This window comes from Diadema setosum, chromosome 17, assembly GCF_964275005.1.
Source record: "Diadema setosum chromosome 17, eeDiaSeto1, whole genome shotgun sequence".
Lineage (NCBI taxonomy): Eukaryota > Metazoa > Echinodermata > Echinoidea > Diadematoida > Diadematidae > Diadema > Diadema setosum.
In genome coordinates, this window is record NC_092701.1 from 11471663 (window position 1) to 11615841 (window position 144179).

Sequence of the window (144179 nt, forward strand, 5' to 3'; positions counted from 1 at the left end):
TTTTAGGTTTTGAAAAGGTGAGGCAGAAAGATGACAATACCTATTTTGTGATTATTACCTGTCTATTCGGATATGAATTGATGTGAGTTATGTAAAGGAATAAATCTATTCAACATAAGGACGTTTTTTCTGCCCTAAGATCCCATATGTCTGCGTGTGAGTTATGTCTCAACTCAAAATACTCATTCCTGTTCATTATGTGTCATTGACAGCCATGACTGGGTATTACGGGTCATTTCTGTAGTAAAAAGCAATATTGCTGCTGAGTTTCGGTCGTATTACTGAGATTTTATGAGAGCAATTTGACAGACATCATAAATCATTTCAGTCAAAGAGATTAACTTTTTATTATTCCAAGTGGTAATAATTAAAGAATGCTATAGATCACTACGTTTCAGACACGGTTTTTGTAAGGCATTAAACCTGTGGGAGCACAATGTATTGTAAAATTGTTAACTGTTGACTTCTTTGTTTATCATTTTTGTTTGTTTGTTAGTTTTTCTCTATGAACGACGGAAACGAAAATATTTCCTGAAATGTGTTTCTATGAACAATTGTCCTTCATTTGATATAGAACTAAGGTGCAAAACGAAAGCAAGGTTATAATATGAGATGTCATTGTCTAGAAGATAAGTCTGAAGCTTGATGAATAGTTTCTGGAACATATTGCCATAATATTTTGAGAAAAAGGAATAAAAGAGCAACGAATGAGAAACACTGACTTTGCACAAGGCCACAGTCGCTCAGCGGCAAGCTTAGTTTATTACAATTTCCGAGGAAGTCACTGCTCGCGGCCGTGTGACGGTAGAACTGGTGAGTACAGCGAAAAATATGGATTCATTCCAAAGAACCAGACTTACACACAAAGTATTTCATCTATTATTATTATAGACGCGTTTCCCTCAGTCCACTGAAGTTCTGATCTTGTAGTTGCGTGTCTATTGATTCATCTATTCCACCAATCCATGCTACTAAGCATGAGGTAAGTAAGGATTACTATGCATGACCGAGTTTGGGTAATTCTATTCTAAATGATACACTCAATTTTAAATGTAATTATTCCTCTTGTTCTGAAAGCGCACGTAACTCATAGAATATTCTGCGTTCAAGTGATATCTATCATTGTATTGATAGTTTATATATATATATATATATATATATATATATATATATATATATATATAAGTGAAATCTCAACATTTTATGCTATAGTTTCCTTGTTTTTTAATACAATGATAAGCTCTTACGATGAAAATCATGGAGCTACTCTAGCACAATGACTGTTTCAGTCTCAGGCTGTGTTGCATTAGTTCTGTAAAACTATCTTTTAATCTTCTCCTATAATTGGTACTACATTTATTTTTAGCGGCAAGTTCACTTCACATAACATTCTTTGCACTTAAAGACCGATTTTTATTTTCAAACCATGAAAGGTTGATTGTGTGTAACTCACAAACAAAATTATCCCAGTCTCAGTACAACGTGTTTACTTTGAATGTATCGACCTTTGACATCATGTCTAAAAATGTTACCCTTTTATTACAATCTTGTTAATAAACCATCCGCTTCATCGCATGTCATTCAGTGTTTGTCACACTTTGCGTCATAGCGATGTAGATATCGCTTGTTGCGTTATAGTACCAATGTGAATGTGGTCTTTTTATACTAATGTGAGCCAAATGTCTTCAATCATTCTTTTCCGCATATTGAATGATTCAGATTTGAGATATATAGCTTCCACATTCATATGAAATTATGCTTTGTGTATGAAGTATTTTTTAACAGGAAACACATAGCAATATTTGTTTTTGCAAACCCTGCATTTCAGGTCTGACTGCGTTTCGAATAATCTATTTTCCTGGCCCAGCCGCGAAATTTTAGCGCTACCTCACTAAGATTTGACATGATATTTGATTTGATTTGAAATTATCAGTTGCATTGGAATCTCAATTTTCGACGTGGCATTCACTCATACTCTCTAAAATTGTAAGTATTTCTCCAATATTTTCTTTCTCTCAGTGAGACTTGTCGGAGGTGCAGACGAGCATGAAGGCCGAGTGGAGATACTGTGTGACGGGGTCTGGGGCACAGCGTGTGACTACGGTTGGGGTGATGAGGAGGGGAACGCGGTGTGTAGACAGCTTGGGTACTCATCGGTCGCGTCGGTCCATCACAATGCCCATTTCGGACAAGGATCCGGACCTATTTGGTTAGACTATGGAATTTACTGCCCCACATCGGATAAAAATTCGCTCCTAGAGTGCTACAGAGGGCCGTGGGGATGTTATGCCTCCTATGGCGGAGGTACCAGTTGGGGGCACAGCAATGATGTGGGTGTAAGATGTGCCGGAGAACGTGAGTTTATTTCAGTCTGTAACATTAAGTATAATTCCCACCCCCCCCCCCCATTAAAAAAAAAAATACAATCGGACTTCCTGCAATGATAACTCTGAAAATAAAAATTCAATCAAAATGCAATTCAGGGTATGAAACTACAATATAGCATTTACATAAATGTTATAGGAAACTCCATTCGTTGTGCTTTAGTGGTCACAGAGAAATGGAAATCTTTTCAAAGTTTATTAGAAGCCCCTTCCCTCTAAGTTTTGTAAGGAGACTCGTTGTCTACATTGTGTTCACGCTTTACGAATACGAATGAATGCGAGATTGAATGAGAGATTGCTAGATTCTTTTCATTTTTAATCAACGAAATGAATAATGAATTTCATCAAAAAGGAAGCAGATTTGTGAAAATTTCAAACGTTGATATGGTTTGAAAATGAACGATAAAAGAAAGATATCAAATCATTTACTCATGGAATAGTGGAGTGAATTCTTTCTGATTTTTGGTTTTCTTAAATTATTTTTTTCTCAGTTTTCTATCAAGATGATCATGAATAAAAGTATTGACATATTGACATATTTCTTTGTTTATCTATTGATAATATATTATGCACAGAATTCGAATTCATTTGTTAGTTGTCCTGTCAATTGTGAGCAAAATATTTTCATTCGTATTTCTATGGATGCCAAGAGCATCCAAGTGCTAAGCTTGGAAGAAACAGACCAATGACAAGCTTTACAAAGATTCACATTTCTCCGTGACCACTGAACCAAATTAAATGGGGATTTCTTCAAGTGTAGGTAGCATTCATACCCTGACATTCAGATTCAGATTCAGAGATTTAGAGATTCATTTATTATCCATAATAGAAAATTCTTCTTGTTGGCATATGGGTGTACACATAGGAATATATGCATACATACATACATACATACAGACAGACATAGGCCTACATACGTACATTCATGTACATGTACACATATAAATAAATACAATTTTAAATATATACACATAACATTAGGATTGTTAATTTGTTTTAAAAGTTATCAATGGGAACAGTCAGATTGTATTTGAGGGGGGGGGGCATACTGCAGTCTTTTGTTTCGAAAGCAATGGTGCTGTTTCCTTCGTTAGTGTTTTTGCTCTGATGGATATTTCTATACGTGACAGTATCACGAATCCGCAGCCATCATACCCACCATCACTCTGTTGACTATCATTAGCTCACCAGAAAACATTACATTTCCTTATTGATATTCTTCTTGCGACAAAATCAAGGAAATGTTGATTAATCAATGGCATATCTATTCTTCATTGTTGAAACTTATAGTTTACCTGACTCTTTTGACTACAGACATCGCCATTTTAACACTAAGCATTTATCAAATTGAACTTACATTTTCGTAATGCGAGTAGTCATTGCAATTTCTAGCAGACCCGTAATTCTCATCACTAGTCCAACAATAGCATATATTATTATCATTACTACTTCATTGCTATTATTACTATTATTATTATTATTATCATCATTATTATTTATTATCGCAATCTGTTTTCGACCTCCCCACATCAGTGACATTCAGATTAGTAGGCGTATACTGGTAACCCATACAAAGGGAATATCTCCAATTCCAATCCACGGGGGCGTGTATTAACATATGAATTGTTTCGATTGAAAGCAACGTGTTGTTTACCATGAATTAATGACTGGATCGTCCGATAATTATCAGCATGAAGTGTGCTGACATTGACATGTAGGATGCTATGCACTTATTCCATTTAATAGTATTTCTCTTCTTCCTGTAAAGAGTGAAAAGTGGGATGTACACTGTGTACAGTACACCAAGCATCAAAAACATATATTTTTTTTTGATTGAGGTGTGCATACTAAATTTCTTTGTCCATGATGACACACTCAAAATGATAAACCAGTGCTTATGTCAAAATGATGAGGCTGAAGTTGAGATCCAAGAAGGTAAGTATCACTATATCCCGTCCTGTTAATACTTTCACTGCGGTCTCTCCTTAAGGAAAATATGTCAGGTGATAATATCTAATGTTCCCGCATGATAAAGATGTAAACGTTTTACCGATCGATGTACCAATGCATTGAGTTTGTTAGCATCATTTTTGTAATCTATAGGAAATCTGAGTGCTGCGGCCGCAATATTTGCCAACGCAGACTTGAATGAAGGCCTAACTTACGGCATTGATCGCTTCACTTATTACGACATGACGAGTAGATTGACATTCACTCCAACGACAGCAAACCACGGCGATACACTTCAGTGTCATGTGTATGGTGTTGTGCGCTCTGCCACTCTGGAAGTTACAGGTGATTTTTTTTTTTTTAATTTGGTATCAGTACAAACATTACCAATTGAAACACAATATCAGTATTTTATACACTTTATACAGTACGCTGGAAGCAGTTTTGAATGATTTTTCCTCTTTTTTCAGGGAAATTTGAATGAACAAATCGTGGTCGATCTCTGTCACATCCTGTTCCGCGTGTGCGTCTTCACTGTGTACTAAAAGCCTGTTATATGAATGTGAATAGCGCTCACCAGCAATGATAAAATAAACGGCATTGCATGGAGCCGTGACATATAACACGATATAATGACATTCGTATTTTCACACAGGACATTCTGATCAGAATATTTGAGAATCGGGGGGGGGGGAGGGCAACAGATCCATGGCCCCCACCCCACTCCCTGCATGATGTGCACGACCATACAGACATGTATATACAGCTGTGTTAGTATAACGCAATTATGCAATGAAAATTAAAAGGCTGGTGTAAGCAGTTATTGTAGTCAAAGATTTACCACTCCTTTGACACCTGTCGATTGAAATTGCGATTGCAAAATAGAATGTTTATAACTAAATCTGCATCTATCTCTTTACGTATCTCACTATTTGATACTGACATATTTTTCCTTTAGGCTGAGTCCTAGGAGACGTAAAACTTGATCAACACAAACTTAGATGATCTGTTCACGCGCGAAGCGTGCAGCTAAACAGGAAAATGGCTGTATAACTTTCCTTCTACTTTGCGAAAAACCCAACGCTTTCTGAACGTAACAAAACATGCATTCAATTCCTTTCTTTTCAATACGTTTTGTGTAGTAACAAACGTAATTCAATGTCAAATTCTTGTCTTTTTCACGCGATGTTCTCGACTTAAATTACCTAAATACACGTATGCTATTCATGTCATTGCTAAATAAGATTTGAAGCAGTCATTTGCATGAATGAGCGTCAAAAGACTGGATAAGAGCCTCACAATCATCATTTATTTGTAGTGTGCTTGAATTGTTTTTTGTTCTATTGTCATCACTATCATGATAGACTGCCATATAATGTCTGTTTTTCTTCTCAAGATGTGCCTTGTGCCGTTAAATAACAATGAACTTTTAAACGAATAACGTGCTGACTGTATTTGAACTGACTAAACAGGTGGTGTCGATGTACCCCGGTCCATCACTCCATGTATCACTCCAAGTCCCGGTACCCCTCCGGGAGAGAACATCTTATCTATCGATGCTGTAGAGATTAAAGGCGAGAATAACCTGGTTACTCTGGTCATCTCCTGTCACGTGAACCTCACTGATCAGCCGTCCCCGTACCTCCACACCTACACCATCGGGACTGAGACTACAACTCTATCGTCATCAAGCTCCGGCTCAGCCATCCTCTCACCACGCCCCAACGCCTGCATCGAACTCACGTGCTCCGCGACGAATGGGATAGGAACGACCTCAGCCACGCTAACACACTGTCCTCGAGGTAGGTAGTCTTCATACAATGTGCACTTTAAGAGTGCAACAATTCTGTCTTTACTTTTTCTGTTTTTACTGCGGCCTATATAAGGCCGCTATAGGTCACGTTATATGTAGTAACAACTTAAGGAACTCTTAAATGCCTATGAATTTCCATACAATTTCCTCTGGTCTGGTCTTACAGTATTTTCAGTGTTACAAAAACTAAATAAAACAATATCATATTGATCATGCTCGCTCAGACATCCATACCTACACGTTCCTTTCCATTTTTGTCTTTATAAAAACCGAGTCAGCGTAGTCATTGATAAAACCATATCTTTGTTATGGCATTGTACACTTTACTGCTAGGTATAATGATAACCATGATAATCGGTTGGTGTTTACTCCATGTAACACATGCTTTCTAGAGGTCTTAGAAACTTAGCGCAAAGTATATTGTAAAAGTCCTCCCCTACCCTTTCTGTTCATCTGCGATAACTTTCAGACTTAAGGTATATCCATTTTAATTTCCGATTGGTGATCGGTTCCTGGTTTAGACAGTAATCAATACATCAACTGATCATATTTTATACAACAGATAAGCCACCAGAAAGAATCATCAGTGTGTCGTTTGAGACTCAAGAAGCTGCTGAAACAAGTCTCATAATTACTTGCCAAGTGGATCCAGCAGACCAACCCTTTCCACCAATCAACACGTACCTCATTGCAGTCGACGACAGCGTCATTTCCGATTCAGCTTCTCCTACGGTGACGATAGACGCTCAGCCCAACACATGCATCGATGTCGTGTGCACTGGTATAAATGAATATGGAGAGACTGAAATGACCAAGACCTACTGTCCCCCACAGCTAGGTAAATACAAAACACATTTTTTTTCTTCTTGCTTATATTGAACGAACAGCAAAGTAAGAAAACAATGCGCAATCTAGCCAGAAAGCTTGGCCGAAAGTACTGTACATTCTCAGTGCTTACCTGAAGGTTGTGGCTTCGTAATTTGTTACATTCGATTACATACAATACATCGGGCCACAGCGATATCCAAGTACCACTGTCCTTCGTTCTGCATACCCACTACTGAGCAGGGAGGGCGCTTCAGGAATAATACCGACTTTTATTAAGTTGCATTTTCGAAATAAACAAACAAACTTATTATCCCATCAAGATGCCTCAGCCAGGCGATTTCCTTGACAGAGCTTTTCGGTGTATAGCAAGCGAATTGAGATGAATTTTGAGCCCTTACAAGCAGGCCTACCATGTTTTAGCTGTAAGGTGCCAACAGTAAACATCAAAACTGCTGATATAATCACTTTCCAAAGCGCTATTGCATCACTGATGACAGTATGACAAGGAAAATTCTAAGCAGGTTTTTCCATGGTCTGTATTGATATTTAACCATTTCCCGTTTTACTACCTTGTCTCGTTCTAGAAGCCGGTCCCGAACAACCTGGTAGCAACATCCTTAGGATCCAGACGACGGAAATCAGAGGTGAAGGAAACCTGGTAACTCTAATCATCACCTGTCATGTTGACCTCTCTGACCAGCCTTACCCACATCTCCACACATACACCATTACAGCTGATAACGACACCTTGTCCTCCTCCAGCTGTGCCTCAGCGATCCTGTCTCCACTCCCCGATGCCTGCATCAATGTCACGTGTTCTGCGACCAACGGAATCGGAGACACGTTGTCATGGATGGAGCATTGCCGGACAGAAATTCCTTCTGGTAAATCAAAGTATCATGGCTTTTCCTTCTCGAAGCAAAACATACAGTGCGTAAACGGACCTAAAAGTGTTCCTATAAGTACCTGACAATCATCATTATTTTTATCGCACTTCTTTCAGATTTGTATGTTTGATGGCGATTAGAAATCTCTAGTCACTTCACGGGGTACAGAAGAAGGTAATAATCTGTGAGCACTGAGACAAGAGAGGGCGCTAGAGAATTTTTTAAAGGGTTACAAACTAATGAAGTACTTGTCACGTGATCGATGATCGTCACAGATCATCTTCTGCATCTCCTCTATACTTACAACAAGTTTTATACCGTTAGGTTGGCACAGCACACTTAATTTGAACAGCACGACAGTATGATTGGGGTTTTTATGTCGTATTTCCTTCCATAATTATTCTGCGACCTTCTGACATAATATACAATGCTTTAGATGAGGTAGAAAAAGACTTAAATCGACAATTTAAAACAGATACGTGTCAGCAAGGAATGCATCATTGCGCTCTTTGTGAAAGCAATTACAATAGACAGCGTTTAAGTCCAAGCTAAAAACCGCGCAGTACGGAGGGAATACAATGAAACTAACTCAGGAAGAAGGAAACGCTACCGTTGTCCATTGGTGCTTTATCGATAGGGGGTCCCATAGCTAGCCCTCATCGACGGGTCCTTCAACAATCGTCGACCACGTACGCTCTTCTCGTCGTCGTTTTCATCCTCTCCATCATCACCTGCTTCACTGTCCTCGTGAAGAGAAAAAATGTCTTCTGATTTAGGTGAGTATATTCATAGCGTGTTTTATTTAATGAATCCTTGCTTTGACAATGTTATCAAATAGAATGTTATAACCTTTACAATTACTTACTACTTGCTAGGTTTAGTACTTGACAAGAAACCCTAATACTCCTGGGTAAGCTAACTTGGAATCATCACCCAGATAGAATTACGAGAGATGCAGACGAGATGAAAGCGTTAATCGAAAGAAATGAGGATATTGTCTTTCACCGGGGAAAAAAATACACTCGTTGGTTTGACATGCTGTGTTCCTCTATAGACAATTTAGAGCACGCCTAGCTTCATATGTTACATCATTGACTTAAGTTTTTATTGCACTAAAAGATAGATACACCATGTCTCCCTTGTCCTGATTTATTTTTTCATTTGAGATGTATATTCACTGCCTTCCTTGCGTATCACTTTCCTATACTGCAAAAGTGCGTCAAGTAATATTCATTAATTGATTGCTATGAACTGCCCTTCTGTAGACAAACTTGATTTTGTTGAGAACACACAGTACTGCCTCCCATATATTTGTTTGTCTTCAGTTGACACCATATCCTGCAAGTTTGCATGTCTTTGGCAACAATTTTATGATCCCTTTATGATATTTGCCTGCAGGTATGGAAAGCTGCGAGGGTCAAAATGAGGGAAAGCCTTGGATGCACACCAACAATATTTTCTCTGAATGAAGAATCATAATTTGTACACTTTTGTATCTTAACTCATTGTGAAATCATTCACATGTTATTATGTCTTATCTGTAGTTTCCAAAATAGATTTATTGCCTATCAATAATCTTTATGTCATTGGAAGTGACCTGAAACGAAATGAAGAGCATGTTTTCAAACCACAAGTAGTCAGTGGAATAATGTGATGCCCTGTCGTTGGTTTATTGTCGATAATTTTATCGTGTATTGATTTGATGTACAAAATTCCTGATAAGTCTGATATAGGATGTATGATCTCTTGCCCACTTACATTTATAATAACTGTTGATTGCACTTTACTCAGTGAGTGGCAATGTTTATATAGCGTACTTTTGTGATAGCTTATTTTATGTTGCAACATCACCCGAGGCCATTTTCCCAGTCAAGCTTATTAATCAAATTATTAATTTCTCAAAACCTTGTTCAAAGTATATTCTCTGCTAGTGTATCTTCAATATGACATCGCATTGTATATTCACTTTATACGTTTTGACTACCATTGAACCAAACTATAATGAATATTGATGCGTATATAATGAATGTATTTATGCCGACACCGTGCTGATTTTTGTTTCATGTATTGACGATCGAATACATAAAATAGAACAGAACAATAAGCTGCTTTACTTCACATGATTCAATTCTACGTCACATTACTTAGAAGTGAATAATACAAAGCTCGATATTAACTTTTTCTTTTGGGGTCCATTCGGGTCATCAGAATTATTAGATTGCATTTTTTTATGGCCCGAGAAATAAAGAAAAGCGTAACAAATGAACCATTTTTAAAAAACATTAAGATAATTCAAAAAATCATGAAAATTATGTGAAGATTTCCAGGTTCGACAATGTGTGTCAATTGCCATGTACTGTGACTAAGAAGTAAGAAAGTAAAACATTAGAAAAATAAAATGACTTAGAACCATAATAATCATGCGAAAATCAGGTACGTTAAAGGGGCTCACAAACATGTAATTTCTTATTGTCCCGTTCCATACTGAATTCTGAAATGCCCATTGACTTAACACGCATGTCACCAGGTTCCCGCACAGAACGGGTTAAGTGGTTGCCCGACATCTATTTCTGGTAGCCCCAGGCCACAGGTCCACAGTTAATGTTTAACCTTGTCACTATGGAAACGAGGTTGGAGAGCAATTATTTTCTGATGACATCATTAGTGGTAGTTTCGGTTTCCTTGAAGTATCTTAATAATACGTAAAGCAATCAGTTGCGCTTCTGTTCTTTTTAATGTGTCCTATGTTTTCGTCATCATCTCTGTCTCTCTTCCACAAATAAAATGTAATATTCTTTTGAATATTTGCACGACCCGCCGGCTTTATATGATCTCAGTGAATTAGTCACATCAAGAAATAAACTGTTGTTTAAACAGAAAAACCGAATGCATGGATTGTGTAGTTCTGATTTGGTGTTCGTGTTATATACCAACACCTTAATGAAAAATATAAACATGAGTGTTGAAAATTATAAAGAACAAAGATAATTTTAACACTACGTATAGCGAGAAATTTACGATGAAAGGTAAAAGTACACACACGCACACACGCACACATAATTATATAAATATATATGTACATAAAACTAGGTGTTACAAGATTCTCACTTTTGATCCTTGATGTTTCAAAAACTATATATTAGTTAACACTGACATTGATGTTAGTGATAGCTGAATAGTGTACAATTTTAATTGGAGGTGATTTGAAAGTGAAAGCATAGATCAGTTTCATGAAGTTCAAGATTTATCTTTAAGATAGGTTTCAGATTTTGCTCTACATGTATTTTCAACCCTCTCTAAACTTTAATTTCTCACAGGGTTCAATGCGTGTGTATTGGAGTGTGTGGTTAACACTCAGACAATGGTCCTGAACAATAGCCAAGGTTTGAATGCTCTATTACATATTCTAAACATACATTCACATACACATCATTGGTTCCTATGTAAAGTTCAATTTTAAACTGAGGGTTGAAATTTGACCAATATCTAGAACTTAGCTTTAAATCTCATCACAGATTCAATGAAACTGATTCGTGTTCTCATATTCAAATCGCCTCCAACTAAATTGTACTCTATTCCGCTATTACTCATATCAATGACAGTATCATCTGAAGCATAGTTTTCGAACTATAATGGATCAAGAGTGGGAAATGTTTCCTGTAACACCTATATAGCACAGCTATACATACACACACACACACACACACACACACACACACATATATATATATATATATATATATATATATATATATATATATATAATGGTATTATTATCCGCGTGTTGGAATAAGAGCATGAAGACGATGAAGACAAACAAGTTGACATAATGCATAAGAATCCAACTTCATTTATTTGTAAACCAAATGTTCGACCCTTGCACGGATCTTCCTCAGGGTAACAGTGATATTTGTATTTGAAGCTCAGCACAGAAAAATAATAATAATAACAAAGAAACGCGCCTGGTTGTCAGCTTAGAGTTTGAGCTAGGTTAGCAACCAACACGCACGGTTGTTAGCTTAAAATCCTTAAACTCAATTATGACGTAACAATGCATCATAAAATGCATAAGAAGTAAGACATAGACATTTTCAAATCAAACTGATCGTTTACCAGCCGCGCAAAATACATACCAACACGCACGGTTGTTAGCTCATAATTTGCGCTATCTTCATGAGTGCAAAATCCTTAAACTCAATTATGACGTAACAATGTATCATAAAATGCTTAAGTAAGACATAGACATTTTCAAATCAAAGTGATCGTTTACCAGCCGCGCAAAATACATACCAACACGCACGGTTGTTAGCTCAAAATTTGCGCTATCTTCATGAGTGCAAAATCCTTAAACTCAATTATGACGTAACAATGTATCATAAAATGCATAAGAAGTAAGACATAGACATTTTCAAATCAAACTGATCGTTTACCAGCCGCGCAAAATACATACCAACACGCACGGTTGTTAGCTCATAATTTGCGCTATCTTCATGAGTGCAAAATCCTTAAACTCAATTATGACGTAACAATGTATCATAAAATGCATAAGTAAGACATAGACATTTTCAAATCAAACTGATCGTTTACCAGCCGCGCAAAATACATACCAACACGCACGGTTGTTAGCTCAAAATTTGCGCTATCTTCATGAGTGCAATATCCTTAAACTCAATTATGACGTAACAATGTATCATAAAATGCATAAGAAGTAAGACATAGACATATTCAAATCAAAGTGATCGTTTACCAGCCGCGCAAAATACATACCAACACGCACGGTTGTTAGCTCAAAATTTGCGCTTTCTTCATGAGTGCAAAATCCTTAAATTCAATTATGACGTAACAATGTATCATAAAATGCATAAGTAGTATAGTAAGACATAGACATTTTCAAATCAAACTGATCGTTTACCAGCCGCGCAAAACATATAGCAACCCGAAGAGAGCATAACGATTAAAATATGCAGATAAAACATCTAAAGGCATGTTTGAGTAATAGTCGGTAAACTTTATCGAATTGGGCCTAAATTGAGGCGCAGAGACAAAGAGATATACTACTTAAAGAAACTATATTTGCCTAGCCATGACAGGTCTCTGTTCAGCCCAGTCTGAAAACTCTTGCTACGAATTATAGCGCGTAGTTCAGCCAATTTTCTCTCATCCGCGGATTTATACCCGCCCCCGAAGAGGCAGATCTTAAGATCACTTAAGGAATGGTCGGTTTGGCTGAAATGCTCGGCTACTGGGAAACCGGTTCGGCGTTGCCTGATTGTACATCTGTGGTTATTGAATCGCATTCTGAAACTTGTACTTGTTTCACCAATATAGGCTACTCCAGGGCATTTGTTACAAAGAAAACAATACAAAACGTTACTTAAATCACAGTTGTGAGCAGGAGGATAGATGGTATAATCAGATGAGAGCTGTACGGAGTTATCCGTTATTATGTGAGCACATATCTGACAGCGCGTTTTGCCACATTGTTTGTTACCTCTAGGTTGAGGTGGGCCGGGTAGCTGATTCCTCACCAGTAATCTTTTCAGACTGGGCGGCTGTCTCTGTGCATGTAGGGGGGCCCTAGGCATGATTTTAGCAAGTTTTTCATCGACCGTGATTGTGGGCCACTCTTTCTTGATTGTAAGGGCAAGTTGGCGACCTTTCGGGTGATACGTGGAGACAAAGGGGACTGCTTCTTCCCCTTTGTTTTTTCTTTTTTGTACGAGAAGAGCCTCTCTACTTTTTCGGCTCACACTTTCCATGGATTTCTTGATCAAGTTGATCGGGTAACCGCGCTCAATGAAATGCCTGCCTAGTTGCAGTGCATCCGATTCGTAGGTATGAGGGTCGGATGTTATTCTTTTGTACCTCAATAGTTGGCTGTACACTATTGACTCCTTGATGTGCGTAGGATGGAATGAGTTATAATTAAGATAGGTGAAGGAGTCAGTCGGCTTAGTGTACACCGATGTTTGGAGTTTCTGCCCATTTGGGGAAAGAGTGACCGTGACGTCAAGGAAGTGGACTTTCTCTTGTGAACTTTCCATGGTGAATTTGATGTTACCATCGTGTGAATCAAACCTTTCATGAAAGGATTTGAGGTCGTTGGTATCATGTGGCCATATCATGAAAATATCATCTATGTACCGGAGGTACAAACTGGGTTGAAGATGGGATTTTGAGAGAAAGTCCTCCTCCAACTCGGCCATGAAGATGTTTGCGTAAGCGGGAGCCATTTTTGTACCCATTGCAGTACCTTTGCTTTGAAGAAAATATTCACCATCAAACTTGAAATAATTGTGTTTGAGGATGAATTCTGCCAATGTCGCTAAGTCGTCAATTTCAGCATGAGAATATTCCGAATGACGACGCAAGAAGGATTGCAAAGCTGAACACCTTCCTCATGAGGTATGTTGGTATATAAGCTTTTCACATCCATAGTCAACACTCTCAACTTGGGTCTCTCATACTGCCCCCAAAGGCGTCTTGACAAGGTACAACTATGCTTTGACGTTGAGTCATTCAATCGTCGTGTCAAACTTCGAGAATTCTTCTCAAAGGATGACAACGGTGATCGTAATGACCAGCATGTGTCTGACCAACTCCAGCAGGAACGCACCAAAAAACGGACAAACCAATCTACATCAAAGCCCCGATGGACGCCACCTGGAGGGAAGAATCCCTTTATCGACAGGTACACGTCTAGTGTGGAACATCATCTCGACAACTTCTTGCGTGACTTCGACGACCACCACACTGTCCAACCGGATCCCAGCCAACGCCAAGCTATAAAGAGTCTGCAGAACAACGTCGACATCGTAATCAAACCGGCAGATAAAGGAGGTGCCGTTGTTATCCAGGACAAGAAGGACTACATCACCGAGGCTACCCGACAACTATCCGATGAGGACTACTACACACAACTTGATTCGGATCCTACAACGGACTACGTCAAACAAGCACTGGACTGTGTAGATAATCTGAGTAGTGTAAGTGATAGCCATAGCCTTGTGCCAGCAGTACCCAAGGTAAGTGAATTTTACATGCTTCCTAAAATTCACAAACTTCCTAAATTGGTAGCTAGTGTGACTGACTGTAATGAGAATGACGCGCAAGAAGTGGTATCAAAAGCAAAAGAGCACCACATTATTCCTCCTGGCAGACCCATTATTTCAAGTGTAAAATGCCTTACGGAGTGTATGTCAGAGTATGTCGACAAAAAACTTCAGACATGCTTACCTAATATCAGAAGTTATGTTAAAGACACCACAGACTTCTTGAACAAGATAAACTCTACCGAAATTACGAAGGGATGCACTCTTGTGACTATGGATGTGAAAAGCTTATATACCAACATACCTCATGAGGAAGGTGTTCAGGCTTTGCAATCCTTCTTGCGTCGTCATTCGGAATATTCTCATACTGAAATTGACGACTTAGCGACATTGGCAGAATTCATCCTCAAACACAACTATTTCAAGTTTGATGGTGAATATTTTCTTCAAAGCAAAGGTACTGCAATGGGTACAAAAATGGCTCCCGCTTACGCAAACATCTTCATGGCCGAGTTGGAGGAGGACTTTCTCTCAAAATCCCATCTTCAACCCAGTTTGTACCTCCGGTACATAGATGATATTTTCATGATATGGCCACATGATACCAATGACCTCAAATCCTTTCATGAAAGGTTTGATTCACACGATGGTAACATCAAATTCACCATGGAAAGTTCACAAGAGAAAGTCCACTTCCTTGACGTCACGGTCACTCTTTCCCCAAATGGGCAGAAACTCCAAACATCGGTGTACACTAAGCCGACTGACTCCTTCACCTATCTTAATTATAACTCATTCCATCCTACGCACATCAAGGAGTCAATAGTGTACAGCCAACTATTGAGGTACAAAAGAATAAAATCCGACCCTCATACCTACGAATCGGATGCACTGCAACTAGGCAGGCATTTCATTGAGCGCGGTTATCCGATCAACTTGATCAAGAAATCCATGGAAAGTGTGAGCCGAAAAAGTAGAGAGGCTCTTCTCGTACAAAAAAGAAAAAACAAAGGGGAAGAAGCAGTCCCCTTTGTCTCCACGTATCACCCGAAAGGTCGCCAACTTGCCCTTACAATCAAGAAAGAGTGGCCCACAATCACGGTCGATGAAAAACTTGCTAAAATCATGCCTAGGGCCCCCCTACATGCACAGAGACAGCCGCCCAGTCTGAAAAGATTACTGGTGAGGAATCAGCTACCCGGCCCACCTCAACCTAGAGGTAACAAACAATGTGGCAAAACGCGCTGTCAGATATGTGCTCACATAATAACGGATAACTCCGTACAGCTCTCATCTGATTATACCATCTATCCTCCTGCTCACAACTGTGATTTAAGTAACGTTTTGTATTGTTTTCTTTGTAACAAATGCCCTGGAGTAGCCTATATTGGTGAAACAAGTACAAGTTTCAGAATGCGATTCAATAACCACAGATGTACAATCAGGCAACGCCGAACCGGTTTCCCAGTAGCCGAGCATTTCAGCCAAACCGACCATTCCTTAAGTGATCTTAAGATCTGCCTCTTCGGGGGCGGGTATAAATCCGCGGATGAGAGAAAATTGGCTGAACTACGCGCTATAATTCGTAGCAAGAGTTTTCAGACTGGGCTGAACAGAGACCTGTCATGGCTAGGCAAATATAGTTTCTTTAAGTAGTATATCTCTTTGTCTCTGCGCCTCAATTTAGGCCCAATTCGATAAAGTTTACCGGCTATTACTCAAACATGCCTTTAGATGTTTTATCTGCATATTTTAATCGTTATGCTCTCTTCGGGTTGCTATATGTTTTGCGCGGCTGGTAAACGATCAGTTTGATTTGAAAATGTCTATGTCTTACTATACTACTTATGCATTTTATGATACATTGTTACGTCATAATTGAATTTAAGGATTTTGCACTCATGAAGAAAGCGCAAATTTTGAGCTAACAACCGTGCGTGTTGGTATGTATTTTGCGCGGCTGGTAAACGATCACTTTGATTTGAAAATGTCTATGTCTTACTTCTTATGCATTTTATGATACATTGTTACGTCATAATTGAGTTTAAGGATTTTGCACTCATGAAGATAGCGCAATTTTTGAGCTAACAACCGTGCGTGTTGGTATGTATTTTGCGCGGCTGGTAAACGATCAGTTTGATTTGAAAATGTCTATGTCTTACTTATGCATTTTATGATACATTGTTACGTCATAATTGAGTTTAAGGATTTTGCACTCATGAAGATAGCGCAAATTATGAGCTAACAACCGTGCGTGTTGGTATGTATTTTGCGCGGCTGGTAAACGATCAGTTTGATTTGAAAATGTCTATGTCTTACTTCTTATGCATTTTATGATGCATTGTTACGTCATAATTGAGTTTAAGGATTTTGCACTCATGAAGATAGCGCAAATTTTGAGCTAACAACCGTGCGTGTTGGTATGTATTTTGCGCGGCTGGTAAACGATCAGTTTGATTTGAAAATGTCTATGTCTTACTTATGCATTTTATGATACATTGTTACGTCATAATTGAGTTTAAGGATTTTGCACTCATGAAGATAGCGCAAATTATGAGCTAACAACCGTGCGTGTTGGTATGTATTTTGCGCGGCTGGTAAACGATCAGTTTGATTTGAAAATGTCTATGTCTTACTTCTTATGCATTTTATGATGCATTGTTACGTCATAATTGAGTTTAAGGATTTTAAGCTAACAACCGTGCGTGTTGGTTGCTAACCTAGCTCAAACTCTAAGCTGACAACCAGGCGCGTTTCTTTGTTATTATTATTATTTTTCTGTGCTGAGCTTCAAATACAAATATCACTGTTACCCTGAGGAAGATCCGTGCAAGGGTCGAAAATTTGGTTTACAAATAAATGAAGTTGGATTCTAATGCATTATGTCAACTTGTTTGTCTTCATCGTCTATATATATATATATATATGTATATATATATAATTAATGGGTGTTCTTTTATTACCTGTCTACATCTTTTGTCTCTCTCTGTGGTTTGTTTGTCCATGAGTTCTGTATGATATACATTCGTCTGTGTGAGTGATCCTTGTGGACTATGTCATTGATCAATTTGACCAAATGTTCGTGAGCCAATAATTGAGTACTCTAAGATGATATGAAGGAAAAAAACACCTCAATGAAAAGTGACGAGAAAGACATTATTTCACTATTGATGAAAGCATACCTAATAATAACGGTAACAATATCAAGAACGCAAGGAATGCCTCATCAATATGCACAGTCAACCGCTATATCCCAGTGCCTCCTAATACCTTGCTTGAAGAACTACTCTTGTGAAATATCAACAGCTTGATCACAAAAAGCCAAATGGAAACAACATGCTTATGCATTGTTTCTTTTCCATGAATGTATCTTGCTAAGAACAAGGAAGCAGGAATGACAAAGAAATTCAACACGAAATGTACCAAAGCTGCACTCTAAATGAGAAATTCATGAACATACTGGCTTCCGGGTATCCAGATATTAAAGTTCAAAAGTGAATAGAACTGAGGTGGCAAATGTACCACACCGATCCTCTCTTTACATTACGTATCGTAAGTAAATATCTATAAATCGTCGATCTTGAAATCAGTGTTCGCGTCGTAACACATACGGGGTATGTACGGCTGAAACCTGAAGGAGACAGTCACGAAAACTGCCATCACGTGTTTTCATCTTCATCAGTTTTCGTGAACTTTCTGTGAGGAGAAGAAACAGTTAATATGAATGATATGAATCTTTATTTCAATTTCACACTTAGGTCCTCCATTGAACGGCACACTGTCCATCAGGTTCCATGAGCGAGTAGACATTCACAATCAAACATCCCTCGACATCGAATGTCACGTGATTTCCAGGGACAAACCCTTTCCGGCTATCGAGTCTTACGTCATCTCGGCTGATGACGTCATTTTGTCGCGTTCTTCATCTCCTCGCACTACCATATCACCTCGTCCTAGATGGTGTATCCAAGTGTCTTGTGTTGGAAGCAACGGGATTGGCGAAACAACAGCATCCACGATATACTGTCCAAAAGGTAATATCAGGTGTAAAGTCACCTGTAACAAGTGTGCAATAATACTCTTTTAGACAGATGAAACTAAACTAAGTTTGAAGCAAAAACACTCGAAATAATCACTTTAATTGGGTATTTCTTGAACTTCACTGTTTTAAAAGATCCACCTGTCGCCGAAATAATATCTGTGGAATTCCTTGAGAAAAGACTACCTAGCACTGCAGTCATCCTCTCCATCACTTGTCACGTGGACTCGCGAGACCAGCCGTTTCCTCGTCTCCACACTTTTATCATCCAAACTGAGACTGGGACGGAGTCTAACTCCAGCTCTCTAATCCTATCACCACGTCCCGAATGGTGCATGAACGTCACTTGTATTGGTCAGAATGACTATGGATCGACTTCTTCTATCGAGACCTACTGCCCGACAGGTGAGGGAATGAAAGTAGTAGGATACTTGTATTGGTCAGAATGACTATAGGTCGACTTCTTCTATCGACACCTACTACCCGACAGGTGAGGGAATGAAAGTAGTAGGATACTTGTATTGGTCAGAATGACTATGGGTCGACTTCTTCTATCGAGACCTACTACCCGACAGGTGAGGGAATGAAAGTAGTAGGATACTTGTATTGGTCAGAATGGCTATGGGTCGACATTTGCTCTCGACACCTACTGCCCTAGAGGTGAGGGGATGATAGTAGTAGGATACTTGTATTGGTCAGAATGACTATGGGTCGACTTCTTCTATCGAGACCAACTACCCGACAGGTGAGGGAATGAAAGTAGTAGGAAACTTGTATTGGTCAGAATGGCTATGGGTCGACATTTGCTCTCGAGACCTACTGCCCTAGAGGTGAGGGGATGATAGTAGTAGGATACTTGTATTGGTCAGAATGACTATGGGTCGACTTCTTCTATCGAGACCTACTACCCGACAGGTGAGGGAATGAAAGTAGTAGGATACTTGTATTGGTCAGAATGGCTATGGGTCGACATTTGCTCTCGACACCTACTGCCCTAGAAGTGAGGGGATGTAAATAGTATATAGGATGCTTTTATTGGTCAGAATGACTATGGGTCGACTTCTTCTATCGAGACCAACTACCCGACAGGTGAGGGAATGAAAGTAGTAGGAAACTTGTATTGGTCAGAATGGCTATGGGTCGACATTTGCTCTCGAGACCTACTGCCCTAGAGGTGAGGGGATGATAGTAGTAGGATACTTGTATTGGTCAGAATGACTATGGGTCGACTTCTTCTATCGAGACCTACTACCCGACAGGTGAGGGAATGAAAGTAGTAGGATACTTGTATTGGTCAGAATGGCTATGGGTCGACATTTGCTCTCGAGACCTACTGCCCTAGAAGTGAGGGGATGCAAATAGTATATATAGGATGCTTTTATTGGTCAGAATGACTATGGGTCGACTTCTTCTATCGAGACCTATACCATGTATACTGCCCGACAAGTGAGGCAATGACAGTAGTACGATTTGGTCAGAATGGCTATGAGTCGACTTCTTCTATCGAGACCTATTGCCCGACAGGTGAGAGGATGATAGTAGCAGGATACTTGTTTTGGTCAGAATGGCTATGGGTCGATTTCTTCTATGGAGACCTATACTGCCCGATAGATGAGAGGATGATAGTGGTACGATACCTGGTCAGAATGGCTTCTTCTATCGAGACCTATTGCCCACATGGTGAGGGGATAGTAGTATAGGATACGTATTGTAGTGGTCATAATGACTATGGGTCGACTTCTGCTCTCAAGATTTATTGCCCTAGAGGTGAGGGAATGAAAGTAGTACGATACTTGCACTAACCTTCCGCATGTTTCGTTTGCTTTCTGAAGACCAAAATCAGAAGAAACATTCAGGTTTAATGTATCAACCTTAAAACGTAGAGTTTGTGTACCCCCTGATAAACCATTCACCGTTCAAGTTTAAATGCAATCAAGTGCGCAAGAGATTGCGCATTCAAGCACATTACATCAACAACAACAACACCAACAACAAAGATGGAAATTGCTTCGTGAAAAGCCGACAAACATTTTATTCCTACTCCGAGAAATTCTTGTCATAGGTAGTTAAGATATCATAGTTACCTTTCCTTGATTCTTTTCTGCTAAACCACTTTAATGTGTATATTTCTCGTCTTTAATGACTGCGACATTTTCAATGTTAGGTGATGACAGATCACATCTAGAGGCGCTTCCTGTTTTTGTGTGTGTTTGGCTCTCCCTCTCTCTCTCTCTCTATCTCTCTCTCTCTGTCTCTCTCTCTCTTTCTCTCTCCTTCTCTTTCGAACACATGTTAACAGATCCACCTCGCCCTGGAATAATCGACATTCAGCTGGAAGAGAAACTGGGCAAAAATAACCAACCAATATTGGTCATAAACTGTCACGTAAATGAAAAGATCGTGCTTCATCCTCCACTGCATACTTTCGAAGTCAAGGTTGGAAAGAAGACTGTATCATTGTCAACCAGGCCATCGACCACCATATCGACAAGGCCTGAAAACTGTACCGTAGTAACTTGCACTGGAACCAACGATCTCGGTTCGACAAACACTACGGAAACATATTGCCCTACAGGTGAAGTAGATTCAAATCAAATCATACGCGTACTTGTGTCATAGATGTGTGGATGTGTTTTCCTTAATTGTAATGTACATGTACGCATATATGTATAATACTTACATGTTACTTTCATTCTCTTTGGCTTATCGCTATAAACGCCTGCTGTCATTACGAACAACTACTAGGTGTTAAAAAAACATTTCACACTTTTTATCCTAAGTTTTCAAACTATAAAGGATCAAAAGTGGGAAATGTTTTTTTGTAACACCTAGTATGATAAAAGAACTCAATTCAGTCTGTACGGTTTACAACTACATCTTCCGGAAACTTTGTTACCTGTAGAGACGTCACGATTCTCCCTGAGGTAACAAGTGACAGTTTAAGGGAAAAGAGAGATGATTTATGAAAATGTAAATATCAAAGTGAACAATATTTAAGAGCAAAACTTTTTTTTTTGGGGGGGGGGGGCTTGTCCTTTATAGCTCAATAATTTGCGTATCAAACCCTTAAGAAACCAAATGCTTTAGATTGCAATCAGGGCACACAGAAAAAGGCTACATAGCAAAGGGGAACAAGAGAGAAAGGAAACAAACAAACAAAAACTTTGTCCAGCATCATGTGAGATACAGTAGTAGTTACCCAATAAATCATCGGAGGAGAATGTGAACTTAGATTTGACCCTGGAGGTCTACACATTTCAAAGCTTTACAAGACTTTTTGAAAGTTAAAACTTGGCAGTGTCATAACTAAATCTCTCAGTTTACTAGAGAAGTAAGAGAAAGAAGACAGAACAAGACGAAGATACAATATCGAGGCTTACAGATAAACACCAGTTACATATTCTATCACAATATTCAAGTATAACATCTGAAAAACAAAAACATCTGCGTGAAAGACTCATAAAAGGAGCCTTATCCAATACTTTGGGAAGAGAAAGTGTTAAACTTTCTGATGTTGAGTTCTAGTGATTGACGTATTCCATCACAACTGGAGGTTCGTGTCAATGTTCATGAAATCTTTTATCGTGTATACTGGCACTCAAGTTATTATGAACATTTGTGGCAGAAAGTCGTATCTTCCTTATTTCTACTACTGCCATTCACCCATTACACTTGATCTTGATAGATCCACCGGAAGAAGGTCTGATCTCAATCCAATTTCAAAACGACACGGATACCACCAATATTAACATCACCTGTTCTATCGATTCGTCGGACCAACCCAAACATCCTATCAACATTGTTGGTATCGAGGTAAACGGTGAAAGCATGATCGTCTCTTCAAGAAATACGTCTGCCATTTTGACGTCACATCAGAACAGGTGTCTCAACATCAGATGCACAGGAAGCAATGTCCATGGGTTAACAACCTCTCTTAGTTTGCATTGTCCCAGAGGTACGTGATATCTGACTTTCTAAACACAGACAATGAGTGTGAGCCCTTCTTAAGATTCATTCAAAAGATGGCCGTGGAAAGCTTACCTGTTACTAAACTAGCTCATGGCCGATTTCCATTAAACCCTGTCAGCCATTATCATCGTTACGCAAGAATTTATAGATGAATATTATAGAATAGAGACACACAATATGTTATAATCTCCTAATCGAATTAGTCGTATAAGGAGCTGCTCTTTCATTCTTTTGACGATGCTGTACTTTCATTTATTTCATTTATTTATTTCAACTCGGCACATGATTCAGCCAGACGGCTGTTCTTCCTCATGTCCGTGTCCGTGTCCGTACTTCGATACTTTCAAAGATGTACGGCCGCTCATCGCGTCTATACATATTAAACTATGGTGGATGACGGTCATCCTCCGGCGTAAAAGAACTTGGAAAATAACTGTTTTTTGTCACCTTCATTATTATTACTGCACAGTGAGTACTTCGAACACAATGAAGATAGCATATTTCATTCTTTTCATATTCACAACTTTACAATCTTTGTTGTTGTTTACATCACCATCCAGCGTGAGTAGATACTGCTTTCATGAAGACAGGCATAAACTCTCTAAGACTTCACTGAACTCATACTCGCTTGTTTCTCCAATGTCTCCTGAATACCTTAACAGATGATGTGATTGAGATCAAGTTGTCCGAGTATACGTCCGATGACAATGTGACGGTTGTCGTAATTTTGTGTCACGTGACCGAAGATTACCAACCCAACCCTGATTTCCACCAGTACGTGATTACAGGAGACAACCTGACGCTCTCGAGGGGCAGATCTCCGTGGGTCTATCTCAGCCCCAAACCTGTGAAATGTGTCTCTGTCACTTGTAGCGCCCTCAACGACTTCGGTTTCATCACTGCATCGGAAATTTATTGTCCGACTGGTAGGCGTTTGGTTAACAACAATATCATCCACAAATTTCGTGGATATAACATCTGTTTACTCAGACGAAGAATGATATTGAGTTTGTCTATTACTTTCGACCATTTCCCACTTTCGTTTTACAACTTACACAGGGTAAGCTCTATATCATAAAAAAGAGAATAGGCCTGCATATGTTTCTTTCTCAGAAGCTAAAAATCCTTATCTATGTCAGCAGCATATTTAATATATTTGTGTACGACGCAAAATATAGTAGTGCCAATGTTCGAGTACACCTAAACTTTGCATGGGATTTGTTTGGTTAGATCGGATGAAGACAGAGGCTGAGAGAACAGAAAAATGAATCATATCAAAACACATAACAAAAAAGTGAAAAAGACAACGTTTCGTATTCTATTTGAGTAGAATTTTAATGTCCAGTTACGTATGGTAGTCGATTATAGATAAGCACAACGAAGATAACATGTGTAGACATAATATCTGTTACATAACTTCTAAAATAAATGTTTAAGATAGTGCTAATACATGACGATTCTTGGTGAAATGAACTACCATGTTTGTGCAATTTGAGATAGGACTAGGAATTTAAACGTAGTTTTACGCTGACATTTACTGCAATGTCAGATCATATGGTAGCGACCACTTATTAGAGAGACGGTGACAATGTAATACGTTTCAAGACGGGACGTTTTAATTTCGGTGTTGTGCGATCGTACACACCAAGTTTATTTTCATCTTGGTAGGCTACCAGTGGTTACAAACGAGAACTGCAATCTGATGAAATTACGAAATCATTCATAAAACGCCGTAACGTGCCTTTCCGTCTGTCTGTCTGTCTGTCTGTTTCTCCAGACTACGTACATGTAACTGGAATCTTGCAAACAATGTCGACAACGTACGCCCTCCTCATCGTCCTATTCGTTCTCGCTGTTGTGGTGTGCGTCGTCACCGTCATGCAGAGGAAGAAAGACACGCCCGAAGTAACAGGTTTGTCTGGAATCTGTGACAGAAAAGGAGTTTCATGCGAATATCCAGTTTTATCCCGGCTTTCTCTTTATAGGACATTTCATTTGGAAACAATTCAGAAACAGGCAACAATGTTTGTGAACTTAGTCTAAGCTACATTTGAGAAATCATAGTAACTCATTCCATATGAGATAAAGAAATCCAAAATTAGCTGTCTAGATCAATAGGCCAATTCCTTGTTTACTTAGAACCCGGAGACTTCAATTTTATACTGATCTTGTTTTTACTTTAACTTTCATTCTCAGTCATTTTTCCAGTTTTGTCATTCTTTCTTTGTCATAGAGGCATGTATCTTTGTATCCCTAGACTTATGTAATGCATGTATAGTAGAAGAACATTATCAGCAACACGCTGCAGTTTGTAGGTATAAATCATTAAACATTCATCACATGTTTTCCTTGTCTTTCAGAACGACTTTATGAGGACAAAATCTTGAACTGAGGACGCTGGACACATGGAAAAGATGACAAAAGTGTAATGCACTTTGTTATCTTAGACATTGTAGGAAAAAGTACGACCTAGTCCATTATTCTAACTAGATGCTTCAATACATTTTATAGTACATACATCATAATCCAGAGAAGGCTCCTCTCTCACCCGTCCCAACACCTACCTCGTCTCCAGTAGATATAAAGTGACTTGAAAAAAAGAACAAGTCGAAATCTCCTTAAAAGGAACTTACCACTGAGACGCTATCCATCTGTTTTAGGTGTAATCTCACCAATGATTTCACATAGTATTTTGAGGGACCTACCAAACATAACGAGGTAAAAAATCAAAGTGTGTTATAGCTTGTACAAGTTTAGATATGTAGTTAATAACTCCTTTTCGACACTTTTGAAGAAGGTATACTTTGTACCCCAATAATCATCCCGTTCTTAATGGCATCAAAGGCAGGCATCTTCTTATAGTTGCGTTCAGAATATATCTGTTTATAGAGTGATCTCACCAGTATTTTCATGTGAATTACGAGGGACCAACCAACCATGGCAAAATCTGAAATCAAAATGTTATATATATCGTAATTTGTACAAGTTTAAAGACGTTGTTAACCTCTTTTCACCACTTTTGAAAAAGGTACTTTATACCCCAATAATCGTCCCGTTCTTATTTGCATCTAAAGTCATCTTACAGTTCCGTCAAGAATACGTCTCCTGCAAAAGGTACATTTCCAGTTTGACCGTGATGTGAATATAATGGTATGACCTTCTAGTCGGCTGTCATTTCTCGTTACAATAAAACCACTAGTGTTCCATACGTACAGGCCCCACCATAATTCACAGCCCCTTTCTTTGGGCCGGATGCATAAACGCTAGCAATTGCTTGTGCTAGCCTTTTACTCGAATCCGTATGCATAAAAACAAGCAGTTGCTTGCAAGCGGAAGCTTTTGCTAGCAAGCACAAGCAATTGCTTGCTGCCCGCAAGCAATTGCTTAAAGACCAAGCGTTTGCTTAAAAACGTATGCATAAAACATACCTTTTGCTTGTTCTTGCTAGCAATTGCTTACGATTTTCCAAGCTCTGCAAAATGAACTTGAGCTTTTGCTTAACTTGGACGTTCCCTTTTAAGTATCATTTTCACATTCATGCAAGAAAGACCACACTTGTGCAGGAGTGGTATAAATCTACAAGAAATTACTCTTTAGCAGTGTTAGAAACATTTTCATTTAAAAAACGGGAAAGTCCAGTGGTCAGCACGCAAAATGTGATGAAAAACAGGTAGATGTCTGACTTCGGTGGAGAGCAAGGAGACCTCTCTCCACGTGAGATCTGGCAGATCTGGGCTATCTCTATAAGCAGTGATGGGAATCAGCCAGTACGTGTGTGTGTATAGTCTGATGTGTGTGCGTCTGTGTGCGCATTTATGAGTGCCATTTGATAGCTCTATTGCTATGTCAGGAAATGTTCCGCACACACACACCCTTTCAAATACATGCTGTCACACTCGCCTTTGTTCTTGTGTTCGCACAGGCGTGACGTTCCTTTTTTTGAAAACGCAAGCAATTGCTTGTGCGGGACAAGCGAAAGGTATGGGCACAAACAAAAGGTTATGCATATGGATTTAAGCAATTGCTTGAGCTAGACCTTTTGCTAGACGAGCTTGTGCTTTTGCTTGAAGCAATTGCTTACAAACAATTGCTTGTTTTATGCATTCGGCCCTTTAACTTAACCGTATTTATTTCAGCTGTACTTTTTTCTTCGTAAAGTATCAAATGTCCGGGTTATTATGTGCTTGTAAACTAGGCGTCTACATAAGTGTGATTCAAGCGTCTGTACAATTTCCATACAAAGAAGTTCTTTCCATAATATTTTGCTTCACTTTGGATATAATCCTCGACTATGCAAATATTAATCATTGTCTAATGTATTTCATCGCATGTATTGGAGCAAACAAAGGTGAAATTAATAAACTAATTCCTATGATTGTGTGATGTAGAATTTATCATAAAACTATCAAACATATTTGTTGTTTTTTATTCGTATAAGTCATAGTAGTAGTAGAAGAAGAAGAAGAAGAAGAAGTAGAAGAAGACGAAGAAGAAGAAGAACAAACGGTACTTAGAGTGGTAGTTTTAAGAAGACAACATTTTAGTCATAATGTTATGAAAGCGATTTCTTCGTCCGAACTACACTCACGTACCATGCATGTCACATGGAGTTTTCGTATATTTGGTTTCCGCCTGGTTTCATCCATTTCGTTTTGTTGTAATAATGTTTAGGGCCCTGTTTTGTGGAGAGTTATAGTTAATTATATAGTTGATTTCTATGGTAAGTCTATGGTATATGGTCTATGGTAAATTCATAATCGATTATATCTTTTGATAAAACGGGGTCCAGAAGATGTTTGTAGCTATTGTACACTGGTATTATACAGCTGTAATTTTCCACCGCTGGCGGCGCAGGGCACGAGAGTCATCTAGGTCTTACCAGGCCAAGGAGGAATATGAAATGATTAAGTCGATGCATTCTGCAGTGTACTGTATGCAACTGATAAATTGAATTGTGCAGGAGGTGTTGTGTGAGCATTAAAAATCCATTACGCAATCGCACACTGCTGTGAAGCTATAATCATCCTCATTTTGTTTGTGAGGGTCTTGATTTTACTAGCACAAGGAATATTATACCATCAACTAAAATGATTTTGTTATGTAATGATACATTACTTAAATGATTACTGGTAATACTTTTGAGTTCGGCTTCTGGTGTTCAGTGTAGCGTGATAATTTTAATGTTTAATCTAACAATCGATTTCATGATTAGCTTTGTTAGCACTTTTTTTTTTTAATTTTTCGATTAATATCATGAAATAATCCTGACGTGTAGTGTTAAATTGTAACATCATGACATTGTAGATGTGTGATTATCAATAAAAAAAAAAATCCCGCCTAATGGTTATGTACTCATTCAAATTCATGCCTGCACCTATCAGTTATGTGAATTCATTCATGACTAAATGAAAGTATGATTCAATTAGAGAGAAGTGTTAAGTATGGCGTTCACTATATACATCGTGGCAGTTTATCTCCACACGAAAGAGAAAGAAACAGAACAAAGCAAAAACCTTCACGATTACAGAGTTCAACCAGTGAGCTGAAAATGAGAAAAGATTCAAGTCATGAACTCTTTGTGAGTAGTGACCTCGTCGTGGTGAAATATAATCAGCAGAGAATATCGTACGAGTATGCAAAGTTACATTATCCCTTCCTTCAAATAACTGTGTTACAAAGTACTTGTCTGTGCGGTGAGTTAGGTGAACATATGTAATGGAACGGTAGTGTGTATCTGTTCGTGTGTTTATGAATGTGTGGATTTGTAATTAAAGTGAGGGATTTTCGTCACCATGATAATGCTCTGTATTTCCTACTAATCTATATATAAATTATGACTGGGCAGAATTTGGAAAAGATAGTTCATGAGTTTTAAAGCGTATATCTCCATGGTCGAACCTTTAATGTTCCATGAATGTTGGTTGTTGCATGAAACGGGAAATGCTTTTCTGGGTTTCTGATTATCAAAATACATAAATGAACGTTGTGGAATTTATGTTGTAGAGGTTGTATAGGTATGTGTGATGGTGCGTGCGTGGGCGTGTGTGTGTGTGTGTGTGTGTGTGTGCGCGCGTGGATGTGGCTGCTATCCTACCCTTTCCGATGTCTTTTATCGTCTGCCTCCTTTTATATGCTATATACGCACCTTTAGAATGTACTAAAAACTGGGACTAAAAAAGAAAGAGGGACCGATATAATATTGCCATTTTCAAGAGAATGAGGTCCTCATTGTAAAAAGAAACGAATGTACTCCATCAATTACTTCAAAAGGAATTTGTCTCTTGAGCATAAATGACTGACATTGTATGACAGATTTTTCCCTACGAAACGTCATTCGCAGTAAGCAGACTGCATGCATTGTGTCAAATGCGGAAGTAAACCACGGCTGGTCTAAAATTTAAACGGGTTGAGTGAAATGTGTTTTGAAACTTAATAGGGAGAGGAATTGGTATCATTGATGTGGTGTCAAATTATGGTTCTTTGGTTCTCTTACAAACGCATCTCCTGGCAAAGTCAATAAGAACTGTTTCCTGTGTTATGTTAGGTAATACGAAAGAACAACAATCAAATGCGTGATATTACGATATTACGGAAATCTTTGGCTGTATGTGTTAAGTGACATCCAATCATGACTTGGTGTCCCAATCCAAAGAGGAAGTTAGATTGGTTTATTCATTTTATATGGACGCGATGAATGTACAAACACTAAGCGGTGAAAATTAAGCAAATTTTACGATTTTTCTTGTCAATTTGAGACAATATAATAAATATTGCATTGACTTTTCCCTAGCTGCTGTTCCTGTCTTAGTAAGACGGAAACAAAACATAGAAGTCTCAGTCATACAATGGCAAAATGTGACAAAAAGCACACATACTTGATTTTAACTTGTCTGTTTTTAAGCTAAATGAAAAAGACACACATTCACGGCCCCAAACTCACTAAATTCAGAACTTCTTTTAAATTGAATGCAGTTAGGAAACTTGGTTGCTTATTCACGAATTTGAATGACCGACGAGATTCCGTCGCAGCTTGAGATGAATTTGAATGCTCATTGATGAAATGGGTGCTCCTACCTTAAATTTAATGCTCCGATAGTGAATTTAAATGCTCCGATGGTGAATTTCAATGCTTCGATAGTGAATCCAAATGACCAGATTTTGAAATTGATTCTTAATTCAGTTCTGCGAGCATGGAATGCGTGAAATAAGCCAGTTCGGGGTTCCAGTTTGAGCATGAGCAGAAAAAGGTCATTTGTACCGAGAGACAGGTTGGTTTTTAATTTGACTGAGATAAGCATTTGTAATGTTATGATTATTCATGTAATCCATACAAATGGTGCCTGCCAGTACATCCACCTGACAGCAAACCTGGTATTTGGCAATGTTAACAGAAAAAAGTTTGTTAATATATTCAAAACAGCACAATAAAATGGATGCTTCCCAAAGTGTTGAATGACAACCATTCTGGTCACTTCATCTGCACAGGTTCATTCTTTGTTAGAATACAAGTTGCATAAATTGCTATGTTGGGCAAGCTGCTGCATTATGTCGCTTTGATTTGAGTGAAGTGCCTACCCAACTGGAAAAATGAAAGGTCATTTGTACCCATGTGCACATGAGCTATCTCCGAACTGGCTTATTGAATGCTCGGAATAAGAACTTGAATGACAAAATTATGAGATTGACTGGGAAAACCTATACTAGCAGAGTCATAAAAAACATTTTGCTCAAGAATTAAACATATGAGAGAAAATCCTAGACAACATACTGACATAGTAATGAAGTAAATTTCCCGTTTTGTTTAGGATTTACGTACAAATTAATGATGAACTTTTGATGGCCAATAAAAAAAAGAATCAAAACATCTCAGACATTTCGGTGGTGTGCTGATAGGAGTTACTTTATACCAATTTAAGCTTTATGTATAAAAGCGGTATATTTTACATTCTTTTAGAGAAATAATAGATCTTATAAGAAACAGCAGGAATATGTGTCCTTTTGATATTAAGTTTGTATCATATAGTTGATATTCAGATTTGAAGTTTTTCCTTACAAAACAAAATAGACTTATCATTGACACAACTCTGCAGTAGTCTAGGAAATTGATGTTATGGTGGTGTGTGTGAATTTGTCAATCGAAATATACGAAGGACTGGAGGTATAAGGAAGAAATAAATCATAATGTCGATAATGTGTTTCTCCACTAACTTTTTGAGGCAGTGTTGCGAAGTATCACAGAGTACTTCGTCAGGTGTACCGGTACTTTATGGACTTTCTCACATGGCTACACTAAATGAGGGTCTAAAATTGGTCAGCTCTCATCAGAAGTATCCACACGTCAATATACTTACACGCCACCTATCAGGATGTTTTACTTTGTGTGTTTGTTCATTTGTTTGTTTATTTTTTTCATTTCCTATACTATGTATAAAATGCTGTATTTTGTAATTGTATGGTTGTTAAATTACACGGACTCACAGAAGAACAGCCATTGGCAGAAGCGAGTGACCAGTGGTGACATAATAAACTCACACTAAACTCAACAACCTGAATCTCTAATGGTCATCTCTTATTATGTTGACAGTGTAACAAGAAATCATACACGTCGTGTTCAATTTTGAAACCAGGATGTATTGATGACACATTTTGACATCATGTTATTCGTTGTTACGAGCAGACAGGAAACGGGGTTCATGTATCAAACTGATATACCGATTTACATCAATATCAATGTGTCATGGCCAAACTAAATAGAGTAGTTCCATACACAATAATTCACATAGAAAGCCAGAACAACTACATTCATACTGAAAAGGACGATAACAGTTTACACGTATTCAAATTTGATATGTTACCCCGTGTGTAATGTTCATTGGGCAAATGCTTTGAACTGTTGTATAAGTACTTAACAATAACTGCAAACGCGGATCAATCTTATGTAGGAATTGTGTGCGATGGTCGAATGGTCTACAAGCACGCAAGGATAAAAGACCGCCAGTGACAGCGGACATCAGGCGGTCGAGCTTGCCAACATTTGAACGCCTCATTGCAGCGTACATTGTTCGTTCTCATTAAATTTGTCTCCATTGATTCGACATTTTCAGGTTACGGTAAGCTTTCCGTCACCATTCCCTATATCGGTAAGATATGAACATCAAAAAGCATTCAACTTATATAATCTTATTAAATTCAACAAAAGCTAAATTCTGCAGCTATTCCTTTAAGTTTTATACACTGTCAGCGTTTGCTGGTTTACATAATTTATTTTTGACGTCTCTTTTTAAGCACTAACAACAAACTGTATTCTTTTTTTAATGTGTCATTACAAAATAGCAATAACAATGTAAATCATTTTCGCTCTTTCAGTTCGAGCTGTTATCAAAGTTGCTGAACACTTCTGTTTTTCTTTCCTTTTCCACCTTCTATCTTTATCAGCAGGATTCATCGGCGTTTGAGAATGATGGCTGATAGACGAAGATTATTCCTACTCGGAATATTTTCCATCGCCATCCCCTTTATTGGTAACATATGAACATCAAAACGGATTCACAACTTGTATAATCTTTATATATAATTATATATATATGTATATATATATATATATATATATATATGCATATATATACATATATATATTTCACAGCAAACTTAGTTTTGGACTTATGGTTGAATTGCCAATTCAATATGTTGCTATACATTTTTTGTTAATATTCCTTTTCTCGGGGTCTTCTTTTTATAAGTGATTTTTATTGTAAGTCCATCAATCCGCATTATTTTCTTTACCTTCTTTTGCTTTTATCTTATTTAGGTGGAACCAGCGTTACTCTCGAAGTACCAAGCCCTCTGACACCAAACCAAGAAGTTACAGCCGTCTGTACAGCCGATAAAGTGTTTGGCTCAGAACGCGTGTTTTGGTACTTAAATGGCATACAGATTACCGATGGCGTGCAAACGACGAGTACAGTGGATAGTCTGATCCACTATTATAGAGAGTCTGAAAGAAAATTTGGACATTTGTTCTGGATATTTGAAAGTTTTCATTTACATTGCTTTTCAGAAGCATATCTTAATTTCATGTATTCTTAACCATAGTTTTTTGGTATTCTCATGATATTTGGGAAAAACTGGTTGGATTTTGGTATCATTTTCTGCCTGCCTTCGCGCCTTCTCCCTGGAACGTTGCCCAGAATTTCGTGTCGTCCTTCAAACCCGTGACGTCAGATGACGAGTGAGATTCCCTTTCCAAGTTCTTTCAAGCTATATAGATGAAATACGACTGAATGTGTTCATTTTGGAGTAGGTGAACGGAATGTGTACATTAGAAGGACAAATCAGTTGTCAAGTTCTAACTTTCTTTCTTCCTGGCATTAGATAAAATATGTCTATTCTGCAATCACTGAAATAAAGTGAAAATTGGCACTCTTTTTTGTTTTCATCTCATCGCCTATAATGTATGTGCAAGTAATTGATTTTTTATTTCAAATGTCAAATTGATATTCTCACTTTTTTGAAGATTTTGCAATTTCACTGTAGTTTAATAGTTGATTAGTCATTAATATCATACCTGTGCAGTTTCTCTAATTTTGTCAACGAACCCCGATGAAAATAAATAATACACCTCCCCTCTACACATCATTAAGCGCCAGCCTACACACTCGCACGAATATAAACACAAACAGCCATTAAAAAAGTTTCATCCATAATCAAGGTGCTCTTGATCTGCTGATAAAAACAAAAACAAAAACAGGATATGATTTAGTCCTGGCATGTTTATTCATGAAAACGAGAGGAGTAGATTCGCTAACTCTCTTTTGTATTTTGACAAACATCATAATATATGTTGTGGGTTTGTTGAATGATAATAATAAGATACATAAAATATCGTGCAAGAAAATGTGGCACACCAATAATAATAATAATAATAATTGACAATGCTTATATAGCGCATAACACGAAGCGTTAATGTCCCTATGCGCTCAGAAAATGAAAAGATTATACAAAAACATACAATTCCAATTACTGTGATGGTGCCGAGCTTCATATTTGCTTACACGGTATTTGCATAACAAGCAGAATCAGATCGCATTACTCTTACAATGTAATAACAAGAACCTATTCGATATAAACTACCTTGTACCCAGAGACATAAAAATTCAACCTTGGCTAGATTGTATACTCTGGAAGGCAAAAAGAAATACAATGTAAACTGTTCAACATCTCATTTTCAACATACTCTGAAAAGCTGAACTTTAGACGATAGCAGTCTCTTACTGTATCAAACACAGCATGCCTTGCAAACTGAGATGGCATTGCTGGGCCCCGTTTTTATCAAAAGTTAAAATCGATTTAAATTTCCTTACCAAACAGGCTGCTATAGACTTACAGTTGAAATCAGCTATATAATCAATTTTAACTCTTCATAAAACAGGGCCCTGGTAATACATGAATGTCAGTAACAACAATCAGCTACTTCGTTGCGCATGAGCAGAAAAAGGTCAATTGCCATAGCAGGCATGTTGGTTTTTAAATTCACTAAGATAAGCATCTGTGATTTTGTGACAATTCATGTAATCCTTATGAATAGTGCATGCTTGCCAACAAATCCACCTGACTGAAACGAAGTGTTCAAGGTCTAAGTATTTGGTAATGAAAATACAAAAAGTTTGTTAATACATTCAATGCAAATCAATTGAATGGTTGCTTCACCGAGTGTTAATCGACTGGGCCTTTCTAGTTACTTGGTCTCCGAAGTTCATTCTTTGTTTGCATATAAATTCCATTAGATGTTAAGTTGGGCTAGTTTATGCACTGTGTTGTTTTGGAATATGCCTACACAACCAACTAGGAACAAAAAAAAAAAAGAAGGAAAGATCAATTTCCAAAATACTCGTGATCTAATTCCAAAATGGCGTATTGATATACTGTACTAATGGCGATATAGCGAAATAGCAAGGGAACAAGACATGTAAAACAACGTAGGCCCTACGAAGGCTTGACTGCGCAACGAAGCTCGGGATTCACATTCGTTGGAAATTAAGAATTTACCTTGGATTAAAATCAGGATTATCAGTATTCTACATTGTATATTATGTGCACGAGCTAAGGTAATAGGCCCTTTAAATGTAGTGACAAGTTAAGATTTCTTACTTATAAGTGCAAAGCATTGGACATGAAGAAGACGAGAAAACGTTTTCATAATTCTGCAGGTGGAGCCAAATAAAACTCATTCAAGAAATGAAAACTTCTTCCCTCAGTTCCATCCGCAGATGATAATCATCTGGGATACCCGAACCAAAGGAGATGATTCATCATTAAGGAGTATCCGCTCCTCATCCGAATCAAAACACCGAGTCAACGATACATAATTTTGTGCGACGGAAGTCAACTCTCACACAGATATATCACCACACTCTTTCAAATCGAATTTAAGGTACCGCGATTGAGCAATACTGTTAGAAATACACATGAAATCCGTCAGGGATATCTCGGACAAGATAATGTGTAAATATTGAAACAATTGTTTTCATCGTTAAACCAGAAATAACGGAAACACCTATCACCTCCCCTCGATATGATGTAAGGCTTCGAAGGCAGAAATTTTCCACTCCCTCATTGGACTCTCTAAGGATGCATATACCTAGGATGAAACGAAGAAATGTTTGTTTACGTCATAATCGCATCCTAATCATCATCGCATATTTAACGTGACATTAATAAACCAGAACGATCATAACAGTCAAAACAGGAAGCTTTTGTAAGCAATGAACTGGACTTGATCACCGTTAAGAGCTCAGAGTTTTTCGTCATGCTCTAACGTTGCCGGATGCTGTCCGTAAGTTACATACGAATGTCGGGTGTGTTTTCGTTAGTGTAGAAGAGCAAAGAAGACATTAACTGCTCAGTAAGTACAACAACTCGACGGATATTAGTAAAAGCGTCCCTTTTAAGAGTGGTTAATATGAAAACTCTTTGTGTGAAGCTAAAAAGGACGAAATATCCTGCATTTTTGGCTCTTACTCCGCTAAAGACTCATGCAGTATATCAGGGTTAATAATGTAGTAATATTAGGCAGGTTCTCCAACCATCTTCTATAATACCTCAATCGGTTTGTAAAAAACAATAATAAAAGGTACTATTCTGTAATATGCAGTGGCATAAGATGAAATATCGACGTGTTTGAGCTAATAATAAGTCATGATAATCTGTCGTGAAAAGCGTGTCAATCGAGGACAATACACACCACGTATCCTACAACCAGCAAAAGGAAGATAATGTTCTTTTATCAGCGTACTCTTTAAGGGTACCGGTCAATCTTTTCATCTTAGACGTTTTGGTTCTGAAAATGTGTGACAGAAAGACGACAACATTTAGTTTGTAATCATCTCCTTTTCAGTCGGATATGAATTGATGTGAGTAATGTAAAAGAATAAATCTATTCAAAATCAGGAGGTTTTTTTTCTGCTCAAGGATCCCATAGGTTTGCGTGTAAGTTATGTCTCAACTCAAAATACTCATTCCTGTTCATTATGTGGCATCGAAAACCATGACTGGGCATTATGGGTCATTTTTCTGGTAAAAGGCAATATTTCTGTTGAGTTTCGATCGTATTGCTGCGATTTTGTGAAAGAAATTTGACAGAGAGCATAAATCATTTCAGTCAACGAGATTAAACTTTTATCAATCTAAGTGGCAATGATCAAATAATGCTGTAGATCACTACGTTTCAGACACTGTTTCTCAAGGCATTAACCTGTAGGAGCACAATGTATCGTAAAATTGTTTACTTTTGACTTCTTTGTTCATCATTTTTGTTTGTTTGTTACTTTTTCTCTATGAACGACGGAAATGAAAATATTTCTATGAAATGTGATTCTATGAATAATTGTCCTTCATTTGATATAGATATAGGTGCATAACGAAAACAAGTTTATAATATGAGATGTTATTGTCTAGAAGATAAAGTTGAAGGTTTATGGATAATTTTTTGAACACATCGCCTCAATATTTTGAGCAAAAAGGGAATAAAAGAAAAACGGATGAGAAACACTGACTTTGCACAAGGCCACAGTGGCTCAGCGGCAATGCTAGTATTCTAACTACGCTTTCCGAGGAAGTCACTGCTCGCGGCCGTGCGACGGTAGAACTGGTGAGTACAGCGAAAAATACGGATTCATTCCATAGAACCAGACTAACACACAAAGTATTTCATCTATATAATAGACGCGTTTCCCTCAGTCCACTGAAGTTCTGATCTTGTAGTTGCGTGTCTATTGATTCATCTATACCACCAATCCATGCTACTAAGCATGAGGTAAGTCAGAAGGATTACTATGCTAGACCGAGTTTGAGTAATTCTATTCTAAATGATACATTCAATTTTAAATGTAATTATTCCTCTTGTTCTGAAAGCGCACGTAACTCATAGAATATTCTGCGTTCAAGTGATATCTATCATTATATTAATAGTTTATATGTAAATATATATACATATATGCGTGAAATATCAACATTTTATATATGCGATAGTTTCCTTGTCTTTTAATACAATGATAAGCTCTTACGATAAAAATCATGGAGCTACTCTAGCACAATAACTGTTTCAGTCTCAGGCTGTGTTGCATTGGTTCTGTAAAACTACCTCTTAGTCTACTCCGATAATTGGTACATTTATTTTTAGCGGCAAGTTCACTTCTCATAACGTTCTTTGCACTTAAAGACCGATTTTTATTTTCAAACCATGAAAGGTTGATTGTGTGTAACTCACAAACAAAATTATCCCAGTCTCAGTACAACGTGTTTACTTTGAATGTATCGGCCTTTGACATCATGTCTAAGAAAAAAAAACCCGAAAATGTTACCCTTTTATCACAATCTTGTTAATAAACCATCCGCTTCATCGCATGTCATTCAGTGTTTGTTGGTCACATTTTGCATCATAGCGATGTAAGATATCGCTTGTTGCGTTATAGTACCAATGTGAATGTAGTCTTATCATACTAATGTGAGCCAAAGGTCTTCAATTATTCTTTTCCGCATATTGAATGATTCAGATTTCAGATATATAGCTTCCACATTCATATGAAATTATGCTTTGTGTATGAAGTATATTTTTAACAGGAAACACATAGCAATATTTGTTTTTGCAAACCCTGCATTTCAGGTCTGACTGCGTTACGAATATTTTTCTGTCCCAGCCGCGAAATGTTGGTGTTACATCAGTTTAATTGATATGATTGATTCAATTTCATTTGGAATTATCAGTTGTATTAGAATCTGAATTTTCGATTTGGCATTCATTCATGCTCTCTAATATTGCAAACACTTCTCCAATTCTCCAATGGTTTTAATTATTTTTCAGTGAGACTTGTGGGAGGGTCTGGCGACCATGAAGGCCGAGTGGAGATACAGTGTGACGGGGTGTGGGGCACGGCGTGTGATTTGGGCTGGGGTACTGAGGAGGGGAACGCGGTGTGCCGACAGCTTGGGTACTCATCGGCTGCCTCGGTCCATCACGATGCCCACTTCGGACAAGGATCAGGTCCTATCTGGTTAGACCATGGAATCTACTGCCCCACTTCGGATAAGAATTCCCTGTTGGAGTGCTTTCGTAACCCGTGGGGATGCTACGCCTATAATATATACAGCTACAGCTGTGGGCACGACGATGATGTGGGCGTTAGATGTGCCGGAGAACGTGAGTTTATCTTAATCTCTATTTAACATGGTCATTTTCTTCATGAGAGTAATCAATAGTACCGCTTTCTTCGTTGGTGACTTGCCAGTTGGATTTTTCTGTACGTGACAGCGTCATGAATCTGTCATCATCCCAAACATTACTCTGTTTACAATTTAAATATAGAGGGCTCGACATTAGCGGTGCCCAGTGGCCCGAGGCCACTAAAAATTGATGTTGGGACACCAAATTCCCCAAAACCTTATCTTTTGGTGGCCTGATCGGGCAACTTAGTTTCAAAGTAGATTGTTTTGTTTCTTTTGGGCTACCAAATTCCAAATTAAGAAAATTTCAGTAGCCCGAAAGGGCCACCAGAGAAAACATTGGTTAGTGTCGAGCCCTGCCTTATTGTACTACAGTAGGCCTACGTTTTCCTGTATATCGATATTATAGTTTACCACAAAATTACAGAAATTTTTATTGATTGATAGTATATTCACCTGATTTGAGCTGCTGACATCATCATTTAATCACTAAGCTCATTCAAGCACATTTTCGTAATGCGAGTAGAAATTGTAATTTTTGGCTGACCTAACATGATTATTCCTTGCATTATTTCTTTGGACCATCCATATCGGATACATTAATAACAGTAGTGTAACTAATACAAAGAGAGTATTTCCAATTCCAATCCACATGAATTGGGGGGGGGGGGGATGTACTCATCCACTTGAATTTTGTTGTTTGAAAACAACGTATTGTTAACCATGAAATTAAACGTCACTGGAACATCCGATAACTCATCAGCATGAGCAGTTGACATCCAAGCTGCTGTGCACTAATTCCATTGCGGCCACAACCTGCACTTCAGTTTTTAAAGTATTTCTCTTCTTCTTGAACGAGTGGAAAAGCAGGATTTACGCTAAGCATCAAAAACAGATTTTCTGATTGAAGTATTCATAATGACACATTTAATACATCATAAACCAGTGCTTATCATATAATGATGAAGCTGAATGAGATCCAAGAAGTAAGAATCACCATATCCCGTCCTGTTAATACTTTCACTGCAGTCTCTACTTTAGGAGAATATGTCACGTGATACTGACCAAATGTTCTTGCATGATGTTATATATATAAACGTTTTACCGATGTACCATTGTATTGAGTTCGTTATCATTATTTTTGTATGTACAATGTATAGGGAATCTGAGTGCTGCGGCCGCAATATTTGCCAACGCAGACTTGAACGAAGGCCTAACTTACGGCGTTGATCGCTTCACTTATTACGACATGACAAGTAGATTGACATTCACCCCAACGACAGCAAGCCACGGCGATACACTTCAGTGTCATGTGTACGGTGTTGTGCGTTCTGCCACTCTGGAGGTTACAGGTGAATTTTTCCAAATTTGCCATCTGTACAAACATTATCAATTACAATACGATATCATACTTCATACTCAGTGCACCGGAAGAAGTATTGTATGAAATATTGATATTCAGGGGGAATTCGAATGAACAAATCGTGGTATCTGTTACATCTTGTTCCGCGTGTGCGTCTTCACTGTGTACAAAATAAAGCCTAATAGCGCTCACCGGCAATGACATAATAAAGGGCTGTGAATGGAGCCGTGACAGAAAACACGGTAAAATGACATTCGTATTTTCACACAGGATAATGGGAAATGTAATTAGGCAACACAATGAAAAAAGAACAAATTATTTGATTGTTACCTGCGAAGCGCGCAACGAAAACTGAATATTGACACACAGCTTTCCTTCTATTTTTCGAAAAAGCCAAAGCATTATGGATGTGAAAAAATGTGCATTCCATACCACTCTTTTTAACAAGTTATGTATCTAAAGTATGTAATTTAGTGTCAAATTCTCCATTTTCATGTGATCTTCTCAACTTAAGTTTACCTACACGTGTATGTCTTTCATGTTATTTCTAAATAGAATTTGAAACAAACATTTCCACGGATGAGGGTGTAGAGACTCAATAAGAGCCTTACAATGAATTATCATTGATTGGTAATGTGGTTGAACTGTTTTTCTATTTGTATACTTATCGTCATAAACTGCCCTATCAATACCTATTTTTCTTCTCGTGTGCCATTAAATCAAAATTAACTAATAAACGAATAACGTGTCGATAACATTTGAACTGACTAAACAGGTGGTGTCGATGTACCCCGGTCCATCACTGCATGTATCACTCCAAGTCCCGTACGTCCCGGTACACCTCCACGAGAAAACATCTTATCCATCGATGCTGTAGAGATCAGAGGCGAGGATAACCTGGTTAATCTGGTCATGTCCTGTCATGTGAACTTCACCGACCAGCCGTCCCCGTACCTCCACACCTACACCATCAGTACTGAGACTACAACTCTATCGTCATCAAGCTCCGGCTCAGCCATCCTCTCACCACGCCCAAACGCCTGCATCGAACTCACGTGCTCCGCGACGAACGGGATTGGAACAACCTCAGCCACGCTAACACACTGTCCTCGAGGTAGGTAGTCTTCATACAATGTGCACTTTAAGAGTGCGACAACTCTGTCTTTACTTTTTCTGTTTTTACTGCGGCCTAAGGCCGCTATAGGTCACGTTAAACTATGTAGTAACAACTTAAGGAACTCTTAAATTCCTATGAATTTCCATACAATTTCCTCTGGTCTGATCTTACAATATTTTCAGTGTTACAAAAACTAAATAAAACGATATCATATTGATCATGCTCGCTCAGACATCCATACCTACATGTTCCTTTTCATTTTTGTCTGTATAAAAACCGAGTCAGAGTAGTCATTTGATAAAACCATATCGTTGTTATGGCGTTGTACACTTTACTGCTAGGTATAATGATAACCATGATAATCGGGTGGTGTTTACTTCATGTAACACATGCTTTCTGGATGTAACTGTCAATCTCTTAGAAACTGAGCGCAAAGTATGTCAAAATCTTCCCCCTACCCTTTCTGTTCATCTGCGATAACTTTCAGACTTAAGGTACATCTATTTTAATTTCCAGTTGATGACCGGTTCCTGGTTTAGACAGTAATCAATACATCAACTGATCATATCCAACAGATAAGCCACCAGAAAGAATCATCAATGTGGGCTTTGAGACTCAAGAAGCTGCTGAACAAAGTCTCATCATTACTTGCCACGTGGATCCAGAAGACCAACCCTTTCCACCAATCAACACGTACCTCATTGCAGTCGACGATAGCGTCATTTCCGATTCAGCTTCTCCTACGGTGACGATTGACGTTCAACCCAACACATGCATCGATGTCGTGTGTACTGGTATAAATGAATATGGAGAGACTGAAATGACCAAGACCTACTGTCCCCCACAGCCAGGTAAATACAAAACACATTTCTTTCTTCTTACTTTTTTTTTGAACGAACAGTAAAGTAAGAAAACACAGAGTTTACATTATGTTCGTTCTCCGATTTAAAGTGGCTATCCACATTGAAAGAAATTGCAGTTTTCAGTATCCTTTACTCGTTCATGTAAATCTGCACTTAAGTTTCATTGTGTTGAATACGTTCTACAAAATTAAAAACACACCACTTTCTCGTGGGATTACAGTTAAGTTAAACAGCAGTTGTGACACCTTTAACTAGAAAATGACTGAAACCAAAATGATCTCATACTGTGTAAATTTAAAACCAAAACACAGTTCTCGTATACCATGCAAAAGTGTGTTAGATAATGCTTTCATAATACGATTTCAATTAAACAATGACAAAATGCGCAATACTAGCCAGAAAGCTTCGCCGAAAGTACTATACATTCTCAGAGCTTACCTGATGGTGGTGGATACGTGATTTGTTACATTCGATTACATACAATACATCGGACCACAGCTATCCACGTACCACCTTCGTTCTGCATACCCACTAGAGCAGGGAGGGCGCTTCAGGAATCAAAGTCGGTATGCCGACTTTTATTATTTCACACTTTTATTTGACACTTTCGAAATACTCAAACAAACAAACAAACAAACAAACTTATTATCCCATCAAGATGCGTCAGCCAGGCGATTTCCTTGACAGAGCTTTTCGATGTATAGCAAGCGAATTGAGATGAATTTTGAGCCCTTACAAGTAGGCCTACCATGTTATAAGGTGCCAACAGTAAACATCAAAAGTGCTGATATAATCATTTTTCATATCGCTACTACATCACTGATGAAAGCGTGCTTTTCCATGACCAGTATTAATATTTAACCATTTCCCGTTTTACTACCTTATCTCGTTCTAGAAGCCGGTCCCGAACAACCTGGTAGCAATATCCTCAGGATCCAGACGACGGAAATCAGAGGTGAAGGAAACCTGGTAACTCTAATCATCACCTGTCATGTTGACCTCTCTGACCAGCCTTACCCACATCTCCACACGTACACCATTACAGCTGATAACGACACCTTGTCCTCCTCCAGCTGTGCCTCAGCGATCCTGTCTCCACTCCCCGATGCCTGCATCAATGTCACGTGTTCTGCCACAAACGGAATCGGAGACACGTTGTCATGGATGGAACATTGCCGGACAGAAATTCCTTCTGGTAAGTTAAAGTATCATGGCTTATCCTTCTCGAAGCAAAGCATACAGTGCTTATATGGACCTAAAAGTGCTCCTATAAGTACCTGACAATCATCATTAATTCTATCGCGCTTTTTTCAAATTTGTGTGTATGATGACGAACAGAAATCTCCTAGTCACTTCACGGGGTAGAGAAGAAGGTAATAATCTGTGGGCACTGAGACAAGAGAGGGCGCTAGATAGTTTCATTGAAGGTTACAAACAAATGAAATACTTGTCACATGATCCATGATCGTCACAGATCACCTTCTGTATCTGTATATTCGTCTGATGTTACTATACTTTCAGCAATTTAAGTCCAGTACGTGTTCAAGTTTTATACCGTTAGGTTGGAACAGCACACTTAATTTGAACAGCACAACAGTTTGATTGTTTTTTTTTTATGTCGTATTTCCTTCCATAATTATTCTGCGACCTTTTGACAAAATATACAATGCTTTAGATGAGGTAGAAAAATACTTAAATCGACAATTTAAAACAGATACGTTTCAGCAAGGAATGCATCATTGCGCTCTTTGCGATAGCAATTACACTTAGACAGCGTTTTAGTTGTTGGCTATCAAGTCCAAGCTAAAAACCGCGTAGTACGGAGGGAATACAGTGACACTAACACAGGAAGAAGAAAACACTACCATTGTCCAGTGGTGCTTTATCGATAGGGGGTCCCATAGCTAGCCCTCATCGACGGGTCCTTCAACAATCGTCGACCACGTACGCTCTTCTCGTCGTCGTTTTCGTCCTCTCCATCATCACCTGCTTCACTGTCCTCGTGAAGAGAAAAAATGTCTTTTGATTGAGGTGAGTATATTCATAGCGTGTTTTATTTACTGAATCCGTGCGCTTTGAAAAATTTATCAAGTAGAATGTTATAACATTTACAATTACTTACTACTTTCTAGGTTTAGTACTTGGCAAGAAAACCTGATACTCCTGGATAAACTTAACTTGAATCATTACCCAGATAGAATTATGAGAGATGCAGACGAGACGAAAGCGGTAATCGAAAGAAATAAGGATATTGACTTCCATCGGGGGAAAAATTACACTCGTTGGTTTGACATGCTGTGTTCCTCCATAGACATTTTAGAACACGCTTAACTTCATCTATGTTGCTACTCTTACATTTCATCAATGACTTAAGATTTTATTGCATTCATAAGATAGATATACCATGTCCCCCTTTTCATGATTTATTTTCTTGTCGCATTTTAGATGTATATTCACTGCCTGTATTGCGTTTCACTTTCCTACCGCAGAAGTGCCTCAAATGGTATTCTTTAATTGACTGGTACGCACTGCCTTTCTGTAGAGAAATTTGATTTTGTTAAACACACAGTACTGCTTACCATATTTGTTTATCTTCAGTTGACACCATATCCCGCATGTTTACATGTCTTTGGCAACAATTTTAAGATCCCTTTATGACATTTGCCTGCAGGTATGGAAAGCTGCGAGGGTCAAAATGAGGGAAAGCCTTTGATGCACACCAACAATATTTTCTCCGAATGAAGAATCATAATTTGTACACTTTGTATCTTAACTCACTCTGAAATCATTCACATGTTATTATGTCTTATCTGTAGTTTCCAAAATAGTTTTTATTGCCTATCAATAATCTTTATGTCATTGGAAGTGACCTGAAACGAAATGAAGAGCATGTTTTCAAACCACAAGTAGTCAGTGGAATAATGTGATGCAACTGTTAAATTTATGCTCATTGTAGAATTGTCGATAAATTTTATCGTGTATTGATTTGATGTACAAAATTCCTGATAAGTCTGATATAAGACGTGTGATCTCTCGCCCACTTACATATTTTTTTTTTATATAATAACTGTTGATTGCACTTTACTTATAGTGCGTGACAATGTCTATAGCGTACTTTTGTGATAGTTCATTTTATGTTGCAACATTATCTGAGGCCATTTTCCCAGTCAAGCTTTGCTTATGAAGATGGTCCCCTGCTTGTCAAAATTATCAATTTCTCAAAACCTCGTTGAAGGTATTTTCTCTGCTAGTGTACCTTCAACATGACATCGCATTGTATATTTACTTTATACGTTTTGACTGCAATTGAACCACACTATAATGAATATTGATGCGTATTATGCCGACATTATGTTAATTTTTGTTTCATGTATTGACGGTCGAGTATACAGAAAAAGAACAGAACAATAAGCTGCTTTCCTTCACATGATCAAATTCTACGTCACATTACTTAGAAGTGAATAATACAAGGCTCGATATTAACTTGTTTATTTTGGGGCCCACTCGGGCCATCAGAACCATTAAATTGCGGGGGGGGGGGGGGGTTGATGGCCCGAAAAATAAAGAAAAGCGTAACAAATGAACTATTTTTTATAAAACATTAAGATAATACGATAAATCATGATAATCATGTGAAGATTTACAAGTTCGACAATGTATGTCAAATGCCACGTATTGTCACTAAGAAGTAAGAAAGTAAAACATTAGAAAATTAAAATGACTAAGAACCTTGATAATTATGCAAAAATTGGCAGGTATGTTAAAGGGGCTCACAAACATGTAATTTGTTATTAAGTGGTGGCCCGACATCTATTTCTGGTAGCCCCAGGCCACAGGGCCACAGCTAATGTTGAACCTTGTATAAAGTCTTGTCATTATGGAAACGAGGTTGGAGAGCAATTATTTTCTAATGACATCATTGGTGGTAGTTTCGGTTTCCTAGAAGTATCTTATGTAAGCAATCAGTTGCGCTTCTGTTCTTTTTAATGTGTCCTATATTTTCATCACCATCTCTCTCTCTCTTCCATAAATAAAATGTAATGTTCTTTTGAATTTTTGCACGACCCGCCGGCTTTATATGATCTCAATGAATTAAAGTCACATCAAGAAATAAACTGTTGTTTAAGCAAAAAACAAAAACAAAAACAAAAACGAAAGCATCTGTAGTTCTGATTCGGTGTTCGTGTTATATACCTACCATTTACTGAAAAATATCAACATGAGTGTTGGAAATTATAAAGAACAAAGATAATTTTGACACTGCGTATAGCGAGAAATTTAAGATGAAAGGTAAAAGTGAATCGTGGCTCACAAATGATGACATTAGTACATACACTCACAGACACACGCGCGCGCGCACACACACATACACACACACACACACACACACACATATATATATATATATATATATACTCCTAGATGGGTCATTTGGAAGACATTTCCATTTGTTTTATATGCAAATTTGTTATATACATGTTCAATGGCAGTTTACGCAATGGAGACACGAAAATTGTCTCCTTAATGACCAGTTGTCTCCCTAATGAAGACACTTCCCCCAATGTGTCTCCCTAAGGTGCCATCTAGATATATATATATATATATATATATATATATATGTATATATATGTATATATATATGCATATACAATTTCCCACTTTTGATCCTTAATATTTCAAAAACTATATATCAGATAACACTGACATTGATGCTAGTGATAGCTGAATAGTGTACAATTTTGTTGGAGGTGATTTAAAAATGAAAGCATAGATCAGTTTTATTAAGTTCAATAACAGCTAGTCTTTGTTCATCCTGAAATGTAGTGTACTGTAAGCACATGATAACATAATCATGCTTACTTTTTTCACGTGCACGCATTTTACCCTTTACCATGCATAAATTCAGTCTAGCAGTGCCCGGGCAATCCATCATGAATTACTAATAAAAGCATTCATGTGCCTCGGAGCAAGAGACCAGAAGCCTAGTCAACAGAGCTGTATTCATGTCTATTGTTCAGGGTCATTGTAAACACACACTCACATACACATCATTGGTTTCTATGTAAATTCCAATTTTATACTGACGGTTAAAATTTGACCAACAACTGGAACTTAACTTGAGATTTAATTATACATTTAATGAAACTGATTCATGTTCTCATATTCAAATCGCCTCTAACTAGATTGTACACTATTCAGCTATTAGTCATATCAATGACAGTATTATCTGAAGTACAGTTTTCGAACTATAATGGATCAAAAGTGGGAAATGTTTCTTGTAACACCTATATAGCAAAGCTGTATATATACAAATATACATAGATAGATAGATAGATAGATAGATAGATAGATAGATAGATAGATAGATAGATATGTACAGTGTATGTCACACTAGAGGAACGCATTAAATGCCAGTTGCCTTGGTTTTTACTCGGGGGCCTCCCCTTCGTCAGGGATGAAAGTGCTTTCTTAGTAGGTCATGATAGAGCTAATGGCTTTATCGTCATGAAGTGAGAAACAAAACGTCATTTACAGTACGTTGAAACCTACCGTTACACCCATGATACATGGAAATAATATTAATGATGATAATAATAGTAATACAGCAGTGTAGTTATAATAGTAATAGTAATAATAATAACAATAATAATAATAGTGATAATGCGAATCGACGAATGTGGGTACATTGTATGTTATGTATGATGTACCTATGTGTGTAGAGATGTTACTTCTGTGTGGGCGTCCTTTTCTTCTGTTTATACATCTTGTGTGTGTGTGTGTGTGTGTGTGTGTGTGGTCTGTTGGTCCACGAGTTCTGTATGATATACATTCGTCTGTTTGAGTATTCTTTGTGAAATAGATCATTGATCAATTTGACCAAACGTTCGTAAGCCAATAACTGTATACTCTAAGATGATATGAAGAAGAAAAAAAAAACACCTGTATGAAAAGTGACGAGAAAGACATTATTTCAATATTGATGAGAGCATACCTAATAATAACGGTAACAATATCAACAACGCAGGGACCTTCTGATCAATATCTACACAGCCAACCAATGTAAACCAATGCTTCCCATATCCCGTATACGTGAAGATAATACTCGTGTGAAATATCAACAGTTTGACTATGAAAAGACCCAGAGAAGCAACATATTCGTGTATTATTTCTTTTCCATAAGCATATATTGGGAAGAACAAAAAGCAGGGATGTCCAAGAAATTCAATAGGCCATGTACCAAATATTATGAATATATGTAACAATTATATAATTTGAAATTCACGAACATGCTAGCTTCCTGCGATCCAGATATTGAAGCTTAATGATGAATATAATTTGAGGTACCAAATTTATCACACCAATCCTTTCTTACCATTACACATTTTGAGTAAATATCTGTAAATCGTCGATCTCGAAATTAGTGTTTGCATCGTGACAGACGCAATGTATGCACGACTGAAGCCTGAAGGAGACAATCATGATATCATTGATCACGTGTTTTCATCTTCGTCAGTTTTCGTGAACTTTCTGTGAGGAGAAGAAACGGTTAATGTGAATGATATGAATCTTTATTTCAATTTCACACTTAGCTCCTCCATTGAACGGCACACTGTCCATCAGGTTTCATGAGCGAGTGGACATTCAGAACCAAACATCCCTCGACATCGAATGTCACGTGATTTCCAAGGACAAACCCTTTCCGGCTTTCGAGTATTACGTCATCTCGGCTGATGACGTCATTTTGTCGCGTTCTTCATCTCCTCGCACTACCATATCACCTCGTCCTAGATGGTGTATCCAAGTGTCTTGTGTTGGAAGCAACGGGATTGGCGAAACATCAGCATTCACGATATACTGTCCAAAAGGTAATATCAGGTGTAAAGTCACCTGTAACAAGTGTGCATTATCAGGGGCGGATCCAGGAATTCCGTAAAGAGGGGACGCGTTTACAAAATTAAAGGGGGGGCGCACGCACCCCTCCCCATTTTTTTCTTTTTATTTCTTTTGTATCAACAAAAAATAAAGGGGGGGGGGGGCGTGCGCCGGTTGCGGTCCTCCCTGGATCCGCCACTGATTATACTGTTTTAGATAGATAAAACTAAACTAAGTTTGACGCATACACACTCGAAATAATCACTTTGAGTACTTCTTTAATATGACTGTTTTCAAAGATCCACCTGTCGCCGATATACTATCTTTGGAATTCCATGAGGGAAGACTACCCAGCACTGCAGTCATCCTTTCCATCACTTGTCACGTGGATTCACGAGACCAGCCGTTTCCTCGTCTGCACACTTTCATCATCCAAACGGAGACTGGGACGGAGTCTAACTCCAGCTCTCTGATCCTATCACCCCGCCCCGAATGGTGCATGAATGTCACTTGCATTGGTCAGAATGACTATGGGTCGACTTCTTCTATGGAGACCTACTGCCCGACAGGTGAGGGGATGAATGCAGTAGGATTCTTGTATTGGTCAGAATGACTATGGGTCGACTTCTTCTATCGAGACCTACTGCCCTAGAAGTGAGGGAATGCAAATAAAATGCTTTTATTGGTCAGAATGACTATGGGTCGACTTCTTGAATCGAGATCTAGTGGCCTAAGAGGCGAGGGAATTAACGTACATGTAGTAGGATACTTCTATTCGTTAGAATAGCTATGTGTCGACTTCTTCTATCGAGACCTATTGCCCGACAGGTGAGAGGATGATAGTAGTACGATACTTGATCAGAATGACTATGTGTCGACTTCTTCTATCGAGACCTATTGCCCGACAGGTGAGAGGATGATAGTAGTACGATACTTGGTCAGAATGACTATGTGTTGACTTCTTCTATCGAGACCTATTACCCGACAGGTGAGAGGATGATAGTAGTACAATACTTGGTCAGAATGACTATGTGTCGACTTCTTCTATCGAGACATATTGCTCGACAGGTGAGGGGATGATAGTAGAGGATACGTATTGTAGTGGTCATAATGACTATGGGTCGACTTCTTCTCTCGAGACCTACTGCCCAAACCATTCACCGTTGAAGTTTGAATGCAATCTAGCGCGCAGGAGATCGCGCATTCCAGCACATACTATAGTAACATTAAAAAACAGTCGGAAATTGCTTCATGAAAATTTACAAACTTATCATTTCATTCTTAGTCCGAGAAATTCTTGTCATAGGTAAGTAAAATTTCATAGTTACATTTTCATATTCTTTGCAGTTGAGTCATTTTAATGTGTATATTTTTAATCTTTAATGACTGCGACATTTTCAATGTTACGTGCTGACAGATCATATCTAGAGGCGCTTATTTTTTTCTTTTGTTTTTGGCTCTCTCTCTCTCTCTCGCTCTCTCTTTCTCTCCCCATTTCTTTGGAACAAATGTTAACAGATCCACCTCGCCCTGGAATAATCGACATTCGGCTGGAAGAGAAACTGGGCGAAAATAACCAACCAATATTGGTCATAAACTGTCACGTCGATGAAACGATTATGCTTCATCCCCCATTGCATACTTTCGAAGTCAAGGTTGGAAAGAAGACTGTATCATTGTCAACCAGGCCATCGACCACTATATCGACAAGGCCTGAACACTGTACCGTAGTAACTTGCACGGGGACCAACGATCTCGGTTCGACAAACACTACGGAAACATATTGCCCTACAGGTGAAGTAGATTCAAATCAAATCATTCGCGTGTTTGTATTATAGATATTTGTGTGTGCTTTACTTCATTGTAATGACTTGTACATGTATATATATAATTATGTATAATACTTACATGTTATTTTCAGTCTCTTCGGCTCATCGCTATGAACACGTGTTGTCATTACGAACACCTCTGATAAAAGATCTCAATTCAATCTGTACTGTTTACAAATATACATGTACGTCTACCGGAAACTTGGTTACCTGTAGAAACGCCGCAAATCTCATTAGTAAACAAGTGACAGTTTCGGGGAAAAGAGATAATTAATGAAAAAAAAAACGTAAATAACAAAGTACACATTAGTTAAGAGATAAGCTTCTTTCCTCCTTCTCTTCTCAGTATTTGCCTATCAAACATTAAAGAAGACAAAGTGATCAGAGTACGCAGAAAAAGGCTCCATAGCAGAGAGAGACAGACATACAGAGAGGAAAAAAAAACTTGTCCAGCATTATGTCAGATACAGTAATAGTTACCTAATAAATCAACAGAGGAGAATGTGAACTTAGATTTGACCCTAGAGGTCTACATGATTCAAAGTGAAACATGAGATTTTCCGAAAGTTAAAAGTGCAAATGACATATAAATCCCTTCGTCTACTTGAGAAGTAATAAAAAGAATGGAAAAGAAATCGAGATTATGGAGGCTTGGAGATAAACACCAGTTACATACTTTACCGTAATGTTGAAGTATATATTTTAACTAAAAAAAAGTGTAATTCAATGGTAATTATCTGCGTGAAAGACTCATAAAAGTGGAATTTTCCAGTTTTACTTTGGGAAGAAAAAATGTAAAGATTTCTGATTGCCGATGTTAAGTTCTATAGTGATAAACGTTTTCCATCACAACTGAAGCTTCGTTTCAATGTTCATGAAATATTTTTTTTTTCGTATATACTGGCACTCGAGTTATTATGAGCATTTGTGGCAGAAAGTCGTATCTTCCTTATTTCTCCTGTCATTCACCCATTACACTTGATCTTGATAGATCCACCAGAAGAAGGTCTGATCTCAATCCTAGTGGAAAACGACACAGATACCACCAATGTTAACATCACCTGTTTCATCGATTCGTCGGTTCAACCCACACATCCTATCAACATTTTTGGTGTCGAGGTAAACGGTGAAAACATGATCTCCTCATCACAAAATGCGTCTGTCATTGTGACGTCACGTCAGAACAGGTGTCTTAACATCAGATGCACCGGAAGCAATGTCCATGGGTCAACGACCTCTCTTAGTTTGCATTGTCCCAGAGGTACGTGACATCTGACTTTCTAAACACAGACGATGAGTGTGAGCCCTTCTTAGGATTCATTCAAAAGATGGCTGTGCAAAGCGTAGGTGTTGCTAAACTAGCTCATGCCCGATTTCCCTAAAACCCTGTCAGCCATATTCATTGTTACGAAAGAATTTACAGATGAACATTGTAAAATAGAGACACACAGTTTAAAGTTATAATCCCCTAATCGAATTAATCGTATTAAAAGTTGCTCTTTCATTCTTTTGACGATGGTCTTCTTCAATACTTTCAAATATGTAAGGCAGACCATTGCGTCTATACAGTCATAAAAAAGTATGATGGATGACGGTCATCTTCCGGTATAAAACAATCAAGAAAATAATTATTGGTCACTCCCATTACTCTTACTGCACAGTGATTACGTCAAGCACTATGAAGATTTAATATTTCATTCTTTCCATCTTCAATCAACATTATAATCTTTGTTGTTCTTTGCATGACCAACCAGCGTGAGTAGCTGCTTCTCAGATTTCACGGCACTCGTACTCGCTTGTTTCTCCGATGTCTTTCGAATACCCTTACAGATGGTGTGATTGAAATCGAGATGTCTGACTTTCCGTCCGATGACAATGTGACGGTTGTCGTAATTCTGTGTCACGTGACTGAAGAGTACCAGCCCTTCCCTGATTTCCACCAGTACGTGATTACAGCAGACAACCTGACGCTCTCAAGAGGCAGATCTACGTGGGTCTATCTCAGCCCTAAACCTGAGAAATGTGTCTCTGTCACTTGTAGCGCCCTTAACGACTTCGGTTTCATCACTGCATCAGAAATTTATTGTCCAACTGGTAGGCGTTTGGAGAACAACATTATCATGAATACACAAATTTCGTGGATATAACTTACGTTTACTCTTTAATAAGACGAAGAATGATAGAGCCATTTCCCGCTTCTTTTTCACGACTTACATATAGTCAGCTCTTTGTCATTAAAAATGGAATAGGTCTGTATATTATGTTTCTTTCTCAGAAGCTCAAAAATCTCTGTCTATGGAAGCATTATTTAACATATTTGTATACTACGCAAAATGTATATAGTGGTGCCAATGCCCAAATAAACCTAAAGTTTCCATGGGATTTGGTTCCTTAGATCGGATGAAGAAAGAGGCTGTGAGAACTGAAAAATGCATATCACTTTCAAATCACTTGATAAAAGAATGAGAAAGGCAATTGTTTCGTATTCGGCTATTTGAGTAGAATTTTAACGTTCATTTACGTACGGTATTCGATTACAAATAAACACGGCGGAGATAACATGTGTATACGTAATATCTGTTACATAACTTCTGAAATAAATATTAAAGATAATGGTGATACACGATGTTTCGTGGTGAAATGAACTGCCATGTTTGTGCAATATGAGATAGGACTAGGAATTTAAACGGGGTTTTACACTGGCATTCACAGCAATATCAAATCATGGTAGCGACCACTTATTAGAGAGGCGATGAGAATTATGTAACACGTTTCATGGCAGGACGTTTAAATTTCCATGTTGTGCGATCGTACACATCAAGTTTATTTCTTCTTGGCTTAAATTTACAAAGAAGAGACATAATCTGATGAGATTAGAAATTGATGAAAAAAGACCGCCATTTTTATAACATGAAAGTAACCGGGAGAGTATTATTTCACTTTTGATTAAAGCATACCTAATGATAATAACAATAGAATATCAACAACTCGGGACCTCCTGATCAATATCCACATTGCCAACCACTATATCCCAGTGCCTCCCAAAGCCTTGCTTGAAGAACTACTCTTGTGAAATATCAACAGCTTGATCACAAAAAGCAAAATGGAAACAACATGTTTATGCATTGTTTCTTTTCCATAAATATATCTTTCTAAGAACAAGGAAGCAGGAATGACAAAGAAATTCAACACGAAATGTACCAAAGCTGCACTCTTAATGAGAAATTCATGAAAACACTGGCTTCCGGGGATCCAGATATTGAAGTTCAAAATCGAATAGAATTGAAGTGGCAAATGTACCACACCAATCATTTCTTAACATTACTTATCGTAAGTAAATATCTATAAATCGTCGATCTTGAAATCGGTGTACGCGTCGTAACACATACCGGGTATGTATGGCTGAAACCTGAAGGAGACAGTCATGAAATCAGTGATCATGTGTTTTCATCTTCGTCGGTTTTCATGGACTTCCTGCAAGAAGAAGAAACAGTAAATGTGAATGATATGAATCTTTATTTCAATTTCACACTTAGGTCCTCCATTAAACGGCACACTGTCCATCAGGTTTCATGAGCGAGTAGACATTCAGAACCAAACATCCCTCGACATCGAATGTCAGGTGATTTCAAAGGACAAACCCTTTCCGGCTATCGAGTCTTACGTCATCTCGGCTGATGACGTCATTTTGTCACGTTCTTCATCTCCTCGCACTACCATATCACCTCGTCCTAGATGGTGTATCCTAGTGTCTTGTGTTGGAAGCAACGGGATTGGCGAAACAACAGCATCCACGATATACTGTCCAAGAGGTAATATCAGGTGTTAAGTCACCTGTAACAAGTGTGTCCTATACTCTTTTAGATAGATAAAACTAAACTAAGTTTGAAGCATACACACCCGAAATTATCACTTCAACTGTGTAATTCTTTAATTTGACTGTTTTCAAAGATCCGCCTGTCGCCGATATAATATCTGTGGAATTCCTTGAGAAAAGATTATCCAGCAGTGCAGTTTTCTTATCCATCACTTGTCACGTGGACTCGCGAGACCAGCCGTTTCCTCGTCTGCACACTTTCATCATCCAAACGGAGACTGGGACGGAATCTAACTCCAGCTCTCTGATCCTATCACCACGTCCCGAATGGTGCATGAACGTCACTTGTATTGGTCAGAATGACTATGGATCGACTTCTTCTATCGAGACCTACTGCCCAAGAGGTGAGTTGGTGGAAATAGTACGGCACTTTTATTGGTCAGAATAGGTACGGGTCGACTTCTTCTATCGAGACCTATAGCCAGTGATAGCCCGACAGATGAGGGGATGAAAGTAGTAGGATTGTAAAATTGCATTGGTCAAGATGACTACGGGTCGACTTCTGCTATCGAGACCTACTGCCCGACAGGTGAGGGGATGAAAGTAGTATAGACACTTGTATTGGTCTGAATAGCTGTGGGTCGACTTCTTCTATCGAGACCTACTGTGATGCCCTAGAGGTGAGGGGTTGATGATAGTTTAGGATACTTGTATTGGTCGACTTCTTGAATCAAGACCAAATGGCCTAAGAGTTGAGGGAATCAAAGTAGTAGGATACTTCTCTTCATTAGAATGACTATGTGTCGACCTCTTCAGCGAGACCTATTGCCCGACAGGTGAGGGGATGATAGTAGTGGGATACGTATTATAGTGGTCATAATGACTATGGGTCGATTTCTGCTCTCGAGACCTGGTGCCCAAACCATTCAGTGTTGAAGTTTATATGCAATCTAGTGCGCAGGAGATCGCGCATTCAAGCACATACTGTAGTAACATAAAAGAATAGTCGAAAATTGCTTCATTGATTGATTGATTGATTGATCAGGTTTATTGCCATCCAAAAAACACACAGACGGGTGAAAAGTCCGAAGACTTATAATTCCCGTTTACAAAACAAATTATACACAAATACGTGAAGATACCTTTTACAATATACAATGCAAAATATTGTTATCACAAAACAAAGATTGAAATGGGAAACAATCGTTACCAAAAATCTACGAACAAATAAAACAGGCACCCCAACAACCTCATACATTGTAGATTGCACTGTATAATACTCTTTGTACACATATACAGTTGTATCTCCATCTATTTTTCCTTAGTTTATATTTCATATCAAAAACAGCCTCTCCTTTTAGTCACATCCAAGGGGAGTGGATAATGTTCAGCGAATTTCAAATAACACAGATTAATCCACAGGTTTGTATCTATCAAAAATATTTCAGCTTACACAAAATTTACGTTACCAGGCGCTTATACTCATCAATAAATACTTTACATTTTAATAAAATAAGGTAATAACCCTACTGATCGTTGAGACCACATACACACACACACACACACACACACACACACACACATACACACACATACACACACATTCACTCACTCACTCTTAAAACAGACACACCTTAAGATTATCAAAACAAGCATTCCAAAATAGCCACACACGCATTGCAAATTACACATCCTGAACTATTGAACAATGAAAAAAAAAACCAAAACATACTCATTGCATTCAAAAACAAAAGTACACAAACAGCACATTATACATTAATTCAAAATCAACAACTTTACCAATATTCAAACCTACCCAGCACTATATATTTAAAGTGAGTAAATTATCATCAATCAAAGCTGTGAAGTACATGTACATTGGAAACACACAATATAACATGTAAATTATCATTCACATTCACATTATACCCTTAAGATTCTCCAGATTCCCCAAATTTCTTACATCTTTGGGTTTTATACCTGCTGAGTAAAATTAAGATTCGAATCCCAAAACTGTGGATGATAATTACAAATACAATAACAAAAACATGTATACACTGCCCAACAAATAAAGATCATTGACCAGTATGGCCTTCAACAGTCGAAATTCACCAAGATTAACAAATCACATTTAACCGGAATCTCTAAGTGATACACTGGTCCTGTTATAAGAGCCTGGTGGCCGTACCTGCAAACCATAGAACGTCACATGTACAGCTGTATGACAAAAATAAACGCCCATCAGATAATATAAATATAGACCACAGTAGCAGGAACAAGAATGCAAAGCGAAGTGAGATGAAAACGGGCAATATCTAAAAATTCAACTATTCAATAATCGAATGAAATATGGAATGGGAGATTGTCTGTATCGTTCTGTTCTCGTCCGAGGAATGGCAAGTTGTGAGGCATTACGAAGATGACGTCCGGCAGCGGATTCTCTTCTCTCAGGCAGAAAATGACGATGTTTGGAGTTCAGCAATGACCTTGCAAAGTTTATAGCTAGCTCAAGCCGTCTCTCCTCAAGCAAAGGGATGCCTACAATCTGTAGAAATTCACTGTAAGGTCTCAAATTTGGGTAGAAAATAATTCTCAAAGCCCTCCTCTGCACGCGTTCAATGCTGATAGACTGCGCATTGGTGATGCCGGATGTCCAAACAGGGGCAGCAAACTCAAGGGTCGGCCGAATGTAGAGCTGATAGACGGTAACCAAATCATCAGTACTTACGCCATTTCTTTTGAGTTTGGTGAGAATGAACAGTCTCCTGGAAGCATTTGAAATCATACGCTCCACTTGTTGATCCCACTTTAAATCATCTTGGAGAAGGACCCCCAGTAACTTAACCGACGAAACGCTTTCAAGCCTTGATGAGTTGATTTCCAGATGAAGAGGTTGTGGCTCCGTCCGCAGGAATGATATCTGCATTGATTTACATTTGGAGGCATTGGGAAGTACATCATTGTCATGACACCATGTAACCAGTGAATTAACATGAGCTTGCATTTCAGATGACTGTGTCCTCTTTACTACTTCGACCAGAGTCAAATCATGAAAATCATGAAAATTGACAAATTCTTGCCGTAGGTAAAATATCATAGTTACATTTTTCATATTCTTTTCAGCTAAATCGCTTTAATGTGTGTATTATTTTCTCGTCTTTAATGACTACGACTTTTATAATATTACTTGCTGACGGATCATATCTAGAGGCGTTTATTGCTTCTTTTGTTTTTGGCTCCTCTCTCTCTCTCTCTGGAACACATGTTATCAGATCCACCTCGCCCTGAAATAATCAACATTCAACTGGAAGAGAAACTGGGCAAAAATAACCAACCAATATTGGTCATAAACTGTCACGTAAATGAAACGATTGTGCTTCATCCTCCACTGCATACTTTCGAAGTCAAGGTTGGAAAGAAGACTGTATCATTGTCAACCAGGCCATCGACCACTATATCGACAAGGCCTGAAAGCTGTACCGTAGTAACTTGCACTGGGACCAACGATCTCGGTTCGACAAACACTACGGAAACATATTGCCCTACAGGTGAAGTAGATTCAAATCAAATCATTCGCGTGCTTGTGTCATAGATGTGCGTGTTTGTTTTGCTTAATTGTAATTTACATGTACGTATATGTATAATACTTACATGTTATTTTCAGTCAGGGGCGTCACCAGCTTTTTTTCAAGGGGGGCGCGTTTTGACACTATATGTAACGAGATTTATTTTACAGTTATTTGGAATTTAGGAAGTTCTCAATCCCCAAACTTGTAGTGTTTTTTAAGGGAAACCAAGCGGGGAAAGGGCACTGGCGTATCTAGGATTTCATCTTCGGGGGGGGGGGGGGAGCTAGGGTGTGTGAGGGGGTTGTCCCCCTCCCACCGTGAGAACTTTTTGCATTTTGATGATGTGGTTGGTGCAGTTTGATGCATGTTTTTCCTTGTTTTATCGACTTGAAACAGTCCAACTTGTTTAAGGTAGCAGTATATTTTGATGTAGATTATTATTGAACAATTTGCCTATAAAATAGTATCATCAAAATAAACTTCCTGTTTTAGTATTTACACTGAATATCATGAACGCGACCAAGCAAGAGCGAGCAGAGCTGACGAGGGGGGATGGTGTGGGAGGGGAAGTCCCCCTCCCACGGTGAAAACTTCTTGCGTTTTGATGTTGGAAATGGTGCAAATTGATGCATGTTTTTGTTTGTGTTTATCGACTTGAAACAGTCCCACGTATTTAAGGTACTCGGTATATTTCGATGTAGATTATTATTGAACAATTTGCCTATAAAATAGTATCGTCCAAATAAACTGATGTCATGAACGCGACCGAGCCCGAGCAAGCGGAGCGAGCGAGGGAGAGGGTGTGGGAGGAGGACGTGCCCCTCCCATCACGGGGAGAACTTTTTGCATTTGACGTTGTAAATGGTGCAATTATTTGATGCATGTTTTGAGTGTTTTATCGACTTGAAACAGTCCCACTTGTTTAAGGTATTTAGCAGTGGCGTACCGTGGGTCAAGACATGGGGGGGGGCACCTCGTGGAAAAGTAATTTTGAGGGTGTGTATCAAGTGTATGCTTGTGCGTGCGTGCGTGTGTATGTGTGTGTGCGCGTGTGTGCGTGCGCTGTCAGTCTGGGGACTACAATACATAACGGAATGTGATACATTCCACAGCGCAGTCATTGAGCAACATTATAAGTTTTCCTTACATCAGGAGAATGGCATAACGATTAGATGCAAGCGAGCTTGAAAATTTTTGACATTTTACAGTCCAAAAACTGCCGTTTCTAGCTATACTTTTTCGCTTAGGAAATTAAGGGGGGGGCGCACCGGGCGCAACTGCTGGCAATTACTGACAGCAACATCTAGGAGAATGGCATAACGATTAAATGCGAGCGAGCGAAGCGAGCGAGCTTGAAAATTTTGACATTTTGCAGTCCCCAAACTGCCGTTTGTAGCTATGTATTTTCAATTCGAAATTAAGGGGGGACGCATCGGGCGCAGCTGCTGGCAATTACTGGCAGCAACATCAGCAGAATGGCATAACGATTGAATGCGAGCGAGCGAAGCGAGCGAGCTTGAAATTTTTGACATTTTACAGTCCCAAAACTGCCGTTTGTAGCCATATTTTTTTCGTTTTGAAAATTAAGGGGGGGGGGGGGGCGCACCGGGCCCAACTGCTGGCAATTACTGGCAGCAACATCAGGAGAATGGCATAACGATTAAATGCGAGGTTGAAAATTTTGACATTTTACAGTCCCAAAACTTCCGTTTGTAGCTATATTTTTTCATTTGGAAAGTAAGGGGGGGGGGGGGGCGTACCGGGCGCAACTGCTGGCAATTATTGGCAGCAACATCAGGTAAATGGCATAACGATTAAATGCAAGCGAGCGAAGCGAGCAAGCTTGAAAATTTTGACATTTTACAATCCAAAAACTGCTGTTTGTAGCTATATTTTTCGTTTTGGAAATTAAGAAGGGGAGGGGTGGCTCCCTGTGCGCCCCCCCCCCCCCCCTCCGATCCGCCACTGGTAGTCAAGGGTGTCGGTTTAATCTCATGATTGGGGGAGGTATGACCAGCGAGGGGGCGTCGAAGTGACCAAGCGGGGGAAAGATGTCGAAAATGTGAACTTTAGAGCATCCCCTAATTGTGTGTGTGTGTGTGTGTTTTATATACATGGAAAAGTTAGGAAATAGCCTAGGTGTCAGTTCTCCGTACGGATGTACAGTACAGTCGATAAATAGTAAGCACTGTAGAATACCAGTAGATATGTATATAATCAGTGCTGCCAGAGCCCGGGGTGCGAATTGTTTTTGCCCACGAATTTTTTGTCCTTGGTACAAAATAAGAAAGAAAAATATATATTTAAAAAAAAAAAAGAATAAGTATTAGCGTCCGGCGGTGAGGTCGCTCGCAAACTGAAGTGGTGATTTTTTTTTTTTTTTTTTTTTTTTTTAAGGGTCTGAAGGGGGGTGCGTTCGCACCCAACGCACCCCCCCTGGTGACGCCCATGTCAGTCTGTTCGGTTCATCGCTATAAACACACGATGTCATTACGAACACCTATGATAAAAGATATCAATTCAGTCTGTACGGTTTACAACTACGTCTACCGGAAATTTTGCTACCTGTAGAAACGACACGAATCTCCTTAGTAAACAATAGTGACAGATTAATGGAAAAGAGTAATAATTTATGAAAACATAAATAACAAAATGAATACTTGAGAGAAAAGCTTCTTTTTGGCTTGTCCTTTACAGTTCAATATTTGGGTATCAAACTTTCAAGAAACCAAATTATTTAGGTTGCAATTAGGACACAGAGAAAAAGGCTCCATAGCAAAGAGAATAAGAGAGAGAGAGAGAAGAGAGAGAGAGAGGAAACAAAAAATAAAAAAAGCATCACTTGTCCAGCATTATATCAGATACAGAAGTAGTTGCCCAATCAACCAACGGAGGAGAATGTGAACTTAGATTTGACCATGGAGGTCTACACGTTTCAAAGCGAAACTTTACAAGATATTTTGAAAGTTAAAACTTGGTGTCATAACTAAATCTCTCAGTTTACTAGAGAAGTAAGAGAAAGAAGACAGAACAAGACGGATATACAATATCGAGGATTACAGATAAACACAAGTTACATATTCAATTGTAATGTTCAAGTATACATTTGAAGAAAAAACTGTAATTTAATTCAATGACATCTGCGTGACAGACTCATAAATGTATAGCCTTATCCTATTCTACTATAGGGAGAGCTCTATACTGTCAAAAGTAACGTTCGGATTGTCGATGTTGATTAACGTAATCCATCACAGCTGAAGGTGTCAATGTTCATGAATCTTTTATCGTGTATATTGGCACTCAAGTTATTATGAACATTTGTGGCAGAAAGTCGTATCTTCCTTATTTCTAATGCCATTCACCCATTACACTTGATATTGATAGATCCACCAGAAGAAGGTCTGATTTCAATCCTAGTGGAAAACGACACGGATACCACCAATGTTAACATCACCTGTTTCATTGATTCGTCGGTTCAACCCAAACATCCTATCAACATTTTTGGTATTGAGGTAAACGGTGACAGCATGATCTCCTCATCGAAAAATGCGTCTGCCATTGTGACATCACATCAGAACAGGTGTCTTAACATCAGATGCACCGGAAGCAATGTCCATGGGTCAACGACCTCTCTTAGTTTGCATTGTCCCAGAGGTACGTGATGTCTGACTTTCTAAACACAGACAACGAGTGTGAGCCCTTATGATTCATTCAAAAGATGGCCGTGGAAAGCTCACCTGTTACTGAAATAGCTCACGCCCGGTTTACATTAAACCTTGTCAGCCATTGTCATCGTTACGCAAGAATTTATAGATGAATATTATAGAATAGAGACACACAATTTAATGTTATAATCTCCAAATTGAATTAGTCGTATAAAGAGCTGCTCTTTCATTCTTTTGACGATACTGTACTTCAATACTTTCAAAGATTTACGGCAGCTCGTCGCGTCTATACATACAAACTATGGTGGATGACGGTAATCCTCCGGTGTAAAAGAACTGGGAAAATAACTGCTATTTGTCATTTTCATTACTATTACTACACAGTGATTATTTCGAACACAATGAAGATTGCATATTTCATTCTCTTCATATTCAATCAACTTTATAATCTTTGTTGTTTACATCACCATCCAGCGTGAGTAGCTGCTGCTTTCATGAAGACAGGCATAAACTCTCTCAGACTTCACTGCACTCATACTCGCTTGTTTCTCCAATGTCTCCTGAATACCTTAACAGATGATGTGATTGAGATCAAGTTGTCCGAGTATACGTCCGATGACAATGTGACGGTTGTCGTAATTCTGTGTCACGTGACCGAAGAGTACCAGCCGCACCCTGATTTCCACCAGTACGTGATTACAGCAGACAACCTGACGCTCTCAAGAGGCAGATCTCCGTGGGTCTATCTCAGCCCTAAACCTGAGAAATGTGTCTCTGTCACTTGTAGCGCCCTAAACGACTTCGGTTTCATCACTGCATCGGAAAATTATTGTCCAACTGGTAGGCGTTTGGTGAAACAACATCATCATATGCAAATTTCCTGGATTTACTTACTTGTACTCTTTAATAAGACGAAGAATGATATAGAGCCATTTCCCGCTTTCTTTTCACGACTTACATATGGTAAGCTCTATATCATTAGGAATGGAATAGACCTGTATATTATTGTTCCTTTCTCAGAAGCTCAAAAATCTTATCTATGAAAGCATCTTTAACATATTTGTATACCACGCAAAATAATGGTGCCAATGTCCAAGTAAGAATTAAGTTTCCTTGGGATGTGCTTTGTTAGATCGGATGAAGAAAGAAGCTGTGAGAACTGAAAAATGCATGTCACTTTCAAATCGCTTAATAAAAGAATGAGAAAGGCAATTGTTTCGTATTCTATTTGAGTAGAATTTTAACGTCCATGTACGTACGGTATTCGATTATAAATAAACATGGCGGAGATATCATGTGTACAAATAATATCTGTTACATAACTTCTAAAATAAATATTAAAGATAATGCTGATGTATGATGCTTCGTGGTGAAATGAACTGCCATGTTTGTGTGACATGAGATAGGACTAGGAATTTAAACGTGGTTTTACACTGACTTGTATTTCACAGCAATATCAAATCATGGTAGCGACCACTTATTAGAGAGGCGGTGAGAATTATGTAACACGTTTCATGGCGGGACGTTTTAATTTCGGTGTTGTGCATAAATTTACAAACAAGAACCATAATCTGATGAGATTACAAATTGTTGTAAAAAGACCGCCTTTTTCATAACATCCATTTCTGTCTATCTGTCTGTCTGTTTCTCCAGACTACGTACATGTGACTGGAATCCTGCAAACAATGTCGACAACGTACGCCCTCCTCATCGTCCTTTTCGTTCTCGGCGTTGTGGTGTGCGTCGTCACCGTCATGCAGAGGAAGAAAGACACGCCCGAAGTAACAGGTTGGTTTGCAATCTGTGACAGAAAAGAAGTTTCATGCGAATATACAGTTTTATCCCGGCTTTGTCTTTATAGGACATTTCATTTGGAAACAATTTAGATACAGGCAACAATGTTTGTGAACTTAGTCTGAGCTACATTTGAGAAATCTTAGGGCATGTAAGCAAACGATCGTCGAATGGCAATTCTTTGACGAAAGGTACAACCTAAAAGGCTGGGCAGAATACATCGAAAATATTTAAGAGGGAAAGCCTTAAACCTTCAGGACACATTTTGCTATTGCGAATGGAATAGGTAGCATTCGTTGGAAGAGAGAAAAGCGTTGAGCTCCTACTAGGGATACGCAGATAGTACCCAACTCAAAGACATTTACTCATTGCCTTCTCATTTAATCCCCAAACATACTTAATTTCAATAGAAAACAATAAAATTAAGAAAGAAGAAAAGACGGTATGAACACTTTAGTATTGGTAACTCATTCCATATGAGATACAGAAATCCCAAATTAGCTGTCTAGATCAATAGGCCAATTCCTTGTTTACTTAGAACCCGGAGACTTCAATTTTATATTGATCTTGTTTTTACTTTAACTTTCATTCCCAGTCATTTTTCCAGTTTTGCTCAGAAATATATGTCACCCTTTCTTTGTCATAGAGACAAGCATCTCTGTATCCCTAGACTTATGTAATGCATGTATAGTAGAAGAACAAATCAGCAACACGTTACTGTTTGTAGGTATAAGTCATTAAACATTGCATGACATGTTTTCCTTGTCTTTCAGAACGACTTTATGAGGACAAAATCTTGAACTGAGGACGCTGGACACATGGAAAAGATAACAAAAATGTAGTGCACTTTGTAATCTCAGACACTGTAGGAAAAAGTACGACCTAGTCCATATTCTAACTAGGTGCTTGAATACACTTTATAGTACATACATCATAATCCAGAGCAAGCTCTTCTCTCACCCGTCCCAACACCTACCTCGTCTCCAGTAGATATAAAGTGACTTGAAAAAAAAAAGAACAAGTCGGAATGTCCTTAAAAGGAACTTACCAGTGAGACGCTATCCATCTGTTTTAGTGTAATCTCACCAATGTTTTCACATAGTATTATGAGGGACCGACCTAACATAACGAGGTAAAAAATCAAAGTGTGTTATAGCTTGTACAAGTTTAGATATGTAGTTAATAACTTCTTTTCAACACTTTTGAAAAAGGTATACTTTGTACCCCAATCATCCCGTTATTTTAATGGGATTAAAGGCAGGCATCTTCTAGTTACGTTCAGAATATATCTGTAGATGTGATCTCATCAGTATTTTCATGTGAATTACGAGGGACCAAACATACTATGGCAAAATCTGAAATCAAAATTTTGTACAAGTTTAAAGACGTAGTTAATAACCTCTTTTCACCACTTTTGAAAAAGGTACTTTATACTCCAATAACCGTCCCGTTTATACTCCAATAACCGTCTAAAGTCATCGTACAGTTCCGTCAAGAATACGTCTCCTGCAAAAGGTACATTTCCAGTTTGACCGTGGTTTGAATATAATGGTATGACCTTCTAGTCGGCTGCCATTTCTTGCTACAATAAAACCACTAGTGTTCCAGAGCCCCATCATAATTCACAGCCCCTTTCTTTAACTCAACCGTATCTATATCAGCTGTACTTTTTTCTCTGTAAAGTATCAAATGTTCGCGTTATTATGTTCTTGTAAACTAGGCATCTATATAAGTGTGATTCAAGCGTCTGTACATATTCCATACAAAGAAGTTATTTCCAGAATATTTTGCTTCACTTTGGATATAATCCTCGACTATGCAAATATTAATCATTGTTTGATATATTTGACTGCATGTATTGGAACAAACAAAGGTGAAATTAATAAACTAATCCCTATGATCGTGTGATGTAAAATGTATAATAAAACTATCAAACATATTTGTTTTTTTTATTCGTATTAGTCATAGTAGAAGTAGTAGTAGTAGTAGTAGTAGTAGAAGAAGAAGGAGAAGAAACGGTACTGAGAGTGGTAGTTTTAAGAATTCAATATTTTAGTCATAATGTTGTTATGGAAGCGATTTCTTCGTCCGAAATACACTTACGTACATGCATACCATGTGGAGTTTTCGTATATTTGATTTCCGCTTAGTTTCATCCATTTCGTTTTCTTGTAGTTGTTCAAAAAATGTCTGTAGCTATTGTACACTGGTAATATATAGCTGTAATTTTTCCACCGCTGGTGGCGCAGGGCACGGGAGTCATCTATAGGGCTCACACCTGTAAATAAAATGGAATGTCCCAGACCCCTTCACAAATTCGTACCAAAGATACCAGAAGAAATGAAGAAAAAAATTGATTAAAAATCAATTGGCAAAAAAATGAATAGCTGCAGATATTGAGTATGAATTCCTCTACAAACTTCATTTTGGTTGGAAGATGACAGCTTTTCTCATGGAATTTGAATGGACTATATTTCATTGGGTGCATGTGCAGAAAAGAGGTGATTTTTTTTGTGTGTGAAAAGAACTCGTAGTCTGGCTTTGCGGACCCTTGGACAGAGTTTGAGCTGAAGAAAACCCGCCTTGGAAATTTGATGGATGACAGGGTATAGCTCACTTATCCAGGGTAGTGAAGATGAAACACCTCATTTCTCCCAGCTATTTTTTGAATTTTTGAATTTTTTGAATATTGAATTTTAACACACATCTCTATGGGGAATTATTTACCCGTGTGAGCCCTATAATATGTCTTACCAGGCCAAGGAGGAATGTGACATGATTAAGTCGTTCTGCAGAGTACTGTATACAAATGATAAATCGTGCAGGAATCGTGCAGGACGTGTCATGTGAGCATTAGAAATCCGTTCTACGAAATCGCACACTGCTGTGAAGTTATGTTCATCCACATTTGTTTTTTAGGATCTTGATTTTACTATTACAAGGAATGTCACAATAGCAAGTAAAACGAATTTGCCATACTAATATAGTAACGCATTATTAAAACGAATTCTGGTAATGCTGTTGAGTGTATTTTTTTTGTTTGTGTGTGAGTATACATGTGCGTGTTTTGAGCCTGTGTATGTTCACTGTAGCATGATGGTTTCATTGTTTAATCTTGGACCTGTTTCATAAAGAGTTACAATCGATCTTAAGCATGATTTATTTAGTGTGACAGTTTCACACCATCCGAGAACGGGACAAGAAAACAAAACAAAACAAAACAAAACCCTCTCGATTACAGAGTTCAACCTGTGAGCTGAAAATGAAAAAGATTCAACTTACGAACTTTTTGTGAGTAGTGACCCCGACATGGTGAAGTAGCTCAGCAGAGAGTAATATTCAAAGTTACATTATCCCTTCCTCTCGCAGAACTGTTTTATACACGACTTGTTTGTGGATGTGCGTTAGATAAACACCTATATTATGGAATGGCTGTGTGTGTGTCTGTGTGTGTATGTGTGTGTTTATGATATATGTGGATTTGCAGTTAACATTGCGGACTTCCGTCACTATGATAATATCTATGACTATGCTTTGTATTTCCCTTTAAAGGGATGGTATAGTTTTGGTTAAGAAAGGGGATTCAGATTTTAACTTTTTTGCGAGATTATTAGAAACCACTTATGAAATATTAAAGAACATACGATTCTTAGAGGAATTCAAAGTTTATTTCAAGAAAATTGGCTTTGAAATGACTTAGATATTCAAAAAGAAAGTAAAACAAACTGGTGGGACTCACCTTTTGTTAGGTCCTCTTTGGTTTTGTTTTGTTTTGTTTTTTTTTTTGGATATCTCAGCCACTTCAAAACCATTTTTTCTCAAATAAACATTGGATTCTTCTCAGAATTGCATGCTCTTTAATTTCCTAGGAGGTTTCTCATTATCTTACAAAGAAAATTGGAATCCTGAAGCCCCATCTCAACCAAACTATTCCATCCCTTTAATCTAAGTATGATTGGGCAGAACATGGTAATGATAATTCATGAGTATTAAACCGTACCTCCATGCTTGAATGCCGGTGCTTCCATAAATCTGGAAGTGTTTTTCCGGGTACCTGATTATCAAAATGCATTAACTAACGTCGTAGAATTTATGTTGTAGAAGTTGGACAAGTGTGTGTGTATGTGTGTGTGTGTGTGTGTGTGTGTGTGCGCGCGCGCGCTTGTGTGTGGCTGCCATCCCATCCTTTCCGATTCTTTCATTGTGCGCCTCTTTTCACATGCTACGCATCTTTAGAAATGAACTAAAAACTGAGACAGATACAACATTCCCATTTTCAAGAGAGTAATGTCCTCATTGTTAGGAGAAACGAACATATCCCATCAATTATCTCGAAAAGAATTTGTCTGTTGATCATAAATGACATTGTATGACAGATTTTTCACTACTAAACGTCATACGCAGTATAAAGAGAGCAGACTGCATGCATTGTGTCAAATGCGGAAGTAAACCACGGCTGGTCTAAAATTTGAACGGGTTGAGTGAAATGTGTTTTGAAACTGAATAGGGAGGGGAATGGGTATCATTGATGTGGTGTCAAATGATGGTTCTTTGGCTCTCTTACAAACGCATCTCCTGGCAAAGTCAATAAGAACTGATTCCTGTGTTTTGTTAGGTAATACGAAAGAACAACAATCCAATGCGTGATATTACGATATTCCGAAATCTTTGGCTGTATGTGTTAAGTGATATCCAATCATGACTTAATGTTCCAATCCAAAGAGGAAGTTCGATTGATTTATTCATTTTATATGGACGCAATGAATGTACAACCACAAAGCGGTGAAAACTTAAGCAAATTGCACAATTATTCTTGTAAATTTAAAACAATATATTAATTATTGCATTGATTTTACTCTGGCTGCTATTCCTGTCTTAGACCCCAAAAAAAAAAAACCCACAAAAACATAGAAGTCCCAGTCATACCATGCAAAAATGTGACAAAAAGCACACAAACTTGATTTTTATTTTTCTGTTTTTAAGCTAAATGAAAAAGACACACATTCACGGCCCCAAACTGAATAAATTCAGAACTTCTTTCTAATTGAATGCAATTAGGAAACCTGGTTGCTTATTTACGAATTTGAATGACCGACGAGATTCCGTCGCCAGCTTGAGAAGAATTTGAATGCTCATTGCTGAAATATGTGCTCCTCTCTTAAATTTGAATGCTCCGGTAGTGAATTTGAATGCTCCGATGGTGAATTTGAATGCTTCGATAGTGAATCCAAATGACCGGATTTTGAAATTGATTCTTAATTCAGTTCTGCGAGCGTGGAATGCGTGAAACTGAATGCTCGGAATAAGAACTTGAATGACAAAAGTATGCAATTAACTGGGAAAACCTATACTAGCAGAGTCATAAAATAATTTCACTCAAGAATTAAACAAATGAGAGAAAATCCTAGACAGCATAGTAATGAAGTAAATTTCCCGTTTTATTTTGGATTTACGTACAAATTAATGATGAACTTCTGATGACCAATAAAAAAGAATTAACAAAACATCTCAGACATTTCGGTGGTGTGCTGATAGGAGTTGTTTTATACCAATTCAAGCTTTATGTATAAAAGCGATATCTTTTACATTCTTATAGAGAAATAATTGATCTTATAAGAAACAGCAGGAATATGTGTCCTTTTGATATTAAGTTGATATTCAGATTTGAAGTTTTTCCTTACAAAACAAAATAGACTTATCACAACTCTGCAGTAGTCTAGGAAATTGATGTTATGGTGGTGTGTGTGAATTTGTCCATCTAAATACACGAAGGATTGGAGGTACAAAGAAGAAATAAATCATAATGACGATAATGTGTTTCTCCACTAACTTTTTGAGGCAGTGTTGCGAAGTATCACAGAGTACTTCGTCAGGTGTACTGATACTTGATGGACTTTCTCACATGGCTGCACTAAATGAGGGTCTAAAATTGGTCAGCTCTCATCAGAAGTATCCACACGTCAACAAATTTACACGCATCACATCAGGATGCTTTGCCTGTTTGTTTATATTTTTCTCATTTCCTATACTATGTATAAAATGCTGTATTTTGTAATTGTATGTTTTTTATTACACTGACTCACAGAAGAACAGCCATTGGCTGAAGCGAGTGACCCGTGGTGACGTAAAATAAACTCAAAGTTAAACTAAACTCAACAACCTGAATCTCTAATGGTCATCTATTATTATGTTGACAATGTAACAAGAAATCATACACGTCGTGTTGAATTTTGAAACCAGGATGTACCGTATTGATGACACATGTTGGCATCGGGTTAGTCGTTGTTACGAGCACACAGGAAACAGAGGTTCATGTATCAAATTGATATACTTTACAATACCAAATAATTTACACCTCTATTAAAGTGTCACGGCGCAAAAATAAAATAGTTCCACATATAATTATTCACATAGAAAGCCAGAACAACTACATTCATACTGGAAAGGACGATGATAGCTTTCGCATATTTATATTTAGTATATTACGTCATGTGTAATGTTTGTTGGGCAATTGCTTTGAACTGTAATATAAGTTCTAAAAAATAACTGCAAACGCGGATCAATCTTATGTAGAAATAGTGTGCGATGGTCGAAAGGTCTACAAGCACGCAAGAATAAAAGACCGCCAGTGAAGGCGGACATCAGGCGGTCGAGCTTGCCGATATTTTAGCGCCGTATTACAGCATAAAGTGTTCGTTCTGATTAAATTTGTATCCATTGTTTCGACATTTTCAGGTTACGGTAAGCTTTCTATCACCATCCCCTATATCGGTAAGATATGAACATCAAAAAGCATGCAACTTATATAATCTTATCAAATTCAATGAAAGCTAAATTCTGCAGCCATTCCGTTAAGTTTTATACACTGTCAGTGTTTGCTGGTTTACATAATTTATTTGTAACGTCTCTTTTTAAGCACTAACAGCAAACTGTTTTCTGTTTTAATGTGTCACTGCAAAATAGCAATAACAACGTAAATCATTTTCGCTCTTTCAGTTCGAGCTGTTATCAAAGTTGCTGAATACTTGTATTTCTCTTTCCTTTTCTACCTTCTCTTTATCAGCAGGATTCATCGACGTTTGAGAATGATGGCTGATAGCCAAAGTTTATTCCTACTTGGAATATTTTCCATCGTCATCCCCTTTATTGGTAAGATATGAACGTCAAAACGATTTCATAAATCATATATATATATATTTATATTTATGCATGTACGTATATTTCACAACAAAATTAGTTTTGGACTTATTGTTCAATTGCCAATTCAGTATGTTGCTGTATTATATTTATTGTTGTTAATATTCCTTTTCTCAGGGATTCTTCTTCTTTTTATCTTAAGTCCATCAAGCTTTATTATTTTCTTTTACTCTCTTTTGCTTTTATCTTATTTAGATGGAACCAGCGTGACTCTGGAAGTACCAAGCCCTCTGACACCAAACCAGGAAGTTACGGCTATCTGTACAGCCGATAAAGTCTTTGGATCAGCACGCGTATTTTGGTACTTAAATGGCGTACAGATTACCGATGGCGTGCAAACAACCAGTACAGTGGATAGTCTGATCCAGTATTATAGAGAGTCTGAAAAAAAAATTTGGACATAAGTTATTGATAATTGAAAGTGTTAAATTGTATTGCTTAAGAGAAGCATATCTGAAATTCATAAAATTGTTACCAAGGTTTTTGTCATTTTCATGGTATTCTTGACAAACTGATTGGATTTTGGTACCAATTTCTGCCATCCTTCGCGCCTTCCTCTCCCTGGAACGTTGCCCAAAATGTCGCGTCGTCCTTCAAACCCGTGACGTCAGATGACGAGTGGGATTCCCTTTTGAGAGTCACTCAAGCTTAATGAAATAAACCAGAATAAGTCCCTATTGGAGAAGTTGAACGCAACGTGTACATGAGATGGACAAATCCATGACATGGATTAACCTAATGAACGTTGATATTTTGAACGAAACTATTTGTCAAATTCCATAACTTTCTTTTTTTTTCTGGTATTAGCTAAGATATGGATATCATTGCGATCACTAAGTTACAGTGAAAATTGACATTTTCCTTTTTCATCTCATCGCCCATAGTAATTTATGATAAGTGTTGGTAATTGATTTATTAGCGCTAATTATAACTGATATTCAGCCTATATTTTCACGTCTTCTTTTCCAAGATTTTACAATTCCTTTTTAGTTTTACATTCATTATTGTCGACGGTCTTTGCCTGTGTTCTTTCTCCTAAATCTGTCTAGAATATTCGATGAAAAATAAAGAATACGCCTTCTCCTGCAAATCAACAAGCACTCAAATATACACACTCACACACATACAAACAAAAAGAGCAATAAAAAGTTTAGTCGAGAATTAAGGTGCTCTTAATCCACTGCTCAAAAAAAGAGGATAATTTAGTCGCTGACTTCCCGTTGTATTCCGAAAGACATCATAAGCTTGTGGGTTCGTTCAATAACAATAAGATGCATAAAAAATCTCGAAGAAGAAAATTCGGTGGAATACCAAACAGATTCAGATTCGTACCGGTTATAAGGTAATAATAAGAACAATTGCTTGGGATATCAGCGATCTTCTACACACCTGAGACTAGAAATTTTTATTTTTGATAAAGACAATCTCGCTAAATCAAACACGGCATGCCTTCTAAACTAAGATGACATTGTTGGTAAGATACACCAATGTCAGCAACAACAATCAGCCAATGCGTTGTGCGCATGAGCAGAAAAAAAAAAAGGGTCAATTGCCATAACAGGCATGCTGGTTTTTAAATTGACTGAGATAAGCATGCGTGATGTATTGACTATTCTTGTAATCCCTATAAATATAGTGCTTGCCAACGCATCCACATGATAGGAACAAAGTGTTCAATACAGCCTATAAGTAGGCCCCTATTTGACAACAATAATGCAAAAACCTTGTTAATGCATTCAATGTGAATCAATAAAATGGATTATTCCCCAAGTATTAGTTGACGGAGGCTTTCTGGTCACTTCGCCTACGCCATTCTATTCTTTGTTTGAATATGAATTCCATAAATAAGTTACGTCGGGCAAGTTTATGCGCTATGTCGCTTTCAAAAGGGCCTAACCAACTAAGAAAAAGAAGGGTCATTTCCCAAAGTACACGTAAGCTGATCCCAACATTGCTTATTGATATACCTTTTATAGCGAAATGACGAGGGAAGGAGACCTGTAACGTACGAAGGCTTGACTACGCAATGAAGCAATTCACATTCCTTGGAAATTAAGAATTTGCTTTGATTTAAAATCAGGATTACCAGTTTGCTACACTGTGTGCACGAGCTAAAGGTATATGGCAGCGAAATGTTAAGATTTCTTTATTGTAACAAGAGGTTAAGATTAGTTCAGACATCAAGTGGGTACAAAGCATGCATTGGGCAGAGAGAACATAAGAAAACGTTTTTATAATCATGAAAGTGGAGCCAGACGTAATTCATTCAATGAATGAAAACTTCTTCCCTCAGTTCCAGCCCCAGATAATATCTGATGGGATACCCGAACTAAAGGAGGTGATTCATCATTATGGAATATCCGCTCCTCATCCGAATCAAAACACAGAGTCAACGATACATAATTCTGTGCGACGGAAGTGAACTCTCACACAGATTCATCACCACACTCTTTCAAATCGAATTTAAGGTACCGCGATTGAGTGATAGTGTCAGAAAAATACATGAAATATTTCGGTGATATCCCTGAGAAGATAATGTGTGAATATCGAAGCAGTGGTTCACTTCTTTGAACCAGAAAATACGAAAATACCAAGCACGCTCCCTCCATCTGATGTAACGCATCGAAGGCAGAAATTTACCACTCCCTTATCGGACTCTCTAAGGATATTATTATAGAGCGGACGACGTCAATTTGAAAATATGAATAAGATCAACTAATCTTTGTAGAACAAGTCCTGTTTACAACCAACCTTACATACATCATAATGTCACCTGACAAGGAAACCTCAAAGTATTTAAAATACATTCATTTCCGGTACATTTAGGGACTGATTTTTCTTCCTCCCATTTTGTGTAGTGTCTATGTGTCCATTGTTGCACTGGTTAGTTCCTAGCAAAATACGCTTCACTATAGCGACGCAAGATATGTCTCATTTTGCAGTCTTATCTTCTCAACACGAGCTTCATACATTTGAAAGCATGTCGCTGCGTATAGTGTTCAATACATCCAATAAGAGACATTACCACTGATTGTTACACTTCATATCAAACACGCTCAAAATAACTTTCTTTTCATTAATTCGATAATTTCTGATAAAGGCACGAAAGGCGACGGAAATGAACTTTGGCCCCATGCGGGTGAAAGGAGCTGTGATCCGTCTCATATTTTTACATCAAGCATGTATTTCTTTCCAGAGTGCTCAGTAAGCAAGATAGAAGTGCAGGAACTACTATTCACATTTTGAAATTTTGATATCACTTATGATTACCGTCAAATCTTCAGATTTTACGAGACATGCGACCAAGATTTCATCGGGAGTTAAAAGACTGAACAGCTTCCACTCACAACGGTCTACCTAAGGATATACCTAGGATGAAACGAAGAAGTTTTTGTTTATGCCATGATCACCTCCCAACCATCATCGCATATTTAACGTGATATCAATAAATCAAAACGATCATAACAGTCAAGACATGAAGCTCTTGTAAGCAATAAAATGGATTTGATCACTCTTTAGAGCTGATAGTTTTTCGTCATGCTCTAACGTTATCGGATGCTGTCCGTAAGTTACATACGAATGTCGGGTGTGTTTTCGATAGTGTAGAAGAGCAAAGAAGACATTAACTGCTCAGTAAGTACAACAAATCGATGCGAATTGGTAAACGCTTCCCTTTTAAGAGTGGTTAATATGAAAACTCTTTGTGTGAAGCTAAAAAGGACGAAATATCCTGTATTTTTGCCTCTGACTCCGCTAAAGCCTCATGCAGTACATCAGGGTTAATAATGTAGTAATATTAGGCAGGTTCTCCAACCATCTTCTATAATATCTCTTTCAGTTTGTTAAAACACAAACAAAAAAATACTGTTCTTTCATATACAGTGGCATAAGATAAAATGCCGACGTGTTTGAGCCAATAATAAGTCATAATAATCTGTTGTGAAAAGCGTGTCGATCGAGGACAGTACACACCACGTATCCTACACGTAGCAAAAGGAACATAACATTCTTTTATCAGCGTACTCTCTAAGGGTACCTAGCGATACTGGTAAATCTTTTCATCTTACACTTTTAGGTTTTGAAAAGGTGAGGTAGAAAGATAACAATACCTATTTTGTTATTATTACCTCTCTAGTCGGATATGAATTGGTGTGAGTTATGTAAAAGAATAAATCTATTCAAAATCAGGAGGTTTTTTCTGCCCTAGGATCCCGTAGGTTTGCGTGTGAGTTATGTCTTAACTCAAAATACTCATTCCTGTTTATTATGACACATTGACAGCCATGACTGTGTATTATGGGTCATTTTTGTAGTAAACAGCAAAATTGCTGCTGACTTTTAATCGTATTTCTGTGATTTTGTGACAGAAATTTGAAAGACACCATGAATCATTTTCGTCAAATAGATCAACTTTTCATCAATCTAAATGGTAATAATTAACGAATGTTATAGATCACTACATTTCCGACACAGTTTCTCTAAGGCATTAACCTGTGGGAGCATAATGTGTTGTAAAATTGTTTACTTTTGACTTCCTTCTTCATCACTTTTGTTTGTTTGTTGGTTTTTTCTCTATGAACGACGGAAACGAAAATATTTCCTGAAATGTGTTTCTATGAACAATTGTCCTTCATTTGATATACAACTAATGTGCAAAACGAAAGCAAGGTTAAAATATGAGATGTTATTGTATAGAAGATAAGTCTGAAGCTTGAGGAACAGTTTTCTGGAACATATTGCCATAGTATTTTGAGCAAAAGGGAAGGAAAGAACAACGAACGAGAGGCACTAATTTTGCAGATGGCAACAGACGCTCAGCGGCAACCTTAGTATTATTATCCACACAATTTTCGAGGAAGTCACTGCTCGCGGCCGTGCGACGGTAGAACTGGTGAGTACAGCGAAAAATGTGGATTCATTCCAAATATCCAGACTAACACACAAGCGAATAGATAGGTAGTTGTTTTCCGCGTGTTCATCAGTCCACTGAAGTTCTGACCGTGTATTTGCATGTCTGTTGATACATCTATTCCACCTGTTCACGCTACAAACCATGAGGTAAGTAACTAGGATTACAAAGCAGAACCCATTTTTTTAGTAAATTCAACGTTTTTAAACGAATTTGTTCATGTTGTTCTGAACATGCTGAAAGAGCAAGTCACTCACACAATATTCTGCGTTCAAGTGATATTGAACATGGAATTAGCTAAAGTTTAGTTAAAAACAAAAGAGAAAACCGATTTTCCCCAATGAGCATGACCACCTGCAAAGCTCACTGAGCTCACAAGAAAATGCATATGTGTTCATTTGAAAACAATTCTTTCGACCTACGATTACTAAGGTAATTGACATGTCATATTTTCCTTATTAATTTTGTTAAGGCTCTTTTAATGATAAAATGAGCTCTTAAAATGAAAATTATGAACTTCAGTTTAATACGATTACTCTAGCACGGCATTTGTTCAGCCTCAAGCTGTGTCTATAAAACTATTAGTTCATCTACTATGATAGTACTACATTTTAACTAACGTTTTCCTCAAACACAGAGCCCCTGTTTGCATGAAGGGCTGATTCTTTTCAATTTCAAACCCTGAATGTTCAATCCCGTGGAATGTACAAGATTATCTTGGTACCATTGCGACGTGCTTACCTTAAATGCTTAATGACATGATGTCGAGGGGAAAAAATGTTTTTGTGGTAATCTTGTTCTTACCATCTAGCTGTTTCATTGCATGTTATTCAGTGTTGCATCATAGCGGTATAAGACATAATTGCTTGTTGCATTTATGCTGATGTGAACCAAAATGTTCTTTTTCATATTTTGCATGATTCAGAATTGAGATAGCTTCTACGTATCCTTTTCTTCTATAGTCAGTGGCGTACCGTGGGTCAAGACATTGGGGGGGCACCTCATGGCAGCAACATCAGAATTGCATAACGTACCAATTAAATGCGAGCGAGCGGAGCGAGCGAGCTTGAAAATTTTGACATTTTACAGTCCCCAAACTGCCGTTTGTAGCTATATATAATAATACATGTATGTATATATAATATATATATATATTTGCTTTGGAAATTAAGGGGGTTGCACCGGGCGCAACTGCTGGCAGTTGCTGGCAGTAACATCACGAGAATGGCATAACGATTAAATGCGAGCGAGCGAGCTTGAAAATTTTGACATTTTACAGTCCCCAAACTGCCGTTTGTAGCTATATTTTGTCGCTTTGGAAATTCAGGGGGGGGGGGCGCACCGGGTGCAACTGCTGGCAATTACTGGCAGTAATATCAGGAGAATGGCATATAACGGTTAAATGCGAGCGAGCGAAGCGAGCGAGCTTGAAAATTTTGACATTTTATGTTCCCAAAACTGCCATTTTTAGGTATATTTTTTCGCTTTGGAAATTAAGGGGAGGGGGCGCATCGCTCGCAACTGCTAGCAATTACTGGCAGTAATATCAGGAGAATGGCATAGAACGGTTAATGCGAGCGAGCGAAGCGAGCGAGCTTGAAAATTTTGACATTTAATGTTCCCAAAACTGCCGTTTTTAGGCATATTTTTTCGCTTTGGAAATTAAGGGGAGGGGGCGCATCGGGCGCAACTGCTGGCAATTACTGACAGCAACATCAGGAGAATTGCATAGCGATTAAATGCTAGCGAGCGAAGCGAGCGAGCTTGAAAATTTTGACACTTTACAGTCCCAAAACTGCCGTTTGTAGCTATATTTTTTCGCTTTGGAAATTAAGGAGAGGGGGCGCACCGGGCGCAACTGCTGGCAATTACTGACAGCAACATCAGGAGAATTGCATAACGATTAAATGCGAACGAGCGAAGCGAGTGAGCTTGAAAATTTTGACATTTTATAGTCCCAAAACTGCTGTTTTTAGCTATATTTTTTCGCTTTGGAAATTAAGGGGAGGGGGCGCACCGGGCGCAACTGCTGGCAACTACTGACAGCAACATCAGGAGAATTGCATAGCGATTAAATGCGAGCGAGCGAAGCGAGCGAGCTTGAAAATTTTGACATTTCACAGTCCCAAAACTGCCGTTTTTAGCTATATTTTTTCGCTTTGGAAATTAAGGAGAGGGCCTGGGCGCACCGGGCACAACTGCTGGCAATTACTGACAGCAACATCAGGAGAACTGCATAACGGTTAAATGCGAGCGAGCGAAGCGAGCGAGCTTGAAAATTTTGACATTTTACAGTCCCAAAACTGCCGTTTTTAGCTATATTTTTTCGCTTTGGAAATTAAGGGGAGGGGGCGCACCAGGCGCAACTGCTGGCAATTACTGACAGCAACATCAGGAGAATTGCATAGCGATTAAATGCGAGCGAGTCCCAAAACTGCCGTTTTTAGCTATATTTTTTCGCTTTGGAAATTAAAGGGAGGGAACGCACCGGGCGCAACTGCTGGCAATTACTGACAGCAGCATCAGGAGAATTGCATAACGATTAAATGCGAGCGAGCGAAGCGAGCAAGCTCGAAAATTTTGACGTTTTACGGTCCAAAAACTGTCGTTTGTAGCTACATATATATTTTTTCGCTTTGGATGGAGGGGGTGCCCGGTGCGCCCCCTGGATCCGCCACTGGTAGTCAAGGGTGTCGGTTTATGTTCATGATTGGGGGAGGTATGACCAGCGAGGGGGCGTCGAAGTGACCAAGCGGGAGAAGGATGTCCAAAATCTGCACCTTATATAGAGCATCCCCTAATTTGTTTGTGTTTGTGAGTGTGTGTTACAGATGGAAAAGTTAGGAAATAGCCGAGGTCAAGTCTTATTATTGGCAATGCAAGGCAATATAGACTAGTATGTAAAGCAACACTGCAAAATCAATGATCAAGCTTTGATAGCAAATGTGTACAACCTATCAAACATCACATTGCGCAACATTGCAGCGACTCTTTTTGCCATTCCGATGTTCTGAGTACACTGCGCACATCCTGCTGGTATTCAAAATGCCAACCAGGAATCACACTGAATCACAATCTTTCGTCGTCTCTGGGCTTTTTGAACAATGTTTCGCTATAATAATTATCTCTTTAATCATATGGTTAAAAGAAATCTTAGAAAATATCTTTTTTCTTGATCATCCTTTCATGTCGATTCCAAAAGCAGTTTACTAACCCTTGAATTACCATTTTGGTAGGTTTTTTTTTTTCTTTTTTTCTTTTTTTTTTCTTTTTTTTTTTACCGGCGGATTGGGGGGGCACGTGCCCCCCCATGCCCCCCCGTAGTTACGCCACTGTCTATAGTGTTTTGAGAAGAATTACTAAGAAACATTTGTTTCCTTAAACAGTGCAGGTTTGACGGCAATATTTTCATTTCATTTCATTTTATTTAATTTTTCATTTCCAACAAGATTTTCTCTCGTAGCCGCGAAATTACGGTGCTACCTCGCTTTAATTGATTTGGTTTGATTAAGTTGATTTATTTTGATTTCATTTGGAACAATCATTTCCATTGGAATCTGATATTTCGATATTGCATTTATTCATGCTCTTAATATTGCAAACACTTTTAAAGTGTTTTTCATTATCTTTCAGTAAGACTCGTGGGAGGGTCTGGCGACCACGAAGGCCGAGTGGAGATACTGTGTGACGGGGTCTGGGGCACGGTGTGTGATGGAGGTTGGGGTACTGAGGAGGGGAACGCGGTGTGTCGACAGCTTGGGTACTCATCGGTAGCTTCGGTACATACCAATGCCCACTTCGGGCAAGGCTCTGGCCCTATTTGGTTAGACTATTGGACCTATTGTCCAACATCGGATAAAAAATCGCTATTAGAGTGCTACAGAGGGCCGTGGGGATGCTACCCGTCGTACTATGGCTCCAGCTGTGGGCACGACGATGATGTGGGCGTAAGATGTACAGGAGAACGTGAGTTTATCTCAATCTCTATTAGACATAGTCTTTTGCTTCGAGAGAAATCAATAGTGCCGGTTTCTTCGTTGGTGACTTGCCAGTTGGATCTTTCTGTATGTGACAGAATTATGAATCTGCCATCATCCCAAACATTACTCTGTCAACAATTTAGATATAGAGGGCTCAACATTAGCGGTGCCCAGTGGCCCGGGGCCACTAAAAATTGATGTTGGGACACCAAAGTCCCATAAAGCTTATCTTTTGGTGGCCTGATCAGGCAACAGTGTTTCAAAGTGGATTGTTTTGTTTCTTTTAGGCCACCAAATTCTGAATTTAAAGATTTCAGTTGAGAGAAAAGTTAGTGTCCTGCATTATTGTATAACTTACAGTACATTTTCCAATATCGATATTCTGGTTCCAACAAAATTATCGAAAATTGTGTTGATTAATGGCATATTGATTTTTCATTTGTTGAAATCTAAATTCCACTTGATTTGGGCTGCTGACATCATCATTAAGCCCTAAGCTCATCAAATTGAAGTCACATTTTGGTAATGCGAGTAGTAATTGCAATTTTTGGCAGACCTATCATTAATATTCCTAGCATTATTCGCTTTGGACCGTCCATATCAGAGACATCAATCGTGGATAGCTAACACAAAGGGAGTATTTCCAATTCCAGTCCACATTGGGGGAGATGAAATTTATTCACACTTGAATTGTCTTTGTTGAAATCAACGTATTGTTTACTAATACTGACTGGAATATCAGATACTTATCAACATGAACAGTACAGACATTGACATGACTGCATTGTAAGATGCAATGCACTAATTCCGTTGTGCCCACACATATGCTTCAGTTTTTAAAAGTATTTCTGTTCTTCCTGAAAGAGTGAAAAAGCGTGATTTACACTATAAGCATCAAGAAACTGAGTTCTGATTGCGGTATTCACACTATTTGATGACAAATTTGATATCTGATAAACCAGGGCTTATATCAAAGTGATGAGGCTCACAGAGATGCAAGAAGTAAGAATCACCACACGCCGTACTATTGATACTCTCACTGCAGTCTCTACTTTTATAGGAAAATATGTCACGTGATAATGGCCAATGTCTTCGCATGATGTTAGATGTAGACTGATGTACAAATGTATTGGCTACGTTGTTATCATTTTTTTTAATCTACAGGAAATCTGAGTGCTGCAGCCGCAATATTTGCCAACGCAGACTTAAACGAAGGCCTAACTTACGGCGTTGATCGCTTCACTTATTACGACATGACGAGTAGATTGACATTCACCCCAACGACAGCAAACCACGGCGATACACTTCAGTGTCATGTGTACGGTGTTGTGCGCTCTGCTACTCTGGAGGTTACAGGTGAATTTCTCATATTTGGTATCAATACAAACATTATCAATTACAACACAACATCAATACTTAATACACTTTATACAGTGCCTTGGAAGCAGTTTTGGATGATTTGTCCTTTTTTAGGGAAATTGGAATGAACAAATCGTGGTTGATATCTGTCACATCTTGTTCCGCGTGTGCGTCTTCACTGTGTACTAAAGCCTGTTGTATGGATGTAGATAGCGCTCACCGTCAATGACAAAATAAAAGGGCTGTGAATGGAGCCGTGACAAATAACACGATATAATGACGTTCGTATTTTCACACAGGAAAACGAGAAATGTACTGAGGCAACACAATGAAAAAAAAAAATATTTGATTGTTACCTGCGAAGCGCGCAACGAAAACTGAAAATGGACGCACAACTTTCTTTCTATTTTTCGAAGAAGCCAAAGCATTCTGGACGTGACAAAATGTGCATTTCATACCATTCTTTTTAACAAGTTATTTATCTAAAGTATGTAATTCAGTGTCAAATTCTCCTTTTTCATGTGATATTCTCAACTAAAGTTTACCTACGCGTGTGTCTTTCATGTTATTGCTAAATAGAGTTTGAAACAAATATTTCCACATGGGTAAGAGTCTAAAGACTCAGTTAGAGTCTTACAACAAATTATTTTTGATTAGTAGTGTGGTTAAACTGTTTTTCTATTGGTATACTTATCGTCATAGACTGGCCTACCAATGTCTGTTTTTCTTCTCAAAATGTGCCGTGTGCCGTTAAATCAAAATTGACTAGCAAACGAATAACGTGTCGATTGTATTTGAAATGACTAAACAGGTGGTGTCGATGTACCCCGGTCCATCACTCCATGTATCACTCCAAGTCCCGGTACCCCTCCAGGAGAGAACATCTTATCCATCGATGCTGTAGAGATCAGAGGCGAGGATAACCTGGTTAATCTGGTCATCTCCTGTCATGTGAACTTCACCGATCAGCCGTCCCCGTACCTCCACACCTACACCATCAGTACTGAGACTACAACTCTATCGTCATCAAGCTCCGGCTCAGCCATCCTCTCACCACGCCCTAACGCCTGCATCGAACTCACGTGCTCCGCGACGAACGGGATTGGAACAACCTCAGCCACGCGTACACACTGTCCTCGAGGTAAGTAGTCTTCATACAATGTGCACTTTAAGAGTGCGACAACTCTGTCTTTACTTTTTCTGTTTTTACTGCGGCCTAAGGCCGCTATAGGTCACGTTAAACTATGTAGTAACAACTTAAGGAACTCTTAAATGCCTATGAATTCCCATACAATTTCCTCTGGTCTGATCTTACAATATTTTCAGTGTTACAAAAACTAAATAAAACGATATCATATTGATCATGCTCGCTCAGACATCCATACCTACATGTTCCTTTTCATTTTTGTCTGTATAAAAACCGAGTCAGCGTAGTAATTTGATAAAACCATATCGTTGTTATGGCATTGCACACTTTACTGCTAGGTATAATGATAACCATGATAATCGGGTGGTGTTTATTTCATGTAACACATGCTTTCTGGATGTAATTGTCAATCTCTTAGAAACTGAGCGCAAAGTATGTAAAAATCTTCCCCCTACCCTTTCTGTTCATCTGCGATAACTTTCAGACTTAAGGTACATCTATTTTAATTTCCAGTTGATGACCGGTTCCTGGTTTAGACAGTAATCAATACATCAACTGATCATATCCAACAGATAAGCCACCAGAAAGAATCATCAATGTGGGCTTTGAGACTCAAGAAGCTGCTGAACAAAGTCTCATCATTACTTGCCACGTGGATCCAGAAGACCAACCCTTTCCACCAATCAACACGTACCTCATTGCAGTCGACGATAGCGTCATTTCCGATTCAGCTTCTCCTACGGTGACGATTGACGTTCAACCCAACACATGCATCGATGTCGTGTGCACTGGTATAAATGAATATGGAGAGACTGAAATGACCAAGACTTACTGTCCCCCACAGCCAGGTAAATACAAAACACATTTCTTTCTTCTTACTTTTTTTTGAACGAACAGTAAAGTAAGAAAACACAGAGTTTACATTATGTTCGTTCTCCGATTTAAAGTGGCTATCCACAATGAAAGAAATTGCAGTTTTCGGTATCCTTTAATCGTTCATGTAAATCTGCACTTAAGTTTCATTGTGTTGAATACGTTCTACAAAATTAAAAACACACCACTTTCTCGTGGGATTACAGTTAAGTTAAACAGCAGTTGTGATACCTTTAACTAGAAAATTACTGAAACCAAAATGATCACATACTGTGTAAATTTAAAACCAAAACACAGTTCTCGTATACCATGCAGACGTGTGTTAGATAACGCTTTCATAATACGATTGCAATTGAATAATGACAAAAATGAGCAATACTAGCCAGAAAGCTTCGCCGAAAGTACTATACATTCTCAGAGCTTACCTGATGGTGGTGGCTACGTGATTTGTTACATTCGATTACATACAATACATCGGGCCAAAGCTATCGACGTACCACTTTCGTTCTGCATACCCACTAGACACTGGCTTAGCCCCCCCCCCCCCCCCCTAAGATTTGGACCGGGGATTTGGGAGGCGGAAAAAAAATGCGTGTATTCTGTATGCATGCACATGAATCGGGTCTCCTTTGCAACCTTTCATCAAATAAGATATTTTTTTTTGAATATTTCACTCAAAGTGTGCACCAGATCGTTGAATTTCAATTCAAAATATGCAAAATCTCTCGTGCTTGGGAGGGGGTATCCCCCTCCCGAACCCTCCCCCTCTGTGCCTCTTTCCCTAGCTAAGTACACTTTTTAGATTTACAAAAGATTCTGAATAATTCTGAGTGCACAAGACTTATCACTTATATTCCGAAAACTGAAGGTTCCCTCATGTATCTTAAGGGAAATTTCCCCTTTTAATCGACCCTTTCCTCCCTCAGCCCCCCCCCCCCATCAGTTTTTTTTTTTTTTTGTGATTTCCCAAATGTTGATTCCATCAAATATGCGTATGCGTAAATAAGCTCCATCGGAAGGGAAGGGTGGAGATAACACTCGCCCACGCCTTCTCCCTGCTCGCCCCCCCCCCCCCCCCCCCGCCATGCAAAGAAGTAGACTGTGGCTATACCCAGATCGCTTTATTTCAATTCTAAAAACGCAAAAGCTCCGCGAGCGGGAGGGGGAATCCCCCTTCCCCTAAGTTCTACCTCACTAGACTTTATACATACGCACAGATGGTGCTCATTCGGAATACGAGCTAAATTCCGTGATTTTAACACTTCGATGAAAAAGTATTGCACCAAAAATTTGCACCAGATCGCTGAATTTCAGGTCTGAAAACGCAAAATCACCTTCGTGTGGGAGGGGATATGCCCCTATCTACACCCAAGTGTGCATGCTTTTTCTGTTTGATTGCCGAACAGACAGCGTTCGTGATATTCAGTGTAAGAATTAATACAAGAAGACTAGTGTATTTGAATTATACCATTTTATAGGCAAATTGTTCGATAATAATCTACACTAAAATATACTGCAACCTTAAACAAGTGGGACTGTTACAACTCGTTAAAACACGCAAAAACCTGCATCAAATTGCACCATTTGCAACATCAAAATGCAAAAAGTTCTCACCGTGGGAGGGGGGACACCCCCCTCCTACACCCTCCCCTACCCCCCTCGCTCGCTCCGCTCGCTCGGGTTCAGTCGCGTTCATGATATTCAGTGAAGAGAATTAATACAAGAAGTGTATCTAAATTATACCATTTTATAGGCAAATTATTCAATAATAATCTACACTAAAATATATTGCTACCTTAAACAAGTGGGACTGTTTCACGTCGATAAAACGCGCAAAAACATGCATCAAATTGCACCATTTACAACATCAAAATGCAAAAAGTTCTCACCGTGGGAGGGGGGACACCCCCCTCCCACACCTTCCCCTCCCCCCTCGCTCGCTCCGCTCGCTCGGGTTCAGTCGCGTTCATAATATTCAGTGAAAAGAATTAATACAAGACGTGTATCTAAATTATACCATTTTATAGGCAAATTGTTCAATAATAATCTACATCAAAATAAAATGCTGCCATAAACAAGTGGGACTGTTTCACGTCGATAAAACGCGCAAAAACATGCATCAACTTGCACCATTTACAACATCCAAGTGCAAAAGGTTCTTACCGTGGGAGGGGGGACACCCCCGTCCCACACCCTCCCCCCCCCCCCCTCGCTCGCTCCGCTCGCTCGGGCTCGATCGCTTCGCTCCCTCGCAGACTAACCGCCCCCCCCCCCTAAGATGAAATCCTGGCTACGCCGTTGCCACTAGAGCAGGGAGGGCGCTTCAGGAATCAAAGTCGGTATGCCGACTTTTATTATTTCACACTTTTATTTGACCTTTTGAAATACTCAAACAAACAAACAAACTTATTATCCCATCAAGATGCCTCAGCTAGGCGATTTTCTTGACAGAGCTTTTCGATGTATAGCAAGCGGATTGAGATGAATTTTGAGCCCTTACAAGTAGGCCTACCATGTTATAAGGTGCCAACAGTAAACATCAAAACTGCTGATATAATCATTTTTCATATCGCTACTACATCACTGATGAAAGTGTGACAAGGAAAATTATAAGCGCGCTTTTCCATGACCAGTATTAATATTTAACCATTTCCCGTTTTACTATCTTGTCTCGTTCTAGAAGCCGGTCCCGAACAACCTGGTAGCAACATCCTTAGGATCGAGACGACGGAAATCAGAGGTGAAGGAAACCTGGTAACTCTAATCATCACCTGTCATGTTGACCTCTCTGACCAGCCTTACCCACATCTCCACACATACACCATTACAGCTGATAACGACACCTTGTCCTCCTCCAGCTGTGCCTCAGCGATCCTGTCTCCACTCCCCGATGGCTGCATCAATGTCACGTGTTCTGCGACCAATGGAATCGGAGACACGTTGTCATGGATGGAACATTGCAGGACAGAATTTCCTTCTGGTAAGTTAAAGTATCATGGCTTATCCTTCTCAAAGCAAAGCACACAGTGCTTATATGAACCTAAAATTGCTCCTATATGTACCTGACAATCATCATTAATTCTATCGCGCTTTTTTTCAAATTTGTGTGTATGATGGCGATCAGAAATCTCTAGTCACTTCACGGGGTACAGAAGAAGGTAATAATCTGTGAGCATTGAGACAAGAGAGGGCGCTAGAGAGTTTTTTTTTAAGGGTTACAAACAAATGAAGTACTTGTCACGTGATCCATGATCGTCACAGATCACCTTCTGCATCTGTATTATCGTCTGATGTTACTATACTTACAGCAAGTTTTATACCGTTAGGTTGGAACAGCACACTTAATTTGAACAGCACGACAGTATGATTGTTTTTTTTTAATGTCGTATTTCCTTCCATAATCATTCTGCGACCATTTGACATAATATACAATGCTTTAGATGAGGTAGAAAAAGACTTAAATCGACAATCTAAAACAGATATGTGACAGTATATAAGGAACGCATCATTGCGCTCTTTGTCACAAATTATACTTAAACAGCGTTTAAGTTGTTAGCTAGTTCAGAAAAGAAAAAAAAGTCCGAGCTAAAAACCGCGCAGTACTGAGGGAATGCAGGGAAACTGTAACACAACAAGAAGAAAACGCTACCGTTGTCCATTGGTGCTTTATCGATAGGGGGTCCCATAGCTAGCCCTCATCGACGGGTCCTTCAACAATCATCGACCACGTACGCTCTTCTCGTCGTCGTTTTCATCCTCTCCATCATCACCTGCTTCACTGTCCTCGTGAAGAGAAAAAATGTCTTTTGATTGAGGTGAGTATATTCATAGCGTGTTTTATTTACTGAATCCGTGCGCTTTGAAAAATGTATCAAGTAGAATGTTATAACATTTACAATTACTTACTACTTTCTAGGTTTAGTACTTGGCAAGAAAACCAGATACTCCTGGATAAACTTAACTTGAATCATTACCCAGATAGAATTATAAGAGATGCAGACGAGACGAAAGCGGTAATCGAAAGAAATGAGGATATTGACTTCCATCCGGGGAAAAATTACACTCGTTGGTTTGACATGCTGTGTTCTTCCATATACATTTTAGAACACGCTTAGCTTCATCTATGTTGGTACTCTTACATTTCATCAATGACTTAAGATTTTATTGCATTAAAAGATAGATATACCATGTCCCCCTTTTCATGATTTATTTTCTTGTCGCATTTTAAATGTATATTCACTGCCTGTATTGCGTTTCACTTTCCTACCGCAGAAGTGCCTCAAATGATATTCTTTAATTGACTGGTACGCACTGCCTTTCTGTAGAGAAATTTGATTTTGTTAAAGAACACTCAGTACTGCTAACCATACTTGTTTGTCTTCAGGCGACACCATATCCTGTATGTTTACATGTCTTTGGCAACAATTCTAAGTTCCCTTTATGACATTTGCCTGCAGGTATGGAAAGCTGCGAGGGTCAAAATGAGGGGAAAGCCTTGGATGCACACCAACAATATTTTCTCCGAATGAAGAATCATAATTTGTACACTTTGTATCTTATCTCACTCTGAAATCATTCACATGTTATTATGTCTTATCTGTAGTTTCCAAAATAGATTTATTGCCTATCAATAATCTCTATGTCATTGGAAGTGACCTGAAACGAAATGAAGAGCATGTCTTCAAAACACAAGTAGTCAGTGGAATAATTGTGATGCAACTGTCGTTAATCTTATGTTCATTGTAGTATTGTCGATAAATTTTACCGTGTATTGATTTGATGTACAAAATTCCTGATAAGTCTGATATAAGATGTATGATTTCTCGCCCACTTACATTTATGATACTTGTTGATTACACTTTATTTAGTGCTAGACAATGTCTATAGCGTACTTTTGTGATAGTTTATTTTATGTTGCAACATTATCTGAGGCCATTTTCCCAGTCAAGCTTTACTTATGAAGATGGTCCTCCGCTTGCCAAAATTATTAATTTCTCAAAACCTTGTTCAAAGTATTTTCTCTGTTTGTGTACCTTCAACTTGACATCGCATTGTACATTTACTTAATACGTTTTGACTAATTGAAACACATTATAATGAATATTGGTGGATGTAATTCATTTAATTATGCCGACACTATGTTGATTTTAGTTTCATGTATTGGCGGTCGAAAACAGAAATAGAACTGAACAAGAAGCTACTTTACTTCATATGATTTAATTCTACGTCACATTACTTAGATGTGTATAATATAAAATAGAAGGCTCGATATTAACTTTTTCTTTTGGGGCCCATTCGGGCCATCAGAATAATTGAATTGCATTTTTTTATGGCCCGAAAAATAAAGAAAAGCGTAACAAGTGAACTATTTTTATAAAACATTAAGATGATACAATAAATCATGATAATTGTTTGAATATTTACATGTTCGACAATGTGTGTCAAATGCCACGTACTGTGACTAAGAAGTAAGAAAGTAACACATAAGAAAATTAAAATGACTATGAACCTTTGATGATTATGCGAAAATTGGCAGGTATGTTAAAGGGGCTCACAGACATATACTTTGTTATTAAGTGGTTGCCCAACATCTATTTCTGGGAGCCCCGGGCCACAGGGCTACATCAAATGTTGAGCCTTGTATAACGTCTTTTCATTATGGAAACGAAGTAGAGCAATTATTTTCTAATGACATCATTGGTGGTACTTTCGGTTTCCTTGAAATATCTTACAATGTATGTAAAGCAATCAGTTGCGCTTCTATTCTTTTTATAGTGTCTTATGTTTTCATCCTCTCTCTCTTTTCCATAAATAAGATGTAATATTCTTTTGATTTTTTTTTTTTTTGCATGGCCCGCAGTGATCTTAGTGAATGATGGTCACGTCAATAAATAAACTGCTGGTTTAACAGAGAAGCCGAATGCATGTGTAGTTCTGATTCGGTGTTCGTGGTATATATATCAACCCTCTCTGTTAAAAAAAAAAAAAAAAAAAAAAAAAAAAAAAAAAATCAACATGAGTGTTGAAAGTTGTAACACCAACGTATAGCGAGAAATTCATGTTGAAAGTTATTAAAAGTGAATCGTAACTCATGAATGATGACATTAGTACACAAACTCACACACACGCACGCGCGTGGACGCGAACACACACACATACATATATACATATGTATAATACATTTATATATTTATACAAATATATATATATATATATATATATATATATATATATGTGAACGTGTAGAACAAGATTTCTTAAACGTAATTATCAATTGCCATTTAGGCAGCTTTGTAATAACATCAAGATCAATTGACTGCTTAGTCATTGTACAGGAGATGCACCTCATTGGTTTAGGCCAAAATAGAATGTCATATGAAAGGAGATAATTGAGGAGATAAATTCATTCTGAAGTAGGCCCTACCATCCAAGTTGGTCACAGAGATAAATGTATTATCGTCAAGAATTGAGAAATAAAACAAATAATACACAATCAAATTCATCCTGAAGTACCATCGAAGTTGGTCACAGAGATAAATGTATTATCGTCAAGAAATGAGAAACAAAAAAAAATTATTTTCACTACATTGAAACATATCGTTACACCTATGATACATGGAAATAATAATAATGATAATGATAATAATAAGATGTAAACATGACTTTTGTGCGAATCAACACATGTAGGTATACAAGTGTATGTTATTATGTATGACGTATCTGTGTGTGTAGCTGTACATCTGTATGAGTGTCTTTTTTTCATGAATCTACGTCTTGTATCTGTGGGAATGTGTGTCTGTGTGTGGTTTGTTGGTCCATGAGTTCTGTATGATATACATTCGTTTGTGTGAGTTATCCACATGGAATATATGTCATTGATCAATTTGACCAAACCTTCGTGAGCTAATAATTGAGTACTCCAACATGATATGAAGAAAAAAAAGCACCTGAATAAAAAGTGACGAGATGGGCATATTTCACTATTGATAAAAGCATACCAAATAATAATGATAACAAAATCAACAACGCAGTGGTGACCTCATCAATATCTACACATTCCATTACTGTATCCAAGTGCCTCAAACTGCCTTCATGAAGATGTACTCTTGTAAGATATAACCAGTTTGATCACAAAAGCAAAGCGGCAACAGCATATCCATGCATCGTTTATTTTCCATAAGCACATCTTGCTAAGAACAAGAAGCAGGAATTACGAAGAAATTCAATAGGCAATGTACGAAAGCTGCGATCATAACTAAAAATTCATGAACATGCTTACTTCCTGAGATCCAGATATTGAAGCTTAATGGTGAATATAATTTGAGGTACCAAATTTTTCACACCAATCCTTTCTTACCATTACATATCTTAAATGATATTTAAAAATTGTCAATCTTGAAATCAGTTTATGCGTCTTGACAGACGCGGTGCATGCACAGCTGAAGGAGACAGTCATGATAATCAGTGATCACGTGTTTTCATCTTCGTCATCAGTTTTCGTGAACTTTCTGTGAGGAGAAGAAACAGTTAATGTGAATGATATGAATCTTTATTTCAATTTCACACTTAGGTCCTCCATTAAACGGCACACTGTCCATCAGGTTTCATGAGCGAGTAGACATTCAGAACCAAACATCCCTCGACATCGAATGTCACGTGATTTCCAAGGACAAACCCTTTCCGGCTATCGAGTCTTACGTCATCTCGGCTGATGACGTCATTTTGTCGCGTTCTTCATCTCCTCGCACTACCATATCACCTCGTCCTAGATGGTGTATCCAAGTGTCTTGTGTTGGAAGCAACGGGATTGGCGAAACAACAACATCCACGATATACTGTCCAAGAGGTAATATCAGGTGTAAAGTCACCTATAACAAGTGTGCCTTATACTCTTTTATAGATAAAACTTAACTACGTTTGAAGAAAAAAACACTTGAAATAAGCACTTTGATTGATTTTTTTTTTTTTTACTTGACTGTTTTCAAAGATCCGCCTGTCGCCGATATAATATCTGTGGAATTCCTTGAGAAAAGACTACCCAGCACTGCAGTCATCCTTTCCATCACTTGTCACGTGGACTCGCGAGACCAGCCGTTTCCTCGTCTGCACACTTTCATCATCCAAACGGAGACTGGGACGGAGTCTAACTCCAGCTCTCTGATCCTATCACCCCGACCCGAATGGTGCATGAACGTCACTTGTATTGGTCAGAATGACTATGGGTCGACTTCTTCTATCGAGACCTACTGCCCAAGAGGTGAGGGGATGCAAATTGTAGGATACTTGAACCAACGTCAGCATTTTTCGTTTGGCTTCTTAAGACTAGAATCAGAAGGAACATTCATGTTTAATATGTCAACCTTGAAACGTATAGGCTTTTTGTTCCCCCTGATAAACCATTCACAGTTGAAGTTTAAATGCAATTAAGTGCTCAAGAGATAGATTACACATTCAAGCACATAACATCAACAACAACAACAACAACAACAAAAGGCGGAAAGTGCTTCATGAAAACCGACAAACATCATTTTATTCCTACTCCGAGAAATTCTTGCCATAGCTAGGTAAGCTATCATAGATACCTTTTCTTTATTCTTTTCTGCCAAATCACTTTAATGTGTACATTTCTCGCCTTTAATGACTACGACATTTTCAATGTCACGTGCTGACAGATCACATCTAGAGGCGCTTCGTTTTTTTTTTCTTCGTTTTTGGGCTCTCTTTCTCTCTCTCTCTCTCTCTCTCTCTTTCCCTCTCTCTCTCCCGCTCTTTGGAACACCTGTTAACAGATCCACCTCGCCCTGGAATAATCGACATTCGGCTGGAAGAAAAACTGGCCGAAAATAACCAACCAATATTGGTCATAAACTGTCACGTCGATGAAACGATTGTGCTTCATCCTCCACTACATACTTTCGAAGTCAAGGTTGGAAAGAAGACTGTATCATTGTCAACCAGGCCATCGACCACTGTTTCGACAAGGCCTGAAAATTGTACTGTAGTAACTTGCACTGGAACCAATGATCTCGGTTCGACAAACACTACGGAAACATATTGCCCTACAGGTGAAGTAGATGAAAATCAAATCATTCGCTTGCTTGTGTCATAGATGTGTGCGTGTTTTGCTTAATTGTAATGTACATGTACGTATACGTACGATACTAACATGTTATTTTCAGTCTCGTCGGCTCATCGCTATAAACAAGTGTTGTCATTACGAACACCTATGATAAAAGATCTCAATTCAGTCTGTACTGTTTACAACTACGTTTACTGGAAACTTGGCTACCTGAAGAAACGTCACAAATCTCCTTAGTAAACAATAGTGACAGTTTCAGGGAAAAGATAGATTATTCATGAAAACGTAAATAACAAAATGAATATTCATTAGTTAATAGAAAAGCTTCTTTTCTCCTTTATAACTCAGTATTTAAGTATCAAACTTTAAAGGAGCCAAAGTAATAAAATGACAATCAGGGTACACAGAAAAAGGCTCCATAGCAAAGGAAACAAGAGACAGAGAGAGACAGAGAGGGAAAAAAAAACTTTTAAAAGGATCACTAAAAGTCTTGTCTAGCATTATGTCAGAAACAGTAGTAGTTACCCAATAAATCAACAGAGGAGAATGTGAACTTAGATTTGACCCTAGAGGTCTACATCGTTGAAAGTGAAATATGAGATTTTCCGAAAGTTAAAAGTGCAAATGTCATTATTAAATATCTTTGTCCACGAGGGAAATAAGAAAAAGAATGAAAAAGAAATTGAGATACAATATAGGGGCTTGCAGATAAACACAAGTTACATATTTTATTACTGTAATGTTGAAGTATACATTTTAACCAAAAAAAAAAATGTAATTCAATGATAATTATCTGCGTGAAAGACTCATAAACGTGTCCAGTTTTACTTTGGGAAGAAAAAGTGCAAATATTTCTGATTGCTGATGTTGAGTTCGATAGTGATTAACGTATTCCATCACAACTAAAGCTTCGTGTCAATGTTCATGAAATCTTTTATCTTGGATACATGAGGGCTCTTCTGGCGGTCAAGTTATTATGAACATTTGTAGCAGAAAGTCGTATCTTCCGTATTTCTAATGCCATTCACCCATTACGCTTGATCTTGATAGATCCACCAGAAGAAGGTCTGATCTCAATCCTAGTGGAAAACGACACGGATACCACCAATGTTAACATCACCTGTTTCATTGATTCGTTGGTTCAACCCACACATCATATCAACATTTTTGGTGTCGAGGTAAACGGTGAAAGCATGATCTCCTCATCGCAAAATGCGTCTGTCATTGTGACGTCACATCAGAACAGGTGTCTTAACATCAGATGCACCGGAAGCAATGTCCATGGGTCAACGACCTCTCTTAGTTTGCATTGTCCCAGAGGTACGTGATATCTGACTTTCCAAACACAGACGATGAGTATGAGCCCTTATGATTCATTCAAAAGATGGCCGTGGAAAGCTTACTGAAATAGCTCACGCTCGGTTTACATTAAACCTTGTCAGCCATTATCATCGTTACGCAAGAATTTATAGATGAATATCAAAAAATAGAGACACACAATCTAATGTTATAATCTTCCAATCGAAAATAGTCGTATTAAGTGTTGTTGTTTCATTCTTTCGACGAAGCTCTACTTCAATACTTTGAAAGATTTACGGCAGCTCATCGCGTCTATTCATACAAACTATGGCAGTATGGTGGATGACGGTCATCCTCCGGTGTAAAAGAAGCGGGAAAATAAATGCTATTTGTCACTTTCATTGCTATTACTGCACAGTGATTACTTCGAACACAATGAAGATTGCATATTTAATTCTTTCATATTCACAACTTTACAATCTTTGTTGTTGTTTACATCACCATCCAGCGTGAGTAGCTATACTGTTTTCATGAAGACAGGCATAAACTCTCTAAGACTTCACTGCACTCGTACTCGCTTGTTTCTCTAATGTCTCCTGAATACCTTAACAGATGATGTGATTGAGATCAAGTTGTCCGAGTATACGTCCGATGACAATGTGACGATTGTCGTAATTTTGTGTCACGTGACCGAAGATTACCAACCCCACCCTGATTTCCACCAGTACGTGATTACAGCAGACAACCTGACGCTCTCGAGGGGCAGATCTCCGTGGGTCTATCTCAGCCCCAAACCTGTGAAATGTGTCTCTGTCACTTGTAGCGCCCTCAACGACTTCGGTTTCATCACTGCATCGGAAATTTATTGTCCAACTGGTAGGCTTTTGGTTAACAACAATATCATCCACAAATTTCGTGGATATAACATCTGTTTACTCAGACGAAGAATGATATTGAGTTTGTCTTTTACTTTCGACCATTTCCCACTTTCGTTTTACAACTTACACAGGGTAAGCTCTATATCATAAAAAAGAGAATAGGCCTGCCTATGTTTCTTTCTCAGAAGCTAAAAATCCTTATCTATGTCAGCAGCATATTTAATATATTTGTGTACGACGCAAAATATAGTAGTGCCAATGTTTGAGTACACCTAAACTTTGCATGGGATTTGTTTTGTTAGATCGGATGAAGACAGAGGTTGAGAGAACTGAAAAATGCATCATATCAAATCACATAACAAAAGAGTGAAAAAGACAACGTTTCGTATTCTATTTGAGTAGAATTTTAATGTCCAGTTACGTATGGTAGTCGATTATAGATAAGCACAACGAAGATAACATGTGTAGACATAATATCTGTTACATAACTTCTAAAATAAATGTTTAAGATAGTGCTAATACATGACGATTCTTGGTGAAATGAACTACCATGTTTGTGCAATTTGAGATAGGACTAGGAATTTAAACGTAGTTTTACGCTGACATTTACTGCAATGTCAGATCATATGGTAGCGACCACTTATTAGAGAGACGGTGACAATGTAATACGTTTCAAGACGGGACGTTTTGATTTCGGTGTTGTGCGATCGTACACACCAAGTTTATTTTCATCTTGGTAGGTTACCAGTGGTTACAAACGAGAACTGCAATCTGATGAAATTACGAAATCATTCATAAAACGCCATAACGTGCCTTTCCGTCTGTCTGTCTGTCTGTCTGTCTGTCTGTTTTTCCAGACTTCGTACATGTAACTGGAATCCTGCAAACAATGTCGACAACGTACGCCCTCCTCATCGTCCTATTCGTTCTCGCTGTTGTGGTGTGCGTCATCACCGTCATGCAGAGGAAGAAAGACACGCCCGAAGTAACAGGTTTGTCTGGAATCTGTGACAGAAAAGGAGATTCATGCGAATATACAGTTTTATCCCGGCTTTGTCTTTATAGGACATTTCATTTGGAAACAATTCAGAAACAGGCAAAAATGTTTGTGAACTTAGTCTGAGCTACATTTGAGAAATCATAGGGCATGTAAGCAAACGATCGCCGAATGGCAATTCTTTGACGAAAGGTACAACCTAAAAGGCTGGGCAGAATACATCGAAAATGTTTAAGAGGGAAAGCCTTAAAACTTCAGGACACATTTTGCTATTGCGAATGGAATAGATAGCATTCGTTGGAAGAGAGAAAAGCGTTGAGCTCCTACTATTGGGATACGCAGATAGTACCCAACTCAAAGATATCTACTCATTGCCTATTCATTTAATCACCAAACATACTTAATTTCAATAAAAAAAAACAATAAAATTAAGAAAGAAGAAAAGACGGTATGAACACTTCAGTATTGGTAACTCATTCCATATGAGATAAAGACATCCAAAATTAGCTGTCTAGATCAATAGGCCATTTCCTTGTTTACTTAGAACCCGGAGACTTCAATTTTATACTGATCTTGTTTTTACTTTAACTTTCATTCCCAGTCATTTTTCCAGTTTTGCTCAGAAATATATGTCATTCTTTCTTTGTCATAGAGGCATGTATTTTGTATCCCTAGACTTATGTAATGCATGTATAGTAGAAGAACATTATCAGCAACACGCTGCTGTTTGTAGGTATAAATCATTAAACATTCATCACATGTTTTCCTTGTCTTTCAGAACGACTTTATGAGGACAAAATCTTGAACTGAGGACGCTGGACACATGGAAAAGATGACAAAAGTGTAATGCACTTTGTAATCTTAGACATTGTAGGAAAAAGTACGACCTAGTCCATATTCTAACTAGGTGCTTCAATACATTTTATAGTACATACATCATAATCCAGAGCAAGCTCTTCTCTCACCCGTCCCAATACCTACCTCGTCTCCCGTAGATATAAAGTGACTTGAAAAAAAAAGAACAAGTCGAAATCTCCTTAAAAGGAACTTACCACTGAGACGCTATCCATCTGTTTTAGGTGTAATCTCACCAATGATTTCACACAGTATTATGAGGGACCTACCTAACATAACGAGGTAAAAAATCAGAGTGTGTTATAGCTTGTACAAGTTTAGATATGTAGTTAATAACTCCTTTTCGACACTTTTGAAAAAGGTATACTTTGTACCCCAATAATCATCCCGTTCTTAATGGCATCAAAGGCAGGCATCTTTTTATAGTTGCGTTCAGAATATATCTGTTTATAGAGTGATCTCACCAGTATTTTCATGTGAATTACGAGGGACCAACCAACCATGGCAAAATCTGAAATCAAAATGTTATATATATCGTAGTTTGTACAAGTTTAAAGACGTTGTTAATAACCTCTTTTCACCACTTTTGAATAAGGTACTTTATACCCCAATAATCGTCCCGTTCTTATTTGAATCTAAAGTCATCTTACAGTTCCGTCAAGAATACGTCTCCTGCAAAAGGTACATTTCCAGTTTGACCGTGATGTGAATACAGTATAATGGTATGACCTTCTAGTCGGCTGTCATTTCTTGTTACAATAAAACCACTAGTGTTCCAGGGCCCCACCATAATTCACAGCCCCTTTCTTTAACTTAACCGTATTTATTTCAGCTGTACTTTTTCTCTGTAAAGTATCAAATGTCTGGTTTATTATGTTCTTGTAAACTAGGCGTCTACATAAGTGTGATTCAAGCGTCTGTACAATTTCCATACAAAGAAGTTCTTTCCATAATATTTTGCTTCACTTTGGACATAATCCTCGACTATGCAAATATTAATCATTGTCTAATGTATTTCATCGCATGTATTGGAGCAAACAAAGGTGAAATTAATAAACTAATTCCTATGATTGTGTGATGTAAAATTTATAATAAAACTATCAAAATTATTTGTTGTTTTTTATTCCTATTAGTCATAGTAGTAGTAGTAGTAGTAGTAGTAGTAGTAGTAGAAGAAGAAGACGAAGAAGAAGAAGAAGAAGACGAAGAAGAAGAAGGAGAACAAACGGTACTTAGAGTGGTAGTTTTAAGAAGACAACATTTTAGTCATAATGTTATGAAAGCGATTTCTTCGTCCGAACTACACTCACGTATCATGCATGTCACATGGAGTTTTCGTATATTTGGTTTCCGCCTGGTTTCATCCATTTCGTTTTGTTGTAATAATGTTTAGGGCCCTGTTTTGTGGAGAGTTATAGTTAATTATATAGTTAATTCCTATGGTAAGTCTAAGGTATATGGTCTATGGTAAATTCATAATCGATTATATCTTTTGATAAAACGAGGTCCAGAAGATGTTTGTAGCTATTGTACACTGGTATCATACAGCTATAATTTTTCCACCGCGCAGGGCACGGGAGTCATCTAGGTCTTACCAGGCCAAGGAGGAATGTGAAATAATTAAGTCAATCTGCAGAGTTCTGTGTGCAAATGATAAACTGAATCGTGCAGGACGTGTTTGTGTGAGCATCAAAAATCCACTACACAATCGCACACTGCTGTGAAGTTATATTCGTCCTCATTTTGTTTTTGAGGGTCTTGATTTTACTAGCACAGGGAATGTTACAACACCAACTAAAATGATTTTGTCATGTGATAATACATAAATAAAATGATTACAGGTAATACTCTGAGTTCGGCTTGTGGTGTTCAGTGTAGCGTGATAATTGTAATGTTTAATCTAACAATCGATTTCATGATTAGCTTTGTTAGCACTTTTTTTTTCGATTAATATCATGAAATAATCCTGACGTGTAGTGTTAAATTGTAACATCATGACATTGTAGATGTGTGATTATCAATTAAAAAAAAAAATCCTGCCTAATGGTTATGTAATCATTCAAATTCATGCCTGCACCTATCAGTTATGTGAATTCATTCATGACTAAATGAAAGCATGATTCAATTAGAGAGAAGTGTTAAGTATGGCGTCCACTATATACATCGTGGCAGTTTATCTCCACACGAAAAAGAAAGAAACAGAACAAATCAAAGACCTTCACGATTACAGAGTTCAACCAGTGAGCTGAAAATGAGAAAAGATGCAAGTCATGAACTCTTTGTGAGTAGTGATCTCGTCGTGGTGAAATATAATCAGCAGAAAATATCGTACGAGTATGCAAAGTTACATTATCCCTTCCTTCAAATAACTGTGTTACAAAGTACTTGTCTGTGCGGTGAGTTAGGTAAACATATGTAATGGAACGGTAGTGTGTATCTGTTCGTGTGTTTATGAATGTGTTGATTTGTAATTAAAGTGAGGGATTTTCGTCACCATGATAATGCTCTGTATTTCCTTACTAATCTATACATAAATTATGACTGGGCAGAATTTGGAAAAGATAGTTCATGAGTTTTAAAGCGTATATCTCCATGGTCGAACCTTTAATGTTCCATGAATGTTGGTTGTTGCATGAAACGGGAAATGCTTTTCTGGGTTTCTGATTATCAAAATACATAAATGAACGTTGTGGAATTTATGTTGTAGAGGTTGTATAGGTATGTGTGATGGTGCGTGCGTGGGCGTGTGTGTGTGTGTGTTTGTGCGTGGATGTGGCTGCTATCCGACCCTTTCCGATGTCTTTTATCGTCTGCCTCCTTTCATATGCTACGCACCTTTAGAATGTACTAAAAACTGCGACTAAAAAAGAAAGAGGGACCAATATAATATTGCCATTTTCAAGAGAGTGAGGTCCTCATTGTTAAAAGAAACGAATGTACTCCATCTTATTACTTCAAAAGGAATTTGTCTGTTGATCATAAATGACTGACATTGTATGACATTTTTTTCCCTACGAAACGTTATTCGCAGTAAGCAGACTGCATGCATTGTGTCAAATGCGGAAGTAAACCACGGCTGGTCTAAAATTTAAACGGGTTGAGTGAAATGTGTTTTGAAACTTAATAGGGAGAGGAATTGGTGTCATTGATGTGGTGTCAAATTATGGTTCTTTGGCTCTCTTACAAACGCATCTCCTGGCAAAGTCAATAAGAACTGCTTCCTGTGTTTTGTTTAGTAATACGAAAGAACAACAATCCAATGCGTGATATTACGATATTACGGAAATCTTTGGCTGTATGTGTTAAGTGATATCCAATCATGACTTAATGTTCAAATCCAAAGAGGAAGTTCGACTGATTTATTCATTTTATAAGGACGCAATGAATGTACAAAAACAAAGCGGTGAAAAATTAAGCAAATTGCACGATTCTTTTTTTGTAAATTTAAAACAATATATTAATTATTGCATTGATTTTACTCTGGCTGCTGTTCCTGTCTTAGTTAGACAAAAACAAAACATAGTAGTGTCAGTCATACCATGGTAAAATGTTACAAAAAGCACACATACTTGACTTTAATTTGTCTGCTTTTAAGCTAAATGAAAAAGACACACATCCACAGCCCCAAACTAACTGAATTCAGAACTTCTTTTATATTGAATGCAGTTTGGAAACTTGGTTCCTTATTCACGAATTTGAATGACCGACGAGATTCCGTCGCCATCTTGAAATGATTTTGGATGCTCATTGCTGAAATGTGTTCTCCTCTCTTAAATTTGAATGCTCCGATAGTGAAATTGAATGCTCCGATGGTGAATTTCAATGCTTCGATAGTGAATCCAAATGACCGAATTTTGAAATTGATTCCTATTCAGTTCTGCGAGGGTGGAATGCGTGAAATTGAATACTCGGAATAAGAACTTGAATGACAAAAGTATGAAACTGACTGGGAAAACCTATACTAGCATGCAGAGTCATAAAAACATTTTGCTCAAGAATTAAACAATGAAAGAAAATCCAATAGACAGCATAGTAATGAAGTAAGTTTCCCGTTTTGTTTTGGATTTACGTACATATGATGACCTTCGGATGACCACTTAAAAAATAATAATTAACAAAACATCACAGCCATTTCGGTGGTGTGCTGATAGGAGTTACTTTATACCAATTTAAACTTTATGTATAAAAGCGGTATATTTTACATTCTTATAGAGAAATAATTGATCTTATAAGAAACAGCGGGAATATGTGTCCTTTTGATATTAAGTTTGTATCATATAGTTGATATTCAGATTTGAAGTTTTTCCTCACAAAACACAATAGATTTATCATTGCCACAACTCTGCAGTAGTCTATGAAATTGATGTTATGGTGATGTGTGGGAATTTGCCCATCTAAACATACGAAGAACTGGAGATATAAAGAAGAAATAGATCATAATGTCGACAATGTGTTTCTCCACTAACTTTTTGAGGCAGTGTAGCATACTATATTACAGAGTATAACTTCGATACTTTATGGACTTTCTCACATGGCTACACTAAATTAGGGTCTAAAATTGGTCAGCTCTCATCAGAAGTACCCAAATTGCACACGTCAATATACTTACACGCCACCTATCAGGATGTTTTGCTTTGTGTATTTGATTATTTGGGTGCTTGTTTATTCTTTTATTTCCTATACTATGTATAAAATGCTATATTTTGTAATTGTATGGTTTTTAGACTTCACACACTCACAGAAGAACAGCCATTGGCTGAAGCGAGTAACCCGTGGTGAAATAAAATAAACTCAAACTCAAACTCAACAACCTGAATCTCTAATGGTCATCTATTATTATGTTGACAGTGTAACAAAAAAATCATACACGTAGTGTTGAATTTTGAAACCAGGATGTATTGATGACACATGTTGACATCAGACTGGTCGTTATTACGAGCACACAGGAAACAGAGGTTCATGTATCAAACTGATATACTTTACAATTACCAATTTACATCATTATCAATGTATCATGGCGCAACTAAATAAAGTAGTTCCACACACAATTATTCTCATAAAAAGCCAGAACAACTACATTCATACTGAAAAGGACCATAACAGCTTACACATATCTAAATTTGATATGTTACCTCGCGTGTAATGTTCATTGGGCAAATGTTTTGAGCTGTCATACAAGTATTAAACAATAACTGCAAACGCGGATCAATCTTATGTAGGAATTGTGTGCGATGATCGAATGGTCTACGTGCACGCAAGAATAAAAGACCGCCAGTGAAGGCGGACATCAGGTGGTCGAGCTTGCCAACATTTTAACGCCGCATTGCAGCGTAAATTGTTCGTTCTCATTAAATTTGTATCCATTTATTCGACATTTTCAGGTTCTGGTAAGCTTTCCATCACCATCCCCTATATCGATAAGATATGAACATCAAAAAGCATTCAACTTATAAAATCTTATTAAATTCAACGAAAGCTAAATTCTGCAGCCATTCCGTTAAGTTTTATACACTGTCAGTGTTTGCTGGTTTACATAATTTATTTGTAACGTCTCTTTTTAAGCACTAACACAAACTGTACAAAATAGCAATAACAATGTAAATCATTTTCACTCTTTCAGTTCGAGCTGTTATCAAGGTTGCTGAATACTTCTGTTTTTCTTTCCTTTTCTACTTTCTATCTTCATCAGCAGGTTTCATCGGCGTGTGAAAATGATGGCTGATAGACGAAGATTATTCCTATTTGGAATATTTTCCATCGCCATCCCCTTTATTGGTAAGTATGAATTTCAGAATGGTTTCATATTCATCACAGCAAACTTAGTATGGGACTTATGGTTCAATTTCTAATTCACTTGGTCGATGTACTTTTTTTTTTTAATAGATGTTCCTCTTCTCAGCGATTCTTTTCTATCTTTTAAGTGCGTTTGTAAGTCGCTTAAAAGACGGAAACAGAGAAAACAAATGAGAAATTGTATCTAAGGGGCAAACGCAAAAAGGTTTATTCACATGACAGTGCTTGAGTCATATTTTGAGAAGTGTTCATTGTTTTTGTGTTTCTTTTTTTTTTGGCTTTTTTTTTCTTGGTACATTATAATTGCATATACGTGTGTAGCAATCCTTGGTACGCGCGTGCATATCAGGTCAATTATATCTAGTCCCTGTATAGCAGGAGCTTGGGGAATGAATTTCAAGTAAGGTAATTTTTATTTGAAGTTAATCAACGTGATCCAACAGCATTATTCTCTTTCATTCTCTTCTATTTTTATCGTATTTAGGTGGAACCAGCGTGACTCTCGAAGTACCAAGCCCTCTGACACCAAACCAGGAAGTTACAGCTATCTGTACAGCCGATAAAGTCTTTGGATCAGAACGCGTGTTTTGGTACTTAAATGGCATACAGATTACCGATGGCGTGCAAACAACGAGTACAGTGGATAGTCTGATCCACAAATATTATTTTAGAGAGTCTGAAAGAAAACTTGGATACAAGTTCTATACCTGAAAGTGTTCAATTACAATGCTTTTTGGAAGTATATCTTAAATTCATACAAGATCTTACCAAGGTTTTTGAAATTTCCATGAAATTCTTGAAAAACTGGCTGAATCTTAGCATCACTTTCTGCCATCCTTCGCGCCTTCCTCTCCCTGGAACTTTGCCCAGAATTTCGCATCGTCCTTCAAACTCGTGACGTCAGATGACGAGTGGGATTTCCTTTTCAAAGTAATTCAAGCTAATTGAAACAAGACAGAATTTGTTAATTTGGGAGATGTTGAACGCAATACATGTGTACGTGAGAAGGCATTATATAAAATACGTCTATTTTGCAATCATGAAGACAAATTGAAAATCGACACTCTTATTATATCATATCACCGCCTATGATATATGTACGAATAATGTCAAATCAATATTTTCACGTTATCTTTTCAGATTTCAGATTTAACAATTTCATTGTGGTTTAGCGTAAATAATACGGGCGGCCTATACCTGTGTAGTTCCTCCAAAATTTGTCAAGGACTTGCGATGGAAATAAAGAATACATTTCCCCTCTACACATCAACAAGCACCCACACATACACACTCAAACACTTACAAACACAATCAGCCATGAAAAGTTTAATCCAGACTTATGATTGTCTGACTTTCCTGATTAAAAAAAAAGTTAGTCGCGACATGTTTATTCATAAAAGCGAGTGTGATACGCTGACTCCCTATATTTATTAAGAATTGATAGACTTGGTGGACACAAAATATTGACAATTACTTAAGACAAAGTACACGGTGCATTGATAATTTTAAAAAAAATGATTAAAGGTACCCACAAAAATGATTTAAAGGTATATACAATCCAGGATGAAATTGCAGAAAATGTTGTTATCAAGATAATGATAAGATGATATATTTTTAAAAAACTGCTTGCAACATATGCTACCTTTTACTCAGAGACATAGAAATATAACCTCCTCTATATTGCACTATGGAAAGTATAAATAAATTTAGTGCAAAGTGTTCAGCACCTCATTTCCAATATACTATGAAAAGACTGAAATTTAGACGATGACAATCTCACACTGTTAAACACAGCTTACCTTCCAAACTGAGATAGCATTGTTGGTAGTATATAAATGAAAGCAACAACAATCATCCACTTCGCAGTACGCATGAGCAGAAAATGTTCATTTGCCATAACATGCATGTAGGTTTTTAAATTCACTTAGATAAACATATGTGATGTAATAACTATTCATGTAACCCTTATGGATAGCGGGTGCCACCACAACCACCTAACAGCAACAAAATATTTATCAAAGCCTGAAGTGTTTGGAAATAATGATAAATGATAAATTATAGTAAATGAAATGGATACTTCCCCAAGAGTTTGATATTGATCATGTTAATTGATGGGCCTTTGTGGTCATTTGATCTATGCAAGTTTATTCTTTGTTTGAACATAATACATTCCTGGGATATCTAAGAACAACCTTGCTTTAAAATCAGTTAAAGGATGCAAATTTAATACGATGTAAATGACTGTATTAAGCCCTTTAAAACTAGTGACAAGTTTATATTTCTTGCTTGTACGGAGAACTGTACATCAAGGATAAAACAGTAAAAGGGGTGCAAAACATGGGGCTTAAAAAACACGAGAATTCGCTTTTATAATTCTGCAGGTGGATCCAATCAAAAGGCATTCAATAAATAAAAACTTCTTCCCTCAGTTCCATCCGCAGATGATAATCATTTGGGATACCCGAACTAAATTAGATGACTCATCATTATGGAATATCTGCTCCTCATCCGAATCAAAACACAGAGTCAACGATACAGAATTTTGTGCGACGGAAGTGAACTCTCACACAGATATATTACCACACTCTTTCAAATCGAATTTAAGGCACCGCGATTGAGCAATACTGTTAGAAAAACACATGAAATCAGTCGGGGATATGTCTGACAAGATAATGTGTGAATATTAAAACAATGGTTTTCATCGTTAAGCCAGAAAAAACGGATATACCTAGCACCTCCCCTCGATATGATGTAAGGCTTCGAAGGCAGAAATTTTCCACTCCCTCATCGGACTCTCTAAGGATATTATAGAGAGGACGACGTCAATTTGAAAATAAGAATTAAGTCGACTAACATGTCTGAAACAAATTTCGGTTACAACCAACCTTACATAAGTCATAATGTCATCTTACATTAGAAACCTCAAAGTACTTAAAATGCCGCCATTTCCGTTACAGTAAGGACTGATTTTTCTTCCTCCCATTTTACGTGGTGTCTATGTGTCCATAATTACACTGCTTAGTTCCTAGCAAAATACGCTTGTCTTGTACAGTCAAGAGATGTTTTATACCCACGCGAAATATACCCCATTTTTCCAATGTTATCTTCTGAACACGAGTTTCATACATTTAGAAGCATGCTGCTACGTATGATGTTCAATGCATCCAATAAGATACATTACCACTGACTGGTATACTTCATACCAAACACACACAAAATAACTTTCTCTTCATTAATTCGATAATTTGTGATAAAGGTACGAAAGGAGACGGAAATGAACTTTGGTCTCATGAGAGTGGAAGGAGATATAATCTGTCTCCCATTTTTACATCAAGCATGTGTTTTCTCCCAGAGTGCTCAATAAGCAAGATATAAGTACAAGGACTAATATTGATAATTTGAAATTTTGATATCAGGGATAATTACCGTCAAATCTTCGAATCTTACGAGACATGCGACCAAGGTTTCATCGGGAGTTAAAAGACTGAACAGCTTCCACTGACAACGGTCTACCTAAGGATATACCTAGGATGAAACGTAGGAATTTTTGTCTATGCCATAATCACTTTCCAATCATCATCGCATATTTAACGTGACATTAATAAACCATAACGATCATAACAGTCAAGACAGGAAGCTTTTGTAAGGAATGAACTGGACTTGATCACCCTTTAGAGCTGAAAGTTTTTCGTCATGCTCTAACGTTACCGGATGCTGTCCGTAAGTTACATACGAATGTCGGGTGTGTTTTCGTTAGTGTAGAAGAGCAAATAAGACATTAACTCCTCAGTGAGTACAACAACTCGATGCGAATTAGTAAAAGCGTCCCTTTTAAGAGTGGTTGATATGAAAACTCTTTGTGTGAAGCTAAAAAGGACGAAATATCCTGCATTTTTTTTTTTCTCTTACTCCGGTAAATCCTAATGCAGTGCATCAAGGTTAATAATTCAGTAATATTATGCAGGTTCTCCAACTTTCTTCTTTAATACCTCGATCGGTTTGTAAAAACAAAAATAAAAAGTACTGTTCTGTGATATACAGTGGCATAAGATGAAATATCGACGTGTTTGAGCTAATAATAAGTCATAATAATCTGTCGTGAAAAGCGTGTCGATCGAGGACAATACACGCCACTTATCCTACACGTAGCAAAAGGAAGATAATGTGCTTTTATCAGCGTACTCTCTAAGGGATTTAGCGAAGCCGGTAAATATTGTCAGCCTAAACTTTTAGGTTTCGAAAAGATGTGGCAGAAAGATGACAATACCTATTTTGTGATTATTACCTCGCTAGTCGGATATGAATTGGTGTGAGTTATGTAAAGGAATAAATCTATTCAAAATAAGGAGGTTTTTTTCTGCCCTAGAACTCCATATGTTTGCATGTAATTTTTTGTCTCAACTCAAAATACTCATTCCTGCCCATTATGTGGCATTGACAGCCATGACTGGTTATTATGGGTAATTTTTGTAGGAAAATGCAATAATGCTGCTCATTTTCGATCGTATTGCTGCGATTTTGTGAGAGAAATTTGACAGATACCATAAATCATTTTAGTCAAAGAGATTATTTTTTAATCAATTCAAGTGGTAAAAATCAAAGAATGCTATAGATCACTACATTTCAGACACAGTTTCTCTAAGGCATTAACCTGTGGGAGCATAATGTGTTGTAAAATTGTTTACTTTTGACTTCCTTCTTCATCACTTTTGTTTGTTTGTTAGTTTTTCTCGATGAACGACGGAAACGAAAATATTTCCTGAAATGTGTTCATATGAAGAATTGTCCTTCATTTGATATAGAACTAAGGTGCAAAACGAAAGCAAGGATATGATATTAGATGTCATTGTCTAGAAGACAAGTCTGAAGCTTGAGGAATAATTTCTGGAACATATTGCCACAATATTTTGAGCAAAAAGGAATTAAAGAACAACGAACCAGAAGCACTGACTTTGCAGATGGCAACAGACGCTCAGCGGCAAGCTTAGTATTATTGGACGCTGAATTTCCGAGGCAGTCACTGCTCACGGCCGTGTGATGGTAGAACTGGTGAGTACAGCGAAAAATGTGGATTCATTCCAAAGAACCAGACTAACACACAAAATCTGTCATCTGTATATAGACGCGTTTCCCTCAGTCCACTGAAGTTCTAATCTTGTAGTTGCGTGTCTATTGACTCATCTATTCCACCAATTCATACTACAAAGCATGAGGTAAGTAAGAAGGATTACTACGCATGACCGAGTTTGAGTAATTCTATTCTAAATGATAAATGCAATTTTAAATGAAATTGTACCTCTTGTTTTGAAAGCGCATATAACTCAGAGATATTCTGCGTTCAAGTGATATCTATCATTGTATTATCAGTTTATATATATATATATATATATATATATATATATATATATATATTTATATATGCGGTAGTTTCCTTGTTTTTTTAATACAATGATGAGCTCTTACGATAAAAATCATTGAGCTACTCTAGCACGATAACTGTTTCAGTCTCAGGCTGTGTTGCATTGGTTCTGTAAAACTACCTGTTAATCTACTCCGATAATTATTGGTACTACATTTATTTTTAGCAGCAAGTTCACTTCACATAACATTCTTTGATTTAAAAACTGATTATTTTCAAACCATGAAATGTTAATAGTGTGTAACTCACACACAAAAAAATATTATCCCAGTCTCAGTACGACGTGTTTACCTTGAATTTATCGTCCTTTGACATCATGTCTAAGAAAAAAAAAACCCGAAAATGTTCCCCTTTTATTACAATCTTGTTAATAAACCATCCACTTCATCGCATGTCATTCAGTGTTTGTTAGTCACACTTTGCATCATAGCGATGTAAGATATCGCTTGTTGTTGATGTTATAGTACCAATGTGAATGTAGTCTTATCATACTAATGTGAGCCAAAGGTCTTCAATTATTCTTTTCCGCATAATGAATGATTCAGATTTGAGATATATAGCTTCCACATTCATATGAAATTATGCTTTGTGTATGAAGTATTTTTAACAGGAAGCACGTAGCAATATTTGTTTTTGCAAACCCTGCATTTCAGGTCTGACTGCGTTACGAATATTTTTCTGTCCCAGCCGAGAAATGTTGGTGTTACATCAGTTTAATTGATATGACTGATTTAATTTCATTTGGAATTATCAGTTGTATTAGAATCTGAATTTTCGATTTGGCATTCATTCATGCTCTCTAATATTGCAAACACTTCTCCAATGGTTTTCATTATTTTTCAGTGAGACTTGTGGGAGGATCTGGCGACCATGAAGGCCGAGTAGAGATACAGTGTGACGGGGTCTGGGGCACGGCGTGTGACTGGGGTTGGGGTACTGAGGAAGGGAACGCGGTGTGCCGACAGCTTGGGTACTCATCGGTAGCTTCGGTCCATCCCGACGCCCATTTTGGACAAGGATCAGGACCTATTTGGTTAGACCATGGAATTTACTGCCCCACATCGGATAAAAATTCGCTATTAGAGTGCTACAGAGGGCCGTGGGGATGCTACGCATCGGGCTATACCTCCAGCTGTGGGCACGACGATGATGTGGGCGTAAGATGTGCTGGAGAACGTGAGTTTATCTAAGTTTCGATTTAACATGGTCTTTTGCTTCGAGAGCAATCAATAGTGCCACTTTCTTCGTTGGTGACTTGCCAGTTGGATCTTTCTGTACGTGACAGCATCATGAATCTGCCATCATCCCAAACATTACACTGATAACAATTTCAAATAGAGAGGGCTCGACATTAGCGGTGGCCCAGTGGCCTCTAAAAATTGATTTTGGGCCACCAAATTCCCCCAAAGCTTATCTTTTTGTGGCCTGATCGGGCAAATTAGTTTCAAAGTGGATTGTTTTGTTTCTTTTGGGCTACCAAATTCCAAAATAAGAAGATTTCAGTTGCCCGAACGGGCCACCAGGGAAAACATTGGTTAGTGTCCTGCCTTATTGTACATCAGTGCATTTTCCTATATCGATATTCTGGTTACCACAAAAATTATCGAAAATGTTACTGATTAATGGTATATTGATTTTTCATTTGGTGAAAACTATATTCCACCTGATTTGGGCTGCTGACATCATCATTAATTAGCACTAAGCTTATAAAGTTATTGAAATCACATTTTTGTAATGCGAGTAGTAATTACAATTTCTGGCAGGCCTATCATTAATATCCCCAGCATTATTTGCTTTGGACCGTCCATATCAGAGACATCAATCGTGGAAAGCTAACACAAAGGGAGTATTTCCAATTCCAATCCATATCGGGGGAGATGTAATGTACTCACACTTGAATTGTCTTGGTTGAAATCAACTTATTGTTTACTGATACTGACTGGAATATCAGATACTTATCAATATGAACAGTACAGACATTGACATGACTGCATTGTAAGATGCTATGCACTAATTCCATTGAGCCCACACCTATGCTTCAGTTCTTAAAAGTATTTCTATTCTTCCTGAAAGAGTGAAAAAGTGTGATTTACACTATAAGCATCAAGAAACTGAGTTCTGATTGCGGTATTCCTACTATTTTTGTCCATGATGACAAATTTGATATCTGATAAACCAGGGCTTATATTAAAGTGATGAGGCTCACAGAGATGCAAGACGTAAGAATCACCACACACCGTCTTTTTAATTTCACTGCTGTCTCTGCTTTAAGAGAACATGTCACGTGATAGTGGCCAATGTCTTCGCATGATGTTGGATGTAGACGCTGTACTGATGTACAAATGTATTGGCTACGTTGTTATCATTTTTTTAATCTACAGGAAATCTGAGTGCTGCAGCCGCAATATTTGCCAACGCAGACTTGAATGAAGGCCTAACTTACGGCATTGATCGCTTCACTTATTACGACATGACGAGTAGATTGACATTCACCCCAACGACAGCAAACCACGGCGATACACTTCAGTGTCATGTGTACGGTGTTGTGCGCTCTGCTACTCTGGAGGTTACAGGTGAATTTCTCATATTTGGTATCATTACAAACGTTATCAATTATAACACATCATCAATACTTGATACACTTTATACAGTGCAATGGAAGCAGTTTTTGATGATTTTTCCTTTTTTTAGGGAAATTGGAATGAATAAATCGTGGTCGATCTCTGTCACATCTTGTTACGCGTGTGCGTCTTCACCGTGTACTAAAGTAGCCTGTTATGTGAATGTAGATAGCGCTCACCAGCAATGACAAAATAAAGGGCAGTGACTGGAATCGTGACAGATAACACGATATAATGACATTCGTATCTTCACACAGGAAAACGAGAAATGTACTGAGGCAACTCAATGAAAAAAAAAAAAAAATATTTGATTGTTACCTGCGAAGAGCGCAACGAAAACTGAAAATGGACGCACAACTTTTCTTCTATTTTTCGAAGAAGCCAAAGCATTCTGGACGTGACAAAATGTGCTTTCCATACCATTCTTTTTAACAAGTTATGTATCTAATGTATGTAATTTAGTGTCAAATTCTCCGTTTTCATGTGATGTTCTCAACTAAAGTTTACCTACGCGTATGTCTTTCATGTTATTGCTAAATAGAGTTTGAAACAAATATTTCCACATGGGTAAGAGTCTAAAGACTCAGTAAGAGTCTTACAACAAATTATTTTTGATTGGTAGTGTGGTTAAACTGTTTTTCTATTGGTATACTTATCGTCATAGACTGGCCTACCAATGTCTGTTTTTCTTCTCAAAATGTGCCGTGTGCCGTTAAATCAAAATTGACTAACAAACGAATAACGTGTCGATTGTATTTGAACTGACTAAACAGGTGGTGTCGATGTACCCCAGTCCATCACTGCATGTATCACTCCAAGTCCCGGTACCCCTCCAGGAGAGAACATCTTATCCATCGATGTTGTAGAGATTAAAGGCGAGGATAATCTGGTTAATCTGGTCATCTCCTGTCACGCCAACTTAACTGATCAGCCGTCCCCGTACCTCCGCACCTACACCATCAGTACTGAGACTACAACTCTATCGTCATCAAGCTCCGGCTCAGCCATCCTCTCACCACGCCCCAACGCCTGCATCGAACTCACGTGCTCCGCGACGAACGGGATTGGAACGACCTCAGCCACGCTTACACACTGTCCTCGAGGTGAGTAGTCTTCATACAATGTGCACTTTAACAGGGCGACAATTCTGTCTTCGGTTATTTGTGTCTTTATATTGTTGTTTTGTTTTGGGGTTTTTTTTTTTTTTTTTTTTGCTTTTACTGCAGCCTAAGGTCATGTTAAACTATGTATTAACAACTCAAGGAACTCTTAATTGCCTATAAATTTCCATACAGCTTCCTCTGGTCTTTTCTTACAGTATTTTCAGTGTTACAAAAGCTAAATAAAACGATATCAGATATTGATCATGCTCGCTCAGACATCCATGCCCACACGTTCCTTTTCATTTTTGTTCTTAAAAATCGAGTCAGCGTAGTCATGTGATAAAACACATCGTTGTTATGGCATTGTACACTTTACTGATAGCTATAATGATAACCATGAAAATCAGCTGGTGTTTACTCCATGTAACACATGCTTTCTGGAGGTCTTAGAAACTGAGCGCAAAGTATATTGTCGAAGTCCTCTCCTACCCTTTCTGTTCATCTGCGATAACTTTAAGGCTTAAGGTACATCCATTTTAATTTCCGATTGGTGACGGGTTCCTGGTTTAGACAGTTTAATCAATACATCAACTGATCATATTTTATACAATAGATAAGCCACCAGAAAGAATCATCAATGTGGGGTTTGAGACTCAAGAGGATGATGAACCAAGTCTCGTCATTACTTGTCACGTGGATCCAGAAGACCAACCCTTTCCACCAATCAACACCTACCTCATTGCAGTCGACGATAGCATCATTTCCGATTCAGCTTCTCCTACGGTGACGATAGACCCTCAACCCAACACATGCATCGATGTCGTGTGTACTGGTATAAATGAATATGGAGAGACTGAAATGACCAAGACCTACTGTCCCCCACAGCTAGGTAAATACAAAACATTTTTTTTTCTTGCTTATATTGAACGAACAGTAAAGTAATAAAATAATGCGCAATCTAGCTGGAAAGCTTGGCCGAAAGTACTGTACATTATCAGTGCTTACCTGAAGGTTGTGGCTTCGTAATTTGTTACATTCGATTACATACAATACATCGGGCCCCAGCGATATCCACGTACCACCTTCGTTCTGCATACCCACGAGCAGGGAGGGCGCTTCAGGAATAATACCGACTTTTATTAAGTTACATTTTCGAAATAAACAAACTTATTATCCCATCAAGATGCCTCAGCCAGGCGATTTCCTTGACAGAGCTTTTCGATGTATAGCAAGCGAATTGAGATGAATTTTGAGCCCTTACAAGTAGGCCTACCATGTTTTAGCTGGAAGGTGCCAACAGTAGGCCTAAACATCAAAACTGCTGATATAATCACTTTCCTTATCGCTTTTACATCACTGATGACAGTATGACAAGGAACATTCTCAGCAGGTTTTTCCATGGTCTGTATCAATATTTAACCATTTCCCCTTTTACTATACCTTGTCTCGTTCTATAGAAGCCGGTCCCGAACAACCTGGTAGCAACATCCTTAGGATCGAGACGACGGAAATCAGAGGTGAAGGAAACCTGGTAACTCTGATCATCACCTGTCATGTTGACCTCTCTGACCAGCCTTACCCACATCTCCACACATACACCATTACAGCTGATAACGACACCTTGTCCTCCTCCAGCTGTGCCTCAGCGATCCTGTCTCCACTCCCCGATGCCTGCATCAATGTCACGTGTTCTGCGACCAACGGAATCGGAGACACGTTGTCATGGATGGAACATTGCCGGACAGAAATTCCTTCTGGTAAGTTAAAGTATCATGGGTTATCCTTCTCGAAGCAAAGCGCACAGTGCGTATATGAATCTAAAAGTGCCTCTATAAGTACCTGACAATCATCATTAATTTTATCGCACTTCTTGCAAATTTGTGTGTATGATGGCGATCAGAAATCTCCTCGTCACGTCACGGGGTCCGAGAAGAAGGTAATAATCTGTGAGCACTCAGACAAGAGAGGGCGCTAGAGAATTTGATTGAGGGTTACAAACAAAATTAATGAAGTATTTGTCACGTGATCCATGATCGTCACAGATCACCTTCTGTATCTGTATCATCGTCTGATGTTACTATACTTACAGCAATTCAAGTCTAGTAAGTCTTCAAGTTTTATACGGTTAGGTTGGAACAGCACACTTAATTTGAACATCACGACAGTATGATTGTTTTTTTTATGTCGTATTTCTTTCCATAATTATTCTGCGACTTCATGACACTGTGCCTTACACGTGAGTTAGAAAAAGACTTAAATCGACACTATGTATCAGCAAGTAATGTATTATACTTGTAACGAATTATACTTACACAGTATTTAAGTTTTGATTGCTAGTTTAGACCCCCCCCCCAAAAAAAAAAAAAAAAAAAGTCTTAGCTAAAAACCGCGCGCTACACTGAGGGAATACATGGAAAATAACTTAGGAAGGAGTAAACGCTACCGTTGTCCATTGGTGCTTTATCGATAGGGGGTCCCATAGCTAGCCCTCATCGACGGGTCCTTCAACAATCGTCGACCACGTACGCTCTTCTCGTCGTCGTTTTCATCCTCTCCATCATCACCTGCTTCACTGTCCTCGTGAAGAGAAAAAATGTCTTCTGATTGTGGTGAGTATATTCATAGCGTGTGTTATTTACTGAATCCGTGCGCTTTGACAAAAAATTATCAAGTAGAATGTTATAACATTTAAAATTACTTACTACTTGCTAGGTTTAGTACTTGGCAAGAAAACCTGATACTCCTGGGTAAACGTACTTGAATTCATCACACAGGATAGAATTACGAGAGAGGCAGACGAGACGAAAGCGGTAATCGAAAGAAATGAGGATATTGACTTCTATCGGGGGAAAAATTACACTCGTTGGTTTGACATGCTGTGTTCCTCTATAGACAATTTAGAACACGCCTAGCTTAATTGTATGTTGCTACCCATACATTTCATCATTGACTAAAGTTTGTATTGCATTAAAAGATACACCATGTCCCCCTTTTCATGATTTATTTTCTCATTTGAGATGTATATTCACTGCCTTCCTTGCGTTTCACTTTCCTACCGCACAAGTGCCTCAAATAATATTCTTTGACTGCTACGAATTGCCCTTCTGTAGACAAACTTGGTTTTGTTGACAACACACAGTACTGCCTGCCATATTGGTTTGTCTTCAGTTGACACCATACCCTGCAAGTTTTCATGTCTTTGGCAACAATTTTAAGATCCCTTTATGACATTTGCCTGCAGGTATGGAAAGCTGCGAGGGTCAAAATGAGGGAAAGCCTGGGATGCACAGCAACAATATTTTCTCCGAATGAAGAATCATAATTTGTACACTTTGTATCTTATCTCACTCTGAAATCATTCACGTATTATTATGTCTTATCTGTAGTTTCCAAGATAGATTTATTGCCTATCAATAATCTTTATGTCATTGGAAGTGACCTGAAAGGAAATGAAGAGCATGTTTTCAAACCACAAGTAGTCAGGGGGATAATGTGATGCAATTGTCGTTAAATTTATGTTCATTGTAATATTGTTGATAAATTTAACCGTGTATTGATTTGATGTACAAAATTCCTGATAAGTCTGATATAAGATGCATGATCTCTCGGCCACTTACATTTATAATAACTGTTGATTGCACTTTACTTAGTGAGTGACAATGTCTATAGCGTACTTTTGTGATAGTTTATTTTATGTTGCAACATTATCTGAGGCCATCTTCCCGGTCAAGCTTTGCTTATGAAGATGGTCCCCTGCTTGTCAAAATCATTAATTTCTCAAAAACTTGTTCAAAGTATTTTCTCTGTTAGTATACCTTAAATATGACAACGCATTGAATATTGATGCGTATAATTCATGTTAATTATTTGTCTCATGTATTGACGGTAGAATACAGAAAAAGAACAGAACAATACGCTGCTTTACTTCACATAATTAAATTCTACGTCACGTTACTTAGAAGTGTATGATACAAGGCTCGTTATTAACTTGTTCTTTTTGGGCCCAGTCGGGCCATCAGAAACATTAAATTGCATTTTTCATGGCCCGAAAAGCAAAGAAAAGCGTAAGAAATGAACTATTTTTAAAAATAAAACATTAAGATAATACAATAAATCATGATAATTATGTAAAGATTTAGAGGTTCGACAATGTGTGTCAAATGCCACGTACTATGACTAAGAAGTAAGAAAGTAAAACATTAGAAAATTAAAATGACTTAGAAGAACGCTGATAATTACACGAAAATCAGGTATATTAAAGGGGCTTACAAACATGTAATTTGTTATTAAGTGGTGGCCCGACATCTATTTCTGGTAGCCCCGGGCCTCAGGGCCACAACTAATGTTGAACCCTGTATAACGTCTTGTCATTATGGAAACGAGGTTGGAGAGCAGTTATTTTCTAGTGACGTCATTGGTGGTAATTTCGGTTTCCTTGAAGCATCCTATCTCAAACAACCAGTTACGCTTCTGTTCTTTTTTTTTTATAATCCTCTCTCTTTTCCATAAGATAAGATGTAATGTTCTTTTAAATTTTTGCATGACCCGCCGGCGGTATATAACATGATCTCAGAAAATGATGGTCACGTCAATAAATAAAATGCTGTTTCAACAGAGAAACCGAATGTATGTGCAGTCCTGATTCGGTGTTCGTGTTATTTACCAACCCTCTCACTGAAAAAATCAACATGTGTGTTGAAAATTGTGAGGAACAAAGATAGTTGTAACACTACGTTTTAGTGAGAAATTTATGATGAAAGGAAAAAGTTGTTGTTGTTGTTGTTCATTTTCCATCTGTGAAGATGGCTGGATAGCCCATATTCAGCTACACTAAGCTGGTCTTCCATGGGGTCCAGTTGGATGTGGGGTGGGACCACTTCACCGGGTTAGACACCCTGCTCTTTGCGATGAATGAATGAAGCGGGATCTTTTACGTGCATGAGCTGTGACTCTCTCATACACGGGACCTCCATTTTATGTCCTATCCGAGGGACAAGTGAAATCGTGACTCAGGAATGACAACATTAGTACATATACACTCACACATATGCGCGCGCACACACACACACACACACATATATATATATATATGTATATATATATATATGTATATATATATATATATATGTATATGTATATATATATATATACATATATGTATATATATAGTGTGATGATGCTGATATTCCTACCGCACGCCTCTGTCATCTTAAGTGAAATTATAGTTGAGACACCACGCACCGAACGACACCGCTTTCACAACATTGGCAACAGGCAGGACTACGACCGCCACAACGACCACCAACCACCATGAACCCGATATCGCACGCAGAAATGTCGTCACATACACCCGAGACACACGTTCCAATATGACTTCAGATTTGTTATGCTCAAAAACATATATTTCGTTTCACAAACAGATATTAGGGAGCTTTAGATTTTAGACGCGCGGACGTTCAAAGGAAAAAAACATGATCTGAGCTTGCGCAGTAGCGCGCGTAAAGTCAATCTATTTTTAGCTTGCGTCGCCTGAGTTTTTCACTACGCGTACTGGGCTGTTTTCACGTCCGCACAGTTTGCGACGTAGAGAGCTTCTTCATGCACTGATCATATGGGGGCGCGATTTTATTTTTTATACGTTGCGTCCCAGCGTAATCTAAAGCTACTTTTCCACACGACGCAGGGAGAGGAGAACGTCCAGCGTAAGCGTCGGCTCAAACGTCCGCGCGTCAAAATCTAAAGCTCCCTATTAAAGCTGAGGAAGACCACGGTCGAAAGCTTCACAACACTGCCGGTTTCATGCGACATCTTCTGTTATCTACATTGTCTCAACTATATATATATATATATATATATATATATATATATGTAATTATGTACAACGTGTATATATATCATTTATGTATATATACTATTATAGTATAGTGAAAGAAATGAGACATGAGGCGGACTGTATGTATGTATATATATATATATATATATATATATATATATATACATATATTTTGTTATTGGTCCCTCAGTATCAACACTTGAGAAAGGGTAGCCTTTAAACAAGGCGACTCGCTCTGCGTGCCCCCGTATAGCGCGTTTACCCCACAAACCTGTTGGCCGGCGAGTGGAGCGAGCCGCCTTTATCCACTCGTTCAGGGATGTGTACTTTTGTCGTTGTTGTTGCTTTATATTCTTTGACAAATTTGCGTACAAATTTGACGCAGAAAATACACACGGCACCAAGGCAAGCCTCGTTAATATTAAGTAACTATGTAGAATAAGAATAGTTACTTAATATTTTACATAGTTACTTAAGAATAAGAATAGTTACTTAATATTCTACATAGTTACTTAATATTAACGAGGCTTGCCTTGGTGCCGTGTGTATTTTCTGCGTCAAATTTGTACGCAAATTTGTCAAAGAATATAAAGCAACAACAACGACAAAAGTACACATCCCTGAACGAGTGGATAAAGGCGGCTCGCTCCACTCGCCGGCCAACAGGTTTGTGGGGTAAACGCGCTATACGGGGGCACGCAGAGCGAGTCGCCTTGTTTAAAGGCTAGAGAAAGGGCGGCGAGACGCTCGAAAATTTGTGTGCAGAAATAAACCGTTGGTGATACAGCATGAACTTTGTTCCAGTTTTGTTAATTATGTATATATATATGTGTATATATATATATATATATATGTATATATATATATATATATATATATATATATATATATACATATATATATATATATATATATATATATATATACGTGTAGAACGAGATTTCGATAAACGTAATCATCAAATGGCGTTTTAAGCAGCTTTACAATTACATCAAGATCAATTGACTGCTTAGTCATTGTACAGGCCATGCACCTCGTTTGTTTAGGCTAAAATGGGATGTCATATGAAATGAGATAGTTGAGGCAACTCGTGCAAACAGCAGATTGGGTGATGATACTCATTATTAGTCTTAAAAATTATTCTTCAAATTATTTTGTAACCACGAGTGAGCGCCAAGAAATTCACGAAATCTATAGGCATGATAGGCGCACAATCAAATTTATCCAAAAGTACCATCTATAAGTTGGTTAAAGAGATGAATACTTTATCGGCAGGAAGTGAGAAACAAAACAAAACGTCATTTACAATACATTCACTCTAAAAAAAAAAAAAAATCCGGGTCAGAACTGACCCGGAACTGGGTCCGTTGGGGTCATACACCGTTCCGGGTAAAAAATGACTTGGAATTTGGTCCTGAAGACCCGGAATGGGGTCACCCTGACCGAATTAATGACTCTGGATGGGGTCATATCTGACCCCATTCCAAGTCATTTCTGACCCCGAACGATGTGTGACCCCAACGGACCCAGTTCCGGGTCAGTTCTGACCCGGATTTTTTTTTTTAGAGTGTTGAAACGTACCGCCATACCCATGATACATGGAAATAATTATAATGATAATAATAATAGTACTACTAAAAAAGATAATGACAATAATGATAATAAACATTGCGATTCGACGGATGTGGGTACACTGTTTATGTTAATATGTGTGATGTACCTATGTGTGTAGCTGTCACATCAATGTGGGTGTCTTTTCGTGTGTCTACATCTTGTGTGTGTGTGTGTGTGTGTGTGTGTGTGTGTGTGTGTGGTTTGTTGGTCCACGAGTTCTGTATGACATTCGTCTGTGTGAGTGATCCTTGTGGAATAATGTCATTGATCAATTTGACCAAACGTTCGTAAGCCAGTAATTGAATATCAGTACTCTGATATGACACGATATACTTTTAATTAAAAGGAACTGAATGAAAAGTGACTAGGAGAGTATTATTTCATTTTTCATCAAAGCATACCTAATTATAATAACGATAATAATAACATCAACAACTCGGGACTTCTTGATCAATAGCCACACGGTCAACCACTATATCCCAGTGCCTCCCAAAGCCTTCAAGAGATACTCTTGTGAAATAATATCTGCAGCATCACCAAAAGCCAAATGGAAACAACATATCGATGCATTGTTTCTTTTTCATAAATATATCTTGCTAAGAACAAGGAAGCAGGAATGACAAGGAAATTCAACACGAAATGTACCAAAGCTGCACTCTTAATGAGAAATTCATGAACATACTGGCTTCCGGGGATCCAGATATTGAAGTTCAAAAGTCAATAGAATTGAGGTATCAAATTTGTCTGGCCAAGCTTTTCTTAATATTACGTATCGTAAGTAAATACCTATAAATTGTCGATCTTGAAATCAGTGTATGCGTCGTGAGACACGCGGGGTATGCACGCTCTGAAGGAGACAGGCATGAAATCAGTGATCACGTGTTTTCACCTTCGTCAGTTTTCGTGAACTTTCTGTGAGGAGAAGAAACAGTTAATGTGAATGATATGAATCTTTATTTCAATTTCACACTTAGGTCCTCCATTAAACGGCACACTGTCCATCAGGTTTCATGAGCGAGTAGACATTCACAACCAAACATCCCTCGACATCGAATGTCACGTGATTTCCAGTGACAAACCCTTTCCGGCTATCGAGTATTACGTCATCTCGGCTGATGACGTCATTTTGTCGCGTTCTTCATCTCCTCGCACTACCATATCACCTCGTCCTAGATGGTGTATCCAAGTGTTTTGTGTTGGAAGCAACGGGATTGGCGAAACAACAGCATCCACGATATACTGTCCAAAAGGTAATATCAGGTGTGAAAGCACCTGTAACAAGTGTGCAATAATACTCTTTTAGACAGATGAAACTAAACTAAGTTTGAAGCAAAAACACTCGAAATAATCACTTTAATTGGATATTTCTTGAACTTGACTGTTTTCAAAGATCCGCCTGTAGCCGATATAATATCTGTGGAATTCCATGAGAAAAGACTACCCAGCACTGCAGTCAACCTCTCCATCACTTGTCACGTGGACTCGCGAGACCAGCCGTTTCCTCGTCTCCACACTTTCATCATCCAAACTGAGACTGGGACGGAGTCTAACTCCAGCTCTCTGATCCTATCACCCCGACCCGAATGGTGCATGAATGTCACTTGTATTGGTCAGAATGACTATGGGTCGACTTCTTCTATCGAGACCTACTGCCCTAGAGGTGAGGGTATGAAAGTAGTAGGATACTTGTATTGGTCATAATGGCTATGGGTCGACTTCTTCTATCGAGACATATTGCCCGACAGGTGAGAGGATGATAGTAGTAGGATACGTGTTGTAGTGGTCATAATGACCATGGGTCGACTTCTGCTCTCAAAACCTACTGCCCTAGAGGTGAGGGGATGACAGTAATAGGATACTTGTATTGGTCATAATGGCTGTGGGCCGACTTCTTTTATCGAGACCTAGTGGCCTAAGAGGTGAGGGAATGGAAGTAGTATGATATTTGCACTAACCTTCCGCATGTCTCGTTTGTTTTCTTAAGACCAGAATCAGAAGAAACATTCAGGTTTAATGTGTCAACCTTAAAACGTAGAGTTTTTGTACCCCCTGATAAACCATTCACCGTTGAAGTTTAAATACAATTGAGTGCTCAAGAGATAGATTACACATTCAAGCACATAACATCAACAACAACAACAAAAAAGGCGGAAATTGCTTCATGAAAACCGACAAACATCATTTTATTCCTACTCCGAGAACTTCTTGCCGTAAAGGTAAGATACCATAGTTGCCTTTACTTAATTCTTTTCTTCCAAATCACTTTAATGTGTATATCTCTTGTCTTTAATGACTGCGACATTTTCAATGTTACGTACTGACAGATCATATCTAGATGCACTCCCTTTTTTTTTTCTTTTGTTTTTGGCTCTCTCTCTCTCTCTCTTTCTCTCTCCCTCTCTCTGTAACACATGTTAACAGATCCACCTCGCCCTGCAATAATCGACATTCAGCTGGAAGAGAAACTGGGCAAAAATAACCAACCAATATTGGTCATAAACTGTCACGTCGATGAAACGATTATGCTTCATCCTCCACTACATACTTTCGAAGTCAAGGTTGGAAAGAAGACTGTATCATTGTCAACCAGGCCATTGACTACCATATCGGCAAGGCCTGAAAACTGTACCGTAGTAACTTGCACTGGAACCAACGATCTCGGTTCGACAAACACTACGGAAACATATTGCCCTACAGGTGAAGTACGAGTAGATTCAAATAAAGTCATACGCGTTCTTGTGTCATAGATGTGTGGATGTGTTTTCCTTAATTGTAATGTACATGTACGTATATATGTATAATACTTACATGTTACTTTCATTCTCTTTGGCTCATCGCTATAAACACGTGCTGTCATTACGAACGACTACTAGGTGTTACAAAAAAAAAAAAAAAAAAACATTTCCCACTTTTGATCCTTAGTTTTCAAACTATAAAGGATCAAAAGTGGGAAATGTTTTTTTTTTTGTAACACCTAGTATGATAAAAGATCTCAATTCAGTCTGTACGGTTTACAACTACGTCTTCCAGAAACTTTGTTACAATAGTGACAAGTGACAGTTTAAGGGAAAAGAGAGATTATTTATGAAAATGTAAATAACAAAGTGAACAATATTTAAGAGCAAAACTTTTTTTGGGGGCTTGTCCTTTATAGCTCAATAATTTCCGTATCAAATCCTTAAGAAACCAAATGCTTTAGATTGCAATCAGGGCACACAGAAAAAGGTTCCATAGCAAAGGGGAACAAGAGAGAGAGGAAACAAAACAAAAAAAAAAAAAAGATTTGAAAAGCATCACTTGTCCAGCATCATGTGAGATACAGTAGTACTTACCCAATAAATCATCGGAGGAGAATGTGAACTTAGATTTGACCCTGGAGGGCTATACATTTCAAAGCGAAACTTTACAAGATTTTTTGAAAGTTAAAACTTGACGGTGTCATAACTAAATCTATCAGTTTACTAGAGAAGTAAGAGAAAGAAGACAGAACAAGACGAAGATACAATATCGAGGCTTACAGATAAACACCAGTTACATATTCAATCACAATATTCAAATAATTACATCTGAAAGACAAAAACATCTGCGTGAAAGACTCATAAAAGGAGCCTTATCCAATTCTACTTTGGGAAGAGAAAGTGTTAAACTTTCTGATGTTGAGTTCTATAGTGATTGACGTATTCCATCACAACTGGAGGTTCGTGCCAACGTTCATGAAATCTTTTATCGTGTATACTTGCACTCAAGTTATTATGAACATTTGTGGTAGAAAGTCGTATCTTCCTTATTTCTACTACTGCCATTCACCCATTACACTTGATCTTGATAGATCCACCGGAAGAAGGTCTGATCTCAATCCAAGTTCAAAACGACACGGATACCACCAATATTAACATCACCTGTTCTATCGATTCGTCGGACCAACCCAAACATCCTATCAACATTTTTGATATCGAGGTAAACGGTGAAAGCATGATCGTCTCTTCAAGAAATACGTCTGCCATTGTGACGTCACATCAGAACAAGTGTCTTAACATCAAATGCACCGGAAGCAATGTCCATGGGTCAACGACCTCTCTTAGTTTGCATTGTCCCAGAGGTACGTGATATCTGACATTCTAAACACAGACCATGAGTGTGAGCCCTTCTTAAGATTCATTCAAAAGATGGCCGTGGAAAGCTTACCTGTTACTACACTAGCTCATGACCGATTTCCATTAAACCCTGTCCGCCATTATCATCGTTACGCAAGAATCTATAGATGCATATTATAGAATAGAGACACACAATTTAATGTTATAATCTCCTAATCGAATTAGTCGTATAAAGAGCTGCTCTTTCATTCTTTTGACGATGCTGTACTTTCATTTATTTCATTTATTTATTTCAACTCGGCACATGATTCAGCCAGACAGCTGTTCTTCCTCATGTCCGTGTCCGTGTCCGTGTCCGTACTTCGATACTTTCAAAGATGTACGGCAGCTTATCGCGTCTATACATATTAAACTATGGTGGATGACGGTCATCCTCCGGTGTAAAGGAACCGGGAAAATAACTGCAATTTGTCACTTTCATTACTATTACTGCACAGTGATTACTTCGAACACAATGAAGATTGCATATTTCATTCTTTTCATATTCACAACTTTACAATCTTTGTTGTTGTTTACATCACCATCCAGTGTGAGTAGGTATACTGCTTTCATGAAGACAGGCATAAACTCTCTAAGACTTCACTGCACTCACACTCGCTTGTTTCTCTAATGTCTCCCGAACACCTTAACAGATGATGTGATTGAGATCAAGTTGTCCGAGTATACGTCCGATGACAATGTGACGGTTGTCGTAATTTTGTGTCACGTGACCGAAGATTACCAACCCCACCCTGATTTCCACCAGTACGTGATTACAGCAGACAACCTGACGCTCTCGAGGGGCAGATCTCCGTGGGTCTATCTCAGCCCCAAACCTGTGAAATGTGTCTCTGTCACTTGTAGCGCCCTCAACGACTTCGGTTTCATCACTGCATTGGAAATCTATTGTCCAACTGGTAGGCGTTTGGTAAACAACAATATCATCCACAAATTTCGTGGATATAACATCTGTTTACTCTTGAATAAGACGAAGAATGATATTGAGTTTGTATATTACTTTCGACCATTTCCCACTTTCGTTTTACAACTTACACAGGGTAAGCTCTATATCATAAAAAAGAGAATAGGCCTGCATATGTTTCTTTCTCAGAAGCTAAAAATCCTTATCTATGTCGGCAGCATATTTAATATATTTGTGTACGACGCAAAATATAGTAGTGCCAATGTTCGTGTACACCTAAACTTTGCATGGGATTTGTTTTGTTAGATCGGATGAAGACAGAGGCTGAGAGAACTGAAAAATGCATCATATCAAATCACATAACAAAAGAGTGAAAAAGACAACGTTTCGTATTCTATTTGAGTAGAATTTTAATGTCCAGTTACGTATGGTAGTCAATTATAGATAAGCACAACGAAGATAACATGTGTAGACATGATATCTGTTACATAACTTCTAAAATAAATGTTTAAGATAGAGCTAATACATGACGATTCTTGGTGAAATGAACTACCATGTTTGTGCAATTTGAGATAGGACTAGGAATTTAAACGTAGTTTTACGCTGACATTTACTGCAATGTCAGATCATATGGTAGCGACCACTTATTAGAGAGACGGTGACAATATAATACGTTTCAAGACGGGACGTTTTAATTTCGGTGTTGTGCGATCGTACACACCAAGTTTACTATCATCTTGGTAGGTTACCAGTGGTTACAAACGAGAACTGCAATCTGATGTAGGAAATCATTCATAAAACGCCATAACGTGCCTTTCCGTCTGTCTGTCTGTCTGTCTGTTTTTCCAGACTTCGTACATGTAACTGGAATCCTGCAAACAATGTCGACAACGTACGCCCTCCTCATCGTCCTATTCGTTCTCGCTGTTGTGGTGTGCGTCATCACCGTCATGCAGAGGAAGAAAGACACGCCCGAAGTAACAGGTTGGTTTGCAATTACTATGACAGAAAAGGAGTTTCATGCGAATATACAGTTTTATCCCGGCTTTGTCTTTATAGGACATTTCACTTGGAAACAATTCAGAAACAGGCAACAATGTTTGTGAACTTAGTCTGAGCTACATTTGAGAAATCATAGGGCATGTAAGCAAACGATCGCCGAATGGCAATTCTTTGACGAAAGGTACAACCTAAAAGGCTGGGCAGAATACATCGAAAATGTTTAAGAGGGAAAGCCTTAAAACTTCAGGACACTTTTTGCAATTGCGAATGGAATAGGTAGCATTCGTTGGAAGAGAGAAAAGCGTTGAGCTCCTACTGTTGGGATACGCAGATAGTACCCAACTCAAAGATATCTACTCATTACCTATTCATTTAATCCCCAAACATACTTAATTTCAATAGAAAACAATAAAATTAAGAAAGAAGAAAAGACGGTATGAACACTTCAGTATTGGTAACTCATTCCATATGAGATAAAGACATCCAAAATTAGCTGTCTAGATCAATAGGCCAATTCCTTGTTTACTTAGAACCCGGAGACTTCAATTTTATACTGATCTTGTTTTTACTTTAACTTTCATTTCCCAGTCATTTTTCCAGTTTTGCTCAGAAATATATGTCATTCTTTCTTTGTCATAGAGGCATGTATCTTTGTATCCCTAGACTTATGTAATGCATGTATAGTAGAAGAACATTATCAGCAACACGCTGCTGTTTGTAGGTATAAATCATTAAACATTCATCACATGTTTTCCTTGTCTTTCAGAACGACTTTATGAGGACAAAATCATGAACTGAGGACGCTGGACACATGGAAAAGATGACAAAAGTGTAATGCACTTTGTAATCTTAGACATTGTAGGAAAAAGTACGACCTAGTCCATATTCTAACTAGGTGCTTCAATACACTTTATAGTACATACATCATAATTTAGAGCAAGCTCCCCTCTCACCCATCCCAACACCTACCTCGTCTCCAGTAGATATTAGGTGACTTGAAAGAAAAAACAAGTCGAAATCTTCTTAAAAGGAACTTACCGGTGAAACGCTATCCATCTGTTTTAGGTGTAATCTCACCAATGTTTTCACAAAGTATTATGAGGGACCTACCTAACATAGCGAAATTCGAAATCAAAGTGTGATATAGCTTGTACAAGTCTAAATATGTAGTTCTTCTTTTCAACACTTTTGAAAAAGGTATACTTTGTACCCAAAAAATCATCCCGTTCTTAATGGCATCAAAGGCAGGCATCTTCTAGTTGCATTCAGAATATATCTGTTTATAGATGTAATCTCACCAGTATTTTCATATGAATTATGAGGGACCAACCTATTGTAGCAAATTTTGAAATCAAAGTGTTGGTAATATAAATCGTAGTTTGTACAAGTTTAAAGACGTAGTTAATAACCTCTTTTCACCACTTTTGAATAAGGTATGCTTTGTACCCTAACAATCGTCCTGTTCTTAATGGCATCTAAAGTCATCTTCCAGTTCCGCTATATGTTCTTCTAAACTAGGCGTCTATACAAGTGTGATTCAAGCGTCTGTACAATTTCCGTACAAAGGAGTTATTTCCATACAAAGAAGTTATTTCCAGAATGTTCATGTTCATTCATGTTTTATTTTCATTTCCAATCAATAAACATTGGTAATGCAAACGTCAAATGATAACATATCTTGAATATTTGGTTCACTTTGGACATATCCTCGACTATGCAAATGTTCATCATATATATATTTACTCGCGTGGATTGGAACAAAAAATTGGAACAAAAAAATTGGAACAAAAAAACAGTCAAATTAGTAAATCAATCCCTATTACAATGTTATATAAAATGTGTCATAAAACTATCAAATATATTTGTCTCTTTTTTGTTATTCGTATTAGTAATAGTAGTGGTAGTAGTAGTAGTACGGTATAGTAGTAGTAGAAGAAGAAATGGTAATAAGAGTGGTAGTTTTAAGAATACATTATTTTATACATGGAAGCGATTTCTTCTTCCGAATCACACTTACGTGATACGTGCATGTCATAATCTAGTTTCGTATAATTTGGTTTCCACTTGGAGACATTCATTTCGTTTTATTGCAGTTGTTCAGAAGTTGTTTGCAGCTATACACTGTACATGGTGTATACCTGTGTTATCATAGAATCGATTCTTCTTCCGAAATACACTTGTATATGCACATGCATGCCATAATTGTGGAGTTTTCGTATATTTGGTTTCCGCCTGGTTTCATCCATTCGTTTTGCTGTAGTTGCTCAGAAGATGTCTGTAGCTATTGTACACTGGGAATATATAGCTGTAATTTTTTCCACCGCTGGCGGCGCATGGCACGAATGTCATCTAGGTCTTACCAGGCCAAGGAAGAATGTGACATGTTATATTCATCCTCATTTTGTTTTTGATGGTCCTGATTTTACTAGCACAAGGAATGTCACAACATCAACTAAAACGAATTTTGCCACTCTAATATCATAATACATTACGAAAATGAATACTGGTAATGCTTTAGAGTTTGCTTGTTTGTTTGTTTGCATATTATGTGTGTGTGTTTAGAATTTGTGTGTTGACTGTAGCATGAGGGTTTTAATGCTATATAAATCTATGACAAGTTTCATAAAGAGTTACAATTGATCTTACGCATGATATAATTTAGCGTGACTGTTTCACTCCGTATGGAAAAAGAAGAAAACAAAACAAATCAAAACAAAACCCCCTCGATTAAAGGGTTCAACCTGTGATCTGAAAATGAAAAAAAAAAACAATAAAAAATCAACTCTCAAACGTTTTGTGAGTAGTGACCCCGTCATGGTGAAGTAGCTCAACAGAGAGTAATATTCAAAGTTACATTTCCCTTCCTCTCGCAAAACTGTTTTACACACTATACTTATTTGTGCGTGTGCCTTAGGTTAACACGTGTTATGGAATGGTTGTCTGTGTGTGTATGTGGGTGTCTATGAATATGTGGATATGCAGTTAAAATTGCGGATTTTTGTCACTATGATAATATGTATGACTATGCTCTGTATTTCCTTTTAAATGGATGGTATAGTTTTGGTTAAGATTTGTAGGGGATTCAGATTTAAAATTTTTGTGAGATAATTAGAAACCACTTATGAAATACTGAAGAACATACGATTGTAAGAGGAATTCAAAGTTTATTTCAAGAAAATTGGTTTTGAAATGACTGAGATATTCAAAAAGAAAGTGAAACAAAGTTGAATTACTCACCTTTTATTAGGTCCTCTTTGTTTGTTTTTTTATATCTCAGCCATTTCAAAACCAATTATCCTCAAATAAACATTGGATTTTTCTCAGAATTGCATGCTCTTTAATATTTCCGAGGAGGTTTCTCATTATCTTACAAAAAAAAAAGTTGGAAACCTGACGCCCCATCTCAACCAAAACTACTCCATCCCTTTAATCTAAGTATGATTGGGCAGAACGTGGTAATGATAATTCACGAGTGTTAAACCGTACTAAGTACTTCCATGGTTTAGCGCCGGTGCTTGCATAAATATGAAAGTGTTTTTCCGGGTACCTGATTAACAAAATGCATTATCTAACGCTGCGGAATTTATGTTGTAGAAGTTGTACAAGTGTGTGTGTGTTTGTGTGTGTGTGTGTGTGTGTATGTGTCTGTGTGTATGTGTGTATGTGTGTCTGTGCTTGTGTTTGGCTGCCATCCCATCCATTCCGATTTCTTTTATTGTGTGCCTCTTTTCACATGCTACGCATCTTTAGAAATAAACTAAAAATCGAGACAGATTCAACGTTCCCGTTTTCAAGAGAGTAACGTCCTCATTGTTAGGAGAAACGAAGATACCCCTTCAATTATCTCGAAAAGAATTTGTCTGTTGATGATAAATGACATTGTAGGACAGATTTTTCACTACGAAACGACATGCGCAGTAGAGAGCAGATTTCATGTATTCTGTCAAATGCGGAAGTAAACCACGGCTGTATTAATATTTGAACGGGATGAGTGAAATGTATTTTGAAACTAAGGGAGAGGAAGGGGAGTCATTCACGTGGTGTCAAATTTTGACTCTTTGGTTATCTTACAACGTGTCTGCTGACAAAGTCAATACGAACCGTTTCCTGTGTTTTGTTAAGTAATACGAAAGAACAACAATCCTCTGCTCTGCATGACTTATGTACTCTTTGATATGACTTGATGTTCCATCAAAAGAGGAAGTTCGATTGATTTATTCATTTATCTCGACGCGATGAATGTACAACCACTAAGCGGTGAAAAATTAAGCAAATTGCACGATTTTTCTTATCAATTTAAAAACAACATAATATCATTGCATTGAGTTTTCTCTAGCTGCTGTTCCTGTCTTAGACAGAAACAGAACATAGAAGCCTCAGTCATGCCATGGTAAAATATGACAAAAAGCACACATACTTGATTTAGATTTGTCTGTTTTTAAGCTAAATGATAAAGACACACATTCACGGCCCCAAACTAACTAAATTCAGAACTTCTTTTAAATTGAATGCAGTTAGGAAACTTGGTTGCTTATTTACGAATTTGATTGACCGACGAGATTCCGTCGCCAGCTTGAGATGAATTTGGATGCTCATTGCTGAGATGTGTGCTCCTCTCTTAAATTTGAATGCTCTGATAGTGAATTTGAATGCTCCGATGGTGAATTTGAATGCTCCGATAGTGAATCCAAATGGCCGGATTTTGAAATTGATTCCTAATTCAGTTCTGCGAGCGTGGAATGCGTGAAATTGAATGCTCGGAATAAGAACTTGAATGACATAAGTATGCGATTGACTGGGAAACCTACACTAGCAGAGTCATAAAATCATTTTGCTCAAGAATTAAACAAATGAGAGAAAATCCTAGACAGCATAGTAATGAAGTAAATTTCCCTTTTTGTTTTGGATTTACGTACAAATTAATGATGAACTTCTGATGACCAATAAAAAAGAATTAACAAAACATCTCAGACATTTCGGAGGAGTGCTGATAGGAGTTGCTTTTATACCAATTTAAGCTTTATGTATAAAAGCGATATCTTTTTCATTCTTATAGAGAAATGATTGATCTTATAAGAAATAGCAGGAATATGTGTCCTTTTGATATTAAGTTTGTATCGATTATGATTATATAGTTGATATTCAGATTTGAAGTTTTTCCTTACAAAACAAAATGGATTTATCACAACTCTGCAGTAGTCTAGGAAAATGATGTTATGGTGGCGTGTGTGAATTTGTCCATCTAAATACACGAAGGACTGGAGGTATAAAGAAGAAATAAATCATAATGTCGACAGTGTGTTTCTCCACTAACTTTTTGAGGCAGTGTTGCGAAGTATCACAGAGTACTTCGTCAGGTGTACTGATACTTGATGGACTTTCTCACATGGGTACACTAAATGAGGGTCTAAAATTGGTCAGCTCTCACCAGAAGTATCCACACGTCAACAAACTTACACGCAACACATCAGGATGTTTTGCCTTGTGTGTTTGTTCATTTGTTTGTTTATGTTTTTCTCATTTCCTATATTATGTATAAAATGCTGTATTTTGTAATTGTATGTTTTTTGATTACACGGACTCACAGAAGAACAGCCATTGGCTGAAGCGAGTGACCCGTGGTGACGTAAAATAAACTCAAACTCAACTAAACTCAACAACCTGAATCTCTAATGGTCATCTATTATTATGTTGACAGTGTAACAAGAAATCATACACGTCGTGTTGAATTTTGAAACCAGGATGTATCGTATTGATGACACATGTATGACATCAGGTTAGTCGTTGTTACGAGCACACAGGAAACGGGGGTTCATGTATCAAACTGATATACTTTACAATTACCGATTTACATCAATATCAATGTGCATGGCGCAACTAAATAAAGTAGTTCCACACACAATTAGAAAGCAAGAACAATTACATATATACTGAAAAGGACGATAACAGCTCACACATATTTACATTTGATATGCTTCCTCGTGTGTAATGTTCGTTGGGCAAATGTTTTGAGCTGTTATATAAAGTACTAAACAATAACTTCAGACGCGGATCAATCTTATGTAGGAATAGTGTGCGATGGTCGAAAGGTATACAAGCACGCAAGAGTAAAAGACCGCCAGTGAAAGCGGACATCAGGCGGTCGAGCTTGCCAACATTTTAACGCCACATTGCAGCGTAGAGTGTTCATTCTCATTAAATTTGTATCCATCGATTCGGCATTTTTCAGGTTGAAGGTAAACTTGGGTTAGATTCGGTCTGTCTTTGATAGAATGTATCGGTGATAAGTTATGGAAATTCCACGAAAGAGAAAATTTGCAGCCATTCCGAAGTCTTTTACACAGTGGCCGGGTTTACACACATAAGTTATAAAATCTCTTTTTAAGCACTAATACAACCTCCTGTATTTTTTTCTAATGTGGCGCTGCAAAGTAGCAATAGCAATGTCAATCATTTTCGATCTTTCAGTTTGAGCCGTTATCAAAGCTGCTGAATACTTTATTTTATTTTACCCTTTTCTACCTTCTATCTTTCATAAGCAGGATTCATCGACGTTTGAGAATGATGGCTGATAGACGAAGATTATTTCTACTTGGACTATTATCCATCGCCATCCCCTTTATTGGTAAGATATGAATATAAAAAAAGGTTTTATATATTTATTTCACAGCAAACTTAGTCTTGGACTTATGGTTCAATTGCTAATTCAATTGGTTGCTGTAGTTTTGTGTAAATACTCCACTTCTCGGGGATTCTTTTTATTCTTTTTAAAGTGTGTTTGTATAAACAGAGAAAACAAATGAGATATTGGATCCAAGGGGAAAACACACGCACACAAAAAGAAATCATTCAAATGACAGTGCTTGTGCAATAGTTTGAAAAATGGTAAATTGTTGGGGTTTTTATTGTTTGTTTTTTTTTTTTTTTTTACTAAAAGGACAATTACATCTGGTCCCTGAAAAAAAAAGCTGGACGAGTGAATTTCAAGTAAGGCGATTTTTGTCGTAAGTCCATCAAGCCGCATTATTCTCTTTTTCTTTCTTCTGTTATTATCTTATTTAGGTGGAACCAGCGTGACTCTTGAAGTACCAAGCCCTCTGACACCAAACCAAGAAGTTACAGCCGTCTGTACAGCCGATAAAGTCTTTGGCTCAGAACGCTTGTTCTGGTACTTAAATGGCGTACAGATTACCGATGGCGTGCAAACGACGAGTACAGTGGATAGTCTGATGCACAGATATTATTATATAGAGAGTCTGAAAGAAAATTTGAACATAACTTCTAGATATTAAAAAGTGCCCATTTACGTTGCTTTTTAGAAGAATATCCTAATTTCATTGAATTTTTACCATTGTTTTTTGGTATTTCATTTATATTTATAAAAAAACTGGTTGGATTTCAGCATCATTTTCTGCCATTCTTCGCGCCTTCCTCTCCCTGGAACGTTGCCCAGAATTTCGCATCGTCCTTCAAACTCGTGACGTCAGATGACGAGTGGGATTCCCTTTTAGATGTCTTTTAAGCTAACTGAAATAAGTCAGAATGGGCTCATATGGGAGATGTTGAACGCAATACCTATGTACATGATAAAGCATTATGTAAAATACGTCTACTTTGCAATCATGAAGATAAAGTGGAAATTGATACTTATTTTTTCATCTCACCGCCTATAATGAATGTACTAATAATTGATTTTTTAAAATATCAAATCCATATTTAACGTGTTCTTTCAAGATTTTACAATGTCATTGTAGTTCAGCGTTAATTATTGCGGCCTTTTACCTGTGCAGTTCCTCCAAACTTTGTCAAGGACTTTCGATGAAAATAAAGAATACGTTTCCCCTCTGCACATCAACAAGCACACACATACACACTCAAACACATAGACAAATACAATCAACCATTAAAAAAAAATATTCAGAATTACGGTCCTCTTAATCTATACTGATTTTTTAAAAAGTTAGTCGTGACATGCTGATTCATGAAAACGAGTGTGCTAGTATACGGTGACTTATGTATTTTGAAGAAAAAAAAGAGAAACAAAATTATAGTCGGGTTAGTCAATAGTAACAAGAAATCAAATCTTTTAATACTTGCAATACAAGCGACATTTTACCCAGAAATGTAGAAATTTAACTGCCTCTACATTGTCTTCTGGAAAACACAAAGGAAAGTGTAAAAGTGTTCAGCATCTCATTTTCAATATACTCTGAAAAAGCTGAACTTTATACGACCACAATCTCACACTATGAAACATGGCGAGCAGTCCAGACGGAGATAAAATTGCTGGTATTGTATAGAAATGAAAGCAACAACACTCAGCCACTTCGCAGAGCGCAAAAAAGGGTAATTTGCCATAACAGGCATTTTTTTTTAATTCACTGAGATAAGCATCCGTGATGTTACTAGTATGACAATTCATGTAACCCTAATGAATAGTGCATGCTTGCCGACCAATCCGCCTGACACAAACGAAATGTCCGTTAAGGTCTATAGATAATTGACAATAATTACACAAAACGTTTGTCAATGCATTCAACGCAAATCAATGGAATGGTTGCACCAAGTTTTAAAAGGGGCCTCTCTGGTCACTTGGTCTCGGCAAGTTTATTCTTTGTTTGAATATGAATTCCTTAAATTGTTACGTCGGCCAATTTTGTGCACTGTGTCGCTTTGAAAAGTGCGTAAATAACCAACAATGACCAACTAGGAACAACAGCAACAGCAATGACAACAATGAAAGGTCAATTTCCAAAGTACGCGTGATCTAATCCCAGAATGGCGTATTGATATACTGTACTAATGGCGATACAGCCAAATATCGAGGGAATGAGAAATGTAACGTACATAGGCATGACTACGAACCGAAACAATTCACATTCCTAGGAAATTTAGAATTTACGTTGCTTTAAAATCAGGATTACCAGTTCTCTACATTATAACCATGTGCACGAGCTAAGGTAATAAGCCCTTTAAAAGTAGTGACAAGTTAATGTTTCTTGCTTGGTATGAAAATTTTGCATCAAGGATAAAACAGTAAAAATTGCTGCAAAACATTGGACATGATAGACACGAGAATCCGTTTTTATGATTCTGCAGGTGAAGCCAAACAAAATGCATTCCTAAAATAAAAACTTTCTCCCTCAGTTCCATCTACATAGCAGATAACATGATCTGAGATACTCGAACCAAGTAAGATGATTCATCATTATGGAATATCCGCTACTCATTCGAATCAAAACACAGAGTCAACGATACATAGTTTTGTGCGACGGAAGTGAACTTTCACACAGATATATCACCACACTCTTTCAAATCGAATTTACGGTACCACGAGAGAGCAATACTGTTAGAAAAACATATGAAATCGATCAGGGATATCTCTGACGAGACAATCTGTGAATATCGAAACGATGGTTGTCGTCGTTAAACCAGAGAGAACGGAAATACCAAACATCTACCCTTAATCTCCCGTTAGGGTTAGAAGGCAGAAATTTGCCTTACCCTCATCGGACTCTCTGAGGATATTATAGAGAGGACGATGCCAATTCGAAAACAGAAATAAAGTCGACTAACATATCTGAAACAAATTCTGTTAACAACCAACCCTACATAAATCATAATGTCACCTGACATGGAAACCACAAAGTACTTAAAATGTGATTATTTTCGATACACTAAGGACTGATTTTTCTTCCTCCCGTTTTACGTGGTGTCTATGTGTCCGTTATTGCACTGCTTAGTTCCTAGCAAAATACGCCTGTCTGGTACAGTCAAGAGCTGTTTTGTGCCCACGCGAGATATACCTCATTTTTACAATCTTCTCTTCTGAACGCGAGCTTCATACATTTAGAAGCATGCTGCTACGTATGTTTTTCAACGCATCCAAGAAGAGACATTACCACTGATTGGTATACTTCATATCAAACACACACAAAATAACTTTCTCTTCATTAATTCGATGATTTGTGATAAAGGTACGAAATGAGACGGAAATGAACTTTGGTCTCATGCGAGTTGAAGGAGATATAATCTGTCTCCCATTTTTACATCAAGCGTGCATTTTCTCCCAGAGTGCTCAATAAGCAAGATATAAGTACAAAGACTCTTACTGACAATTTAAAATTTTGATATCAGGGATAATTACCGTCAAATCTTCAGATTTTACGAGACATGCGACCAAGGTTTCATCGGGAGTTAAAAGACAGAACAGCTTCCACTGACAACGGTCTACATACGACTATACTTAGGATGAAACGAAGGAATTTTTGTATATGCCATAATCACTTCCCAATCATCATCGCATATTTAACGTGACATTAATAAACCATAACGATCATAACAGTCAAGACAGGAAGCTTTTGTAAGCAATGAACTGGACTTGATCACCCTCTAGAGCTGAAAGTTTTTCGTCATGCTCTAACGTTGCCTGATGCTGTCCGTAAGTTACATACGAATGTCGGGTGTGTTTTCGTTAGTGTAGAAATTCGTTAGTGTAGAAATAAGACATTTACTCCTAAGTAAGTACAACAACTCGATGCGAATTAGTAAAAGCGTCCCTTTTAAGAGTGGTTAATATGAAAACCCTTTGTGTGAAGCTAAAAAGGACGAAATATCCTGCATTTTTGTCTCTTACTTCGCTAGAGCCTCATGCAGTATACCCGGGTTAATAATTCAGTAATATTAGACATGTTCTCTATTTTTTCTCTGTGAAACCTCGTTTAGTTTATGAAAACAAAGGCCAAAGTTGGTGTTCTGTGATATATAGTGTCATTAGATGAAATACCGACGTGTTTGAGGTAACAATAAGACATGATACTCTGTCGTGAAAAGGGTGTCGATCGAGGACAATAATCACCACGTATCCTACACATAGCAAAAGGAAGATAATGTTCTTTTATCAGCGTACTCTCTAAGGGATACCTAGCGATGCCGGTAAATCTTTCTGTCTTCGACTTTTAGGTTTTGAAAAGATGTTGTAGAAAGATGACAATACCTATTTTGTGATTATTACCTATTTAGTCGGATATTAATTGATGTGAGTTATGTAAAAGAATAAATCTATTCAAAATAAGGATGTTTTTTCTGCCCTAGGACCCCATAGGTTTGTGTGTGAGTTATGTCTCAACTCAAAATCCCACTCCTGCTCATTATGCGGCATCGACAACCATGACTGCGTATTATGGGTCATTTTTATAGTAAAAGGCAATATTGCTGCAGAGTTTCAATCGTATCGCTCCGATTTTGTGAGAGAAATTTGACAAACACCCTAAATTATTTCAGTCAAAGATATGAATTTTTTTATCAATAAAAGTGGTAATAATTAAAGAATGCCATAGATCATTAAGTTTTAGACACGTTTTCTCTACGGCATTAACCTGTGGGAGTATAACGCATTGTGAAATTGTTTACTTTTGAATTCCTTGTTTATTACTTTTGTTATTTCGTTTGTTTTTCTCTATGAACGACGGAAGCGAAAATATTCCCTGAAATGTGTTTTTATGAACAACTGTCCCTCTTATGATAAAGAGATAAGGTGCATAACGAAAGCAAGGTTATAATATGAGATGTTATTGTCCAGAAGATAAAGTTGAAGGTTTATTGATAATTTCTTCAACACACTGCTTCAATATTTTGAGCAAAAAGGGAGTGAAAGAAGAACGATTGATAAACACTAATTTTGCAGATGGCAACAGTCGCTCAGCGGCAACATTAGTATTATTGGAATCTCAATTTCCGAGGAAGTCACTGCTCGCGGCCGTGCGACGGTAGAACTGGTGAGTACAGCGAAAAATATATTATGGATTCATTCCAAAGAACCAGAGTAGCACATTAGCGAACTAGTGGATTGTTGGCTTTGCTTGTCCCTTAGTCCCTGGAAGTTTTGATCGTGTATTTGCATGTCTGTTGATACATCTGCTCCATCTATTTACGTTACAACACATGAGGTAAGTAACTTGGATTACAAAGCAGAATTGATTTTTTATTGAATTCAGCGTTTTCAAACGAATTTGTTCGTGTTATTCTGAAAACGCAAGTCATGCACTCACGAAGTATTCTGCTGTCGATATCTAACACTGTATGAAGTTACGTTTACTTTATAAAATAGGTTCAGATTATCACAATAATTTGCAAGGCAAGTGTTTCTTACAAGAAATGCATATGTGCTTGGAAAATAAGTCTTATACCTACGAATACTGAACCCAAGATATTGACATGTGATACTTTCCCTATTCGTTCAGGCAATGATGAGCTCTTAGATGAAAATCATAACGTTCAGTTTAATGTAGGTATACTCGACCATGACAGCCGTTTCAGCCTCAGTCTGTGTTTCATCGGGTCTATAAACTACTTGTTGATTATAATTGCGTAAACCTGGAACTGTGTTTTAACGGCAAATTTGCTTCTCATAACTCCTCTTTGTAATAAAAGACTGATTCTTCTCAATCTTTTCAAATGTTTAATACAAAATTAGCCTCGTCTCGTTAATTGTAGCGTACATACCTTGAATATATTGGCCATAATGACATCATGTCGAAGAAAAAAATATGGTTATCTTGTTGATAATTAATCTACTTTATAGCGTGTTATTCAGTGTTTATAATAATGATAATGATGATGATGATGATAATAATAATAATAACAATAATGATGACGATGATGATAACAACATAAAGCCTTTTCTATACAGACTCAAAGCGCTTCAACAACTCCAACGAAATAGAAGAAATCAACAATATCTATAAAAAACAAAGAGAAAGAACAAAGCAAAACAAATACTGAAATTATTGGTTATAGTTTACATCATATCGATATAAGATATTGCTGGTCAAAGCGGCGTTAATGCCATTGTGAGTCAAAGGTTTTCAGGGTTTTTTCCCCGTATTTTAGATTAGCTTCTGTATTCATATTCTTGCTACAAAGAATTACAAAGCAATATCTGATTTCACAAACTGTGCTGTTCCGACTGCGTCTTGAATATATCACAGCCGCGGAATTTCGTTGGAACCTCATTCAATAGATTTGATTCGACTCGACTCGACTCGATTCGATTCGATTTGATTTGATTCGATTTGATTTGATTTGATTCGATTTGATTTGATTTGATTTGGAATTATCCGTTGCAATGGAATCTGAAATTTCGACTTGTCATTCGTGTTCTTTAATATTGCAAACACTGTCTTCTCCAATATTTGTCATTGTTTTCAGTGAGACTTGTAGGAGGGTCTGATGAACATGAAGGCCGAGTAGAGATACTGTGTGACGGAGTCTGGGGCACGGCGTGTGACTATGGATGGGATATGTACGAAGCTCACGCAGTGTGTAGACAGCTTGGGTACTCAAGGGCTGCCTCGGTTCATCTCAATGCCCATTTCGGACAAGGATCCGGACCTATTTGGTTAGACCGTGGAATTTACTGCCCCACATCGGATAAGAATTCGATGTTAGAATGTTTTCGAGGGCCATGGGGATGTCATACCACCTATGGCGGGCGTACCAGCTGTGGGCACGGCGAGGATGTGGGTGTAAGATGTGCCGGAGAACGTGAGTTTATTTCAGTCTGTAACATACCGTATAATGTCCCCCCCCCCCCCCTAAAAAAAAAAAAAAATAATGCAATCGGACTTTCTGCGATGATAACTTTGAAAATAGAAATTCAATCAAAATGCAATTCAGGGTATGAAACTACAAAATAACATTTACATAAATGTTATAGGAAACTCCATTCGTTGTGCTTTAGTGGTCACAGAGAAATGGAAATCTTTTCAAAGTTTATTAGAAGTCCCTACCCTCTAAGTTTTGTAAGGAGACTCGTTGTCTATGTTGTGTTCACGCTTTACGAATGAATGAGAGATTGGCTAGATTCTTTTCATTTTTAATGAACAAAATGAATAATCAACTTCATCAAAAAGGAAGCAGATTTCTGAAAATTTCAAACGTTGATAAGGTTTGAAAATAAACGATAAAAGAAAAATTTCAAATCATTTACTCATGGAATAGTGGATTGAATTCTTTCTGATTTTTGGTTTTCTTAGATTTTTTTTTCTCTGTTTTCTATCAAGATGATCATGAATAAAAGTATTGACATATTTCCATATTCATACATTTATCTATTGATAATATGTTATGCACAGAATTCGAATTCATTTGTTAGTTGCCCTGTCAATTGTGAGCAAAATATTCTAATTCATATTTCTATGGATGCCAAGAGCATCCAAGTGCTAAGCTTGGAAGAAACCGACCAATGACAAGCTTAAAAAAGATTCACATTTCTCCGTGACCACTGAACCAAAATTAAATGGGGATTTCTGCAAGTGTAGGTAACATTCATACCCTGACATTCAGATTCAGATTCAGAGATTCAGAGATTCATTTATTGTCCAGATAGAAAATTCTTCTTGTTGGCATATGGGTGTATACACATAGGAATATATGCATACATACAGACATACATACATAGGCCTACATACGTACATTCATGTACATGTACACATATAAATAAATACAATTTTCAATATACACACATAACATTGGGATTGTTAATTTGTTTTAAAAGTTATCAATGGGAACAGTCAGATTGAATTGGGGGGGGGGGCATACTGCAGTCTTTTGCTTCGAAAGCAATGGTGCTGTTTCCTTCGTTAGTGTTTTTGCTCAGATGGATCTTTCTATACGTGACAGTATCACGAATCCGCAGCCATCATACCCACCATCACTCTGTTGACTATCATTAGCTCATCAGAAAACATTACATATCCTTATTGATATTCTGGTTGTGACAAAATCATGGAAATGTTGATTAATCAATGGCATATCTATTCTTCATTGTTGAAACTTATAGTTAACACGTACCTGACTCTTTTGACTACAGACATCGCCATTTTAACACTAAGCATTTTATCAAATTGAACTTACATTTTCGTAATGCGAGTAGTCATTGCAATTTCTAGCAGACCCGTAATTCTCATCACTAGTCCAACAATTGCATATATTATTATCATTACTATTTCGTTATTATTATTGTTATTATTATTATTATTATTATTATTATTATTATTATTATCGTAATTTGTTTTCGACCTTCCCACATCAGTGACATTCAGATTAGTAGGCCTACTGGTAACCCCTGCATACAAAGGGAATACCTCCGATTCCAATCAACGGGGGCGTGTATTAACATAATTATGAATTATGTCGATTGAAAACAACGTGTTGTTTACCATGAATTAATGACTGGATCATCCGATAATTATCAACATGAACCGTACTGACATTGACATACAAGATGCTATGCACTAATTCCATTGTGGCCACATCTGTGCTTCAGTTTTTAAAGGGGATGGCTAGTAACCGATCAGTGGGAATCAGTGGGAATGCTGAGGGATGATTGTTCCAATTCTTGTGGGATTCATTTAAGAGTACATTATATATCTACTGTTGTGTGAAAATTATTTGCTTCAGAACGGTCTCATATTCAAGTAATGTGCAGATTAATGCCCCGTCACTGACCAGGCATGCTAACCTGGAAACATTAAACTGCACGTTACTTGAATATGATACCATTCTGCAGCAAATAATTTTCACGCAACAATAGATATAATAATGTACTCTTAAATGAATCCCACAAGGATTGGAACAATCATCCCCCAGCATTCCCACTGATTCACACTGATCGGTTACTAGCCATCCCCTTTAATAGTATTTCTCTTCTTCCTGTAAAGAGTGAAAAGGGGGATGTACCCGGTGTACAGTACACCAAGCATCAAAAACATTTTTTTTTTCTTTATTAAGGTGTGCATACTAAATTTCTTTGTCCATGATGACACACTCAAAATGATAAACCAGTGCTTATGTCAAAATGATGAGGCTGAATGAGATCCAAGAAGGTAAGAATCACTATATCCCGTCCTGTTAATACTTTCACTGCAGTCTCTACTTTAGGATAATATGTCAGGTGATAATGGCTAATGTCCCCGCATGATGTTAGATGTAGACATTTTACCGATGTACCAATGTATTGAGTTTGTTAGCATCATCTTTTTTAATCTATAGGAAATCTGAGTGCTGCTGCCGCAATATTTGCCAACGCAGACTTGAATGAAGGCCTAACTTACGGCATTGATCGCTTCACTTATTACGACATGACGAGTAGATTGACATTCACTCCAACGACAGCAAACCACGGCGATACACTTCAGTGTCATGTGTACGGTGTTGTGCGCTCTGCCACTCTGGAAGTTACAGGTGATTTTTTTTTTTTTTTAATTTGGCATCAGTACAAACATTACCAATTAAAACACAATATCAATACTTCATACACTTTATACAGTGCGCTGGAAGCAGTTTTGGATGATTTTTCCTCTTTTTTTTTTCCAGGAAAATTTGAATAAACAAATCGTAGTCGATCTCTGTCACATCTTGTTCCCCTTGTGCGTCTTTACTGTGTACTAAAAGCCTGTTATATGAATGTGCAATGACAAAATAAACGGCAGTGCATGGAGCCGTGACAAATAACACGATATCGTGACATTCGTACTTTCACACAGGACCTGATTTTGTTATTTTCTGATCAAAATATTTGAGAATCTTACGATTCGAGTCTAAAGAATAAATGGGTTTCAAAAATTCTGATTGGGGGGGGGGGGGGAGGGAGGGTAGACAACAGATCCCTGGCCCCCGCCCCACTCCCTGACGAGCACGACCATACACACATGTGTATACAGCTGTGCTAGTATATGCAATGAAAAATAAAAGGCTGGTGTAAGCAGTTATTGTAGTCAAAGATTTACCACTCATTTGACTCCTGTCGATTGAAATTGCGATTGCAAAATAGAATGTTTATAACTAAATCTGCATAAAAACCAAAGTCTATCTCTTTACGTATCTCACTATTTGATACTGACATATTTTTCCTTTAGGCTGAGTCCTAGGAGACGTAAAACTTGATAAACGCAAACTTAGATGATCTGTTCACGTGCGAAGCGTGCAGCTGAACAGGGAAATGGCTGCATAACTTTCCTTCTACTTTGTGAAAGACCCAACGCTTTCTGGACGTAACAAAACATGCATTTAATTCCTTTCTTTTCGTTACGTTTTGTGTAGTAACAAAGGTAATTCAGTGTCAAATTCTTGTCTTTTTCATGCGATGTTCTCGACTTAAATTACCTAAATACACGTATATGCTTTTCATGTTATTGCTAAATAAAATTTGAAGCAAATATTTGCATGGGTGAGCATCAAAAGACTGGATGAGAGCCTTGCAATTACCATTCATTCGCAGTGTGTTTGATTTTTTTTTTAATTCTGTTGTTATCATTACCATGATAGACTGCCATACGGTCTGTTTTCCTTCTCAAGATGTGCCTCATTACCGTTAAATTACAATCATTAACAAATAACGCGTCGATTGCATTTGAACTGACTAAACAGGTGGTGTCGATGTACCCCGGTCCATCACGCCATGTATCACTCCAAGTCCCGGTACCCCTCCAGGAGAGAACATCTTATCAATCGATGCTGTAGAGATCAAAGGCGAGAATAGGCTGGTTAATCTGGTCATCTCCTGTCACGTGAACTTCACTGATCAGCCGTCCCCGTACCTCCACACCTACACCATCGGTACTGACTCTACGACTCTATCGTCATCAAGCTCCGGCTCAGCCATCCTCTCACCACGCCCCAGCGCCTGCATCGAACTCACGTGCTCCGCGACGAACGGGATTGGAACGACCTCATCCACGCTCACACACTGTCCTCGAGGTAGGTAGTCTTTATACAACAGTGCGACAATTCCGTCTTTGTTTTTGTTATTTGTTATTTTTTGTTTTGTTCCTACTGCAGCCTAAGGCCGCTATAGGTCACGTTAAACTATGTAGTAACAACTTAAGTAACTCTTAATTGTCTATAAATTTCCATACGATTTCCTCTGGTCTGGTCTTACAGTATTTTCAGTGTTACAAAAACTAAATAAGACGATATCAGATGTTGATCATGCTCGCTCGGACATCCATGTCAACACGTTCCTTTCATTCTTGTCTTTCATGTATATATTTAAAAACCAAGTCAGCATAGTCACGTGATAAAACCATATCGTTGTAATGGCATTGTCCACTCGTGTCTTTGTTGCGAGGTATAATGATAACCATGATAAACGGCTGGTGTTTGCTCCATGTAACACATGCTTTCTGGCTGTATCTGTCAATTTCGTAGAACCTGAGCGCAAAGTATGTAAAAATCCCCCCTACCCTTTCTGTTCATCTGCGATAACTTTCAGACTTAAGGTACATCCATTTTAATTTCCGATTGGTGACGGGTTTCTGGTTTAGACAGTAATCAATACTGACATTAACTATGATCATATCCAACAGATAAGCCACCAGAAAGAATCATTAATGTGGGGTTTGAGACTCAAGAAGCTGCTGAAACAAGTCTCATCATTACTTGTCACGTGGATCCAGAAGACCAACCCTTTCCACCAATCAACACGTACCTCATTGCAGTCGACGATAACGTCATTTCCGATTCATCTTCTCCTACGGTGACGATAGACCCTCAACCCAACACATGCATCAATGTCGTGTGTACTGGTATAAATGAATATGGAGAGACTGAAATGACCAAGACCTACTGTCCCCCACAGCCAGGTAGACACAAAACACATTTCTTTCTTCTTATTATTTTTGAACGAACAGTAAGGTAAGAAAACGCAGAGTTTACATTATGTTCGTTCTCCAATTTAAAGTGGCTATCCAAAATGAAAGGAGTTGCAGTTTTCAATAACATGTATGTAAATCTGCAGTGAAAGTCTCACAAAATGTTCTACAAAATTAAAAACGCATTAGCTCCTCGTGGGGTTACAGTTAAATCAAACTGTTGATAGCGTAACAACAGTTGTGACACCTTTAACTAGAAAAATTTAATTACTGAAACCAAAATGATCACATACTGCGTAAATCTAAAGCCAAAACACGGTTCTCGTATTCCATGCAGAACTGTGTTAGATAACGATTTCATAATACGATTTCAATCAAACAATGACGAAATGCGCAATACTAGCCAGAAAGCTTTGCCGAAAGTACTATACATTCTCAGACCTTACCTGATGGTGGTGGCTACGTGATTTGTTACACTCGATTACATACAATACATCGGGCCACAGCTATCCACGTACCACCTTCGTTCTGCGGCATACCCACTACTGAGCAGGGAGGGCGCTCCAGGAATAAAAGTCGGTATACCGATTTTTATTAATTCACACTTTCGAAATACTCAAACAAACAAACAAACAAACTTACAAACTTATTATCCCATCAAGATACGTCAGCCAGGCGATTTTCTTGACAGAGATTTTCGATGTATTGCAATCGAATTGGATCTGATGAGTGATGTATTCTGAGCCCTTACAAGTAGGCCTACCTTGTTTTAGCTGTAAGGTGCCAACAGTCAACATCAAAACTGCTGATATAATCACTTGCCATATGGCTATTACATCACTGATGACAGTATGACTAGGTAAATCCTAAGCAGGCTTTTCCATGATAAGTATTGATATTTTATCATTTCCCCTTTTACTATTCTGTCTCGTTATAGAAGCCGGTCCCGAACAACCTGGCAGCAACATCCTTAGGATACAGACG

At 37.9% G+C, this 144179-nt stretch overlaps 5 protein-coding genes across 5 annotated transcripts in view; all 5 read left to right on the plus strand.

Annotated features, from left to right (window-relative positions):
* The window catches only part of LOC140241176 (uncharacterized), a 25000-nt gene extending 16367 nt beyond the window's left edge, over nt 1-8633 (plus strand). The window contains exons 6-11 of the mRNA XM_072320936.1: nt 2020-2355; nt 4488-4679; nt 5807-6136; nt 6710-6985; nt 7560-7859; nt 8500-8633. Coding sequence (XP_072177037.1) covers nt 2020-2355; nt 4488-4679; nt 5807-6136; nt 6710-6985; nt 7560-7859; nt 8500-8633 — 1568 coding nt within the window. The remainder of the gene's footprint in view (nt 1-2019; nt 2356-4487; nt 4680-5806; nt 6137-6709; nt 6986-7559; nt 7860-8499) is intronic.
* A 5636-nt stretch (nt 8634-14269) lies between these two features.
* On the plus strand, nt 14270-44008 carry LOC140241177 (uncharacterized). Its single transcript, XM_072320937.1, has 11 exons — nt 14270-14887; nt 16067-16133; nt 19089-19358; nt 23585-23848; nt 24700-24834; nt 38281-38616; nt 39800-39991; nt 40778-41116; nt 41695-41970; nt 42878-43177; nt 43875-44008. Exons 1-11 carry the CDS (start codon nt 14270-14272, stop codon nt 44006-44008), a joined length of 2931 nt encoding a protein of 976 aa, XP_072177038.1.
* A 5130-nt stretch (nt 44009-49138) lies between these two features.
* Nucleotides 49139-86804, plus strand: LOC140241178 (uncharacterized). Its single transcript, XM_072320938.1, has 12 exons — nt 49139-49424; nt 51676-51810; nt 52515-52778; nt 54636-54905; nt 62312-62575; nt 63389-63523; nt 79269-79601; nt 80780-80971; nt 81786-82115; nt 82694-82969; nt 85675-85974; nt 86671-86804. Exons 1-12 carry the CDS (start codon nt 49139-49141, stop codon nt 86802-86804), a joined length of 2919 nt encoding a protein of 972 aa, XP_072177039.1.
* A 2848-nt stretch (nt 86805-89652) lies between these two features.
* On the plus strand, nt 89653-113642 carry LOC140241179 (uncharacterized). The gene is made up of 11 exons (XM_072320939.1): nt 89653-89677; nt 90982-91251; nt 93985-94248; nt 95108-95242; nt 102380-102445; nt 108158-108490; nt 109696-109887; nt 110709-111038; nt 111652-111927; nt 112496-112795; nt 113509-113642. Exons 1-11 carry the CDS (start codon nt 89653-89655, stop codon nt 113640-113642), a joined length of 2325 nt encoding a protein of 774 aa, XP_072177040.1.
* A 19155-nt stretch (nt 113643-132797) lies between these two features.
* Nucleotides 132798-144179, plus strand: part of LOC140241181 (uncharacterized) — a 12499-nt gene continuing 1117 nt past the window's right edge. Inside the window, exons 1-6 of the mRNA XM_072320941.1 lie at nt 132798-132831; nt 137752-138087; nt 140596-140787; nt 141973-142302; nt 142911-143186; nt 144133-144179. The exon at nt 144133-144179 is cut by the window's right edge and continues 253 nt beyond it. Coding sequence (XP_072177042.1) covers nt 132798-132831; nt 137752-138087; nt 140596-140787; nt 141973-142302; nt 142911-143186; nt 144133-144179 — 1215 coding nt within the window. The remainder of the gene's footprint in view (nt 132832-137751; nt 138088-140595; nt 140788-141972; nt 142303-142910; nt 143187-144132) is intronic.

Coding starts and splice junctions, on each gene's coding strand:
- LOC140241177 (XM_072320937.1), top strand. CDS start 14,270: ATGTTGGTATATAAGCTTTTCACATCCATAGTCAACACTCTCAACTTG. Junction 23,849..24,699: donor GGAAATTTATTGTCCGACTG/GTAGGCGTTTGG, acceptor CTGTTTCTCCAG/ACTACGTACATGTAACTGGA. Junction 38,617..39,799: donor CGTTAGATGTGCCGGAGAAC/GTGAGTTTATCT, acceptor TACAATGTATAG/GGAATCTGAGTGCTGCGGCC.
- LOC140241179 (XM_072320939.1), top strand. CDS start 89,653: ATGACTTTTGTGCGAATCAACACAT. Junction 94,249..95,107: donor GGAAATTTATTGTCCAACTG/GTAGGCTTTTGG, acceptor CTGTTTTTCCAG/ACTTCGTACATGTAACTGGA. Junction 111,928..112,495: donor CTACTGTCCCCCACAGCTAG/GTAAATACAAAA, acceptor CTCGTTCTATAG/AAGCCGGTCCCGAACAACCT.
- LOC140241178 (XM_072320938.1), top strand. CDS start 49,139: ATGACTGTTTTCAAAGATCCACCTGTCGCCGATATACTATCTTTGGAA. Junction 49,425..51,675: donor GGAGACCTACTGCCCGACAG/GTGAGGGGATGA, acceptor TGATCTTGATAG/ATCCACCAGAAGAAGGTCTG. Junction 52,779..54,635: donor AGAAATTTATTGTCCAACTG/GTAGGCGTTTGG, acceptor CTGTTTTCAAAG/ATCCGCCTGTCGCCGATATA.